Below are 144,179 nucleotides of genomic sequence, written 5' to 3' on the forward strand. Positions count from 1 at the left end.
CTGGACTCACCCATCACCCATTTGAAAGGAAACTAGATGAGTAAATGAGAAGGAGAAATAGAAAGATGTATTGAACATTGGGAAGGAGGTAGGTGCAATGGAAATAAACTCATGTAGAATATATATGCCAACATGGATTAGTGGGGTGAATGGCTTGCATTGTGCTGCGTATATGTTTGAATTTACTGAAATCCAGAAGCATATCTTTTCTTGCAATGAAAGTGGAAATGTAGAATTCTCGCCCAAATGATGTGAATACTAGGAACAATAGGAACGTTGAGAACTGAGGTGTTAGACAGTTATTAGGTAAGTAATAAAGTGCAAATGTATATCTTTTTAAAAAGTGAAGGTGATCTGCCGTGGTCTAATTGAATGGTCAAGTAGGCCTGAGGGATTGTATGGTCCACCCCTATTGTTTCAATCCTACTTCTAGGTTTTCTCTTAAGAAATGAATACAGAAAACAATATGTTGTTGTGTTGGATATTCAAACTGCCTGATTTTTAAACAAAAATTTAATCTTTCTTAACACAAAAATCACTTATTGAAGATAGAGTAGTGTATTAAAATGGGGAGGGATGTACCATTTTGTTAGTATATCCCACAAAAGCATTTCTTCCATTTGCTGTGATTAAAAACTGTTCTGGGTGCCAGTTCTACCCACGTAGCAGAATGTGACAGAGTAAAACCTCCGTTGGTAAACCAGAACTGTAAATAGAAATGGGTTGTGCTTGACATAGGATTTATTTAAAGCAAACTTTTCAAACACTCAATCTTATGATGTGAAGTCTGACTGCAGTTTAACACAGTTGCATTCACTTGATTATACAGGAATTGAGCCTTGCTGGAAAAGGTGTCATGTTGTTGAAGCTTTTCATCATCCACTCATCAGGGCAAAGACAAGAATGCCAAATTTCAAATGATCAAAGCAGTCTATAATGTTGCAGGAGAAAAGGGTGCTGAGTGATTGACAAGTTGACTCTGTATTTGAGTCATAGCCATGTTCTCCCTGATGCTTTTTATGGTAATGCCTCAACCAGTCACAGTTGACTTGTCAGCCATTCAGCCTTAACTTTGTTTTCCTATGATGCAAATTATTATGATCATTTGAAATTTGGAATTCTTGTATTTGCCCTGATAAATGCAAGACAAAAAGCTTTTTCTGTACTTCTGGAAACTGTTTCCCTTTGGGTACAAAATAAGACTTGTATGCAATGTCAGAATTCTGTAAAGTGACGTACTGCTACTATGACTTAGAAGGGGATCGTATTCCTGTTCAACTTTAATTTATTTTGACTGCATGATGTTTAATTTGGTGGCAGCCCTCTTTGGAACTGTGCTCGTTTTTTTGGCTTGGATTGCAGCCATTGTTTTGTCCTGGCATTATTATGCAGCATTGTTTTAAGCTGTCTTTTATTTTGGAGTTGCCAGTTATTTGAAATGGTGGCGACTTCAAGGACAACAAATTTCTTCATCTCTGCAATCTTCAAGGAAAATGTAGCATAAATCTGCATTCTTAACACTGGGCAAAGTTTTGCTGTGTTTTTATTGCACCCTTGTTCAGTTGTATTTGCATGGAAATATTGTAGTGTACTTGCCTTTGAAGAAAATTGTTGAAATGTATGTCCCCTAAAATTGTAAATCAGTTTAAATGCCATTTGAACACATAATAGAAAGCTTTGTCAGCTCATCCGTTTGAACAAGCAATGTGTGAATTGACTTAGAGATAACAAGGTGTAGAGCTGGATGAACACAGCCGGCCAAGCAACATCAGAGGAGCAGAAAAGCGGATGTTTTGGTTAGAACGATCTAGTTCCAAAACGTCAGCTTTCCTGCTCCTCTGCTGCTTGTCCTGCTGTGTTCATCCAGCTGTACACCTTGTTATCTCAGATTCTCCAGTATCTGCAGTTCCTACTATCTGTGGAATTGACTTGATCTTTTTGCATCTTCCAATAAATACTGGTGAGACTTTTGAGCAAAGGAGTTTCTTGATTCTAAAACCGAGGAACTAAGAAGTCAAGATTTTCAATTTAACCCCATTCTCTGTCTTGAGTAACTGCATGAAATGGCTGTCAGCTTCATCATTTCATTGCATTCTGATAATAAAGCATTCTCGTTTTCAAAGCAAGGTACTTTTGTACTTTATACAAGTTGCTATTATTTGCGAGCGAGACAGTTTTACTTGCATTTCAGTTTTTTTTTCATTCCCATGTCCTTCACAGAATGCTCCTCTCTGTTGATATAGCCAAATGTAGAATCACTATGTCAGTAATCAACAGGGTAATGTCTGTGGTCTCCTAAACTCTGACATTATGATAGCGAGTTTTGAGAAGATTTGTAGCTCAGGTTGAGGTTCTGGATGTGAGTTTGCTCGCTGAGCTGTAAGGTTAGTTTTCAGACATTTCGTTACCATTCTGGGTAACATCATCAGTGAGCCTCCAATGAAGCGCTGGTGTTATGTCCCGCTTTCTATTTATCTGGTTAGGTTTCCTTGGGTTGGTGATGTCATTTCCTGTTCTTTTTCTCAGGGGATGGTAGATTGATTTGGAGCCAATGTGTTTGTTGATGGAGTTCCATCGTTGGAAGTTCCAAGATAGAAGAGGATGAAATAATGGTCTCCTTTGACATAATAGCCCTGTTCACATCCATCAACATCAACCTGGCCAAAGAAACACTGATGACACTATTAGAAGAACAGAAGACACATCCACCAGACACCACCAACCTCCTCAGCAAGGACAATGTCATCAAGCTAGTGGACCTATGCCTTACCACCCACTTCACTTTCAATAACAAAACCTACAGACAAACCAACGGTACACCCATGGGATCTCCGATATCAGGGTTCTTAGCAGAGGCAGTAATGCAGAGACTCGAACAAACAGCTCTGCCAATCATCCAACCCAAACTTTGGGTCCGCTACGTGGATGACACCTTTGTCATCACTAAACAAAACAAATTAGAGGAAACATTCAAGACCATCAATAATACCCTTTACTGGCATAACATTCACAAAAGAGGAGGAAAACAGCAACAAACTGCCATTCCTAGATGTCACAGTAGAGCGAACAGCCAATGGGGAACTTCAAACCAGCGTCTACAGGAAAACAACACATACGGACCAAATACTGAACGACAGGAGCAACCATCCCAACACCCACAAACGAAGCTGCATTAGAACATTATTCCAACGAGCCACCACACACTCCAGCACAGAGGAACTACGCAGAGCAGAGGAAAATCACCTATACAGCGTATTCAAAAAGAATGGGTACCCAATGAACACAGTCCGCCGATTTCTCAGCAATAAACCCAAACAAACAGACAAAACGGGCTCAGAAACCATAACCACTCTCCCCTACATCAAAGACATTTCCGAAATGACTGCCAGACTACTCGGACCTCTTGGCATCAGGGTAGCCCACAAACCCACCAACACACTAAAACAGCAGCTAATGAACTTAAAAGACCCTATACAGACAACAAGCAAAACAAACGTCATCTACAAAATACCTTGCAAGAACTGTGACAAACACGACATTGGACAAACTGGCAGAAAGCTAGCCACCAGGATACATGAACATCAACTAGCCACAAAACGACATGACCCACTATCACTCGTATCCTTACATACAGATAAGGAAGGACACCACTTTGATTGGGACAACACATCCATCCTAGGACAAGCCAAACAGAGACATGCACGAGAATTCCTAGAAGCATGGCATTCCAACCGGAACTCCATCAACAAACACATTGATTTGGAGCGAATCTACCATCCCCTGAGAAAAAGAACAGGAAATGACATCACCAAGCCAAGGAAACCTAACCAGATAAATAGAAAGCAGGACATAACACCAGTGCTTCGCCGGACGCTCACTGATGATGTTACCTAGTATGGTGACAAAACGTCTGAAAACGAACCTTCCAGCTCAGCGAGCAAACTCACATCTGACATTGAGTCCATTTTATCTATTCTGTAGATTGGTGTGGCTGAATCTTTACAAAAATAGAGAACAAAACTTTGTTTTAAGAAAAAAGCAATACAATTTGAATATTCAAATATATATCTAAAGATAGCTGTATTTCAAGACAATGCATTTGCATAGAAAAATTGGTTCTGCCTGTTGTTTGTTGCTGGTAGATTCTGTCAAACAGGTGTTGTTACTGCAGTTTTTGATGCTTATAATCTGTTATTATAATTGCTCTACTCCTGTGTTTCTCAATGGGATGATGCTAAATATTTCATTTTTAAACTCTTTCATGCTTCGAATTTGATGACCTAGCAGAAGCAGGACAAAGTCTAAATCACATTAGCCCACACAAGTCACCAAAAAATTTCCACCAAAGGTATGCTATCTCTTCACATTTGAGCTGTCATTTTATGTTGAAATGAACTGCCTTTTGTAACATCAATTCAAATGTAATTAATATTTGTTAATTGTATGGAATATCAGACTTACTAATCTTTTTGTTGTCTAATGCAATGAAGCATCAAGTGTAGAGTGAGCATGTTTTTTGAACTGATTTTTCCTAATAATCTTGTATTGGAGGATATAAATGTAGAAGCTTGAATGAAGTAGAACTAGGGAATCAGAATTTCAAAATAAGAGGTTACCAAATTTAAGATCAAGATGAGGTGATTTCCCCCCCGCCTCGGAGTTGGAAGTCTTTGAAATTTTCTTCCACACAGGCAGTTGATGCAGAATCTTTATATATTTTGGAAGCAGAGGCAGATATTGGAAATGTACAGGAATGTATGGGTAAGGTTGAAATTGGCTCAACCACAATCTAGTTGAGTAGCAGAGCAGGCTTGAATGGCCTGTGCTCCAATTTCCTATGTTCCTGTATTATCTTTCCTACCACTTGTATCGAGCCTGACAGTTCTGCAGCTCCTCTGTCTGTCTTGTCTCCCTTTTTTCAAAAAAAAATTAGCTGTCATTCCTCATGGATGCTACCATTTATACCCAATGAATTTCTAAAGAAGTCAAGAGAGGAGTACATTAGGCAGTTTAAAACAAAGTGCTGGAGAAACTCAATAGACCTGGCAGTATCTGTGCAGAGAGACTGTGTTTCTCTTACTTGTTTGCAGAGAAATTCAATATAAAATTTGATGTATTGTCTTACTGTACCAGCCAGAGCTTTATCGGCTTCTGTTACTTTCATACCATGCCTCGGACCTCCCGAGTTTCTCCAGCACTTTTTATTTTCATTTCAGATTTCCAGCATCTGCAGTATTTTGCTTTTATTCAATGATATACACAGTAAAGTTGATATCTGTAGAAATTAGTAAGCACATGATCACAAAAGGTGATTGATGTTACCTCCTCCCCCCAACCCCCCCACAAAGTTTTAAAAGTAAAGAATAAGCTAGAGAATGACACTTGAAGGTTAGGTTTGCCCTGACAGAAGCTCAGTTTCGATCAAGATTAATTTGAACCATATCTTGCAATGCCTAGAGTATAAGTGGCTTCAACTGTGTACAACAATGGGAATTAAAATTACATTAGAATTACATTTTCGCATGTATCTCCTCTATTAAATTCAGTCAAATCCTTCATTGCTATCTTTTTAAGAATAGATGGCCAAAGTAAGAACACTCTATAATTTAGTTTCTCTTTTGATAATTGCAGTTTGATCAAATTAAATTCAATTTCTCATGATGAGGAAGCAACACCTTCTCAGCAAAAAAATGCTCCAAATCCGCAACATGCGGGAGAACCAGCAAAGCAAGCAGCTGGTGTGAAACTGACAGAAGCTGATAAAGCTCTGACTGGTAGGGTAAGGAAATTCATCAATCATTACATCTGATTTCTCAACATACTATGAGAGAAACACTACCAATAAATCCAGATGCTGAGTTAGTCATTGCACAAATTAGGGGAGATGGTAATTTTTTTAAAAATTCACTCATGGGGTGATAGTGTCGCCTACTAGACCAGCATTTATTGCCCATCCCTAACTGCTCAGAAGGCAGTGAAGAAACAACCACATTCCTCTGGGTCTGAAGTTACATTTAAGCCAGATCACGTAAGGTTGGCAGTATCTTTTCCTGAAGCATATTAGTGAACCGGGTGGGTTTTTCCAACACTTGATAATTGATTCATAGTCATCATTAGACTGTTAGTTCCAGATTTTTATTGAATTCAGATTCCACTATCTGCCATAGCAGAATTTGAACCTGGGTCCCCTGAAAGTCACCTGGGTTTCTCAATGAACAGTCCAGTGATAATAACGCAAGGCCGTTAGCTCCCCATGCATTGATAATATTACTGGACTATTGTTATTGTTCATGGATTCAAATTCCATCACAGCAGGTACATGGGAACTCCACCACTTGCACACCCTTCTGACCAGGAACTTTATTGCCATTCCTTCCACTGTCACTGTTCTTGGAAATTCCTGTTTGTGCCCCTGCGTCCCAAAGATAACAGTGCTTGAAGAGGGCAGCTGAACAGCATCTTGTACAGGGCAGTCAGGCTTTGGCAGTGGGTGTTGACCTATGCAGCAACACCCAAGTCCTGTGAACAAATTGGAGGGGGAGTATCCTTCAGTATTCAGCACGAAGATCACAATCCTCATGCATTCATGCATCCGAGAATGACAGTGCTTCAAGATGGCAGCTTACCGTGATCTTCTCAAAGGCAATTAGGGTTGGATAACAAATGCTGGGTTATTCAGTGATGAAAATTGTTTTGAATTTTTTTTTAAAAGGATTGTTTAAGACCTCATCATCACCTAGGCTTTTGTTGTGGGAGACTGTCAAACTCATGAGCTTCTAATTGATGTTCTCAGTGATACTTGTTGATGGGTTTGCCAAATAGTATTCTTTTTAATGTTAGAGAAGAATCCAGCATCCCTGTGTCTCAACAGTTACTGAGGATGAAAATCCATTTATTTTGATGTATATTTGAAAAGGCACTATTTGCTGCTTAAAAAGTACTTGGTTTCATAATTCTTAACTAAATAAAGTTCATGTCCTGGAAACTAAATATTTTCCTAGCTTGTTTGGCATTTGTTTAATAGTCTAGATTATGTATGTCTATATCACACTTTTTACTATTTACCTTCAAAATTCATATAAGTAGTTGTCTAGTTTATTTTAAATTGGCTGACTTGGATGGAAAAATTAATTGCAGTGATGCTGGTCTTTCTCCTGTAGAATCTCATTCAGAGTCATAAGATGAAAATCAACCCTAATTTGGCTTCAGAAATAGGTTTGAGTAATTTTGGTCCACTTCCTGGTTGGTAGAGGTACATATCGTTAACATGGAAATCTATCATCAGTCACAGGACAGTCAAATGGCTTGATTTTCAACTAAAACTGGGAATAGTTAGGCAGTTTAGTTATCTGTTTATCGTACTATCTCTATTAATATATTATCTTCTCCATACTTGAATCTTCCAAGGATGTAATCCTGTGTTTAGTTTTATCACACTTGATAAAGTTGAGGTACTGCATTTTCACCTGTCTCAGCGGCAAAACTGAAAGCTAATAGAATTCCTCACATGAGCGAAGTATTTATCCATGTTGGGTGCGAACTTATGGTTATTAAATAAGTATCCTTTATTTTATGACTTTGCATTTTCTCATGACATAATTATTCACTTACAATTTTTATCCTTCTCACTAAGTTTTTTTTTGTTTTTTTTCCCCCAAATATTTCAGGTAAAATTCTCAGTTTTCTGGGCATATATGAAGGCAATTGGGATCTGCATTTCTTTCTGCATTGTTCTTTTCTACCTATGCCAACATGTAGCCTCCTTGACCTCTAATTACTGGTTGAGTTTATGGACAGACGATCCAGTTGTTAATGGGACCCAGCAACATACTTCACTCAGACTGGCAGTGTATGGCTCACTCGGACTTGCTCAAGGTTTGTTTAACAAGTAAAATAGACTTTGATTTGCAATGTAATATAAAACATGCCAAAAAAGTAACTAATTCTGAAAATATGTTGAGTTCAATTATATGTTTTAATCCAGGGCATTTTGACCATGATCAAATTATTGCATATACTTTAATTTCAAAAGTTCTTGCTTGTCCAAGGCAAGGATTCTATTAATAATACCCGCAATAATATCCTAACAGGTAATGAAACCCCCTTGGTTGTGTAAAATTAGAAGCAACAAGTTTTTACATTCTCCAAAACAGTAACACAAACAGGATAATTAGGTTTCAAAAAATGTGTTCATTGAATGAGCGTGTTGCTGGCTAGCCCATCATTTTTTGCTCTTCCTTTATTGTCATGGTGAAGATGGTAGTGAGCAACATTCTTGAACTGGTGCATTTCTTGGTGTAGGAACTCCCTTGAAATCTCATTTATCTCCACCCCCTCCTACTGACGACCATTGTACGTTTTTTTAAAAAACAAACAAACTGGCATTTGCCTGCCCTTTGGTTTCCTGTTCTTAATGGTACATCTGCAGATATTTGATTCCTCAACTGTATAGTCATTTTTTTTGCTCCATCCTTGAATTCTTTCCTAGAAAAAATATCCACTTTCTCTTCTATAGCCCTTGTCTTTACCATTTCAAATCTGTAAGAATGCAAACCTTTTGACGCACAACTTGCTTAACCATTTATTGCCAGATTTGTTTAAATGTGATATTGAATTCTACTGGACCCCACTCTCCTTTGTCGTGCAAACTGACTTCTATCCTCGAATCATTCCAGAGACCAAGGGCAACCATTGGCTTTGTTTCTGTACTACCATCCATCGCCTTCATCTCTACTTTTTCAAGTTTTTAAAAACAAGTATGAGGAGTTCATGGATTTGCTCATTACAGAGATAGGGACTTTCTATTTAGATAACAAGGTGTGGAGCTGGATGAACACAGCAGGCCACCCAGCATCAGAGGGGCAGGAAAGCTGACGTTTCGGATCTGGTCCCTTTTTCAGAAAATCTTTTCTGAAAAAGGGTCCAGACCCAAAACATCAGCTTTGCTGCTTGGCCTGCTGTGTTCATCCAGCTCTACACCTTTGTTATCTCGGATTCTCCAACATCGGCAGTTCCTACTATCTCTGGGCCTTTCTATTTAGTTGCTTTTGCTGCTTCCCTCCTGCCCCAGATTTGATCGTTGCCTGAGCCCCATCCAAGGGACTGCCAATTCCAGCTCCACCTCTGGCCACAGACTTGGACATGCTGTCTGTTTGATTTTCATATGTTCAGGTGATGTGGGCTGAATCAGAATTTATTGCCATCTCTAATTGCCCCTTGAGAAGGTGATGGTAAGTTGGATCCATGAGCCTGTTTGACTCTGACTGTTCAGTTTACGAAACCTGGTCAAATTGGGTGAGTTGGGCCAAAGGGCCTGTTTCTGCGCTGTATGATTTTGTGACTATATAATTCCTGCACTCTGTGTGTTGTTAGGGAGGGTATTCCAGGATTTTGACCCAGCGAAGGTGAAGGAAAGGCGATACACTTCCGAGTCCAGATGTTTGAGTGGTATGGAGAAGAACTTGCAGGGGTTGGTGTGTTCCCATGTATCTGCTGCCTTTGTGCTTTTTAGGCAGTAGAAATTGTGTTTAGAAAGTGCTTTTGGAATAAATTTGGTGAATTTCTGCAGTACATCTTGTAGTTGGTACACAGTGTTGACAGCTCCAGCGTCCTATTTGACCTAACTTTGGCTTTTGATTCCATACTCTCTCGAACATGCACTATACCTACTTGCATCTTGTTAACATTGTCTGCCTTGCAATCTCTACCCATCTCCATGACATTGTCCTCCTTTAACTCTATTCAGCCTTTTGCCATGTAAGCTCTCTTCCCTGCTTTTATCACCCTGACTTGATTTATTGCAGTGCTGAGTTGGATGCGATCCAGTGCTCCATGCTCCAGAATCTTCGGCACATTTGAGAAGCCTCATGTCCAAACTTGTGTTAAATTCTGCTTGACTTTCAGTTCTGCCTTTGCTGTTTTACACACGCTTTTGTTATTTCAAATGTTTGGAAAGCTTTGAATCCAAGTCTCTTTATTTAAGCCCAATAATGGATTTCCCACGCTCTCTTTATAGGCTTATTTAACTTTACAGCTTCCCTAATATATAATTTCCCACAATCACCTTTTTGTGCATCACACTCCTACCTTGGTTGCCTTGACTTTAGACGGTTGGAATTCATACCTGAATTCATTGCCTTAAACTCTCTTTTTTTTTATCCTTTTCCATCTCATTCTCCTTGATTGACATATTTGATTCAGCCTTTGGTCACCCTTCCTAATGTGTTCTCCTTTGCCTTGGTAGGTCTATTTCTTCACTGCCCCTCTAAATGACATTGGGATGATTTTCATTTTAAAAGTGCTGCTTGTAGGTTTGGAATTAATTTTTTGTTAATATTTTGCAGGTGTTTTTGTGCTCCTTTCTTCATTGATGATGAGTGTTGGAGGAATATCAGCTTCACGTTGGCTCCATGTCCATCTGCTCTATGATATTCTGATGTCACCAATGAGCTTTTTTGAGCGAACCCCTAGTGGTAACTTAGTGAACCGCTTCTCCAAAGACATCGATACAATAGACTCGATGATTCCAGTTGTGATTAAAATGTTCCTGGGATCACTGTTTAATGTTCTTGTTTCTTGCACGGTGATTTTGATAGCCACTCCAATAGCTACAGTAATCATTCCACCCTTGGGACTTCTCTACATATTTATACAGGTCAGTACTAAATAATTAAAAGAAAATTGTGTGTAGAAGATTGTTCAAAATTTTCCTATCTGCTTGTTAATTACAGCGATATGAATTTACTTTCATTCTGATTTTAATATTTTATCTGGTATGATTTATTTTCTTCTGCTGGGTTCAGCAGCTGCTAAAAGTTCATCTTGTGCAGCGAAGGAGGTAAGACTTGAACAGATTTCAAAAGAATTGTTGTGCTGCAGATCATTAGGACATTCATGTAGGTTGACATCATTGGATTATGGAATACCAAGTACTTTAATCTGAAACAATTCCACTTGAGAGGTGCTCAGAAGAGGAAAGTAATTCCATGACAGCTCTGATCATGGACCACTGGAGTGTTTGGATTTCTCATCCTGGTTAAAAACCATTTGGTTCATTTATATGAGATAGCGGGTGCTGGCTAATCTGAGATCACAAGGCGTAGAGCTGAATGAATGCAGCAGGCCAAGCAGCATCAGAGGAGCAGGAATGCTGACGTTTTGGGCCTAGACCCCCCTTCAGAAATGAAGAAGGGCTTGGGCCCGAAACCATGAGCCTTCCTGTTCCTCTGATGCTGCTTGGCCTGCTGTGTTCACCCAGCTCTACACCCGGTTCGTTTGTCTGACTGTCTTTGTCAATAATACATTTTTTGGTTTAAAAATTGATTGCTGATCTATAAATTCAGACATTTGGAAAATATTATCTGAAATGATAAACTATATCTCCAGCCTCTAAGCTGCTTTAACGAAATCTTGCTGTTGGCCAATTACTGTAGACATTGGCAGGTTGGTTACCTTAATTGGCTGGTTTGCAGTGTAGAGATTGAGGTCAGCAATGGGGTTCAATTCCTGCACCAGCTGAGGATATCATGAAGAACCTACCTTCTCAGCCTGTCTGTCACCTGTGGTGCTGTGACCTGAGGTTAACCAACCACTAATCATTTCTCTCCAGCGAGATTGAGCAGCCCTATGATCCAGTAGGTCTGTGATGACCTTACCTTTTTACTATAGGTCTGAAATCAATGATACCAGGTTATATTCCAACAGGCTTATTCAAAATCATAAGCTTTTGGAGTGATGTTCCTTCAGCTAAAGGAAAGAGAAGCACATGGGCACAGAATTTGTAGGCAGAGAGATCAAAAGATCTTACAAATGGGTATGAATGGAGTGTCAACAGGCTGAATAACAAGTCTCTGCAGGTGATCGAGTGTCAGACAGTGAGAGTAAAGTGTCAGCAGCTGAACAACAAGTGAAAGGGTGACCTATGATGAGATTAATTGAGGCAAAGAGGTAATTATAAAAAAAGTAAAAATGACGTGGTGCTGGAAACAAACCAAATAACTGGAATCACATGATAAGTAGAAGAGTCACATGCCAAGGGTCTTACCAAAGTAACAAGTAATTCAAAACTGTAGAAACTAATTAAGGTAGATCATAACAAGTTATCAAGGAGATGGTGTCAATCAGGACAGTAAGGAAGATTTTACAAATACAGAACAGGATTGAGGAGTTATGTGTAGTGCCACATAAACCGAAGATCACGAGTGGTCATTAACAGAGGACAGAATTTGCTTTTGTAAAGTTGTGGAAAAATTTGGACCTAAAACATTTTCTGTTGAGGTACCTTTTTTGAAAAGTTTTTGCTTAAAACCCAAAACACAAACAAAGTACTGCAGATGCTGGAAACAAAGTTGGTCTGGCAGCATCTTTGGGGAGAGAAACCCAAATTAACGTTCTGAGTCCAATATAACTCTTGGGAACTAGTATGGATCTAGAATAGAAGTAGTATCTCTCAGCCTGGCAGTTGGAAAAATAAAGTGATACACACAGTCAACTGCAAGTTGACAACTTCTGTGCACCGCTAGTTGCATTTTTATTTTGTGGTACTCTTTTTTTTTTTAAATTTTACATATTCTAATTAACAAATTCTACAAGTACATTTAAGAGCAAGAGAGCAACTAGAGAGAGAGAGAGAGAGAGAGAGAGAGAGAGTATGGCTCCTTCAAGATCAACGAGGTTGTCTTTGTGATGAACCTCAGGAGATGGGCGAGATATTAAATGAATATTTCGGTCATCTTTTACTGTGGAGAAAGAAACGGAGGCTAGAGAACTCGGCAAAATAAGTATATATGTTTTAAAAACAGTTTGCTACTGTGGTGGAAATGCTGGAGGTTTTAGAAAATATATAAAGGATAAATCCCTGGGATCTGATCTCATGTATCCTAGGACTTTGTGAGAAGTTAGGGAGGAAATTGCAAGGTCCCATTGCAGAAATATTTGTATCATTTTTAAATACGGATGAAGTGCCAACTGACTGGAGAGTGGCTGATGTTGTGCCTTCGCTTAAGGAGGGATGTAAGGAAAAGCCTGGGAACTATAGACCTGTGAGTCTGACTTCATGGTGCGTAAGTTGTTGTGGATGATTCTGCAAGATAGGATTTAAATGTATTTGGAGAGGCAAGGAATGAGTAGGAATTGTGTGGTTTTGTGCAAGGAAAATCATGTCTCACTGACTTGATTTCAGTTTGTTTTTTGAGAGGAACAATACCAAGATTGACAAGGATAGAGCAGTAGGCATTGTTTACTTATTCTTTAGTGAAGCCTTTGACAAGGTTTGATGTGGTGGACTAATTGATAAGGTGAAATTACATGAGATTCAGGGTGGGCTTGTCAATTGGATACAAAATTGGCTTAGCTGCAGGAGGGCTGTGATCAGTGGTGTTCTGCAGGATTTGGTGCTGGGTCCACTTTTGTTTGTCATTTATATAAATGATTTAGATGAGAATATAGAAAGCATGGCCAGTAACTTTGCAGATTGAAGAGTCTGTTTCCATTCTGTCTATGGCTCTTATGACACCAAGATTGGCCGTATAAGTGGATAGAGAAAGAAGTTATGTAAGATTACAAAGAGATGTTGATCAGTTGGGTGAATGATCTGAAGAGTGACAAATGGAGTTAAATGGTTACTGGGTATTATGTTGGTAAACAAACAAAGACAGAATGTGTACGATTGAAAGTAGGGCCTTGGGCAGTATTGTAGAACTGAGACCTAAGGGTTCAGCTACACTAATTCTTTTGAAGTTTGCATTACACGTAGGCTGTTTTCAGGCGTTTAGTACGCTTGCCTTCATTGCTCAGACCTTTTGAGTCTAGGAATTTCGACATTGTCGAGGTTGTTGGCTATTATACAAAATTCTGGATGTGAGTTTGCTCGCTGAGCTGGAAGGTTAATTTTCAGACGTTTCATCACCATTCCAGGTATCATCATCATCAGTGAGCCCCCGAAGTGCTGATGTTATGTCCCGCTTTCTATTTATCAGATAAATTACCAGATAAATTTATTTCCAAATAAATAGAAAACGAACCTTCCAGCCCAGCGAGCAAACTCACATCCAGAACCTCAACCTGAGCTACAAATCTTCTCAAAACTCACTATTGTACAAAATGTGGAGGAATGGGATTGTGGGAGATATAGCAGTTTGGTTCGGAAATTGGCTTGCTGAAAGAAGACAGAGGGTAGTGGTTGATGGGAAATGTTCATCCTGGAGACCAGTTACTAGTGGTGTACCGCAAGGGTTGGTGTTGGGTCCACTGCTGTTTGTCATTTTTATAAATGACCTGGATGAGGGCGTAGAAGGATGGGTTAGTAAATTTGCAGACGACACTAAGGTCGGTGGAGTTGTGGATAGTGACGAAGGATGCTGTAGGTTGCAGAGAGACATAGATAAGTTGCAGAGCTGGGCTGAGTGGTGGCAAATGGAGTTTAATGCAGACAAGTGTGAGGTGATGCACTTTGGTAGGAGTAACCAGAAGGCAAAGTACAGGGCTAATGGTAAGATTCTTGTTAGTGTAGATGAGCAGAGAGATCTCAGTGTCCATGTACACAGATCATTGAAAATTGCCACCCAGGTTGACAGGGCTGTTAAGAAGGCATACAGTGTTTTAGCTTTAATTAATAGAGGGATCGAGTTCCGGAACCAAGAGGTTATGGTGAAGCTGTACAAAACTCTGGTGCAGCTGCACTTGGAGTATTGCGTACAGTTCTGGTCACCGCATTATAAGAAGGATGGTGGAAGCTTTGGAAAGGGTGCAGAGGAGATTTACTAGGATGTTGCCTGGTATGGAGGGAAGGTCTTACGAGGAAAGGCTGAGGGACTTGAGGCTGTTTTCATTAGAGAGAAGAAGGTTGAGAGGTGACTTAATTGAAACATATAAAATAATCAGAGAGTTAGATAGGGTGGATAGCGAGACCCTTTATCCTAGGATGGTGACGGCGAGCATGAGGGGGTGTAGCTTTAAATTGAGGGGTGAAAGATATAGGACAGATGTCAGAGGTAGTTTCTTTACTCAGAGTAGTAAGGGTATGGAGCGCTTTGCCTGCAACAGTAGTAGATTCGCCAACTTTAGGTATGTTTAAGTCGTCATTGGACAAGCATATGGACGTACATGGAATAGTGTAGGTTAGATGGGCTTCAGATCGGTATGACAGGTCGGCACAGTATCGAGGGCCGAAGGACCTGTACTGTGCTGTAATATTCTATGTTGTACAGAATATTGAGGCCTCTTCTGGAGCACCATGTCCAGTTCTGGTCTCCCTGTTATAGGAAGAATACTATTATTCTGGAAAGGGTTCAGAAGAGATTTACCAGGATGTTTCGGGGAATGGAGGGTTTGAGCTATAAGGAGAGGCTGGAACTTTTATTTTCACTTTTGTAAAGGTTTACAAAATAACGAGGCGTACAGATAAAATGAATGGCAGTTATCTTTTCCTTAGAATGGAGGATTTCAAGACTAGGGGGCATATTTTTAAGGTGGGAAGAGAAGGATTTTTAAAACTAGACCTGGGAGCTATTTTTTTTGACACGGAGGTTTGTTTGCGGAATGAACGACCAGTGGATGTGGGTACAGTTACCACATTTAAAAGAACTTTGGATAAGTACATGAACAGGAAAGGTTTGGAGGAATATGATCAGCATGGACTGGTTGGGTGAAATGGTCTGTTTCCATGCTGTATGACTCTATATGTGACATTTTGACCATTGACTATCCAGTTTTAATGCAGCTGGAACTAACAGTGCTTTTCTTTCCCGGTTAAATGCTTGACAGTAGTATGTATAATGGTTAATGATACTGTTTTGAGTGATTTTTGTTTATAATCTGAAAGTGATTGAAAGAAACTTTGGAATAATCCATACAGGTACTTTATTGAAGAAAAACTTTTTAAAAATTTACCTCAACAGAAATGGACTGTTATTTATTGATTAATTATTCCACGACATTTCAAAAATGCTTTTCTCTATATTAATGCCTACAAAAGCAGGCCAGCAGCAATATTTCCTTGCAGCAGCTTTGAGACTGGGACATTAGTTTGTCATTTATTGCTTCAGATATTTTTCTAAATGTCTAAAATCACGTATCAGGAATCAATTTCTTTTAAAGAATCAAATCAAATTTCATCTCATTCATTCCAAATATAGTTTTTGAAAAACATACATGTTATGGCTAGTGACAGACTGCCACCCTTCCTGATGCTGGAAGATAGCAATGTCCCTGGACATGTCTGTCTGGGCCTCCGGATTACGTTAGGGGTCATTGATGGAATTTGAACCATAGCAAGTGATGGAATTTTTAAATTCCATGAATAAATTCGGAATACAAATCTAATCTAGGTGATGCTGCAAAACCATATGCAATTTGTTGTTTGTTCTCAAAAACAAAAATCTAGTTCAGTAATCTTTTTTAGAAATGAAGTCTGCCATCCTTACTTGGTCTGGTCTACATGTGACTTGAGACCCATAGCAATGTGGTTGGCTGTCAACCGCTGTCTGAAATATCTTAAGGCCACTCTGTTCATGAGCAGTTTAGGATTGGGAAATAACCTCTGGCTTTGCCAGTGACGCTCACTCATCCTGTGAACTATTAAAGTTGTATCTTTATCATTCTGTCTAATTACGTAGGCATTGATGGCAAGAGGGTGCATAATTTCTAATGTGTGTCACATTCAGCAATTCATAACCTGGTCTAGATAGAATACGTTTTCTGAAACAGATAGAAAGCAAACATTATAATAACAAATGCTTTTGATATGCTGAAATTCTCAGGAGGTTTTGCTCTGCTCCATTTAATGCATGGAATACTTCATTTCACAAAAAAATCACTTGCCATGTGAAAATTAATTTACTTATGACGGTTTGTATATTTTGAAATTTTGTAATGTATATTTGAAAATTTCAAAGAGAAGTCACCAGCCTCTGTTTGCAAGATGACACAGTGAAAATAATTTGGAATTTAGGTGTATGTTGTTATGTACCATGTTAACTGGATTTTTGACCCAGCTACTCATCTGGCATTTACCTACAGTTCAGTTTAAAGAGAAGGTAGCTTTCCTTCTTTGTGAATTCCAAATACGCAGATGGGCACTTTTGAAGAAAAATCAAAAGTGTGAATTGTAGCCATATCATGCTAGGGATTATATTCAATGCTTGTGGGAATCTCCAAACATTTCTCTGAATTTGGAGAAAAATTACTTTAAATGTGGTTCTTGACAGCTGTTTTATAATGCTCACAATTGCAGAGGTTATGAGAAGAAATAGCATCAGGTTTTGGAAGAGATGTGATGTAGCTTAATATTATTATAATAAATGTTATTCCTGACGTAAAAATATTTATTGTTCTACAGCAAATAAATCAAAATGGATGGAAATATCTGTATTTATGCTCAGTTTTCTTAAGGTAATAGCATCAGTGGTAAAACATACCTAAATGTTATAATTGTAATTTTTCTGGTGCTTTGAGTTTGCTGTGCCATGCTGAGCTTTCCTACTTGGAATTGTTTTTCTCTCCAAGCCTCATCTCTCTTACGCTGCACTTGTTAGAGGAAGGCTCCCATGTGATCTTGTCAATCTACTTTCTTAATCTTTACCTCCCTGTTGCAAGCCCATTTAATGAAACATCTGTATATATTGGGTCCTTTCAGTAGTGATTTTGTAATTCTTTTTGTAGTTAATATTTTATTTAACAAGAAACTAAAGCCCAACAAGTTTGCATCATGTACAGTAGGTGCTGTAGACATGTGCATATTTGGTTTTTATAATTGAGCTCCCTGCTCCTCTGCATTTCTCTCCCCAACACTAATGTATTGGTTGTAACCTAAATTTGATGTGGCAGACTATGAGTTTGATTAGTGGGCATGAATTTGGAAGAGGAGGCACACTTGCTGAGTATGCGTTAGTAAAGCAGACTGAATGGGGAAAGTGTGCTTTGTACCTCCTGTAACAAATCTAGGGTGAGGGTATGTGAAAGATGAGGCTGTTCTTTTTGAACCAAAAACATGCATGCCTTTAGTTTGATATAAATTAAACTCTGAACTTGATGTTTCTTCCTATTTTCAGAGATATTATGTGGCTACCTCACGTCAGTTGAAGAGATTGGAATCAGCTAGCCGATCCCCCATCTTTTCAAACTTTAATGAAACGCTGCTTGGTGTCAGTGTTATCCGAGCTTTTGGAGAGCAAGAACGTTTTATACATCAAAATGATGCCAGGGTAGATGAAAACCAAAAAGCTTATTATCCCAGTATTGTTGCCAACAGGTAATCCAATAATCTTGCTGTGCTTCTACATTTGGGTCATTCGCACCATTGTGTTTTGGGAATGCAGAAATCATTAAAAGTGAATTCCCTTGAAGGTTTCAGTGTAATTAGTTCTGATTGTTGAACCAGATTCAGAGTGAGCAAGTGATGCTTATTATTTGTGCACAGGCTTTGAACAATGAATGCACAAAATCACAGGCAAGGGAGCAGGAGAGCTGTTTTGACTGATCCTATGAAATTAAGATTAACTATTTTTCTCTTGTTAACATCCACCAGGTGGCTGGCTGTGAGACTGGAGTTTGTTGGCAATTGCATTGTACTTTTTGCTGCCCTGTTTGCGGTAGTTTACAGAGATACTGTCAGCCCTGGGATTGTTGGGTTGTCTGTATCGTATGCCCTACAGGTATGGAGAATCAAGCTTACCATTCCAATAGCTATACTATCACTCATTTCAATTACTTTGTAATTGGACTACATTTTTGGCTGCTTCCTTAGAACTGTAACAGGTTTAAAATTTCACTGCCCTTTTTGTGCTGATCAGTTTAGCCAGCTGTACTGTTTCAGTCTTTTTTTTTAAATTTTACTTTGGGCTGCTGGTAAGATTTTCCTCACCACCTTGAGAAGTTGGGGTCTGACTTGCACGTTCCCACAATGTTGCTGCTTGTGTCCTTGGCAGGCTGCTGCAGTGTTCTCTGTATGGTACAGGCTGTAGTCATGGGACACCAGTAATGGTAAGGGTGGACAATGAACCTGGTGACCGGTGTCAGTTCAGGAAACAGCTCTTTACTGAGTTGTGTACTTAATGGGGACACTGCACTGGCAGAGCAAGGGCATGTTCTGTTGTGCTGCTAAATTGAAACCTCCTGGATGGTTGGCAAGCTATGAAGGAGGTGAGGAAGTGGTGTCACAAAGTACCCACCCTCTCTTATACCAATGAGATCTAACAGACTGCTGTTACTCTTGTACACCATTTGAGTTGCTGAGGTAATGTGAAAAATATTTTTCTGCCCTGAGGCAAAGTACAGCAAGGTTAACGGACTCTTTGTTTTGTAAAGTTGTCATACCGAGGTTTATAAAATCATGAGCAAAGATAAGTGAATTGCAGATGATGTTTCCCTAGGACAGGGTATTTTAAGACTAGGGGACACATTTTTAAGGTGAGAGGAGAGAGATTTTTAAAAAAAACATGAGGGGCAAGTTCTTTTTTAAAGAGGGTTGTTTGCACGTGGGATGAATTTCAAGAAAGTGGTAGATAGTGGGTACGAGCATTTGAGTGTTTGAGACATTTGGCTAAATACATGAATAGGAAATGTTGGAGGGATAGGAGCCAGGAGCAGGTGGGTGGCAGTAATTTAGTTTGGGGTTATGTTTTTGGCATGGACTGGTTGGACCGAAGGTTCTGTTTCCATGCTGTACCACTTTGTAATGTCGTCATACAGTGGCTGTCAGTAACTGGAGAATATCTTGCATCATGAGAGAATACCTCACTCTTAAAATGTTAGGGTTACATTTGTTTTGGCTTGCAGTCACTTTGTTAGTAATGAAAATTTAATTTCAATGAGTAAAGTAACATTTAGTTATTGTATAATATATTGACATTGTCTTAGAATTTATATAGCATTTAATTCATACACATCATTTTATTTAAAAATGTTACATGCCTAGATTCCAATGCTTGTATTAGGAAGATACTTCCCCTTGATCTTGCCATTTGGCAAATGAAACAGTTTTAGAGAAAAAAGCCAGGAGCTGGCTCCCCAAGAGTTAAATGAATATATCAAAGGATACAAACAGGGTAAGCATAGTTGGTTCAGATAACCCTGATTAATCTGTGTGTTAGACAAGAAAAATGGGTTCAATGTTCTGCTCCTGTTCCCATGTTCTTAAGAATATCTCCTGATTATTTAGGTGACATCAACATTGAACTGGATGGTACGCATGACCTCTGAGCTGGAAACGAACATTGTCGCAGTGGAAAGAGTGCAGGAGTACACGGACACTCCCAAAGAGGTAAGATTCAAACCAGAAATCCAAAATTGATCTTGCACCTGGGTATGGTAATACTGATTCTGAAGTTGTAATCTGCAAAATACAAGCCTGTAGATCTCAGACACTGACTCGGTATATGCTATGTATGTTTCTTTTGAATTCATTACCAGGTTGTGGAGGTCCCTAGTTGCCCTTGAGAAGATTGTGCTGAGCTGCTGTCTTGAACTGCTATTAGTTGGCCCGCAATGCTGTTAAGGAGGGAATTCCTGGATTTTGACCAAGTGACAGTGAAGGAGCAGTGACATATTTCCAAGTCAGGATGGTGAATAGCTTAGGGGGACTTGGTATTTCTTTGTATCTGCTGTCCAAATCCTTTAGATGATAGTGGTTGTGGATTTGGAAGATGATGTCTACAGAACCTTGGTGAATTTCTGTAGATGGTAGACACACTGCTAGAAGAATGGGTTAACTTGTTTAGTTGGATAGCTGGTTTGTAATGCAGTGAGATGCCAAATACAATGGAATCTTAAGAATCCTTAGAATCCCTACAATGTGGAAAAACCTGTTCAGGCCAATGAGCCCACACCAACCCTTGCAAGAGCATCCTACCCAGACCTATCCCCATCCCCCTACTCTATTCCTGTAACCCTGCACTTCCCCTAGCTAACGCATCTCACCAATGTATCCCTGGACACAACAGGTAATTCAGCCTGGCCAATTCACTTAAGTTGCATATCTTTGGACTGTGGGAGGAAATCAAAGCACCTGCAGAAACTCACGCAGATGTGAGGACGTGCAAACTCCGTACAAACAGTCACCCGAGGATGGAATTGAACCTGGGTCCCTGGCACTGTGAGGCAGCAGTGCTAACCACTAAGCCACCTTTCCCACACCTGGCTGAAGTCCATGAAGGTTTCTGTTTCTCAACCTGTTCCCTCACCTGGGTCACCCTCTGGTTAAATCTAATGACAGAGAATGTTCTGGCAAGACTATGGCAACTTCACCATTTTCCACACTGGTTCCACATCCACAAACATTCATTCCCTCCATCGTCAAAGCAGCGATGTGTCTGCTTTATCCCAGATATAGTGTTGATTTTACAAAATAATTTGCAGGGGCTGCAGGTATTTGTTCTGCCAGCCATTCACATTGAGTTATTTTGGGTGATCGGTCACTACCCCATAGCGTCCTTTGATATTTTCTAAGCACCCATGTAGAGTATTGATAAAATTAGAAATTCTTTTGTTGTTTTAAAGATGATAATTTTACTGAGGCATGTGATTGATAAAATAATGGTGCTTTGCTGAACATCAGCTTGCAGTGTGGATATTTCAGTGAATACAAAGACAGCAGCCTTGATTCTTAGAGTGCATGCGCATGGGAATGTTTGTACTAGCTGAGTAACAGGCACCTTATTCAGATAGGTCAGGGATGTGGGTGTCTGCTAATGTTAGTGGTATTGTCTTAATTAAGTAAAACTTCCCAGAGTCCAGACAGCTGATCAGATTCACCATCACGTGAATCTTCAGTGCACCCCAGAATGCTTTATAACAGGAAACTTGAAGTCATAAATTATAGTGCTTTACCTTTTGCTTTCATTCATTCAAGGGATGAGGGTCAGACCAGTATTTGTTGCCTTAATATTGCCCAGAGGGCAGTTGAGAGTCAACCGTATTACTGTGGATCTGAAGTCAGATATAGTCCAAACTAGGTAAGGATGGTAGTTTCCTTCTCTAAAGAACAATAGTGAATGAGATGGATTTTTCCAACAGTTATTGAGCTCTTAATTCCAGATTTTTATTGGATTCAAATTGCACCATCTACTGTAGCAGGATTTGAACCCAGATTCCCAGAACATACCCTGGATCTCTGGGTTAACGGTCCAGTGGTAATACCACTAGGCCATTACCTTCTCTTCACTACTACGGTGTGTAGTTTAATTCAAAGCTTTTAATAATGAGAAAACAATAAAAACATTTTTTAAAATTTATTTGCTTGTGGGATACGGGCAATTGAGTGTCAACTATGTTATGGTGAATCTGGAGTAGTGTGTGAGCCAGACAAGGTGATGTGGATATTGGTAAACCAGATAGGATTTTATAACAGTCAACACTAGTTACCTGGCTGCTATTTAATTAGCTTTTTATTCCAGACTTTATTATTAAATTTAAATCTCACCATTGGTCATGATGGGATTTAAACTCGTATTTTAACTCTATGTTGTCTTCCAGTTTTTTTTTGTAGTCATGGGTTGAAATTTATTTCATAATACATTTTAAGAATTTGTAGGCTCAAAATGGAGCACTTCTCAAAAACAAATGTATCAGTCGTTACACCTGCTGGAAATCCAGATTTTAATTTTTTTTTCATTTCTACGTAGGCACGTTGGATTAACAGAAGTAATCGACCACCTCAAACATGGCCTTCGGAAGGCAAGATAGAATTTGTAAACTATGGTTTACGGTATAGAGAAGATCTTGACTTGGCATTGAAAGATATTACCGTATCCATAAATGGAGGGGAAAAGGTGAGTGATTGAACTCTGATCGCCAGCACTGTTCAGTAAAAACAATATTTAGCTGAATTGGTGACCATGCTTAAAACTTGACTTTGACATTAAACATTATTCAACATAGGCTAACTTTCAATTTTGGTGACTACTGGCTTCGTTCAACTTCTGATTCATTTTTACCACCTGCATATTGTATTTCTTGAGTGTGAAAATTGTGTGTGTTGGACCATTTTTTACAAAAGGTTTGTAGCTTAATGAAGAGAGTTACGAAGTGAATTATGACAGATTGTAAGTCTGTTTCTATTACCCCTATGTAATCTCCTTCTATTCGTAATTGACTGCAAGTGGTTTGTGTTTTCTTTCCTTAGAAGTATACTTTTCCCTGGTGTAGATAGTTCCAAAGTATGCTTGTAAATTCTAACAAATGTAAAACTGGCAAAGTTTGTGAAGAGACGAAAGTTAATTACTGAAATTCTGAAAACCGTTTCAGAAAACGTACATAGAACATAGAACATAGAACAGTACAGCACAGAACAGGCCCTTCAGCCCACAATGTTGTGCCGACCATTGATCCATGTATGCACCCTCAAATTTCAGTGACCATATGCATGTCCAGCAGTCTCTTAAATGACCCCAATGACCTTGCTTCCACAACTGCTGCTGGCAACGCATTCCATGCTCTCACAATTCTCTGTGTAAAGAACCCACCTCTGACATCCCTTCTATACTTTCCTCCAACCAGCTTAAAACTATGACCCCTCGTGCTAGCCATTTCTGCCCTGGGAAATGGTCTCTGGCTATCAACTCTATCTATGCCTCTCATTATCTTGTATACCTCAATTAGGTCCCCTCTCCTCCTCCTTTTCTCCAATGAAAAGAGACCGAGCTCAGTCAACCTCTCTTCATAAGATAAGCCCTCCAGTCCAGGCAGCATCCTGGTAAACCTCCTCTGAACCCTCTCCAAAGCATCCACATCTTTCCTATAATAGGGTGACCAGAACTGGACGCAGTATTCCAAGTGCGGTCTAACCAAAGTTTTATAGAGCTGCAACAAGATCTCACGACTCTTAAACTCAATTCCCCTGCTAATGAAAGCCAAAACACCATATGCTTTCTTAACAACCCTGTCCACTTGGGTGGCCATTTTAAGGGATCTATGTATCTGCACACCAAGATCCCTCTGTTCCTCCACACTGCCAAGAATCCTATCCTTAATCCTGTACTCAGCTTTCAAATTCGACCTTCCAAAATGCATCACTTAATATCCAGTCTTGAAGGGATCAGAGAAATTTGAATATTGCCATCTTCCTTTAAATACACATCTACTTTTGTGTTATTGTTACAGCTAAGATTAAAAGAAGCTTTACTTTCTTAGATAAGATTTAAATATGTTGTTACTACGCTCAGTGATCTTGGATTTTTCATATTTATTTGTGGATGTAATGTTTTAAATTCCATTGGAAATCTTCTGCAGGTTGGAATAGTTGGAAGAACAGGAGCTGGTAAATCTTCACTTGCACTTGGTCTGTTTCGTATAATTGAAGCTGCTGAAGGGCACATCTATATTGATGGAATTGACATTGCAAAAATAGGTCTTCATGATCTCAGGTTTCAGATTACCATCATACCTCAGGTACATAATTGCAGTTTGAGTTTATTTGAAGTATAGTTACATTTTGTAAATTTGACCTATAAAATGTTACGCAATAAACCATACAACTGATCCAGTTCAATATGAATTATATTAGGACCCAGTCTTGTTTGCTGGTTCACTTCAAATGAATTTGGATCCCTTTCACCAGTACTCTGATGCAGATTTATGGACAGCTTTGGAACTGGCTCACCTCAAAACCTTTGTGTCTGGCCTTCCTGATACACTGAATCATGAATGTTCTGAAGGTGGAGATAATCTCAGGTAAAATGCAACCATCTGCTTTAAAAGCAAAGTAGAAATTGATTCCATCTGATTCATTTTGCATTAGATAAGTTTATTATAAAATAACACTGAATAATACTTGTATTACTCATGAAAATAAAACAAAGAATTGTGAATGCTGGAAATGCTACAAGAGCAAGCCAGAAGCTGGGAATACAGTGGCGAGTAACTCACCTCCTGGCTCCCCAAAGCCTGCCCATCATCTACTAGGCACAAGTCAGGAGTGTGATGGAATAGTTCCCACTTGCCTGGATGGGGGCAGCCCCAACAACACTCAAGAAGCTTGACATCATCCAGGACAAAGCAGCTGCTTGATTGGCACCACATCCACAAACATCCCACTCCCTCCACCACTGCTCAATAGCAGCAGTGTGTACTATCTACAGGATGCACTGCAGAAATTCACCAAACTCCTCAGGTAGCACCTTCCAAACCCATGACCATTTCCATCTAGAAGGACAAGGGCAGCAGATATATGGGAATACCACACCCTGCAAATTCCCCTCCAAGCCACTCACCATCCTGACTTGGAAATATATCGCTGTCCCTTCACTCTCAATGGGTCACAATCCTGGAATTCCCTCCCTAAGGGCATTGGGTCAACCCACGGCAGGAGGATGACAGCAGTTCAAGAAGGCAGCTCACCACCAGCTCTCAAGGACAACTAGGGATGAGCAAGAATCACAATCCCACATCCCACAAATGAGTTGGGGGTGGGGGGGGGGGGGGGGGGGTGGGGCGCAGGCGGGGGAGCGGAATCTGGAATAAAAACAGTGCTGGAGGAACTCAGCGTGTATGGTAGGATCTGTGGCGAGAGAAAAAGAGTTAGCATTTCAATAGTGTTAATGTTTCTTCGGAACGTTTCTTTTAAATTTTAAATCTCCAGCGTGGGCAGTATTTTGCTTTTGAGTGTTTAATTCACTGCCACGTCTCTCCTATGTGCACCCACCTTGAAGTCCTGTATTCTGTCTGACGAGATTTCCATTTTAATCTTTTGACATTTTCATCTTCAAAGATTGGAATAGCGTTACACTTCCGGAGAAAGGGGAAAGTTGTATGTCACTGCAATGAAGAAATGTTGAGACATACGCTGCATTGTGTTTCAATGACTTAATGGCAACATGTCCATCTACTTCAGCACGTCAAAGAAATTGGCATTTTATAAAAGGGGAGGATTAAACGAGGGGGCATAGATTTAAAGTGATGTGCAAACAAAGCAGGGGTGAGGCTTGATTAAAGCTTTTACGTACAATGAGTAATTAGTGTCTGGAATGCATGGCCTGAAAACGTGGCAGCGCAGGCTAAGCTGAGACAATTCAAGAGAGGTTTGGATGATTTATCTGAGTAGAACTAGTGTACAAGGATGTGAGGGAAAAGGCAGGAGATTGGTACTTGATACTAGAACCAGTACAGATACAATGGACCAAATGGCCATTTCCTGTACTGTAACAATTCTGTGATGTCATACATCGAATTCTGTTTACTCTCTTGCTGTTAATGTGCTGAGCTAGAAAACTGATGCAATCCAGTGTTTGGTTGCTGAAGTTACAGCAGACCAGCAGGAGAAACTCCAGAAATTCTCCGTCAACATTGCAATACTTTGATCTTGCCACACTAATTTTAGTCAGAAAGATACTGTTTGTATTCAGATTCAGAATGAGTATCACATCAAGGCACTGTATGAAGTCCAACATTGCAATATTTTGTAATTTCAGTGTTGGACAGCGACAGCTGCTTTGTTTAGCACGAGCACTGCTCCGGAAGTCGAAAATACTAGTTCTTGATGAAGCTACAGCTGCAGTGGATCTAGAAACGGATGAACTCATCCAGTCAACAATAAGAAACCAGTTTGCTGACTGTACAGTGCTCACGATAGCCCATCGTCTTAAAACTATTATGGATTACACACGGTAATGTCAAATTTATGTTGCGTTTGATGATCTCACTGAAATTTGTTGGATATTTGAAAATGCCTTTGTAATAAATCCATGTTCTGATTTATGGTATTAATTGAGGATCAAAGGAAGTAATGTTTGTCCATTTTGGTCAGTTTCAATTCCTCAAGTTGATCTTCTGTAACTTCTCTGGGGCTACATCATCAGAGCTCGGTCTGTATAATGAAGGAAGGATAAGGTTATATACATGCTCACCGAGCTGGTGGGTTTGATTGCAGATGTTTTGTCACCCTGCTAGGTAACATGGTCAGTGTGCCTCCGATGAAGTGTTGCTGTTCAGTCCCGCTTGTTATTTATGTGCCTTGGTTTGTTGGGTAGTTGGTACCACTTTGGTTCTTTTTCTCAGTGGTTTGAATTAGACCCTGTTGTACAATGTGTTTGTTGATGGAGCTCTGGTTAAAATACCAGGCCTACAGGAATTCCCTGGCATGTCTCCCTTTTGGTTTGTGTGACTATGGATGTGTTGTCCCAGTTAGATTCATGCCTCTCGTGGTCAGTGTGTACTGAGACCAGTGAGAATTGGTCATGTCTCTTGGTGGCTGGTTGGTGTTCGGGTATCCATGTTGTCGGTCTTCTATGTAATGTTTCTCACAGTCCTTGCCTGGTATTTTATGTATTATACTGGCTTTGGATATGGGATCCTTAACGTTCATCAGTAGCTGTCATAGAATGGCTGGAAGTGGTACCAACCCCCCAACAAACCGAGGCACATAAATAACAAGCGGGACGGGACACTAACACTTCACCCGAAGCGCACTGACTATGTTACCTAGCAGGGTGATGAAACATTTACAACCAAACCCATCGGCTCGGCAAGCAAGTCTACAACCTTGTCCACAACCCGAGCTACAAATCCTCTCAAAAACGTTAATGAAGGAAGGACTCTGCTTCTGGTTTCGTCTCTGTGTCCACCTTATCTGATGAGATTAACGGGTTGTCATTGAATTCTGAGGGATGATGGTGCATCAGCTGGTCAGTCCCCAGTCTGCTAGCTCCCTACCTGGCCTGTGTCTGCTGAGTGGACTGCAATTAAAATTGCCTCTTAAGTCACTTGGACTTATCAAGAGTCAACTGTAAATCCCTTTTCATTTAAAATCTTTCAATACCCCTAAGTTATCCAATAACATGAATAATCATACAATATAGAAAAGGCCCTTCAGCCCATTAAGTCTGTACTGACGGTGGCTCAGCAGTTAGCACTCTTGTTTCTCTGTGCCAGGGACCTGGGTTCAGTTCCACCCTCGGGCAACTGTCTGTGTGGAGTTTGCATGTTCTCCCAATGTTTGCATCTGGAATTTCTTCCAGCTGCTCCGATTTCCTCCCACAGCTTGAGGATGTGTAGGATAGGTGGATTTGCCTGGGAAATGCAGATTTACGTGGATTGGATGGGATGTTCTTCGGATGGTCAGTTTGGACTTGATGGGCCGAATGGTCTGCTTCCACACTGTAGGGATTCTATGATTCTAAGAAAACTATTCTAAATCAGCACTAGTCACATTTTTCCTGCACTGGGCCCATAGCGTTGCGTGTTATGACATTTCAAGTGCTCATCCGTGTACTTTTTTTAGAAAGGAATGCGGTTTCCTGCCTCAACCACCCTCCCAGGCAGTGCATTCCAGATTCCTACTGTTCTCTGGGTGAAAAACAAATTCCTCAAATCCCCTCCAACACTCCTGCCTTTATCTTTTTATAATTATGTCCCTTTTTTATATGACCCCTTGTTATTGACACGTGGAGTAAGAGGAACTGCTGTTTCCTACCTACCTCTTTATCACGCGTCTCATAATCTTATACAGGTCGTCTCTCAGCTTTCTCTTCTCCAAAGCAAACAACCCCAGCTTATCCAGCCTCTCTCCATTGCTGAAATGCTCCATCCCAGACAACATGGTGAAAACCGAAAGAGCTGTGGATGCTGTGAATCAGGAACAAAAACAAGTTGCTGGAAAATCTCAGCAGGTCTGGCAGCATCTGTGAAGGACAAAAATAGGGTTAATGTTTCTGGTCCGGTTCGAAGGAAGGGTCACTGGACCCGAAACATTAACTCTTTCTTTCCTTTTCCTTCGCAGATGCTGCCAGACCTGATGAGCTTTGCCAGCAACTTTGTTTTTACTCTGGACTTCCTGGTGAATCTCCTGTGCACCCCACTCCAACGCAATCACATCCTTCCTATAGTGCAGTGACCTGAACTGCGCACAGTCCTCGAGCTGTGCTCTAACCTAAGTCCTGTACAGCTTCAACGGAACCTCCCTGTCTTTGGAATCTCTGCCATGGCTTATAAAGGCAAGTGTCCCTTATGCCATCTTAACACTACCCATTAGTATTAAACTAACCTACCCTATTGATCTGGCTTCAGGGATCTGTCGACAAGCACCCCAAGGTCCCTCTTCCTTTTAAACTTCCTATTGTCTTGACATTCATTGAGTACTCCTTGTCTTGTTACTTTTTCCAAAGTGCATCACCCCACATTTTTCAGGATTAAATTTAATCTATCCATCTGACCATTCCATCTATAATGCTCCTGCTGTAACCTAACCCCCCCCCCCCCCCCCGCCTCGCTACCAGCCACCCAGTCAATCATTGTGTCATCTGCAAACTCGACAGATATATGAACAGACAGGGAATAGAGAGATGTGTTCAATGTGCAGGCCAGTGATTAGTTTAGAATAGCAGCGTGGTTAGCGCAGGAAGGGAAGGAATCTGGTCTCTGCTCTATCTACAGGGGTTGGACTCTGGGAAACTTTGCCAATTCACATGTGATATGCATCTATTAATAAAGTGTCATCACAAAAGCACATGAACAAATCATATGAGAGATAATGGGAGCTGCAGATACTAAGAATCCAAGATAACAAAGTGTGGAGCTGGATGAACACAGCAGGCCAAGCAGCATCTCGGGAGCACAAAACCTGATGTTTCGGGCCTAGACCTTTCATCAGAGGCTCTGATGAAGGGTCTAGGCCCGAAACGTCAGCTTTTGTTGCTCCTGAGATGCTGCTTGGCCTGCTGTGTTCATCCAGCTCCACACTTTATTATCTTGAACAAATCATATGACAACTTTCAGAGTGAAACTTGACGAGGGGGGAAAAAAGTTCAGTTTTTTTTTAAAAGAGCAGTTTAATATCGATGTTTTAATGTACTTTTTAAAACATGAAGTTCTGAACATCAGTCTTTATTCTTGCAAACGGTTTTAACTTGAATGTATTCAGAGTAATTGCACATGGAGATAAATGATGTTCAGATTCTCTTGTAGGCTGAGTGTTTCACAGACTGAAAATGGTAAATTCCTTGAGTTTGGACATTTAGAACTATTTTCGTGCAGGTTATGTGATTTTCAAAAAGGAAATTGAAATGATTAACAGTAAAATTGGATAGTCCAGTTATTGCTATGGTTTGTGCTATAGTCAGAGGAAGAAACCAAGCCATAACTGCACCAACTCAGATTCAGCAGATGAAGGTTTCGGTTCTACTTTCCTGATGGAAACAAAAACAAAACAACATTGCCACCTGCTGGGGGTTATCCTGTATGTCAGAATGGAGTTCATGGTGCAGATGTGCTATGTCTAAAACACTTTTATGTAATGATTTTGTTCTGAAATTATAGTGGATGATGGAGAAAGTGTTTTCTACCTTTTTTATTTTCAACAGCCTGGGATTCAGCTTGTATCTTGCTGACCCAACTTGAATAACATTGTTTAACAGAAATTACAGGTGAAACTCGGCAGATCTGGCAGCATCTGTGCGGAGAAAACAGGATTAAAGTTTCTGGTCCATGGCTCTGAAGACGTGCGACTGGACTTAAAATATCAACTCTGCTTTCTGTCCACAGATGCTGCCAAACCTGCTGAGTTTCTCCCAGCATCTTCTGTTTTTGAATAATGTGGTGTTTGAAAGTTCCTAAACTGCAACAGATGGTCTGAGGCAGAAAATGATGTGGAGGTCCCAGTGTTGGACTGGGATGGACAAAGCCTGATGTCTCTCGACACCAGGTTATAGTACAATAAATTTATTTAAAATTACAAGCTTTCAGAGTTGCTGCTCGCTTCACCTGACAGAGGAGCAGCACTTCGAAAGCTTGTGATTTCCAATTATCCTGTTGGAATATAAACCTGGTTTTGTGTGACTTCTGACTTTGAGGCAGAATAAGTTAATGATCAAGCTTATGTATACATTCAAAGTGGTGTTTTTGCGAATTTTGAAAAAGGTTATGCCAAATTCATTCTCACTGATCAGGAACCAGGAGTTTGTTGATGATCAAATACTCTGGATAGCCAAGAGGTCAATATTGTCAGTGTAAAAACATATTAAGTTGTAGAGATATAGTGCAGGAGATATACACATCATTGTTACACTTGTTTTACAGCATAAAACACTGAAATAATAATGCAACTTTGCCTTAACTAAAACTCACTGGTCGAGAGCCTTCTCACTCTCTCACCCTCAACTGTCTTCTTGGACATTTGTGGAGATCATGATAATACAGCAAACTTCTGATATTTGAAGTATATAAATTTTCACATTTTATCAAGAGTCCTGGTCCAGACAGTGTTTGTTGTAATATAATGCCATGTATTTACTTACATTTTGTTTTAAATGTGTTGATAGTGATAAATAGGATGTCATTTGTTTTAGTGGAAGGACAGGACTGCATGCATCTTACAAAGTGAAACCATTTTCTACTGCAGTTGATACTAGAACACGGGTATTTTCTAAAAGACCTAACCATTATCTTTTTGATTTTTGTAGGATTATGGTTCTGGACAAAGGCCAGATTGTAGAGTTTGATACTATACCTGCCCTTCTCCGCAGAAAGGGAGCCTTCTACAAAATGGCAAAGGATTCTGGACTTTTGTAATTTGAATTATATTTTCAGGGTTGTCTCAAGTTTTGAGTTGTTGCACATATATTACATCAAACAAAAACCTGAATGTTAAATCCTGTAAGTTGGCAATTGGTGTGTGTTTATAAAAAGTTTTTTGTATAAAACAAAATATTTTCATATTCCTCTGCTTTCTAAAGATTTTGATTTTTTTCTTTCAGTTGATAACTTCTTGCTTATTTAAATATTTATAGTACCTATAAATATTAAGATCTAAATAATAGGTGCAAAGCATCGGGATATTGAAGTTGTAGTGCATTATGGTACTGCATTTATTTTTGACAATTATGATATTTCATGAGTTGTAAATCATGAGGAATGATTAATAAAATTGTAGGTGCCTGAATTTGAACAGGTTCTCACTTATCATTGAGAGTAGATCTTCTGTAACTCTAGGGTCTTGAAGCACATTGTTTGCTGTTTACTGTGACCATACTGTAGCCTCAGTGTGTCAGCATCCTGTTAGAAAGTGAACTGAACTTGCCACATAAGGGGAGGTGATGGCCTCATGGTATTGTCGCTGGATTATTAATCCAGTGACCCAGACAGTGTTTGGAGGACTCCGAGTTTGAATCCTGCCATGGCAAATGGTGGAATTTGAATTCAATTTAAAATAAAATCTGGAATTAACAGTCTAATGGTAACTATGAATTGATTGTCGGAAAAACCCACCTGGTTTTCTCATGTCCTTTAGGAAAGGAAACTGTCATCCTTACCTGGTCTGGCCTAAATGTGACTCCAGACCCACACCAATGTGGTTGGCTCTTAACTGCCCTCTGGGCAATAAAGGATGAGTAATAAATGCTGGTGGGTAATAAATAAGTGATGCCCTCATCCTATGAATGAATGAATGAATGAATAAATAAACACTGGCTACAAGAGCAGGTCAGAAGCTGGGAATACTGCAGGGAGTAACTCACCACCTGACTCCCAAAAGCCTGTCCACCATCTACAAGGCACAAGTTGGGAGTGTGTGATGGAATACTCCCCACTTGCTGCATTAGCGCAGTTCCAACAACCCTTGTGAATCATTTGAATTGTTATGGCACAGGAGGAGGCTATTCAGCCCACTGTCCTTGCACAAGCCTATTGCCTGCCTTTCCACATGTTCCTGCATACTATTTCTATCCAAATAATCATCCTGTGCCTATGAAACTTGACACCATCCTGAACAAAGCATCCTGCTTGATTGGTACAACAAACATTTTACTCCCTCCACCACTGATGTAAGTAGCGGCAGTGTGAACCTTTGACAAGATGCAATGCTACTCCTTGCCAAAGCTTCTTCCATAGCATTTGCCAAACCCATGACCTCTACCAGAAAGCAGGGCCAAAAATACCCAGCAGAAACATGGGAGCAACACCACCTACGAGTTCCCCTCCAAGCCACTCACCATCTTCATGAAGCTATCTTGCAATTCATTCTGTGTCACCAGATCAAAAAAGCTGGAAAATCCTCACGAATGGCACGGTAGCTGTACCAGCAACAAAAGGGCTGCAGTGTTTAAGGAAGACAGCTCACCAGCACCTTCTCCAGGTGGTAATTCGGGATGGGTGACAATTAGAGGCCTATCCAGTGATGCCCACATCCTAGAAATGGATTTTACGAAGTGGTGTTCTACAATGTAAGATGACAAATATACTAATCCCACATATAGTACATCTAATCTGGTAAAGTTGTTCCATGGCAATGGATACTGAAAGCTTGGTAATATGATGTGATTTATTTACCTAAAAGTTCAAAAATTGAGTTTGTTTTTGTCCTCTGCCCAAAGCCTCGTTCTCATTTTATCATGGATACTCCTAGTACTTCTAATTTATTTTTAGAAGTAAAAAGGATGTTTCTTTATGGGGCAATCTAGAATGAGGGGTCATAGTTTTAGAATAATTGGTAGCAGATTTAAAACAGATGAAAAGAAATTCTTTCAAAGGGTCATAACTCTGTGGAATTCACAATCCCAGATTCTGGTGGATGCTGGGGCATTGAGTAAATTTAAGCAGGAGATAGATTTTTAATTAAGCAATGGGTTGAAGTGTTACGGAAAGTGGCATTGAGGCCAAGGTGAGATCAGCCATAATCATATTAAATGGCAGAGCAGCCGTGAGGGGCTGAATGGCCTACTCCTGCTCTGGGTTATATTGTCCTTTTTAACAAAAACACTTTTCTGTTTCCATCAATGATAACTGCATTAGTGGTGACTAACTTCCAGCTTCTCTCCTATCTCCAACTGAATTGAAATTGGCAGTCCAGATATTGCAATAGAATGCTTGTTAAGAAAGCTCTCACTCAACTGATGAATTGGTGTTTGGATTGAACTACACACAGGATCGGATAGTCCCTACAGCTGGTACAATGCAGGCTTATGTCTGTGGCACACGAGCCCCTACAGTAGCATTTACATCTACGTAGTGTACCACCCAGCACTTGTAAACAGGAGAAAAGCTCTTTAATTATTTTTAGGTGCTAGAACTGCCTCTTGTCATTGTGGTATTCTTCACTCATTTTCAATAAATATTTGAAACACTGAACTATCAATGAATTTTAAAAAATTGAGAATAAAAATTGAACAAAACATTGTTTTATTTAACCATAATGGTTATATGCTTAAAGAATTGCAGCTGCAATTCTGAAGAAGGGTCCGTGAACTCAAAGTTTCACTCTACCTTTTCTTCAAATGTGGCCTTGATGTCAGTGGCTGTCATTCTCCATTCTCTCATAACTGGTGAGTGGAAGAGGATACAAGTAGACTATACAGAGAGATATCTGGCTGGTGTTAAGTTTAACCTGAGGGTCACCATGAGAGATAATGGGAACTGCAGACGCTGGAGAATCTGAGATAACAAAGTGTAATCATCCGCCTTTTCTGATGAAGGGTCTAGGTCCGAAATGTCAGCTTTTGTGCTCCTAAGATGCTGCTTGGCCTGCTGTGTTCATCCAGCCCCAAACTTTGTTTAACAAAGTGTGGAGCTGGATGAACACACCATGAGAGGTTGACCTCAGCCGATGCAACAATGGAACCCACGTTGTTGGCGTTAACCAACTGTCCAGTCAACTGAGCTAACTAACCCCATTCTGGTCAAGGTCATGCTCTCATGTCCTCATGACCTGTAGTGACACCTAGAGGGTGTGTAGTACTGGTCTCCGGTGGCTAGGTGGCATTACGTGTGGAGGAGAAGGCGGTGACCCATGTTGCACTGAGAGGCAGATAGTATCAGAGAATTTGGGAACTGCAGATGCTGGAGAATTCCAAGATAATAAAATGTGAGGCTGGATGAACACAGTAGGTCAAGCAGCATCTCAGGAGCACAAAAGCTGACGTTTCAGGCCTAGACCCTTCATCAGAGAGGGGGATGGGGGGAGGGAACTGGAATAAATAGGGGGAGAGAGGGGGAGGCGGACCGAAGATGGAGAGTAAAGAAGATAGGTGGAGAGAGTGTAGGTGGGGAGGTAGGGAGGGGATAGGTCAGTCCAGGGAAGACTGACAGGTCAAGGAGGTGGGATGAGGTTAGTAGGTAGATGGGGGTGCGGCTTGGGGTGGGAAGAAGGGATGGGTGAGAGGAAGAACCGGTTAGGGAGGCAGAGACAGGTTGGACTGGTTTTGGGATGCAGTGGGTGGGGGGCAAGAGCTGGGCTGGTTGTGTGGTGCAGTGGGGGGAGGGGACGAACTGGGCTGGTTTAGGGATGCAGTAGGGGAAGGGGAGAATTTGAAACTGGTGAAGTCCACATTGATACCATATGGCTGCAGCGTTCCCAGGCGGAATATGAGTTGCTGTTCCTGCAACCTTCGGGTGGCATCATTGTGGCAGTGCAGGAGGCCCATGATGGACATGTCATCTAGAGAATGGGAGGGGGAGTGGAAATGGTTTGCGACTGGGAGGTGCAGTTGTTTGTTGCGAACTGAGCGGAGGAGTTCTGCAAAGCGGTCCCCAAGCCTCCGCTTGGTTTCCCCAATGTAGAGGAAGCCGCACTGAGTACAGTGGATGCAGTATACCACATTGGCAGATGTGCAGGTGAACCTCTGCTTAATGTGGAATGTCATCTTGGGGCCTGGGATAGGGGTGAGGGAGGAGGTGTGGGGACAAGTGTAGCATTTCCTGCGGTTGCAGGGGAAGGTGCCGGGTGTGGTGGGGTTGGAGGGCAGTGTGGAGCGAACAAGGGAGTCACGGAGAGAGTGGTCTCTCTGGAAAGCAGACAGGGGAGGGGATGGAAAAATGTCTTGGGTGGTGGGGTCGGATTGTAAATGGCGGAAGTGTCGGAGGATGATGCGTTGTATCCGGAGGTTGGTAGGGTGGTGTGAGAGAACGAGGGGGATCCTCTTGGGGCGGTTGTGGCGGGGACGGGGTGTGAGGGATGTGTTGCGGGAAATACGGGAGACGCGGTCAAGGGCGTTCTCGATCACTGTGGGGGGGAAAGTTGCGGTCCTTAAAGAACTTGGACATTTGGGATGTGCGGGTGTGGAATGCCTCATCGTGGGAGCAGATGCGGCAGAGGCGGAGGAATTGGGAATAGGGGATGGAATTTTTGCAGGAGGGTGGGTGGGAGGAGGTGTATTCTAGGTAGCTGTGGGAGTCGGTGGGCTTGAAATGGACATCAGTAACAAGCTGGTTGCCTGAGATGGAGACTGAGAGGTCCAGGAAGGTGAGGGATGTGCTGGAGATGGCCCAGGTGAACTGAAGGTTGGGGTGGAAGGTGTTGGTGAAGTGGATGAACTGTTCGAGCTCCTCTGGGGAGCAAGAGGCGGCGCCGATACAGTCATCAATGTACCGGAGGAAGACGTGGGGTTTGGGGCCTGTGTAGGTGCGGAAGAGGGACTGTTCCACGTAACCTACAAAGAGGCAGGCATAGCTGGGGCCCATGCGGGTGCCCATGGCCACCCCCTTTGTCTGTAGGAAGTGGGAGGAGTCAAAAGAGAAGTTGTTGAGGGTGAGGACGAGTTCAGCTCAGTTCGCAACAAACAACTGCACCTCCCAGTCGCAAACCATTTCCACTCCCCCTCCCATTCTTTAGATGACATGTCCATCATGGGCCTCCTGCAGTGCCACAATGATGCCACCCGAAGGTTGCAGGAACAGCAACTCATATTCCGCCTGGGAACCCTGCAGCCCAATGGTATCAATGTGGACTTCACCAGTTTCAAAATCTCCCCTTCCCCTACTGCATCCCAAAACCAGCCCAGTTCATCCCCTCCCCCCACTGCACCACACAACCAGCCCAGCTCTTCCCCTCCACCCACTGCATCCCAAAACCAGTCCAACCTGTCTCTGCGTCCCTAACCTGTTCTTCCTCTCACCCATCCCTTCCTCCCACCCCAAGCCGCACCCCCATCTACCTACTAACCTCATCCCACCTCCTTGACCTGTCCGTCTTCCCTGGACTGACCTATCCCCTCCCTACCTCCCCACCTATACTCTCTCCACCTATCTTCTTTTCTCTCCATCTTCGGTCTGCCTCCCCCTCTCTCCCTATTTATTCCAGAACCCTCACCCCATCCCCCTCTCTGATGAAGGGTCTAGGCCCGAAACGTCAGCTTTTGTGCTCCTGAGATGTTGCTTGTCCTGCTGTGTTCATCCAGCTCCACACGTTGTTATCTCTCACTGAGAGGCAGCTCCTTCTCAACGCCTGCGCATCAGCGGAGATGTTCTTGCGGCCAGCAGAGAGCGCCTGCGCACTGGGCCGGGCGGTGATGGCGGGCCTCAGGCCGTGGCCTGTGCTCCAGCTCCTGGCTTTGACCGGACTCGGCTTTAACCTGGGCCGCGGCCTGGCCGCTCGCGCCGACGATATCGTGGTGGGTTGCGGCGGCTTCGTCAAATCCGACGTGGAGATTAATTACTCGTTGATCGAGGTGAGTCCGGGCTCGGGACATCAAGCGAAGGCGTGACTGCATTAATGTGGCGCCTAATCATGTCAGTGATTAATTCAGCCGGTTCTGGGGCAAACGCTGCATTTAAGTGGCGCCTGGAGATGTCAGTGATGCATTGGGACAAAAGGCCAAACCTTGAGTTAACATATCACCGAGGAGTCAGGGGTAACGTGCATTAATATTAGCACCTGGACTTGGCAAAGAGTCACTCAGAATGGGGCGAACCCTGCATTTGTATAGCACCTAGAATTGCCAACGGTTTACTTTGGGAATAGAATTGGAGAAAGAGATTCTGAAACAATTCTAAAGTGGGTAGAAGGACAGAGACAGCTTCTGGACACAAACAGTTCATCAACAATTTTTCTTTCCAAGAACAATCCCACATTGGAACAAGCTGTCTGCGGAAATAGATACAGCCCTATGAGTGGAAACCTTGAAGACTCATGTTTAGTTCATCTCCATTTATTAGCTCTCAGTGAGACCTTGTCGTATTGGGTTCGGTTGGCACTAACTACATTCATCAACATTGGCTGACTACGGATGAGAAGAGCCTGATGACAACTCAGCCAAAGGAGAAGGGTAAATGGGCATAACTCATCGAAAGCAATAAGACAGCACCTAATGAAGTGTATGGTATCCTGGACTTTAACTGAGTTGTAAAGGTAAAGTCACCCATACTCCTATCAGACCGTCAGGCTGGTCTCTTGTTAGAAGGGGATAATAGGAACTGCCGATGCTGGAGTTTGAAATAACAAGGTGTGGAGCTGGATGAACACAGCAGGCCAAGCAACATCAGGGGAGCAGGAAAGTTAGAGAGAGATGGCTGCTGGTGGTTTAACTTGAGGGTCACCATGCCTCAGGCAAGGGGAGAGGTTACGGAGGTTAGGGAATAAATGATCGAGCAAGTACAACCTTTTGAACTGAGATTTAAGAGTACCAGTTTTAAATCCTCTATAATGTTGAATGAAATCTCTTTGCTTCACAGATTAAATTGTACACAAAGCAAGGTACACTGAAATACCAGACAGATTGTGCACCCAACAATGGTTACTTCATGATTCCGCTGTATGATAAGGTAACTATTACTAGAAACTTCGAACATTTTACAATAGTAATATTAATTTGTGCTCACGTTGACTTGTTAGTTTGGGACAAATTCTGCTCTTAGATTCAAAACTCTTCATATGGTCGAAATTTTTTATTAATGCTCTAATTTAGAACATTGTACTAAAAATTGGTAAAGAAATCTGCAGATTCATAATTCTGTTGGTGAGTGGTCAATGTTTGATAACTGTACTGCCATCCATCTTGCCTATTATACTTTTGAGAAACATGCACCTACAGTCATTTGAACAATGGCAGCCAATTTAACGTGTGAAACTAGGATGGCTCATTACATTAATAACTTGGAGCATCAGAGGCTGAGGGCTTACGGAGATCTATAAAATCATGAAGTGCATAGATAGGGTGAGTAGCCAAAGTCCTTTCCCCAGGGTAGAGGAGTTCAAAACTAGACGGCGTAAGTTTAAAGTGAGAGGAGAAAGATATAAAAGGGACCTAAGGGGCAATTTATTCGTGCAAATGGTGGTGCGTGTATGGAATGAGCTGCGTGAGGAAGTGGTGGAGACTGGTACAGTTACAATATTTAAAGGCATCCGAATGTGTATATGAATAGGAAGGGTTTATGGATCAAATGCTAGCAAATGGGAACTAGGTTAATTTAGGATATCTGGTTGGCATGGACGGGTTGGACCAAAGGGTCAGTTTCCATGCTGTAAAGCTCTATTCCTCGATTTTTAATAAAAACTGAGCTTCACTCAGAGTGAAATTCTGTAGAATTAATTGTTTACATTTCAGTAATACTCTAATTTAGAACATTGTACTAAAAACTGTTAAAGAAATCTGCAGATTCACAATTCCGTTGGTGAGTGGTCATTGTTTGATAAATGTACTGCCATCCACCTTGCCTTTTATGCTTTGAGTGTGTAGTCAGACCATGTCTTTCTTTGCTTTGTAGGGGGATTTCGTTTTAAAGATTGAGCCACCTCTTGGCTGGAGCTTTGGTGAGTACCTCATTATTCAGCCTGACACAAGCGAATGTGTCTTTTTGAAGTATCTACACTGTTGATTGATTGTTACACTCTCTTGTGTGAAATGACTTTAAATGAATTAATATGGTGCATTACTGATGATACTGAAATGTTAGGATCATGCCATTGCCAAATAATGGGTCGGTAATTGTTTGTCCATGATTACCAGCTCAATAGCAGTCTTAAATTCTTTACAGCTATGACCGTCAAACAGCATTGTTTGTTATTTTAATAACAACTGTTTACAGATGAATAACAAACCTGTAAATGGATTTTTTATTTAGAAACTTGCCAGTAATTGTCTCGTGTAGGTGCAGAGTTGTAAATGTACACATGTGATGGTCAAATATGTGATGGAACGATGCCTCCTTCCTCTGGCCGCTCTGGAAATTTAACATGTCTGTAGGGATCCTCACAAACCTGTGTAAGATGCACCGGTGAAAGCATACTGCCTGGGTGCATAACGGCCTGGTACGGCAACTCCTCTGCCCAGGACTGTAAGAAACTACAGAAGGTTGTATGCACAGCCCAGACCATCAGAGAAGCCAACCTCCCATCCATGGACTCTCTTTACATGGCACGCTGCCGCAGAAAGGCATCATTAAAGACCTGTCACACTCCGGTAATGATCTCTTACAACTTCTTCTGTCAGGCAGAAGATACAGAAGCCTGAACACATGCACCAGCAGGTTCAGGAACAGCTTCTTCCTGGCCATTATCAGACTGATGAATGGACTCTCTCACCTCAAATAAGACTGATCTTGTTGATGTTGGTCTCATCTGGAGCGTGCCCTGTGTAATGTAACCCGTGTGCCTCTCTCCAAGATCTTTTACAAGGTTTGATCTGTGCATGCTTGCTTACTATGATCCACCTGTGCAGCTTGTAAATGAAGCTTTTCACTGTACTTCGGTACACATGACAATCAGTCAATCAGTACACTTGTGAAAAACCTGCAAATTCTGCCACTTGTTTTCCAGGGATAGAATGGGAAGGTCAATACATATGGGACCCATCTATACATTGAACCACTCCCTGGGTAGGTAACGTGCTAATGTGCTCTGACAGCCTTCAGGCAGTGTGTCGGTTTGTCCAACACCGATCTGAAGCAGCAATAATCTGCAAAATCTCCTTTGAAAGAGTAAAAATCTTATTCAACAGTTAATCCATAGAACATTGGGGCAGCACGGTGGTTCAGTGGTTAGCATTGCTGCCTCACAGCTCCAGGTACCTGGGTTCAATTCCACCCTCGGGCAACTGTCTGTGCAGAGTTTGCATGTTCTCCCCATGTCTGCGTGTTTCCTCCGGGTGCTCTGGATTCCTCCCACAGTCCAAAGATGTACAGGTTAGGCGAATTGACCATGCTAAATTGCCCGTAGTGTTCAGGGGTGTGTAGATTCGGTGGGTTATGGGGGATGGGTCTGGGTGGGATGCTCCAAGGTTCGGTGTAGGCTTGTTGGGCCGAAGGGCCACTTTTCACACTGTAGGGATTCTATGAACATTCAGCCTATGGGACTATACAAATCTGTACTTTTGAAAACGTTTGCTTCAATTTTGTTTGGCATCATCATGGAGTACTTCTGCGGCACCTGTCAGTTGCATTCAGAATATTTGAATGTTGCATCGAAGCTTCCTGAAATAGGAGTAAGAGTTCATCTGCAGCTATCACAGCTGCATTGGTCCACTTGGTAAGGAATTGACTTTTAATTTTGGAACCATTTTTGACCTGAAAATAATTTTAAATGATTCCCACGGTTCTGTGTTTGGAGGGAAAGGAGGAAGGAAGTTGCATGGAGAATGAAACAACGAAGAGTTGAGAAAATGTTTTTCATGCGGCGCGTGGATCTGGAATGAACTCCCTGAGAGTGTGGTGGAGGCAGGTTCAATGAAGGCAGGGATGAAGGCAAAATCCTGTAGAAATCTCAAATAAACACAGAGAACGCAGGAGATACTAAGCAGCATCTGTGGAGCGAGAAACCGAGTTAATTTTTTGAGTGCAGTATGACTCTTTCCCTGGTTACAACAGCCTTGAAATGTTAACTCTTTCTTTCTCTAGAGGGAGTAGGATCATTATTTGAAGAGGGGGAATATGCAGGATTATGTGCAAAAGACAGGAACGGCAATGCATTAATTTCACAAATGGCCTCATGCTATAACCAGTCTATGATCTTGTGATAGATCTGTGGATAGTGGCTTCTAACTACTTAGCTTTATGTATTCTACATGGTTTAGAATCCAAGTAATAAATGTAAGTAAATTTAAAACCTACAAATCAAATGCTGGCTGTCCAAACTTTCTAACTGATGCAAAATAATCATCCTTTTTGATAAAATTTATTGGGATTTTGTGTGGATCTGACCTGAAGGTAAAAACTTACTGTGTTTTTAGAAAAGGAGTTCACTTGCTGGACATGATATATTGATCTAAAGCTGTACTTATTCAACAGTGATAGCCTTTGTCAGTATGAAGGGAAACGCCTTCATTTTAGCTGTAGAATATTGCATCGCACTGATTCGCACTCCTGTCTGTGAAAATGCTATTTCACCTGAATTTGAGCCGTGCCACAAGAAATCTGTTAGTGTATAAATATTCACTACTTTTAAGAGGGCGATTGTTTCATTTTATGAACAGAGCCTACAAATGTGGATCTTCACGTCGATGGTATTAATGACATTTGCACCAAAGGCGAGGACATCAATTTTGTCTTCACTGGGTTTTCTGTCTCTGGAAAGGTAAGAGTGAATTTTCAGGTTGCTGGAGAAACTTATAGACATTGAATTGTTTCTAGACGGTACTGCTACTGTAAAACCAGTTTCGTTTCTTATTGGAAATAATTGATTTAACATATTTGGTGGGGTAAGCCAAAGACATTTCAAATCCATGAAAAGCAAGATGATTATTCATGAAGTAACCCAGTGACAAATGTTCTGTTTTCAAGTTGCCATTTTTCTATAAAAGCTAAGCCTCTGCTATTGATTATTTACATATCATGTCATAAAATTGCCCATGGGTGAAAGCACATGCGCAGGTCAGAGGCTGGAATTCTGCAGCGAGTAACTCTCCTGCTGACTCCGAAGCACTGTTCAGCATTTACAAGGCACAAGGCAGGAGTATGATGGAATACTCCTCACTTCCCTGGATGGGGCCAGCTCCAGTATGAAGCTTGAGGCCATCCAGGACAAGGCAATTAGTTTGCCATCCCATCATCAACATTCTTTATTCATTCATGGCAGTTCAGCGTCAACCACATTGCTGTAGGTCTGGAGCCACGTGTAGGCCAGAGTAGATATGGGTTGCAGTTTCCGCCCCCCTAAGGACATTAGTGAACCAGATGGGTTTTTCCGACAGTCGACAATGGATTCATGGTCATCATTAGATTGTTGTCAGATATTTATTGAATTCACATTCCACCTTCTGCCACTGCGGGATTCGAACCCGGCTCCCCAGAACATTATCTGGATTAACGGTCCAGCGATAATACCACTAGGCCATCACCTCCCCTTATTCACTCCCCACATCTCCAGTGCATAATATCAGTAGTGTGTTCCAACTACAAAATGTCCCATAACAACTCACCAAGGTTCTTGGGACGAGATCCTTCCAAACCCATGATTTAACTACCTAGAAGGGCAAAGACAGCAGATACATACCACTCCTGCAAGTTCCCCTCCAAGCCACTCACCATCCTGACTTGGAAATATATTGCCGTTCCTCCAGAGCCGCTGGGTCAAATTCCTGTAATTCCCTCCATAACAGCATTTGGGTGTCTCCACAGTGCAAGAAGGCAGCTCACCACTTCCACAGCTATTTTGGATGGTGAATAAATGCTGCGACAGCTAGCAACCCACATCCTGTAAATGTATATGCAACAAAAGTACATTTTTCACTTTTAAAATATTCTGACTTTTTTTATTTCATTAGGTTTTAAGCAACGGTCAAACCTCAGGGCCTGCTGGGGTTCACGTTACCTTAAGAAAGGCTGGAACAGTTGTTGACCAGACTTCATTGACACAAACTGGAGGAAAGTATGTACCTGTTTATCAATATCTTTACCACGGTGAAGAGGAGGACTTCACTTTCTGTCTGAAAGAAATCTCACTTGTGTTTCTTTTGGCAGATATGTATTTACAAAGGTGCTGCCTGGTGACTATGAAATCTTTGCATCCCACCCCACCTGGACTCTCCAAAAGGTAGGTTTGCTTCTGATAATTGGTTAATAGCATGCGGCTGCAGATGTGGGTAATTTTTGGTGTTTCAGTGAGTATTTTTATGTGGTCTCACATAAGTATTTATTACATTATCCATTCCAGGTTCAGATGGTGTGACTGTAGTTGTGTAACAGGCATAGAGGATACTGATGACCTTCTGATTATCTCTGAATGAAATGTCATTCATTAACAAATATTGTCACACATTAGTGATGCTACTGTCTATTAGCTTCAGCTTGTACTCACCATTCCAGTGCAAACGTCAGAAAAAACCCTGAATGTATTTGGAAGACAGTGTTTAGTAGTAATCCAGCAATTTGAACCTCTGGCTGAAGTTAACAGGCATATAAACCACTTGAGATTTACACATTTTCTTTATATCCTGTCTAAGCCTGTCCATGAGATTGTTGCATGAAATTTTGGTCTCCCTACCTAATGGCATTGTGGGTCAATCCACAGCAGGTGGACTGCAGTGGCTCAAGGAGGCAGCTCGCCACCACCTTTTCAAAGGCAACTAGGGATGAGTAATAAATGCTGGCTCAGCTGATGCCCAGGTCCCACAAATGAATTTAAAAAAATATATACTTGTCGTAGAGGGAATGCAGTGGAGTTTCATGAGCCTGATGTTGTTTTTGGCAGGCCTGTCCTGTGAAGACAGAGCTTGGTTTGACTGGGTCTGTATACCCTGGAGTTTACAAGGATGGGAGATGATCGATTTGAAATGTATAAAATTCCTACAGGGCTGTTCAGATTAGATGCAGAGAGGATGTTTTCCCTAGTTGGGGCATGTAGACCCAGGGGAAACAATCTCAGTCTTGGGTGGTCGATTTAGGACAGATGATGAAAAATCTCTTCACTAGAGGGTTGTGAACGTGTGGAATCCTCTGCTGTAGGAGGCTGTGGAGACCTAGTGATTGATTGAATATATTCCACAATGAGTTTGATATGTTTTTAGATTTTTACAGGCATCAAGGAGAATGGGGAGGAAGTGTAAGTAGATGATCAGCAGCATGGTTAAGGGGTCAAATAGTCTTATCCTGCTCTCCATATTCTTTGTTTCTGATGGTTTCTGTTAATTTCCTTGTGTTTGTCCCGATTGTGTCATGACTGTTGGGGTTTTCATTTACCTTATGATTTTTCTTTTGTTGGGGGTGCACTATATTAATAAACTGAATTTCTTTATTAGAACTTTCAAGTGAAACCTGAAGTTGTTTAGCTATAGTAGCTGGTTTGAATTGTAAGACATTATTTCTTCTGTTGTTCTTTAGGCGTCTACCTCAGTACAGGTGCTGAATTCTAATGCAAACGCAATTGATTCTCTTGTTGTTGCTGGATATGAGGTTGTGGGCTCTGTACGTAGTGATGGAGAACCAATGAAAGGGGTAGTGTTCCTACTGTTTTCCTCATCAGTCACCAGGCAGGTGAGTGTGAGTGACCTGATCTTGGTATAAACAGCTGAATTAGGATTTTATATAAAGTTCCTGAATTATTTGCTATTTGGGTTTGGTTCTTAAAAGGCACTCAGTTTATCCTTTTAAAAATGTATTTACATCAAATTTTGTTTTAATCGCTTCCTTATGAACAAGCACTCTTGATAAACCAGCAAAAATTATATCCTTCAAAAACTGAAGTTTACTGTATTATTCTGTCCAATTATTACAGTTAATTTATTTACATCACTGCAAATATATTTGTTGTTCAATTGAATTGTCACACAAATATCAACTGTGGTTTCAATTTTGAATCATTTTCTCCTCACATACTTTGATCTCCGTGAGGTCTGTATAGTCAATTGAGGGTGTGTGTGAGAAGGCTCTCTGCTGGTAAATTTTACTCAAGGCAAGGTCTGCATTATTACTTAGGTGGTTTATGCTGTAATTATAGTATAACACTGATGTGTATACCCCCTACACTATATTTCTACTACCTAATGTGTTTTTACATTGATAATGTAGACCTCTCAATTATACGGAAAATTTGGTCAACTGGCATACTCCATAGATGCTGGTTAATAAATGTTTGCTGTATTTCACTTTTCTCTTTTAAACGTCTTTGACATAGCTAAATGAGCAGGGGTACTCTTGTGGGATTAATGCAATTGTGGTTGATCCCTTTGGAAGCCTCTAAATTGCCATTATTTTTCATCTTGCGAAGACGTTTCTGTGGCAAGTAATGCGGTGTCTTTTGCTGATAGGATACCTTTGGCTGTAATTTTTCTCCTGTTGAAGGATTTCAAACAGCAGACGAAGCCTCGCCTTTCCTGTGCAGTGTTGTGTCAGGAGAAGATGGATCGTTCATTTTTCCATCCCTCCCCAGTGGGGAATACGTAGTGGTGAGTAAGTGATTTTTCCAGGCTGCATCAGAAAGGTTTTGAAGTGTCCTTTCCGGGTTTACACGAGAGAGGAAGAGACAGTGGTATCACGGTATCATCGCTGTTGTGGTTGGTTGGCCCGCCGAGCTGGTCTGTTGTTCTGCAGACGTTTCATTATCCTGCAGGGTAATGTCATCGGTGCAATCTCTAATGAAGCGCCGTTGTGTTTTCCTGCCTGGCATTTGAACTCTGGTGTCAGTTGAGCTGGATTACCTCACTTCCGGTTTTCCTTCACAGTGGAGTGTAAATGGGGTCGAGCTCTACGTGTTTATGGATGGCTTTCTTCGTGGAGTACCAGTGAAAGAAAAAGAATTCATTAACAAACACATAGAGCTCGAACCCATATACACTCCACTGCGAATGAAAACTGGAAATGAGGCAATCCAGCCCAACGGACACCAGAGTTCAAATAACAGGCAGTAAAACACAACAGCGCTTCATCAGAGGCTGCACTGATGATGTTACCCAGCAGGGTAATGAAGCATCTGTGGAACAACAATGAACCAGCTCGGTGAGCCAGCCAACCAACGAGCTACAAGTCTACTTTAAAACCTTAGGTGCCATCACTGGATAGTAAAGCAGGTTAATACCCTGAGGTCACAGGTTCATATTTCACCATGGCAGCTGGTTGAATTTAAATTCAGTGAATAAACCTGGAATTCTGACCAGGCAGTGATAGTCCTTTGTCCCTTAAAGAAGGAAATCTGAGATTTTTACCAGGTCCAGTCTGCATGTGTCTGTAATCTGCTTGACTCTTAACTGCCCTCTGAAACGGCAAGTCACTAAGTTGAAGGGGCAGTTTGGGATGAGCAACAAATGCTGGTCTAACCAACAATACCCACATTCCATGAAAGAATAAGCTTTAAAAAGTTGTACATTTACATGCAACAAATGGAGTGGGAAATTGTAAAAATAAGACTTTGACCTGACTGCATAGCGTAACGGAAATGACACCAGTGTCATCTTCGGAGTTGGAGCCTGGGTCTGCTCGACTTTAGAGAAGATGTTTTCTAGAGTTATAGTCTGTGCTTAACTATAGTCAACAAAGCTAGCTGCTTTTCACTGGTGTGTGTAGGTGTCACCTGCCCTCATCTAATGGGAAGGCTGTGTTGGAGTGATACTTCCACTGGGATAATAATCCAGAACCCCAGGCAGATGGTGAAATTTGAATTCAATAAAATATGGAGGAATAGCAAACTGCTCAAACCATGACCACCACTTGCTGATAATTGGAAAATCCACCTGGTTCAGTAATATCCTTTAGAGTTGACCCTTACCATGGTCTGGCCTCCCTGTAACTCCAGACCCACAGCAATGTGGTTGACTCTTAACTGCTGTCCAGGCAATTAGGGATGGACAATAAATCCTAGTCAGTGATGCTTATATCACTTTGCCTCAATCTGGGCCTGGTTGGTATCTTTGCGGATGCTTGGATAGTCTTTGACAAGAGATTCTGACAATTTGGTTGGGATTTTGCAATTTTACTTGGAAGATTGGAGGATGCTGTGAAGCGTTTCCTCTGTACATCTGATAAGCATTGCCTGTGATGGACCTCAAGAGTAGCGATCTCACCTTACGTCAGGAATATGGAATGTATGGCCTGTGTGATTAACTATGACCTGTGCATTCATACTGGGGATGTTGGTCTGATGTTAGAGTGCCAATCCTTCCAATGGATCTGTAGGATTTTGTGGAGTTATAATTTGAGATATTCCTCGGGATTTGAGCTGACTGCTGTACATGGTCCACGTCTCCAACAGGCTTAGAAGGGAAGCAAAACTGCTGCTCTGAAGACCATGAGCTTGGTGCCTGGTTTGACGTTTTTGGCATCAGTCACTCAGAGGGTCAAAGGCTGTGCTGTCATATTGGAGGAAATGTTGAATTCCATTGTCAGTGCCTGCCCTTGTTTTCAAGAGGCACCTGAGATCTGAGAATTGATTCAGGTTGGTCCAGTGGCTCACCCTGGACTTTTGAAAATCAGGGCAGTGTAGTGTGGTGGGAGCAGGGTGGTAGAGGATGTTTATCTTCTGGACACCATCTCATACCCTGGTTCCCAAATCCCCACTCCTAGATGCTGAACTTTACAAATCCACCAGTTTCCAACATGTCTCTGCTTCCCAATTCCTCATTTCTTACCCTCACCCTCAATCTGCCCAGTTCCTGATCCTCCCTCCTGGCTCCTGAACTCCAGTAAAATCATGCATGAAAATTGGGGGACAATTGAAACACTTCAAATCTCATTTTTTTGGACCTGTGCAGATGTGTCATTGTGCGTGCTCCTCAAAGGCAGAAAGCACATCTATTTTACTACAAAACCTTTTGTCTGCAGTCCCAAACTCTGGACACCGGGTGTACCTATGGGCCTGTGTTTTCCTTCATAAGCCCCACTGCGGAAAATTTGATTTTGTTGATGCAAATTAATTAACATTTAAATTTTTTGGGTTCTCTCCTGCAGCCTCCGTTGGCTGGCTTAGTATTGCTGTCGCACTGCGGTTGGTGCTACTTTCTGGTTTTGCCTTGAACTGCTAAAAAGTCCATGAGATGTAATAGCTGAAGTAGGCTGCCCTGCCATTCAGTAAGATCATGGCTGATCTGAAAACCCTCAAATGCACTTTCCTGCCGTTTCCCTAGAACTCTTGTTTTCTTTAGTGATTACAAATCCGTCCATCTCAATCTTGAATAGATTTAATTACAGAGCCTTTACAGCTTTCTGTGGGAAACAAGTCCACAGTCTGTCTCCTCTACATCTTAAATGTATGATCTCTTATTTTGATCTTCTGATCACAGATTCTCCTACAGGGGGAAACAGTATTACCCTTTCTACTGTGTCAATCACTCTACGAATCTGACAGGTTTCAATGAAGTTGCCTGTCATTCTTCTAAACTTTATTGACAACGAGCCAAACCTACTCACAGAAAATCCTTCCATACTTGGCATCAACTGAGTGAACCTTATGTGGACTAATTCCAATGCCTGTATATTTTTCCTTAGGTAAGGGGCTCAAAAGTGTTCTCTGTAATGAAGATGTCTAAGGTTTTGGAGTAGATTTGTATCTCGGGTTGTGGGTGTTGTGGTTGGTTGGCTCGTCGAGCTGATTTGTTGTTCCGCAGACATTTCATTACCCTGCTGGGTAACATCATCAGCGCAGCCTCTGATGAAGCGCTGCTCTGTTTTCCCGCCTGGTTTTTAAACTATGGTGTCCGTTGGGCTGGATTGCCTCATTTCCAGTTTTCTTTCGTAGCGGAGTGTATATGGGGTTGAGTTCTATGTGTTTATTGATGGCTTTCTTAGTGGAGTACCAGGCTTCGAGAAATTCCAGTGCTTGTCTCTGCTTAGCTTATCCCAGGATTTTGGTGTTGTCCCAGTTGAAATGGTGGTTCTCCTTATCCATGTGGATGGAGATGAGTGAGTATGGTGTGATCTGAATAATGCTTTGCATAGTTTAAGTACGACTTCTGTATATTCACACTCTATTCCCTTTGAAATAAAGGCCAATAGTCCATTTGTTTTTCCTAATATTTGCTGTGCTTAGGTGTTGGCTCTTCGTGATTCATGTAGAAGGACACCTAAATCCTCCTGTGCAGTAGCTTTTGGCAGTCTTTATCAATTTAACTAATATTCAGGTCCTCCACTCTTTCCACCAAAGTACATGACCTCACATTTTCTCATTTACTGATGTAATCTGCAGCTGACTATTGGCCCCAGTCACCTGCCCCTTCTTCATTTACAACTTCTGTTCGTTTTTAAATAGAAGTAAGTCTCCTAAGTTGTTGCAGTGGGGAAAGCAGACAAAGGGCACTTTACAGGACATGGAAGGATAGGGAACAGGAAGACAGTTAAACTGTGTCAGTGAAGAAGATCTGGAGAGGAATGAAAAGAGTGGAAGTTGAGGAATAAACGATGGAATAATGTCACTGAAAAGATGCATAGCAGGTATTGAAGAAGTATAACTACCTAAAAGCAAAAGAAGGGTAAATCCCACTGGGAGCTCACAGCAATTAGGTGAAATTTTTATAACCTTTCTTGGAGTTGATCATTCATTAGTTTTACTTCTCTGCATTTCTGTTGCTGTCAAACTGGAAAAGAAAAAATTAAAATCTTTGAGCAGCTTTTGAAAAAATATGAAAAGTACCCAGAATATAATACAAGCAGCATTCCCCCATGCTGTCTAGGCAGTGAACATCTGCATTAGGCGGACTGCCTTGTGTTCATTAGTCATTACCATTACTGTATCCCCAACTGTCAACATCCTGGGGTCAACATTGATTAGAAACTGAACTGGACTAGCCATATTACTCATGTAGTTGCAGGAGTAGGTCAGATGTTGGGAATTCTGCAGTGGGAAGTTCACTCCCTGTCTTTCCAGTTGCTGTCCACCAATTTCAAGACATTGTCAGGAGTGTGATGTATAACCTCCACTTGCCTGGATTAGTGCAGATCTGACATTACTGAAGACGTTCAACACCATCCAGGACAAAGCAGCCTGGTAAATTGTATCTGTGTACCACCTTCAACAGTCACACCTTCCCCATTGATCAGCAGTATCATCAGTATGTACCATCTACAGGATGCACTGCGGAAATTCGCCAAGGTTCCTTAGACACCGTTTTCCGGACCCACAACCACTTCCATCTGGAAGGACAAGAGCAGCAGACACATGGGAACACCACCTCCTGCAAGTTCCCTGCCAAGCCAGTCATGATTCCTGACTTATATTACTTCCTTCCTGCAGTGAGACATCCTGTGAAAAGTGGATAGTTGTTTCACCTAGAATTTCCTGTTGACAGTCAACGTGTGCCTCGTCCTTGGCTTTACCAAGTCACATTCGTATTGTTCAATACAAAATTATTTGTGGGGAAGACTTTAAAATCTGCATCCAAATCTGGTTCAATATTGCATGCGTGTTAACCTTTGCCAAAGAAAAGAAGGTTTGCTGTTGCCTTTTTGAAGATAGTGTTACCAGCACCTGTATTTTAAATGGCTCATGTTGAACTTGTTTTGTTCCTTGTTTCTTTGCCTATTCTTTTAATTTAGTGAAATAGATGTGGCTTAAATTTTCGAAGTTATTTGAAGTAAACATCAGTACTAGATAGTTTAAGGTTAGCCTGTAAAGTTTGGTGAAAAAAGTGCACTATTTATTCTGATGGTCATATGATTGTTGGTTTGTCAAGTTTGAAAGCCTAGTAAGTTCCTTTGCATTCTTTGCATTTTAATATTAATTCTTTAAATTCTAGGTACCGTTCTACAGAGGTGAGAGAATTACATTTGATGTTGCCCCGTCAAGATTAGATTTTTCTGTGGCACATAACAGTTTAAGGATTGAGGTAATGTTCTGCAAAATTATTATGAATTCAGGTTGTTTGAATAACTAAGAAGATTATAAATAAGTAGATCTTTTTTCCTGTGTAACCATTAATTAACGTGTTGATTGTCATGCTGACCTTAATGTGAGGCCAATGAATGATGGAAACTGTTTGCTGATGAAGTCTAATTAGTAATTAACTAGAAACCGCGCAGTTGGTAGCATTCTGGACTCCAGCTAGTACAGCTTTTCAGTAGGTGCAGGACAAGCGACTGTGATTTGCTGTTAAGTGATAACTGTGTTCCAGTAATGCATACAGTATTCGTCAAACTGAGTCACTGTTAAAGCGCTAGACCAAGCAAGCCAATTTGCTGACAATGTACCTCCAGTCTGCAACAGATAACAAGAGAACATTGAACACTTCTGTAGAAAAGGAAGTGAAATTAAAAAGACATTTATGTTGGTAACTGTTTCTAGCACTCTGTTTTTGGCAGAGATTGCTGAGCATAATTTCTGGCTGGCCTGACTGTTATCTGCGTTGGAGTGGTGTACTGGCAATTTAAATTGTATCAATCATAGAATCCCTACAGTGTGGAAGCAATCCATTTGGTTCATCGAGTCCACACTGACCCTCTGAAGAGTATCCCACACAGAACAACTCCCCCTCTGAAATAAATCTGAAATAGAATATCCTTGTAAATCAGCATTTTCCATGGCTGACCCACATAGCCTGCACATCCCTGGAAATTATGGGCCATTTAGCATAGCCAATCCACCCAAGCCTGCACACCCCGGACTGTGGGTGGAAAGTGGGGCGCACGGAGGAAACCCATGCAGACACGAAGAGAATGTCTGTGTAGAGTTTGCACAGTCACCCAGGGCTGGGTTGAACCTGGGTACCTGGCACTATGAGGCAGCAGTCTTAATCACTGAGCTACTGTGCATCCAGTGAATTGAAAAATAGCTAGTAGGAACAATTTCCCTCATTTCAAAGTTCTGTTTTAGAAGAATTGGCAAATTTAATACTGTCAACGTGTGCATTTGAGACCAGCTATTTGCATTGGGGTAGTAACACATTAACTTTGTACATTACTGTGTAATTTAAAATTTCACAGACAACTCTCACAGCTAAAGACTGTAATAGGAATGGGATTAACCTGTCTGACAATTTAGTCAGATGCTAGTTGATTTGTACCTCAACTTCGTTCACCCGTCTCCCAACAATGATCTTGTGAGTAAAAGCAAAATACTGTAGATGCTGTAAATCTGAAATAAAAACAGTGTTGAAGAAGCACAGCATCTGTGGAGAGAGAGAAACAAAGTTAACATTTGAATTCTGTTCAGCTCTGAACTGATTAGCTGAAGTAAATATTTTTGTTTATTGCTGTGTACAGCATTTATTCTATACATTGCAGGGCAGTTTATGAAGCAGAGTTTATCTTTAAAACCTTGTATAGTTTTTCTTGTTTGTATGCATTTCCTTATCAAAGTCCTTTGTTGCAGCCTGTCTTTCGAGTGATGGGATTCTCTGTTACGGGCCGGGTTTTAGATGGGCCAAATGGACAAGGCGTTCGTTATGCTACTGTTATTCTCAGCAACCAAATCAAAGGTTTGTGAAAGGTGGTGACTGTGGCAACAATGTAGTTTTAATGCAGTTATGCTGTATTATAACAAGGGAACATTTTGCCCTGGAGTTTCAGGTTTTTGCAATTACCATTGAGTTGCTGCTCTGCTTGGTTTGTCGCAGCCTTGACACTGCTGTGCATTTCTTTTTAAACCTGACTTCCTGTAAATGTGGTATTGCAGTGCCCCAAGAGAGCTTGAGGAAGATTGGTTATCACTCCCCTCCACATTTATATGGCACTGGCTGACACATTGTAAGTTTTAAAGGTCCAGTGTGAATATTACAGAATAGGTGGCATGGTAGGGAGGATGAAGTGCTTCAGGGCAGTCGGGGAGGTGGAGTTGGTGTTGGAGTCAGTGGGCAAGGTGGGGATGGAGAGGGTGGATAAGGTAGGGCCTGGGCGACTGGGCAAGGCGGCAGATGGATTGGGGCTAATCGTTTAGGTCAGGGCCATATAATTGGTTGAATGAGAAGATGGGAGTCAGGTTTAGGTGGGGTTTCGGAAGATTATTCGGGCTGTGGAGATATTCAGGCATGGTACGTAGCTGGGTGTGGGAGCAGTTCAGTTAAATGGTTGGAGTGGGTGCAAGTGGGTAGGCTATTGATAGGGGAGCAGAGGGTCAGCTTGAGTGCTTGAAGTGTTAGGAGTTGACAGGAGTTTTCTGTCACATAGTTTCTATGTGATCCCCTCTGAAGTGTCTGAAGACTCCAGCTGCTACCTGGAGTCAGAGACTTTTGCAGAAGTTCCTGGGGAATAAGCAAGTAGTCCATTCCAAGTTTAGACTGCCTGGGCATTTTCCATGGACACAGTACACTGGAACTTCCACAGGGTCCAATGTGAATCTCCAGCTGTTCATCCAATCTCTAATTATCGAGGGACTCGACAATATGGAGTGTCGTGACGTGCAAGTGAATTGCTGTTGGAAATATAACATGTATTAGAAAAAAGTATTTTTTACCCCCTCTGAAATGTCTCATTCCTGACCAGACACCCTCAAAATACATTAAGAAGATAGCCTAAACCCTAACTTTGTTTTGTTTGAAGAGATGTCAGGTGCTGTATTCCAGTTCAATTGGTCAAACTACATGACATTAAGCAAAACATAATTTATTCGAACACTACTATTATAATACAACAAAAGAAAGAAGAAATGGAATAACAACTCTATTGGAAAACTTCTTAAAATAATCCATTATTTTACTAGTAAACAGTAACTGTTCCAATAAAATGACATGCTGTAGACACACCCTTGGTAAAAGGCAAATTCAGAACACAGATTTGTCTTACATGTAATCCAGCTGTCCAGGAAGAGAACCCCCAGCTTTTGGCTGTAATTGAGAGAGGGGAAAAAATAGCTTTCACTTCTTTCAGACCCTAACAGTAAAAGCTGAGAGCTAAACCTGAAATCCCTGGTTCTGTGGGTGAGAGCTTGACCACACCTGTTCAGGCAGCTTCTATTGTTCCAGCTTTCAAAAAAACCACCCAAGACTTCACGTTGTTTATTTTCTCATTGACTGCTCCACACCTGTCCTCCAATCTTTTTCTTAAAAGAAACCAGGACAAAACACACCTTTTAAAGCTATAGTATCGTCACATCTATTAATATTTAGAAAGTCAATAGAGAAACAAAGGCCTGTGCACAGTGTGTACTGCTAAAGTTTATTAATCATAGTCTTTTCTGTTTTTTAGTTTCATTAAGTTTCTGTGCCATTACAACCACATCGTGATTATATTTTCTGGTTCTAAATATCACTAGTATGACTATATGATGCTTGACATTATTGCTGTAAGTTTCCTGTGCACAAGTATATTCTTATATTGAAAGTGGAGTAAAAAACTGCAAATACACGCATGCGTCAGCATATTGAGATTATTAACAAGTCGGTTTGTTTTACTTGGCACGGTATGTTATAAAATAGATTAAAGTTTTCTGATTGTATTTTTAAAATTCTTGACATTATATTGCACAAGCACTTAACAAGTGAGAAAGTTGGATGAGAACAAAGAAACCTACAGCACAGGAACAGGCCCTTCGGCCCTCCAAGCCTGCGCGATCGAGATCCTCTGTTTAAACCTGTCATCTATTTTCTAGGGGTCTGTAAGCCTTTGCTCGCTGCCCATCCATGTACCTGTCCAGATACATCTTAAAAGACACTATTGTGTCTGCGTCTGCCACCTCCGCTGGCAACGTGTTCCAGGCACCCACCACCCTCTGCGTAAAGAACTTTCCACGCGTATCTCCCCTGAACTTTCCTCCTCTCACTTTGAACTCATGACTCCTAGTAATTGAGCCCCACACTCTGGGGAAAAAGCTTCTTGCTGTCCACGCTGTCTATACCCCTCATGATTTTGTAGACCTCAATCAGGTCCCCTCTCAATCTCCGTCTTTCTAATGAAAATAATCCTAATCTACACAAGCTTTCTTCATAGCTAGCACCCTCCATACCAGGCAACATCCTGGTGAACCACCTCTGCACCCTCTCCAAAGCATCCACATCCTTTTGGTAATGTGGTGACCAGAACTGTACGCAGTACTCTAAATGTGGCCGAACCAAAGTCTCATACAACTGTAACATGACCTGCTAACTCTTGCATCAATACCTGTCTGATGAAGGAAAGCAGGCTGTATGCCTTCTTGACCACTCTATTGACTTGCCTTGCCATGTTCAGGGCACAATGGACCTGAACACCCAGATCTCTCTGAACATCAATTTTCCCCAGGGCTTTTCCATTTACTGTATAGTTTGCTCATGAATTAGATCTTGCAAATTGCATCACCTCGCATTTGCCCGGTAGAACTAATGGATGTAGGAACATGAGAAATAGAAGCAAGAGTACCTGCTATTTAACTAGATTGTAGCTGATCTTCTGCCTCAATGGCGTTTTCCCTGCACAATCCCTATATCTCTTCATGTCTTTAATTCAACTAAGAAGTCTATTGATCTTTGTCTTGAATATTCTATGAGTGAGTTTCCATAGCCCTTTGGAATTTTCAATTCCAAAGATTCATCATCCTCTGAGTGAAGAAATATCTCCTCTTCCAGTTCGAAACAACTTGCTCTTTATTTTGAGACTATGTCCCCTGGTTGTAGAAACCTGCCTGAATGCAGAGGAATATGTTTCCTGCATCTATCCTGTTGATTTTTGAAAGTGTCAATGAGATCACAGTTATTCTTCAAAATTCTAGAGAATACAGTCCCCTTAATCACTTCTTAGGACAGCCCCACCATTGCAGGGATCAGTTTGGTGAATCTTTGTTGCAGTCCCTGTAGGGCAAGTATATCCTTCAATTACACATTGTCCATTACTCATTAATCCTGAAAAAATAGCATAGCAAGAATTTCTCAGGGAGCATTCGTTATTGCATCTAATTTAGAGGTTTCTATTTTCTTTAACTGTTTAAAGTATGAATGTTAGAAAGTATTACTAATTCCATCACTGTCCCATTTCTGTTCTATCATACTAAGTGGCCTCTCAGCGAGTGAACATGCCACTTAAGAACCAGGCTAAAACAACTCAAATCCAATGAATTCTTACAGCTGAGACCTGGAGATTGATGGGTGCTTCTTAATCTCACCTTTAGCAATATGCTTGAAATGTTTAGAAATGTTCTTAATCCTAGCACCAAGAAAGCAACAAACCATCCTAAATTTACGCTCACTGCCACGGAATCGTCTGCCTATGTCCATGGCAGGAGAAGCCCCTGTAACAGCACTTCTATTAAATCTTGTCAAAAGCTGCCTAACACAAGAATTGTTCTAGATGTCCAATAACTAAGTGGCCCTTCCATTTTCTGCAGAGAGATTACTCCCTTCAACTGTTCCAAAAACTGAATATCTATTTGATAGAGGAATGGTCACTGGAGACTGTTGAACTACCTTCTTACTTTTCCTGACAGTAACCCATCTACCTGACTGATCCTGCTGGGCAATAACTTTTCAAAATCTACTAGCCATCTCACTCTGTACCTTATACATGGCCTTAATAACATTAAGCCTTAAAAAAAAAGTTTTGATAACACTTTGTATATGAAATAAACTACTTTTCACTACGATATAATACCCTTACTGGCATAACATTCACAAAAGAGGAGGAAAACAACATCAAACTGCCATTCCTAGATGTCACAGTAGAGCGAACAGCCAATGGGGAACTTCAAACCAGCGTCTACAGGAAAACAACACATACAGATCAAATACTGAACTACAGGAGCAACCATCCCAACACCCACAAACGAAGCTGCATTAGAACATTATTCCAACGAGCCACCACACACTGCAGCACAGAGGAACTACGCAGAGCAGTAGAAAATCACCTATACAGTGTATTCAAAAAGAATGGGTACCCTATGAACACAGTCCGCCGATTTCTCAGCAACAAACCCAAACAAACAGACAAAACGGGCTCAGAAACCATATCCACTCTCCCCTACATCAAAGACATTTCCGAAATGACTGCCAGACTACTCGGACCCCTTGGCATCAGGGTAGCCCACAAACCCACCAACACACTAAAACAGCAGCTAATGAACTTAAAAGACCCTATACAGACAACAAGCAAAACAAACGTCATCTACAAAATACTTCGCAAGAACTGTGACAAACACTACATTGGACAAACTGGCAGAAAGCTAGCCACCATGATACATGAACATCAACTAGCCACAAGACGACATGACCCACTATCGCTCGTATCCTTACATACAGATGAGGAAGGACACCACTTTGATTGGGACAACACATCCATCCTAGGACAAGCCAAACAGAGACACGCACGAGAATTCCTAGAAACATGGCATTCCGACTGGAACTCCATCAACAAGCACATTGACTTGGAGCCAATCTACCATCCCCTGAGAAAAAGAACAGGAAATGACATCACCAACACAGGAAATGACATCACCAACCCAAGGAAACCTAACCAGATAAATAGAAAGCGGGACATAACACCAGCGCTTCGTCGGAGGCTCACTGATGATGTTACCTAGAATGGTGACGAATGGTGAAAACAAACCTTCCAGCTCAGCGAGCAAACTCACATCCAGAACCTTTCACTACCTACAGAAAATAATGTTAAAATGGAAAAAAAATCTAAAATATATATCAAACATATAAAATTAAATAAAATCAACCATTTAGCTGATTAACTGAACAAAAATGTTTCCTCTTCAATAAGCAAGGAAAAATCTTCTCCAGAGCTGACCACGTATAGGACTCTCTAGAACAAAAACACGACTTCTTGGAGGGGAAAAAAAAGTCTGTTTTAAAAAGAAAACCTTCGCAATCCAAAAAGATTTTCTAAAACACACTTTGACTCTTTTAAATTTCTGAAATAAGAATAAAAACAAACCTCAGTCATTCACTGTAGACTCTTTAATTGTGTTTGTGAGTTAGACACCTGAATAAAAACTGAAATAGTTAATTCTGAAGGTATTTTTGCATGGAATAGTGTCAGTAAATTGTCTGTACGTTGCTTATCAACGAGCTAGGGGGCGTGGGTTCAGTTCTATTGATGTTATATTTCAGGAATCTGTCAGTCTGTTCCTGTTAGCTGTTCTACAAGTGATCACGTGTGAGTCAGAGACATATGTGTGCTGTCTGTAGGGTTTTGTAAGCAGCACTATTTGGTTGCATAAAATTACGAGGAATAAGCTGGCCTCCAAATTACTCTTAGACTCTGAATGAAATTATCCCAAATATTTTGTTACAACTGTTGTGGCATGGCTATACCCTTAATGCCAAGACCTGTTTGTGTTTAAATTGATGGCATGGGGATTTCTGCTTTAGATTTTCTATATCAGCAGGTTTTAAAGTGACTGATTATCACACCACAGCATAAAATCAGTGAAATAAAGCTGGCAGAATGACATTTCCAGAAGAAAATTATGCACTACATGCAAATCCAAATTACAAAGACTGTTGCTTTCAGCCCCTGCAATGCTTGCATGTTTATCCGCTTTCTTCTTTATTATATAGTAACCACAAAGGCAGATGGCTCATTCAGACTTGAAAACATGACAGCAGGCACATACTCCATTAATACACAGAAGGAACACATCTTCTTTGAACCGGTTACTGTGAAGATCGCCCCTAATACACCTCAATTGGCAGATATCGTGGCTATAAGGTAGGAAGTTACAACAGCAAGTGGAATATGCACTATATGTATAAGTATTCATCTGGCTTTTCCATCACTATATTATTTGTCTCGAAGCTAGTTTCAACAAAACATTGTATCGTTTCTCCATTGCTTTACAGCTTTAGTGTCTGTGGGCAAGTGGCTGTCAAACGGTTCCCTGAAGGACTAAAACCAACAAACAAGTATAAATTAGCAATGGTCACCCAAAGTAAGGATAAGGCTTCACCAGTTATAACAGAAACGGATTCTCACGGATCATTCTGTTTCCAAGCAAAAGCAGGAACCTATATCATTCAGGTGAAATAAATATATTATTTAATCTGTTCAGTGATTATCTGAAATTATTTATGTATTTGAATGAAAGGGGGCAGCATCATTTTAGGAGCTTTATCTTTGCTTTGTAAACTTAGAGGCCCTATTGATTTATTGTCAAAATGTCGTTCTTCTTTTCATTTGTAGGTCTGTCCTTATGTAGGATCTTGATCCAGTCCAGTCTGTAAGGAAAATTGTGTCCACTAGATTATATGAAAATATTAAAAAGCCATAATTGTGTATAGATTGAATTTAAAGCTGTCTGCTTCGTTGTTTAATGTGATCATTTAGCTGAAATCAGTGTAAGCCTAGCATTCTAACTGCCTAAATAGCATATTCACCCATGCACATGTGGTAAACATTTATAGTGTTGAAAATATTTCCAGTGCTACATTGTCAATATTTTTCAAGTTTAGTTGTATATGGTGAATGTTGGCAGGATATTCTCTGTGTAGGTATCAAAATGAGTTTTGTCCACTCCTCCACTGCTGTCCACACGAATGTGCTTTCCAACAGAGACGATTAGATAGAGTTGGAGACAGGAATAATCGCTGCTTGTTCTCTCCCAGGTTATGGGGCTAGGGCCAATTAAAACACCCTGACTGACACTCAACTGCGTTGCGCTAACTCACCATGTATTTGAAATTGAGACCTTAGAATCTTTACATTGGCTAATGCAGGCTGTCAAAAGAGCTGGGATTCTCTGTAAAATAACTGCAGTCTAGTGAATAAATAGGATTTTTATCTTTTCTCATTATACTGTTTTTCCCTTCTTAGTTTAGATGTTTCACTGTGGTTTTGCATACTGCATATTACAAAGTATCTGAGGAGTTTGGAAAATACTAAGATTGAGGTTACAGAAATAGTGTTAATGGTGGATGAAGAATTCCACATACCCACTGTTTAGCATAGTATTTGTATTGGTCTAACTGATTATGAATTCAATAGGTGATGGTCAGTGAAATGGAAGCAAAAGCAGGACTTGCTCTGAAGCCAAAGGTTCAAACTGTCACAGTTACAAATGCACCCATTATGGATCTATCATTCACCCAGTTTATGGCATCTGTGACTGGAAAAGTACACTGTTTGGGTAAGTAGGTGTTTGCAGGCTGTGTGTAAGTTGGATTAGTCTCCTGTGATTTTGGTGTTTGTTTTTTGATGAACAGAGCCTCACTTGTAATTATAACTAGTCTTTCCTTTTATATTCATAGCTTTGGTCAGTATTCCTTTCAGTGAGGTAAAGATTGTAAACTCTTGTGTTGCTCTCCTTCTCCCAGACCTACACTGGTGTAACTACTTAAATTTGGTTTTACAAGTGATAAAATATTTGAAATGTTGTTCAAATGTACTGTCACTAGTTGGAAATGCTCCAGGAGAAGTGCAAATCATTGTTGCTATATGAATTCCCCACACTTTTTTCTTCATCCCTATGAAACTCAGAAAACTGCAGGATAGGTGATAGTAGGAACTGCAGATGCTGAAGAATCTGAGATAACAAGGTGTAGAGCTGGATGAATACAGCAGGTGAAGCAGCATCAGAGGAGCAGGAAAGCTGACATTTCAGGCCTAGACCCTTCTTCAGCCGAAATGCCAGTTTTCCTGCTCCTCTGCTGCTTGGCCTGGTGTGTTTATCCAGCTCTATACCTTGTTATCTCAAATTGTGGGAGAGTGCTGATTGCTGTGTTCTTAAATTGGTGCATTGTTCTCTTAAGTTTACTTGTGATAAAATTAATGATTTTCCTAAACATAGAAGCTGCCATCTCAGAAAACTGTTCAATCACAATTGATCATGAGGAGAACTTGATTCATTTAGCCTGGTACCAAGGAGGGCAGTGGTAGCGTCCCTGTCTCTGAGCCCGGTGACCCAGATTCAAATCCCACCTGCTCCAAAGACATGAAACATCTCTGAACAAGTTCATTAGAAAACACTTACCTTGGTACTAATTGTGTGCTATATATGTTTACTTATTGCGATTACCTTGTGATAACTTTACGTGGTGGGTGTTGTTTTGATGTTGATTGACATCATCTCCATTATCTGGAAAACAACAACAAATTGAAATGGGAATTTTTGTTTAGGTTTGACAACTTTAACCAAAAAGTACTAAACAAAACTAAACTGCAACACTGTGTGTGTTTATATTTACATTTAACATCATAAAATGTGCAGAAGCAAAATCTGACACCACATCACGCAAGGAGATTTAAAGGGGCAGGCCAACAAGACTCAGTCCACGTGAGATCATGGGCATAATGAATCTTTATCGTGCCAGTCACTAGCACTAACACTTTCTGCCATCTTAGTGGTTTCATCTTTGTTTTTCTTGTATCTTCATTGTTTAACAGACTATTAAAATCAAATTCCCAAATTTAAGAATTGCAAAGAGATAGGTACAAAGCTGTGAACCATGCAGAATCATTGACAGAGTAAAATGCTTTGGATGCTGCAAATCTGAAATGTAAAAAAGCTGTTGGAAAAATACAGCAGGTCTGGTAGCATCTGTGGAAAGAGAAACAATGTTGATTTTTGGTTCAATATGATTCTTCAAATTCTGCAGAACAGTTCCAAAGAAGAGATAATAGGAACTGCAGATGCTGGAGAATCTGAGATAACAAGGTGTAGAGCTGGATGAATACAGCAGGCCAAGCAGCATCAGAGGAGCAGGAAGGCTGATGTTTCGGGCCGAGACTTGCTTCGGAAAAGACCCTTCTTTCTGAAGAAGGGCCTAGACCTGAAACGTCAGCTTTCGTGTTCCTCTGATGCTGCTTGGCCTGTTGTGTTCATCCATCTCTTCGCCTTGTTATCTCAGATCTAAAGAACAGTTGTGTTTGACCTGGAATGTTGCTTTCGTTTTTCTCTCTCTCCACATCACAGCTATACGTTGCTACCCCTGCACAACAAAGAAAATGTAATGCTTTAAAGCCTAGAAAATATTTACAAATTCTCTAATTTTACCACTTAGCCATATGGCGTAAAATTCTAAACGAGGGCAGACTGACAGTATGGAACTGTACAGTAGCCTGACATGCAGTGGGAGTTGCTGTAATTTCATATTCCTATCATAAATCATACAGCTTTGTTTCACTTGTTTTTCCTTAAATGATTTCTGTGCATAAACAAGTGATTCATGGTTTTGTAAACATTTAAAACATTATTATAGTTTTCCAATACAGCAGGTGGTCAAACATTTATAAAGCGCTGTATTGGTGTGGTGAGCAGAATCACTGTTCAGTGTACATGTTGGAGAGTGGTGGTTGATGAACGTATATACAATCTTACAGTTGTCCTTGATGTCCAGGTCTTGATTGTTCAGATATACTCCAGTGTTAGTCTTTGCGATATGGAAGCTGTTGTACTTTTGTGTTTGTGTTGAATCTATGTTTCTGTTAATGCCCAGGAAAAAAAAGTTACACTTTTTAAATGGATTAGCTGAATGGTTCAGCACTGGGTGTCAAGGTTTTGTTTCATGCTTTTTGTCACTTTTTTTAATGAGGTGGTCTCTCACTGTTTTCTTTATTAAGATTCCTGCAACGATCTTGCTGTGACCCTTCAACCTTTGAGTCGTCATAGTGACAAACAAAGCATGCAGCTCTCAGGAGGTGCAGACTCGGCGTCATTCACTTTTAATAATATTTTGCCTGGCAAATACAAGGGTAATAATTTCATTCTTTTGATATGCCATTATTTCTTTATGGATGTTAATGAGCATCGGGCTTAATCAAATGAAGCTGATTGGAAATGTTGTTGGTTTTTATAGTGAACATTATCCATGAAGAATGGTGCTGGAAAAATCGATCATTTGAGCTGGAGGTTGTGGATCAAGATTTCACTGGGATAGAATTTAGACAGACAGGTTACATGCTCCGATGCTCACTCTCACACGCAATCACATTGGTAAGAAATGTAATGCAAAGGAGGATCATTTTTGGGAAAGGCTTGCATACGTACTGTATACCTATACAATAGAACTGCTATTATTTTTATAAAAGACTTCTGCATAATAATTACTTACATTCCATCTTTTTAATTATTATGATTTTAGAGTGTGTCCTGTTCCCCCTGACTACCCCGTGGCAGCTTTATAGATGTTGCTCATTCTTGGCTATTCTCTTATGTTTGTGATCTCAAATGCATTTAGGAATAGGCAATAAATGCTAGTCTCACACGTGATTCTCGAAGCTCGTGAATCAGTGCAAAAAACAAAACATTGTACTTATTTATCTTTTAAGGTAGCCTTAGAATTACAGAATGCTTACTGTTTTGAAGGGGCCATTTGACCCATTGAGTCCATACTAGCCATCTGCAATGGCAGTTGCTTGGTGCCAACCTCCTGTCTTTCCCACTGTAACCACAGTTTTTAGAAAGGCCAGATTGACCCAGCCTCTTCCACACCTGCATGTAGTGCATTCTACATCCTAACCACTCTCATATGGCCATTACTTATTTTGCTAATGCCTTTATATCAGTATCCTCTGATTCTTGATTTTTCAAGGATATGGACATGGGTACAAACATACAAAATAAGGACAGCAGTGAGCAACTCGGTCATAATGGGAACAGTTGCTCCCTGTCTACTCTGTTCAGTGAGCTCATAATTTTGGACACCTTTATCAGATCTCCTCTTCATCTTCTGTTTTCCAAAGTGACTAATATCAGTTTCTCCACTGTATCCATCTGGCTGAAGTTCCTCATCTCTGGAGCTGTTCTTGTGAATCATTTTTGCACCTTATCAAATGCCTTTCTGTCCTTCTTAAAGTTGGTTGACCAAAGTTGGAGACAGTCCTCCAGTTGAAGCTGCACCAGTGTTTTGTACAATTTTGATAAAGTCCTTGTTTTTACACTGTATGCCCCCCTTTATAAAGCTCAGGATCCTGTATGCCATCTTAACAGCCTGTCCTACCAGCTTCAATGAATTATCCATCAATACACCCAGGTTCCTCTGCTACTGTGCCTACTTTGGAATAGTATCCTGCATTTTATGTTTCTTCTTGTCGTTCTTATCAAAATTACTTGCTTCGCACTTCTTTGCTTAAATTCCATCTACCAGTTGTCCACCAATTTCACCTGAGTTTTTTGACTTCTTTTGAAGTCTTTTGCCATCCAGCCTATAGTTCACAATGCTTCCAGGTTTTGCGTTATCTACAGATTGTGAAATAGTGCCCTGTACTGCAATGTCTAGGCCACTAAAATATGTTAGGAAAGTAAGGGTCTTAACCCCGATCCCAGGGGAGTCCCTCCATTTACTTGCTGCCAATTTAAAAATCATCTGATCGTAAAGCATAGGAGCAAAAGTAGGCCATTCAGCCCCTCGAGGCTGCTCTGCGTTCAGTGAGATCATGTCTGATCTGATAATGCTTAACTCCACTTTCTTGCCTTTTCCCCTTAGCCCTCCATTCCCTTACTGACTAAAAATCTGTCTTTTTCAGCCTTGACTATACTTAATGAGCCAATCTCTACAACCCTGTCTGGTAAAGATTTTCATAGATTCACTACCCTCTGAGCGAAGAAATTCATACTCATCTCTGTCTTAAAAGTGTGACTCCTTATTCTGAGATTGCATGCCTGAATTCCTAAACACTCCCAGAGGCGAAGCGTCCTTTCTGCACCTAACCTGTTAAGTACAGTAGGAATCTTGTATGTTTCAAAAAGATCACTGCTCATTTTTCTATCTTCCAATGATTACAAGCCTAATTTACTGAACCTGTCTTCATAAGACAGTCCCTCTGTACATGGTATCAGCCTAGTAACAGAGAACATAAAACAGTCCAGCACAGGAACGGGCCTTCTCTGTTCTGCCTCCAGCTACTCACCGCTATTTGTTTCCTGTCACTTTGTATCAAATCTACTGCTGTCTCTTAATTCCACGAATGCAAACTTTGCGAAAAAAAATCCAATTATGTGGAACTTTGTTAAAAGCTTTTCCAAAGTCCCTGCAGACTACATTAGCTGCTCTACCCTCATGAACGCTTTTGCTACAATATCAAAATTAAATTCCTGTGGCATTTTTTAAAATGAGCATCCATTTGTCAAAGTCTTAAATTAATTTTGTCCCGCATTATATTCTGTAATTTGGTGAACCATTTTTGAAAATAAAGTAGGAAACACTGTTCTGTGTGGACGCACACATAAGCATCTAGTTTCAAGCACTTTGTAAGTCATTCTATTTCTTTTCTCATGAGTTTTTGTTGAATTTCCTTTTGTTTAGGATATCATTTGCATTATCCTCTGAGGTTTTTACAAAACTGCTTCAATACTTTTGCAAAGAAACTGTTTTTGGTCTAATTCCTAACTTCTTGAATAAAATCTCAAATGTTTTATTTTAGACAAGCAGATTAACACCAGACTAGTACTTCATTGTTAATTTATTAATCATGGTATGTGCCTCATCCTTTGCATACCATTAAAATATATTAATGTGAAAGAACAGCAAAGCAATGAGAGGTGTTTTATAAGTCTCTAGTGTATATATTTAATGATAGACATACTCCCAATGACTGATTTAAATATGTGAGAATGTCACTTCTGAGGCACTGCATTAGATTGATTTTGCCTTTGCTATAATGTGTGTGGATTAGAGGCAGTATATCACATTGTCTTCAACCGTATATTTAAAAATAGATGTTCCTTTCTGTCACCATTCAGGAATTTTACCAGGATGGAAGTGGCCCAGAAAATGTTGGTGTATATAATCTCACAAAAGGCGTGAATAGATTTTGTCTTTCTAAACCAGGTACAAAATCTGAGTGATTTACTTTGTTTGTTTGTTTGTTTAGTTCTTGGCTCAGAGTTAATTAAGTGCCTTTCAAAGGCTTTCCACTTTACCAGCACAGACTTGATGGGCTGAAGGACATTTTTCTGTGCTGCAGACCTCTCTGCCTCCTTAATGCTGCATGTAACCCGAAGATTATACTGAGGCTGTTAGAACACAATGAGCATTGATGTTGTGTGCTTTGCATAAAAAAAGTAGTGCAAGGCACTTCACAGAGGAAGAAGAATCTCAAGAATCAACAGGAGAGGTTAAATTTTGCTTAACGAGATGGATGGAAACAGTGTAGAATGGCAAGGGATTCTAGTTAGATACTGGAACCAAAGAAAATACAAGCTGATCACCAACCATGGGACAAAGCAAGTGGGTATACAGGACACCAATGCATTGGATAGTTATTTAAAACAAAAATAGATCATGGAGCATCTGATTTCTGAGACTATGGCACTTAATGTGGATCAGGGCACAATTCTCAGAATATTGGATGATTGGAATTCAACATAAATGTTGGAAAGAGAGTATTGAATAAAAATAGAATCTAGTGGAAATGAAGGCATTATAAAGGGTTTCAGCATCAATGGAAGTAAGGTAAAAGTGATAATTGACAGTAATGCAGAAATGTGTTGGCAATGGATGCTGGGTTTATGGACACAGGTTCACTTGGGTATAAAATCAGCTGTGTCCAGTCATAAATATACAGTGAGGCTTTGGGCTGCAGATAATAACCTTAGCTTTCCCTGTGTTCAGTTGGAAAAATTTATGTTCCATCACAATTGTTGAGCAGATGAGATTATTAAAGCAAACCACTATAATTTGCAGCACAGAAACATTGCAAACTAAACTTAATAAATCAGAAAAAAGTGAAGATTGCTGAATTGAACATAATAAAAGTTCTATAAAAACTGAAAGAACTACGGATGCTGTAAATCAGGAACAAAAACAAAGTTGCTGGGAAAACTCAGCAGGCCTGGTAGCATTTGTGAAGATAAAAAAGGTTACCGCTTCAGGTCTGGTGACCCTTGTTCAGAACTTTTCTGTACATGTGGAGGCTGATGCATTTGGACTAGTTTAATGAAGAGTATTGTACAGAGAAAGGAGCTAAGGATGAATCTTTGGAAATCTCCAGAGCTGGCCATTTAGGATATGAGCAGTAATACTGAGGAATTATACTAACAACCAATTTAGGATTGACAGGCAGGCTGCAGTGTGCCGCATACATATTGCTTCATTCTTTGCAAAAGAAAGAACATGGGCTCATACAGTGTCTGTTTTCACTCAACAAAGTAGGTGACTTGCTGGTTAATTTCTCAGGGCAATGGCCAGACCGATGAGAATGAACCTGTCTAGTATGAAATTGAACCAAACCTGGCAATTAACTGTCAATCATCACTAATTGCTACATTCTCCATGGCAACACCTCTACCAGTCGCAGTCTACTTGGCAACCAATCCTTTCAAACAGTATAAATGTTGAGTTTCCCCTTTTTGGTACTCATTCAAATTGTGATGAGTTCAAGATGAAAATCTTCAATAATATTTGTCTTTTTCAGCAATGCTAAATAAATAATTGTTGGAGATTTACTTGTTTTCTTAGAGCAGATGAGTGAGGGAACCACACATGGTGTGTGGAAAAGGCTAGTATACCTTACCAGAAAATTACTTATAAAAGTCATTCTTGGAAGCAGGTTTAATGGCCCATAGTGAGTATTATAATGCAAGAATCAACTCATGACATTGAATTTTTGGAAATATGTTTAATTTAATAATTATAATCTCATGATAATTTATGAAAACAAAATGTCAGTGATTACTTGGTCTTACCAAAACCTGTTGCTTTTATGTTTGAACTATGTGCTATAAATCCTCCTCCTCTTCCCATTTTTTTGGTTATTGTTTGGTCTGAGCAAGCCCTTTTTATATTTGCAATTTATTAATTGAGGTGCAGATTTGTTCAGCTGAGTTTATATATTTTCCACTCATTGTCAAACATGTACATTTCCTAAAGAGGAGAAAGAAAGCAGGGTAAATCACTTAATGTGCTCGTTTCTTCCATCAGGTGCCTATAAAGTGACTCCTCGTTCTTGCCATCAGTTTGAACATGAGCATTACATCTATGACACGTAAGCATTTAAGCCGCCTCCTTTCTTGTGCAACATCATTATATTAATGAGCAGTTGCATTAGGTCTCATAAATTTCGTCCTGTTATTTGTTTGTTAGAGCGGCACCCACCATTCTAACCCTAACAGCGATTCGACACCGTGCACTTGGTACTATAGTAACAGACAAATTGATGGATGTAACAGTCACTATCAGGTAAGAGTGAACAATTGCAGCTATAATCAAGTTATGTGACACCATTACTCTTGCCTTAAAAAATGATCTTGAGAAAGTAATAACGGATATTTTAGTTGGAGTTCTGAAGGAGAGTCCTTGGATTTTAAATATTAACTGTTTCTGTCTCCACTGATGCTGCCAGACCTGCTGAGATTCTTCAGCATTTGCTACCTTTATTTCAGAATTACTGCATCAACAATACTTTTATCTAATGGATATTTTAGCATTGGGTCCATGTTTTTGTCCTTGTATTACAGCTAAATGTATAACAGGCCCTGTTCCATCTGTCTTTTTTCATATCTGGCTCGTTACTGTGTGCACTCTTGATCTCTGAGCCTGCTGACACTATACATAAACACTGAGTAATTAAAATAAATTAAACTTTAGAGGAGAAATGTATAGTGTATACAGTCAATACAGTGGCTGAGAAGGGGGAATAGTCATTTACCTTTTAGTGTGCATTTGGCATTTTGACATTTTTGCTGTGTTGTTGGAGCAGAGAATTTGCATTGCTGCTGAGTCAAAATTCAAACAACATTGTGTCAGTATCTTCATCGCAAGGACTACATTGGCTTGAGAAGGGTCGTAACTACCATCACAAGCGGATTTTGGGGTGGGTAGTAAATGTGCAAATTGGTCAAGAAAAATCTGAAGCAATTAATAGAACCTATTCCTAATTATAAATGAGTGTCAAAAGAACAGAGTAATGTTTCGAGTCCAGTGATTCAAAGAATGGTTCTGAAGGAGAGGTCACTGAACTTGAAACGTTAACTGTGTTTTCTCCCCAGTGATGCTGCCAGAGTTTCTTCGCAATTTCTGTTTCTATTTATTTCAGATCTCCAGATTCTGCAGTTCTTCATTGTCTGCATTGTAAATGTATTCTCCAGAGCATTGCCAGTGAAATGTCAGAAATATCATAATGTTTTACTGAGAACTGAATTGTTGAAACTTCTTTTTCAAAATGTAGGTTTTTAGGAATAAAAATACAAGATGCTCGAAAAGCAAAGCTGGTTAATTGGGGTCGAGGAAAGAGGAAAGACAAGTCATGTGTTAACGGTTTAAGATATGTTTATATCTATGTGTATTGGTGTGATGATTAACTTAATTAGACAAGGGTTAAGAGTTGAATATCTTATTAGAAAAGGGTTTTCTATAATGAACGGAGCTTGGTATAATTTTAGGGAGCTAACCTGATCATGCTTTGAAGGTTTTGCTGTTGGTTTCAGTGTTATAAACCTTGGAAGCCCATGGCTTTACACCATTCCAGTGCCAACCCATCAAGCCAACTTCATGCCCTGTTGGAAATGATAAGCCTTTGTACTGTTTCCACTGTGGAGAGAATAGCTGATGGAAAATATTATGATTTCCATTGCTCGTATGTGAACTGTGATATCCTATTAAACCAGGTAAAGGGCTGCCAGGACTTGTGCTCTGCACAAAGATTTGGCTTGGCAGGAATGCTCACATTTAGTTTCATGTGGGATGTTTTTAACAAAATGCAGACTGTGTTGCATTATTAGAGTTGGAAATTAGCATTTCAGATATGCACGGACAGATCAGTATTACATTTGTGTTTGTGGCTGCCCCCAGTACATATCGAATAGTTCAGTTTTTCTTTAGAAAGGGATAGTCAGCCCGTGCCTTACTGAAAAGGTCTCGGAGAGACCTATCCCCAAGCTCAACAATGTGTCAGTTTCATTACTAGAGTGAGAATAGATGAAGGAAGCTGACTTCATCTTGAATTGTAATGCCCCTGATTGTTCAAACATTTCCATGTTAATTTTAACCTGGAGCATCCCTGAAACAGAGAATTGCTGCATGACAGGGGCCATTTCACCTTCTGGATCTTCACCTTCTAGATTTTCACCTTCTACAGGCCTGTGCATCTTTGTGCCTCAAGTGTATGCCCAAATTTTATTTGGAAGTGAGATGAAAGTTTAGCTCTCCACCTTGTGTGGGTTTCAGAGTAACACCTTGCTTGGGTGAAAAACAGCATTTCTCAACTTCCCTCAGACCTTTCAGCCAGTTGTTTAAAATCTAATGCCTCTGGTTATTGACCTGCTAACAGAAGCAGTTCCTTCATGTCCTCTCTATCTAGGTTCCTCATCACTCTATTCACCTCAATCAGATTACCCCACAGCTTTCCAAAGAAGATAATCCCAATCCTTCCTCATTGCTAAAATTCTTCATTCCTGGCAGCATCCTTATCAATCTCCTCTGTACCCAGTCGAGTGTGATAGGTCCTTTGACGTGGACTGTTCCAGCAATGGTCTTCCTAATGTTGCATTCATTTTAGCATCATCCTTCCGCTCTTATGTTCTGTGCCTTAGCCAATAAAGCAAATGACCCTGTATGCCTCCTTAACCAGAATCTTATCCTTTATTGTGTATTTATTCCGTTGTATTGTTTAGCTTCCTCAAATAAATGACTTCAGACTTCGCTGGATTGGATCCCATTTGCTACGTTGCTAGGGGAGGTGATGGCCTGGTGATATTATCACTGGGCTGTTAATCCAGAAGACCCTTGTAATGTTCTGGAGACCAGAGTTCAATTTCTGCCACGGAAAATGGTAGAATTTGAATTCAATATAAATCTAGAATTAAGAGGCTAATGATGACAATGAACCAATTGTCAATTGTTGGAAAATCCCGTTTGGTTCTTCTAGGGAAGAAAATTGCCCCCCTCACCTGCTATGGACTACATGTAACTCCAGACCCACATTAAGTGGTTGACTCTTAACTGCCCTCTGGGAAATTAAGAATGGCCAGTGATGCCCTCATCCCATGGATGAATTTAAATGAACAAATTTCTGCCCACCTGTCTGGTCTATTGATATCTTGTCTCAGTTTGCAGCTTACTTCCCTAGCATTAACCATGCGGCCAATTTTCAAATCATCAGCGAACTACGTGAAAGTCTAAATTGTTGTTAAATACTTCAAAAAAAAACAAGAGACGCTTTGCTGAGTCCTGAGGAATTCCATTAGAATCAGCCTTTCAGTCTCAAAAATACCTGTTGGCCGTTGACTTTTGTTTCTTGCTGTTGAGCCAATTTTGGTTCCAACTCGCCTCTTTCCCTCGGGCCCCATGAGGTTTTAGATTTTAATTTTCTGGTCAGTCTGCCGTTTTGAGTCCTGTCAGGAGTCTTGTTAAATTCTGTGCAGTCTATATAAAGCGTGCTGACCTTATCAATGCTCCTGGTTACCTCCTCTGAAAATCAGTTGATTTAGTCAGACACAATTGTCTCTTAACATATCCACACCGCTCTTCCTTATCCAGTCTGCCCCTGAGCAGATTTTAATAAAAGTTCTTCTGAATGCATTTTTAAGAATTCTGTGCTATTCATGCCCTTTGCGCCAAACTTATCCCTGTTAATGTTAGATAACTGGAAATTGCTATTGTTTCAGCTCCGAGCGCTGATGCTAGGCCACTACCTGAAGGTGAAAGAAGCTGCTTCACCATCTTAGAATTAACATTAGTTTTGATGACAGGCCTTTTAACTCAGGCTAATTGTAACGTGTGAGTATGAACTCTGCAGAGTATATGTTAATGATAAGACAGATGCTATCGCATCAGTGTGTGGCATCGTTGAGTCAAATGGATGAAGAGGGAATGGAACGCTCTACTCACTTGACTGGAGGGCTCTGCACACTTGCTCCTGATTAAATGTAAAGTGCTCTTGAGTACAACAGTCTTCAGGTATTGAAATGCCACTTGCTATAGAGCCATTAGAGATGTAAAAATCTTTTGCAGGTGCTTAATTATTGTCTGCTGCAAATCAGTGAGTACCCTCCGTTGATTTGAAATAATTGCTAATATTTGTGTTGATTTCATTGTACTCATTTCTTCGCTTCCCTAGGTCTTCTATAGATAGTGAGCCAGCCTTAGTTTTAGGACCCCTGAAATCAGTTCAGGAGCAGCGGCAGGAACAGCAGCTGGCAGAAATTGAGACACGTCGACTAGAGCGCGAGAAGAAGGGCCAAAAGGAAGGGGAGAGAGAGCCTCCTGCCCAGGAAATTGTGGAGGAGCTAGAAGGACCTTTTCTTTATGAGTTTTCATACTGGGCAAGGTAATGCTAATTAATGCCTATTAGAACAAGCTAAATAATCCATGATTGTTGAAGCGAAGAAGCATAAATATGCAAGCAAGTTATTTAGTGTTACTGTGGACCAACTGTTTTAAACAGACTTGAATTCCCATTGGGTCTGTTCTGCCATTCGACCATGACTGATGTGTTTCTCAGCCCCATTCTTCTGCCTTCTCCCCTTTGATCCCCTTATTAATCAAGAACCTATCGATCTGTGTCTTAACTACACTGAGTGACTTGGCCTCCACAGCCTCTTGCGGCAGTGAGTTCCACAGATTTGCCGTCCTCCAGATTGAGAAATACCTCCTCTTCTCTGTTTCAAAGGGTCATTCCTTCACAGTAAGGTGTATTCTCACGTCCTAGTCTCTTCCCCTAGTGGAAACATTATCTCTGAACCCCCTCTATCCAGGCCTCCTATATTTTGTTGGTTTCAGTGAGGTCCCTCTTATACTTCTAAATTCCATCAAATACAGACACAGAGTCCCCACCTGCTCTGGATCACCTGACAAAAAGACATATTTTAAGACTTGTACTGTAATACAAAAACTGAAATCAACATTGACTAAGTGTTACTTTATAACCATTCAATATAATAAACTACAGAGTAGGCATTTCCCTTTTAACCAGTAAAAACAATGAATCACCCCATTCTGTGTTTAATGTTACACCACACTCTCCAGAGACATGTTGTCTTAAAATGAATGCCCAACTTTTCCCAACATATCATTAGAGTATTCTTGCTTCACTCAGTTGAATCTTCCAGTGTACTTTTAAACCAAGTCCTCTTCACTCAACCCTTTGAGCATAATCGAATGGACTCCTCATTGTAAAGTCCCCTTTGCTGGTTCCATAGCCTGTAATTTTTCACAATGCTTGTTTCCTTAAATATGGGTTCGGTTGGCCAATCCAGCAGCCCTTTCTTCTGCCTGGGATAGCAGCATCAATCTGACTGATTATGAAGGCTTCTGAGTCTGTAGCAAACCCTGCTGCTTTACCCTGTATCAGTGATAATGGGAACTGCAGATGCTGGAGAATCCAAGATAATAAAATGTGAGGCTGGATGAACACAGCAGGCCCAGCAGCATCTCAGGAGCACAAGCTCCTGAGATGCTGCTGGGCCTGCTGTGTTCATCCAGCCTCACATTTTATTATCTTGCTTTACCCTGTATGTCCACATGTAAAACCTTTTCCAGTCGAGTTTCAAGAGGACTTGACCTGATTTGCTGTGTGCATCCATGTGTGAAAGCTTTTCAAAGGGACTTGATCTGACTTGCTGCTTCCATTGGCCAGTCAGTAGATAGAACTAGTCAGTCACATGTCCCTCCCCACTACTCCATTTTACCTTGAATTCGAGGAGACCATTTAAAAGGTAACTATCTTAGAATGCCTCATAGCCATACAGCTATTTAAAGTGCTAAGAAAGAGATTTAATTGTCAAACTGGTAAAGAAAGTCACCTGATCACTTTCACTTTTAGAAAAGCAGTTTACAGAGACCCAATAATTTTTTTTATAGTACTTGCAGCATGGATGGTGGTAAGTGTTTGGAATCTCTTCCACAAATGGCAGCGGATGCCGGGTCAGTTCTTAATTTTAAATGGAACTTAGATAAATTTTTGTTTAATAAAGGTATTAAGGGATGTGGACTGCCAAATGTGGGTATCTGCAGTTAGACCACAGATTAGCCATGATCTCATGAGTGATGGAACAGGCTCGAGGGGCTGAATGGCCGACTCTTGTTCCTATGTATTGTTTTTAATATTAATACTTTAGTTTTCACTAATATTGATGAAGCTTGTCGTGTGATTCATGAACATAATTTTGTTAATTTGTTAAGTTAAGTATCTGATTAGGTTGTAACAAAATTTTGTAAATGTCTCCCATTCATTAGTCTCAGCTCTAGAAGGGTATCTGTAAGGGGCAGTCTCAGCTCTGAGAAGGAAGAGGTATTTTTGTAGTTACTTCAGAATTGGAGAATTGTCCATTTTTTTCCTTCTGGATTACCTTCGAAACAAGTGTGTTCATAACGTCAACAGATCTATAAATGTTCTTGTGACCAAAGGCTCACTTGCTGCAGCAGCCTTGAAGCATTCTGTCACACATTCACCAAATTTCATGGTCAATTTTCATGTCACCCTCTTGATTCCTAATCCTTCTCTGTGCTTTTGTGATAGTGTTGTGCAGCAAATTTACAGGTTTCTAATTGTTATATGTTTGATAAAATCTGTATGGTTGAAAAGGAGACTGCCATTCTGATTAGTCTCTCAGTGTTAAGAAAACTGCATGAAGGTCTGATTTTATAGACCATTTTGCCATAATGTTACGACAAAAGTGCACTGAATGGAAGTTATATTTCTGCATTTATCTTGACATTTGCTCTCCACTCATTTCTGTTTCACATATCAGGGGTTTATTTTTGGACTATTCCCCTATCGTTGTACATTAATCCTCTTGAACAGCCTGGCTTGAAATGCATTAAACCACATTTGGAAGTTAGATTTGTAATTTGATCATGTTTAGCTTTTACATTTGAAAATCTGGTACACATGTTGCTTCCACTGCAGTGTTTGAATTTTGTAAAAATAATTTCTGTCTCTTTTTGTCTGTATGGCTATTTAGCTTTACAGCACAGAGTCTCATCAAGTTTTCATGGTAGATGGGTGGCCATATTGATACCACCACTGATTGTAAATCTCTTTTGCTTTCTTTGGTAGAGCTGGAGAAAAGATTACAGTCACACCCTCATCAAAGGAGCTTCTCTTCTACCCTCCATCAGTGGAGGCTGTCATTACTGGGGGTAACCTTTTACACTGTTTGAAGCTTTAACATTACAGATTAAAAGATTGAGAAGTTCTGACTGTTTTACGCACATTTAATTCACTGAATAATTTTGAATGCTTGTGTTAATTATGAAAAGCATTCAAATTCTTAGGTTCCTGTGTTAACATGAATATGATAGTCTATGACCCACCTGTACTGTTTTTATGGAGGGGAGAATCCAGGATTTTGACCCAGCAACAGTGACATATTTCCAAGTCAGGATGATGAATGGCTTAGAGGAGAGTTCACAGTGGGTGGCGTTCCCATATATCTGCTGCCCTTGTCTTTGTAGAGGTTGTGAGTTTGGAAGGTGCTGTCTGAGCAGCTTTAGTGAATTTCTACAGTGCCTTTAGAAGATGGTACATGCTACTGATTCTGAGTGTCAGTAGTAAAAAGAGTGGATGTTTGTTAATGTGGTGCCGATCAAGTAGCCCTGAATGGTATTAAGCTTCTTGAGTGTTGTTGGAGCTGCACCCATCCAGGCAAGTGGGGAGTGTTCCTTCACACTCCTGACTTGTGTGCTGTAGGAGCTGGGCAGGTTTTGGTGGGTTACTTGCTGCAGTATTCCTAGCCTTTGGCCTACTCTTTTAGCCACAGTATTTATGTGGCAGGTCTGGCTCAGTAAGTAGTTTAGATGCCTTGAACATGCAGGTTGAATTGCCAAGGTGCATGGATTGGAAATGACTCTTGAATTAGTTTTGACACACTGATTTACTTAATCCAATGCACCTTTTAGAAAATGTTTCATCATTTGTAATGTTATTTTGAAAATGGCCCATATAATACTAGAGACAAAATTCAAGATGAATGAAGTTCTAAAAAGGGAAAAGGCTCAGTGCTGATGGAATAAGAAGGAGCCTGACTCAAGGCAGTGGCTTTCTTTAGTTGATGAAAGGCTGAGAGATAACTAATTGGAAAGTTAAGGTTTGTATTAAATTAAATCCTAGTCCCCTTGTCTTGTACTAGTTTTGTATTTTTAAGCATCTGAAAAAGAATGTACCCGGGATGTGGTGAAAGGAGGAGTTGGGCCGCTAGAAGGGTTTAAAATTGATGCAAAGGTATTCGATTGGCCAGCTGTACTAAAGTTGATGAAGCATAAATTCAGATAAGATGTGTTCAAGGATACTGAGGGAAGTAATATTAGAAATTGCAGAGGCTCTGGCTTTTATAGTTCAGTTTTGCTTAAACTCACAGCTGGTGCCAGAGGGCTGGAGAATTGCAGATGTTATGTCCTTGTTCAAAAGAAAAGTGTAAGGATAAATCAAGCCATTTTAGACCAGTAAGTTTAATATCTGTGGGATGAAAACCTCCGGAAATATTAATTTGTGACAAAATTAATAGTCATATGGACAAACTCAGTTTAAAGAGAGTCAGCATGGATTTCTTAAAGGTAAATCATATCGAGCAACTTGCTGGAGGTTTTTGAAGAAATAACAGAAAGGATTGTTGAAGGTACTGTTTTTGGTTTGATGTATATGGACTTCCAAAAGGCATTTGATACAGGGCAACACAACAGACTTGTGAGAAATTAAAGCTCATGGAATAAAAGGACCAGTAACATCAAGGATGCAAAGTTGACTGAGTGATGGGAAACAGAGTAAAATGGCTAATGGCTGTCGTTTTAATCTGGGGCACAGATTTGTAATGGAGCCTACGTGGGGATCAGTGCTGGAACACTGACGAGCGTTAATGGTCCAGACTGTGGTGTCCAAGGCATAATTCCACAATTCAAGGACAGTAAAAGAGCAAGGAAGCAATATAATCTGTGAGAATGATTGTTGTAGATAGTGAATGATAGTGTGGAACTTCTAGAGGGCGTGCACAAGTTGGTGGACTGGGTGGACAGGTGGCTGGAGAAGCGTGAGGGGATACATTCTGGAAGGAAGAACGTGGAAAAGCAATATAAAACATAGAGGGCAGGAGCAGAGAGACCTGAATGTATATGTGCATAATTCATTACAGATGGCAGGTCATGTTGAGAGAACAGTTAACAAAGCATGAAGTTTTCTGGGCTTTGCTTAATTGGGTTTAGCAGAGTAGAAAGGCAAGGAGTTGATCCTGAACTTGCATAAGACATTAGTTCAGTCTCAGCTCAAGTATTACATCCATTTCTGGTGCGGCCTTTTAGGAAGAATATGAAGGGATTGGAGCAAATGCAGGAGACATTTATGCGAATGGTTCCAAGGTGAAGAATTTCCAATATGAAGATAGATGGAGAACTGGGACTGTTTCTCGGAGAATACAAAGCTCAAAGGAGATCTGGTTGAAACATTCAAGATCTTGAGAGGTCTGGCCAGAGAAAATGGGGAAAGAATGTTCCCAAACATAAAAGGAAACAGGAGGACACAAATTTACAGTAATTAGCCAAAGAAAGAACAGTGATATGAAAAAAGAAATTTTCGCCCAGTTTGTGGTTGGGATCTGGAATGTCTGTGTGTGTGGTTGTGGCAAGTTCACTTGAGGCTGTCAAAGGGAATTAGACCGTTAGTTAACAGGGAATGATGAGCAGGATTACAGGAAGGAGGCAGGAGAATGGCATGAAGTGAAAGCTCATTTGATGAGCTACTGCAGACACGATGGACTGAATGGCCTCTTGCGCTGAAACAACTCTTTGATATGTTGGGAGCATTGGTACATCTTTGAACTGGGACTGGACAACATTGGTTACATTTGTGAAGAAAAAGTAAACTTTTTAGCCTTGTCTAAAAAGGTAGTAGTTTTACGTATCAGATTTGCATTTGGTAATGAGCCTCTCAACCTTTTTGATGAAGAGTGTTGTTTGTGGAGGTAGTGCCTGTGACAGTTCTATTCATCTGATTTAGGCAGTTAAAAATTCAGTTTTATTACTGGCATAGAACTAATTCATGTATTAATCATTAGCTGTTGTAATCATCTATATTGTACTGCGATTTGTAAACTGCGTATATATTGGAGCAATTAAGGAGAAACGTTTCAGGATGAAGTCTAGAAAGGTATTTGATAGATTCTGGGTATGTTCAGTTCATGTTGTTAGTGTAATAATTTTGACCTGACTAATTGTGTTTACTGTTTCATATAATTTCAGTTTGCGTGTAGTACTTGATTTTGACATGATTAATTCTCAGAATTTTAAATGAAGCTCTTTTAAAATTAGGGTGACCTAAATGCTATCGGCATTTCTAAAAATATCTTGCAACTTGTGATTCAATGTGCAGAGTATTTAATTACCCAGATGAGAAAACTAATTGTATTCTTGGCTCTCTCAACAATAATTATATACTGTTCCAGCTATCAATGTCAAAGAATTTTTTTGTGCAAACTGGGTAAGTACTTTCATTTGCTGCTGTTAAGTTGCTTTGAAGTAGCCTTTGCACAACAGAGCCACTCCACAATCTATGTTAATCCATTTAAAGTGTTCTTCAGGCAATGCATTTCTCATCTCCAGGACCTGCAGTTTTTTGTTTTATTTTTGTGTTGTGCTACAGATAGTTGTCCAGGAAGACTAATAGAGATTCAGGGAAAAGTTGGATTATTTCTGGAAGGACAGATACACCCAGCCTTAGAGGGTGTTGAAATTATTATCACTGAGAAAACCTCAACACCACTCATCACTGTATTGACTAATGAGGAGGGGTCATACAGGTAAGTGAAAGAGATTTGGTGCTGTGTCATAGTCTATGCATTAGCACTGAAGAACATGTGGTTCCTTCTCATGCTGTGAATTTGAGTTTGTAAAGAGAATCGTGCTGTGCATATTTCTGGCTCTGGTTCCTTGCACCCAAGCAATTGATTATTGTATATTTTACACTGTGGGCACTGAAGCTCAAAGTTATTTCCTTTGCATTTAGACTCGTGCACTGGCAGAGAAATGTGCCTATCTAATAAAGGTTACAGATTTTCCAATAGATGTTACAAAGTTTAAACACACACAAAAGTAAAAGTTGGGCACTGGTTTCAAGCGGAAGCTGCTGGAGCAGATTTTTTTGGAAAGACTGATGAAAATGCCAGGCAGAAGCACAAGGGGGCAGTGTGAATCTATGGCTAGAATAATGTTTAATATTTTTATTTTTGTTCAAACTTGCCTCTGCCTAATGCTTAGAAAAATGCCTACTGTCTAAAACAAAGTATGCAGTTGGGAGTGGAAGAGGAAATGAAATTGTATTTAACTTATGAAAGTGCCTATTCTCTTAATGGTTCCGGCAGCTGGAGGCCCACATTTTCTTTTGGAGTAACGGTGACATTTTAGGTTCGCCGGTGCTGAGTTTTGGCACCTAGATGTAGCCCTAACAAACCCAGATTCATCATGTTTAAACATGTAAAGTGTTTGTAAAGTAGGGCACAGTGGCTCAGTGGTTAGTACTGCTGCCTCAGTGCCACGGACCCGGGTTCGATTCCACCCTCGGGTGACTGTCTGTGTGGAGTTTGCACGTTCTCCCCATGTCTGTGTGGGTTTCCTCCGTGTGCTTCGGTTTCCTCCCACAGTCCAAAGATGTGCAAGTTAGGTAGATTGACCATTGGAAATTGCCTGTAGTGTTCAGGGATGTGTAGGTTAGATGTGTTGGTCTTGGGAAGTGCAAGGTCGCAGGGAAAATGGTAGGGGGATGGGTCTGGGTGGGATGCTGATCAGAGGGTTGGTGCGGACTTGTTGGGCCTGCTTCCATACTGTAGGGATTCTAAAACTAAGGTGGCTGGGGCATTAATTATATTCACAAGAGAAATGGAGTTTTAATCAGTGAGGGCCTCAAAGGTTATGGGAAAAGGCAGGAACCTGGGTGCATTGAAGATTATAAGATCAGCCATGATCTCATTGAAACGCAGAGCAGACATACTGGGCTGAATGGCTTGCTTCTGCTGGTATGTTTTATGGTCATTTTATGGCTTGTTGCCTCACGGGGAGGCTCCTTCATTGTACATAAAGGAACATACTGAAATAACTATGTCAACATAAATGAAAAATAACCTTTACAAGAGGAATATTGTATCAAAGATCAGACCCCTGAGAGTTTTATTCAATATGCTTTTATATCAACAGTAAATAAATTCTGCTGTAAGTGGTAGCCATTAGTTTTAATCATTGTTTGCTACAAAATCTGAAGCAACATAATTCTCCTTGGTCACCCCTGAATGAATTAAGTCGTAGCTCAATCACGAAGAAATTGTTTTTTTGCTTCGTTCATTCATGGGATGAGAGTAGCACTGACCAGGAAGCATTTATTGTCCATCCTTAATTGCCCAGAGGGCAGTTCAGAGTCAACCACATTGCGGTGGGTCTGGAGTCACATGTAGGCCAGACCAGGTAAGGAAGGCGGTTTCCTTCCCCAGAGGACATTTTCCTTCCCCAGAGGACATTAGTGAATCAGATGGGTTTTTCCAACATTCGACTATGGGATCATGGTTATCATTAGATTCTTAATTCCAGACTTCAAATTGCACCATCTGCCGTGGTAGGATTCAAACCCAGGTCCCCAGAACATTATCTGGGTCACTGGATTAACAGTCCAGCAATAATACCACCAAGCCACCTCCCCCAGAGTGAAGCTTTGAAAATCCAATTAGTTTATGTGGTGTTCAAACAACACTTTCTTTCCTGATAATAAAATGTGAGGCTGGATGAACACAGCAGGCCCAGCAGCATCTCAGGAGCACAAAAGCTGACGTTTCGGGCCTAGACCCTTCATCAGAGAGTTCAAGCTACGTACGTTATTAAACCGTTGGAATTCACACATGTGGTATAACCATCTTTTTTTGTTTTATTTACAAGGGTTGGACCGTTGCACAGAGACCAGGAATATTCTGTGACTGCCCAAAAGGAAGGTTTTGTTTTGACTGCATTAAAGGGAACAGTTGGTGATTTTAAAGCTTTCGCTTTGGCAGGAGTTACTTTTGAGGTAATTTAATATTAAGTGCTGTGTACAAATTATACATTTTAATTCATCACTGAGTTCGTTTTGATTTATTTTGTTTTTGTTTAAGTAACACATCTGTTGTTGTATTTGTAAATAAGCACATTTCGCAGACCAAAGGCAATGCAATTAACTTTGAAAAATCCATACGTAAATTAAATCAGGTTTAAAACATGTGACAATCCTGTAGTACCAAAAATAGTCAAAACTAAAGGAAGAGGAGTGTTGAATTGAAATGATGCACCAATACACCATTCCAATATTGCAGGCATGCTTGTGCATATAAACTTATCATTTGAGTGCTTTATTAATAAAGTGAACCATATAAATGATAAAATTACATTGTTATATCTAGTTATTGCAGTTTGCCAGTCAAGGTCATGTGGCATGGAACTTCGAATAGACTTTCATGTAAATAACACACTTTTCTGGCAGTACTGAGTTTTTGTTATTTACGGTATTGCAAAGAATTGTAGAATCCTACAATGTAGAAGCAGGCCACATCATCCCTCCAAATAACAGCCCACCCCCATCCCCCTGCACTACCCCTGTAACTCTGCATTTCCCATGTCTAATTCACCTAGCTTGCACATCACTGGACACTATGGGTAATTTAGCCTGGTAATCCACCCAACCTACATGTCTTTGGACTGTGGGAAGAAACCAGAATCCACAGGAAACCCATGTAGACACGTGGAGAACATGCAAACTCCATGCAGACAGTTGCCTGTGAGTGGAATCGAACCTGGGTCCCTTGTGCTTTGAGGCAGCAGTGCTAACCACTGAGCCATCTGTACTGATTTTCCTTCTAGAATTCTTCATAAATATATTTTACAATTCACAAGATTCCCCTCGTTTAAAATCACTTGAATTAGGTTTAACAGTGGAGCTCACTAGCATTAGCTTTTAAACGTTTGAATTCTAAAGTACTCAATGTAGGTAAGGAATGTATTTTCTTACACACTATTTGGATCAGTATTAAAGCCATGGAATGCGCCAGTTTTATTGAATAGAAGTATCTGCTTAGGGACTGTAAAGCCTGAAATGATTTGTGTTTGTGAAGCACATCCTGGGACATCCTGATCCAAATAAAGTGAATGTATTTTGATTGTCCTTGTATTTAATTTTGACAAACTGTATTCTAACACCATGTGGGGATTAGTACCAACTGACTGTTATCCTATTTCACAAATAAGTGTGTTTTCCAGAACCAGTATGATTAATCAGTTGAAGACTTGTGTCTGTTATTAATTGTAACATGGTTATAACTCTTAACTGTAAAGTCAGTAGCATTCCTGGATGTGAATTTTATTTATAATGCTCCCTTAAAATTATATAAATAGAATTTATTTCTGTACAACTAGATAAAAACTGAAGATGATCAACCCCTTGCCGGAGTTCTTTTGTCTCTTAGCGGAGGACAGTTCCGTTCCAATCTGCTAACCCAAGAGAATGGCATGCTTACTTTTGCAAACCTGGTAATGTTTAATTTAGTTTGTCAAAAAGTGAAGTTATTCAATTCTAAATATAGTTGGAGATTGTTATGTAAATTTTGTGTAAACATTTTGATGGAGGTGGAAAATGGTGTATTGTTCTACTCGTGTTGTCAGAATCAACAGGAGGTTTGACAACATGTACAGCATGGATAATGTGCGCAGTGAAGCTCCCATTACACTGATGTGTCAGTGTGTCTTCTCTAGCCTCAGAGGACTGTCCGTCAGTACACCTCAGCCCTTCTCACACAATGCCGGTCTGACTGTCCAGTCTAATTGTGGTTGGCTTGAAGCTCATTAAGAGCTGAGTTGAGTCTGTATGGAATAGTTTTGCCTAGTATTGTATAAGAAAGAAAATAATTACCTTACAAATCGAATTGCTCCCTTTCTTTTACAAAGTCATCTAGTGCACTTTACCACCCATTCTATTTTACGTGTACTAGTACAATTGAATTTGTAACAGCTTTTGGCTCATATATGATGGAACCTAATCAGTGCCGGACATAAATGCCAAGGTCTACCACTGTTCTTTAGTTTATTTATTCAAATGTTAAATAATTGCCTACTGTAATTGTATTCTGTGCTGGTGTTTAGAGTCCTGGTCAGTATTACTTCAAACCCATGATGAAGGAGTTTCGCTTTGAACCTGCATCACAAATGATCGAAATACAAGAAGGGCAAACTCTTAAAATCAAGATTACAGGCTATCGGACTGCCTACAGGTTTGTCAGGGAAGGGAAAAATATATTCTCTATCTGAAAAAGTGCTTTTGGCCATGTTCTTGTATGACAGGCAAATTATTTCAGAAACAATTGCTGTGTAGTTTCTGATACAGCAAACCTTTGTGGATGTATTTTATAATAAAGGATACGGAAGAACGGGAACAATTTATAAATGCAATCTGGTATTGTGCCACACTATTGCAAATTTTCCTGTAGAATAAAATTTAAAAGAATAAAATGCCGTGGGTAGAATAAAATTTCATTACAAAAGGTCTGTAATGTTAAAGTGAATTACCTTACTGATTAAAGTGAAATTTAGCTATAAGCAATAAACTAACAATACATCTATTGCAAAATTTATTTAATGCTTTACGATTGAACTTGACCATAATCATTGCATCTAATGTGTTAAAACCGTGAAATATGTTCCATAAAAATAATTGTCAACCTGCATTTTCTAGAGCTGAGCTGGAGTGGAATATTTTTAAACGAGTGAAACTCTGTGCTTTGTCTGAGAGGCGAGTTCTGTTATGTATGAATAGAATTGAACGCCATATATTCCTGTGAAATACCAGAAACTAATAGGTCCATAGGCTACTCCTCTGCACAGTGTACACTGATTTCTGCTGTGCAGACTGGAGGTCAAGTTTTATCCAATGGGGACGAGTTGGAAAATCACTTCTTAGCTCTTGTCATGAACTACAGAGTAGTTATCTACAGCCGAAGCCTGGGGAAATATCTTGTGTGTAGGAAAGGTTTGCAGAACTCTTAAATAGGACAAGAAAATAATTTTTGAACTGTTCATCTTTGAAAGCTGAACCCATTTAGCGACATAAATAAATGAACCTCTTGTGTATCCCAGATTTTAAGTACACCTGTTGAAAGCATTTTCTTCATCTGTCTGTGCTTTAACCTATGGAATTTCTTTCTTTAATCCTCACCTCTTTAAAGATATTCAAAACGTAGCTTCTTGCATCAGCTTTTGCACGTTTGTCCTGTTAGCTTTTTATATAGCTCACTGTCCGATTCTGATTGCTAACTCTCCCTTGGGATGTTTAACAGCATTAAAGGCTCCATATCAGAAGAGTCACAATCCTGGAACTCTCTTCCTAAATGCTCTGAGGGCTTATCTACACTGGATGAACTGAGTAGTTTCAGGCCCTTACGACGACCTTCCCAAGAGCAATTAGAAATGAGTAATGCTCACCGTAATGTGGTGACCCATGTCTCATGAAGGAATAAAGAAAGAAAAAGATTACCTTGGGTTGAATTAATATTTGTAATGCTTACGTTGATCACGGTTTGTTGCAATTTAAAAGACTCTTCAGTAATAAAGCACCTGGTCAAAGTACATCACTAACTAATTTAAGTCAACCCAACAAAATAGCCAGTTGCACTCCTGACTTGTATAGCAAGATGTTCAAATGCTGTGTTGATATGCATATTGTGCACTTCTGTTCAAGGTAATGTGGAAAAGCTCTGCATTTGATGATTAAATGTTCTCAAGAATTCAAAAGAAATTACAGAGTAGTGTTCTCTAGTTTACTACCGGTGCCACGAGATAGCGAGGCGAGGAACAGGGAGCGGGCGCAGCTTAACACGTGGCTGCGCAGCTGGTGTAGGAGGGAGGGTTTCAGATATGTAGATGATTGGGATGCCTTCTGGGGAAGGTGGGACCTGTACAAGAAGGACGGGTTGCATCTGAACTGGAAGGGGACCAATGTCCTGGGTGGAAGGTTTGCTCGAGTAGTTCGAGAGGGTTTAAACTAGTATGGCAGGGGGGTGGGAACCTGAGCTGTATACCGGAGGTGAGAGTTGATGCAGGCGAGGCAGTAGCAAGAGGTAGACCAGCTAGTGGGAAGGATTTTCCTGGGAAGGAACCAAGGGATCAGTTAAAGTGTGTTTGCTTTAACGCAAGGAGTATCAGGAATAAAAGTGATGAACTTAGGGCATGGATCAGTACCTGGTGCTATGATGTTGTGGCCATAACAGAGACATGGGTTTCTCAGGGGCAGGAATGGTTGCTGGATGTTCCAGGGTTTAGAGCATTTAAAAAGAATAGGGAGGGGGGAAAAAGAGGAGGGGGTGTAGCACTACTAATCAGAGAGGGTATCATAGCTACAGAAGCTTCCTTTGTCGAGGAAGATCTGCCTACTGAGTCAGTATGGGTGGAAATTAGGAACAGCAAGGGAGCAGTCACCTCGTTAGGGGTTTACTACAGGCCCCCCAATAGCAGCAGGGAGATTGGAGAAAGCATAGGTCGGCAGATTTTGGAAAAGTGTGGACGTAGTAGGGTTGTTGTAATGGGTGACTTTAACTTTCCCAATATTGATCGGAACCTCCTTCGAGCAGAAGATTTGAATGGAGCTGTTTTGTAAGGTGTGTTCAGGAGGGTTTCCTAACTCAGTACGTTGACAGGCCAACGAGGGGAGAGACCATTCTAGACTTGGTGCTCGGAAAGGAGCCGGGGCAGGTATCAGATCTTGTGGTGGGAGAGCATTTTGGTGATAGTGACCATAACTGCCTCACATTCTACATAGCTATGGAGAAGGAGAGGATTAGGCAAAATGGAAGGATATTTAATTGTGGAAGAGGAAACTATGATGCGATTAGACATGAGTTAGGAAGCATGGACTGGGAGCAATTGTTCCATGGTAAGGGCACCATAGACATGTGGAGACTGTTTAAGGAACAAGTTGTTGTGAGTGATGAATAAATATGTCCCTCTGAGACAGGCAAGAAGGGGTAAGATAAAGGAACCTTGGATGACGAGAGCAGTGGAGCTTCTCGTCAAAAGGAAGAAGTTAGCTTACATAAGGTGGAGGAAGCTAGGGTCAAGCTCAGCTCTAGAGGATTACAGGCAGGTGAGGAAGGAGCTCAAAAATGGTCTGAGGAGAGCCAGGAGGGGGCACGAGAAAGGCTTGGCAGAACGGACTAGGGAGAACACAAAGGCATTTTACACTTATGTGAGGAATAAGAGAATGGTCAAAGAAAGAGTAGGGCCGATCAGGAATAGCATAGGGAACTTGTGTGTGGAGTCTGAGGAGGGAGGGGAAGCCCTAAATGAGTCTTTTGCTTCTGTCTTTACGAAAGAAACGAACTTTGTAGTGAATGAAACCTTTGAAGAGCAGGTGTGCATGCTGGAATGGATAGAGATAGAGGAAGCTGATGTGCTGAAAATTTTGTCCAACATTAAGATTGACAAGTCGCCAGGCCCGGACCAGATTTGTCCTCGGCTGCTTTGGGAAATGAGAAATGCAATTGCTTCGCCACTTGCGAAGATCTTTGCATCCTCGCTGTCCACTGGAGTCGTACCTGAGGACTGGAGAGAGGCAAATGTAATTCCTCTCTTCAAGAAAGGAAATAGGGAAATCCCCGGCAATTACAGACCAGTAAGTCTCACGTCTGTTGTCTGCAAGGTGTTAGAAAGGATTCTGAGGGATAGGATTTATGACCATCTGGAAGAGCATGGCTTGATCAAATACAGTCAACACGGCTTTGTGAGGGGTAGATCATGCCTCACAAACCTTATCGAGTGTTTTGAGGATGTGACTAGAAAAGTTGATGAGGGTCGAGCTGTGGATGTGGTGTATATGGACTTCAGTAAGGCATTTGATAAGGTTCCCCATGGAAGGCTCATTCAGAAGGTCAGGAGGAATGGGATACAGGGGAACTTAGCTGCTTGGATACAGAATTGGTTGGCCAACAGAAGACAGCGAGTGGTAGTAGAAGGAAAATATTCTGCCTGGAAGTCAGTGGTGAGTGGTGTTCCACAGGGCTCTGTCCTTGGGCCTCTACTGTTTGTAATTTTTATTAATGACTTGGATGAGGGGATTGAAGGATGGGTCAGCAAGTTTGCAGACTACACAAAGGTCGGAGGTGTCGTTGACAGTGTAGAGGGCTGTTGTAGGCTGCAGCGGGACACTGACAGGATGCAGAGATGGGCTGAGAGGTGGCAGATGGAGTTCAACCTGGATAAATGCGAGGTGATGCATTTTGGAAGGTCAAATTTGAAAGCTGAGTACAGGATTAAGGATAGGATTCTTGGCAGCGTGGAGGAACAGAGGGATCTTGGTGTGCAGATACATAGATCCCTTAAAATGGCCACCCAAGTGGACAGGGTTGTTAAGAAAGCATATGGTGTTTTGGCTTTCATTAGCAGGGGAATTGAGTTTGAGTTGTGAGATCTTGTTGCAGCTCTATAAAACTTTGGTTAGACCGCACTTGGAATACTGCGTCCAGTTCTGGTGGATGCTTTGGAGAGGGTTCAGAGGAGGTTTACCAGGAAGCTGCCTGGACTGAGGGCTTATCTTATGAAAGAGGTTGACAGACCTCGGACTCTTTTCATTGGAGAAAAGGAGGTTCTCACACACCACCCTACCAACCTCCGGATACAACGCAACATCCTCCGACACTTCCGCCATTTACAATCCGACCCCACCACCCAAGACATTTTTCCATCCCCTCCCCTGTCTGCTTTCCGGAGAGACCACTCTCTCCGTGACTCCCTTGTTCGCTCCACACTGCCCTCCAACCCCACCACACCCGGCGCCTTCCCCTGCAACCGCAGGAAATGCTACACTTGTCCCCACACCTCCTCCCTCACCCCCATCCCAGGCCCCAAGATGACATTCCACATTAAGCAGAGGTTCACCTGCACATCTGCCAATGTGGTATACTGCATCCACTGTACCCGGTGCGGCTTCCTCTACATTGGGGAAACCAAGCGGAGGCTTGGGGACCGCTTTGCAGAACACCTCCGCTCAGTTCGCAACAAACAACTGCACCTCCCAGTCGCAAACCATTTCCACTCCCCCTCCCATTCTCTAGATGACATGTCCATCATGGGCCTCCTGCACTGCCACAATGATGCCACCCGAAGGTTGCAGGAACAGCAACTCATATTCCGCCTGGGAACCCTGCAGCCTAATGGTATCAATGTGGACTTCACCAGTTTCAAAATCTCCCCTTCCCCTACTGCATCCCTAAACCAGCCCAGTTCGTCCCCTCCCCCCACTGCAGCACACAACCAGCCCAGCTCTTTCCCCCCCCCCCCCCCCCCCCACCCACCCACTGCATCCCAAAACCAGTCCAACCTGTCTCTGCCTCCCTAACCGGTTCTTCCTCTCTCCCATCCCTTCCCCCCAACCCCAAGCCGCACCCCCAGCTACCTACTAACCTCATCCCACCTCCTTGACCTGTCCGTCTTCCCTGGACTGACCTATCCCCTCCCTACCTCCCCACCTGCACTCTCTCCACCTATCTTCTTTACTCTCCATCTTCGGTCCGCCTCCCCCTCTCTCCCTATTTATTCCAGTTCCCTCTCCCCATCCCCCTCTCTGATGAAGGGCCTAGGCCCGAAACGTCAGTTTTTGTGCTCCTGAGATGCTGCTTGGCCTGCTGTGTTCATCCAGCCTCACATTTTATTATCTTGGAATTCTCCAGCATCTGCAGTTCCCATTATCTCTAACACGAGGGGTCATAGTTTTAAGCTGGTTGGAGGAAAGTATAGAGGGGATGTCAGAGGTGGGTTCTTTGCACAGAGAGTTGTGAGAGCATGGAATGCGTTGCCAGCAGCAGTTGTGGAAGCAAGGTCAATTGGGGACATTTAAGAGACTGCTGGACATGCATATGGTCACAGAAATTTGAGGGTGCATACATGAGGATCAATGTTCGGCACAACATTGTGGGCTGAAGGGCCTGTTCTGTGCTGTACTGTTCTATGTTCTATGTTCTAGATGGGATGCTTAATTTTTGAGATGCATAAAAACATTCTGAAAATCATATTGTGTTCTATGTGGCTAATTATCTGAAATACTACCATAAAAGTCTGAAACATCTGCTTATTTTTAAAAGCTGTTATGGAACAGTATCCTCTTTAAATGGGGAGCCTGAACAAGGAGTTGCTGTGGAAGCTGTTGGCCAGAATGATTGTAGCATTTATGGAGAGGATACAGTGACCGATGAAGATGGAAAATTTCGTCTCCGTGGTCTACTGGTAAGAGTTAAATTGTTAACTCTTGCAAGTTTATTTAATGATGAAAATATTTATGTAAGAGCACTTTCTCATGCACTTGTTGTAAGTATTGCCTAATTTGGTAATGTGTTGAAATGATGATAAATTAGTGTGTGTCAAAATTAACACAGTAGTGCAAATCACTGCTTTCTGAATGTTCTTTGTGTGGGGAGCAGCTGTGGAACTTGACATGATCACATGGACCCCTACAATGTTGACCTGTTGGGAAGAACTCTCGTGTTTGGGTTTGGGCTCTCCTTACCTCTTTCTATTGAATTAACAGCCAATTGGCGTTACTACAAGAACTAAAAATGCAAAATGCTGAAAAGACACAACAGGTCAGGCAGCATTCGTGGAGAAAAGTAAAGCAGAAAAGATTTTTTTCTCGCTCATAAGATGTTAATTGCTAGTTTCTTCCAGTTCTTAAATAAAAAATAGTCTTGAGATTTGCGCATTAGATGTTTTTTTCCAGATATTTTTCTTAACCTGCTTCATTTCCAGTGATAATTTTTTTTTTAAACTTCAGGTTTCAGGTTACGTTAGTGTCAATCATTTCCACAAACAAACCTGTATCCTTTATGATTCAAAACTTAAAATATGCAGAGAATTAATAAATACATTTTTAATCAAGTTACTTTGTCTCACTACTGTACATCTGTTTCTTTCAAAAGATGATATCAGGCAAGCAGTAAAGCTGAATCTAATAGCATTTGGAAGTCTGCAGACAGAAGAGTAATAAGCAAATCAAAAGTTCAACTTGTGCATTTCTTTAAAAACTGTCTTCAAAATATGGAAGTGTTCAGTTGAATTCTTTTCAGAATCATTTAACTCTGCCTTACAAGTGTTTTTATCTCCCTGCTAAGACTGGCTAAATATATCTGGTTAGCATGAAAGAATTGGAAAAATAGTCAAGTAGAATCACAGCATCTTCATGGCAGAACGAACCTTTAGATGCATTACTTTGTAGAGACGCTGTTGTACATGATGACTGTGCCTGCTTCCCAATTCTCATTGCTATTGACATTGTTATACCAGCTGATGTTACTACCGGACGAGTTGCATAGCAGACTGATAATCTAGTTTGATAGATTTTTTTTTGAAATTAAAAAAGTTTTCTCACTGAAATGTTAACATGCAATGCCGTAGATTTGGTTTTAACAAATCAAACAGAAGTGTATTATGCAAAAAATATGAATAATAGAAGAAACCAAACTATATTTATGTCTAACACACATGTAAAGATTCAGACACACACAGTAAAAATACAACTCCATTGTTCCCATCAACATCCCACTGCAGTACTCATTCACCAGAGAAAATGATCTTCTCTGACTTAGCTGTAGCTTTAATTCCCAGTCACAAAAATCTGATAACTTCTTTCATGATTCACCATATAACTTAGCTTCAGATAATTTTCCAGGCATATAAAATCATGAGGTGTACAGATAATGTTAACAGCGGGTGTCTTTTCCCTAGGGTGGGGGATTTCAAGATTAGGAGGCACATTTTTAAGGTGAGAGGAGAAAGATTTTAAAAAGACATTGGAGCAAGTTTTTTCCACAGTGGATCGTTCACATGTGGAATGAACTTCCTGAGGAAGTGCTGGATGTGGGCACAGTTACAGCATTTAAAAGACATTTTGATAAGTACATGAATAAGAAGGAGGTCTAGAGGAATATAGGCTGAGTGCAGGCAGGTGGGACTAGTTTAGTTTGGGGTTATATTCAGCATGGACTGATTGGACCGAAGGGTCTGTTTCTGTGCACTATTACTCTATGACTTCTGCTCTAGAACTTTTAAATTAAACTTCTTACATTAAGGTAGTCTATTTTGGACAATTCTAAACTATTTTCTCCCTTTCTCAGGAAAAACTGCTTTACACATCCAGTTACATCTGTAGAACCCTGCAGAACTACTCAAGCTGGAAAAAAAAAGCCTTTATATTTTTAAGCTATAGGTGCTTCCCCTAATCAAAGGGAAATAAGCAGTCCCTGACCTTCCAACTACAGCCTAATAACAATGGTTTACCTTGTTTGTCCATAGAATTCTCCTAATGTACACACAACCCCATTGCTGTCCAGGAAGTCTTTCTCTCTCAGTGTGTTTTTGAGAAAAATACCATGGCTACAGAAATACTCTCAAGTTAATCATTAATCCCCTTCAGACACGCACAAAACCCAGTGCCACTCATTCAGAATTCAAGAACCCAAACTCAAGGATAAATGATGTAAAATAAATAAAACTGTAATTATAATCAGTGTGCACAGAAATCACGCAGGTTGGAGCTTAAATCCATTGTTGCAATGTCCCTGCATCTTTAGCATTTAAAAATTTATTTATTAAGTGAATTATCAATTAAACTAGTAAGTGATGTTAAAGTGTATGTTTCTGATGCCTGGTTTTGAAGCGTTTTTAAAAGACTGTTGAACGATGGAATATTTTTGTTGTCTTTCTCTGTAGCCCGGGTGTGTGTACCACATTCAGCTGAAAGTTGAAGGCAATGACCACATAGAAAGAGCACTACCGCGGTATCGTGCCGTCGAGGTTAGTGAAGCATAGAATTTCTTGTGTTTATGTTCAATGCTTCGGCCGCATTTTTGAAGTTCTATGACTGATTTCATGCTGTAGTGATTTTGTGAAGAGGATCTATGGAGCGCAGGGAACTGAGCAGAGATCTGTGATGCTACATGTATTCCTGCTGTTATACATGATCCCTTTATAATGGTTCTGGACAAAATGGGTTAAAGGTTTGTGAACTGCTTAAATGTAATATGTCATCGTTTTAGGACGCGATTGAATTGTATATTTGGACTGGGCCTGAAGTTTTATAAAACCTTTAAGCCATTTCCTTCTCTCTCTCAAATTTCAAGCCTTGTTTTGTCAAGTAAAACACTTAAACAACATTACATATAATGTGTAATCTTCTGAAGCCTAAAAGAATTGCAAATATTAATTTCCCAAAATAATGATTAGTTGCAACTTTGGACACAAATGAGAGAACATTAAAAAGAGAATCCTTATTATGAAGGCTTTAGAGCTTAGGGACGTATCTGTGTTCGCTCTGTTGTGTCCTGCACCATGGACCTGAATAAATTGATGGAGAGGGATTATTTATGAAACATAGTCCTGTAATACAAGGCTGTAGAACTTGTCACAGGAATCAGATTGGGGTATTACCTCTACCACTGTAGCACCAAAGTTATCTGCAGGTCCTGACACAGTTCCCTGGCAGTGATTGTGAAAGCTGTCTTACTGTCCATGAGCGCTATCCTGCTAGGGAGCCAATTAACAAATTGTACCATTGGCTGCAAGGACACCTACAGCCAAGCTCCAGACCAGTGACTATGATTATCTGTACTCCCATTTTGACTTTCCCTGAGGGGTTAAGCTGCTATTGTCAGCCTTTGTACTGCCCATATGTATATATATGACAGGTGACTAATGAACAGCCTGCACATTTACCTTCCTTCCCACTGAAAACAACATTAATCACCAAATATGCTGCATTTTTGAAAAGAAGTTTCTGCTGTTGACAACCATTTGGCAACAGGTTCTTGCTTCTGTAGCAATGTCACTTTTTCCCGTTCCCCAGTCTGCTGCCGATGTCACTTATTAACTCTCAAGCTGACTAGCGGGTTTTGAGAAGATTTGACAAGCTGACTATTTGTAGCCAGGCTGTTGCTCACACACAGTGTTGGGTGGGATGCAGAGATGGTGGCTTAGTGGTTAGCATCACTGCCTCACAGCGCCAGGGACCTTGGACCTGAGTTCGATTCCAGCTTCGGGCGACTGTCTGTGTGGACTTTGCACATTCTCCCCGTGTCTGTGTGGGTCCCCTCAGGATGCCCCGGATTCCTCCCTTCTAAACCAACAAACTGAAAGAATGCAGATGCTGGGAATCAGAAACAAAAACAGAAATTGCTGGAAAGGCTCAGCAGGTTTGGCAGCAACTGTGGAGAGAAATCAGAGTTGATGTTTTGGGTCCGGTGACCCTTTTTCAATTTTTCCACTTCAGAACTGAACCTAAAATATTAAATCTGCTTTCTATCCACAGATGCTACCAGACCTGTTGAATTTTTCCAGCAACTTCTGTCCTTGTTTAATTTAGGTTAGGTGGATTGACCTCGCTGAATTTCCCCATTGTGTCCGTGAATGTGCGGGCGAGGTGGATTAGCTATGGGAGACACACAGTTACAGGGATAGCTTGGGGATTCTGGGTAGGATGGTCTTTGGATGGTGGGTGCAGACTCAGTGGGCTAAGTGGTCTCTTTCTGCACTGTAGGGATTCTTTGACTCTATATTGTTCATCTAAACTTGGAATGACCCAAACTGAAATGTTAGAATCTGGTTTCAAGGTAAGCTCCACTCAAACTTGCATTAGTTGTATTCAGGCAACCCTGCTGCTCGCCTAAAATTAACACACATGCTGCAGCTGTATAACCAGTAGTTCTGTTGGGATCGCTTGTTGCTTCTGAAGAAACTTTCATGTTAGGTTCTTCTTGAAACACTCCTTTGTGTGGAGCCAGGAATAGCCCTCCAATCTCTACATTATTGCTGTGGATCAGTGCAATTTCTCAATTTTGTCACCTCCTACCCTTTGTGGACTTGGCTCAGGATTGGCATAGCTTCTAACCTAACCAAAATCTAAAGATCCTGGATAGGTTGTTATAAAATCTATAGGTCTGGTAGCATCTGTGGAAAGAGAAACAGTCAACGTTTTGGTTCCAATATAAGAGTCATACTGGACATGAAATGTTAACTCTCTTTTTTCGCAGATCTGCTGAATTTCTCCAGCACTTTGTTTGTTTCAGATTTTTGGTATCTGCATTATCTTACCCTGATGCTTTTTTAAAAAATGTAGAATGATGCCAGTCTAATTACTATCATTAATAAAATTACTTCCAGAATAAATATTGCCTTTGTGTGCTTCTGTGGATAAAGTTTTTTTGTTAAGCATACTGCAGTTGAAAAAGCTGATCGATTTCCACTGTATTTCCTTTGCTCAGGTTGACAGCAGTGATATTGATGGTGTGAATATTCTAGCATTCCGACAGATTAATCAATTTGATTTAAGTGGCAATGTTATCACCTCGCCTGAACACCTTTCTACTTTACGGGTATGTAGGTTTGCTTTCTCTGCTTAAGTGTTAACTGCTACATTTTCTTCTGATACCCCTAGTCCGCAATCATAGAATGGTGAGGAGTTAGTTAGCTCCTGACTGGAAGGCTGATTTGTGACGCAGAATAACACCAACAATGTGGGTTCAATTCCCACACTGGCTGATGTTGCTGTGAAGATCTCTCCTTCTCACACTCTCGCCTTGCCTGAGACATGGTGACCCTCAGGTTAAACCACCACCAGCTATCTCTCTGTAAGGAGAGAACAGCCCTATGGTGTGGTAAAACTGTGGCAACTTGACCCATTTATGGCACAGGAGGCGGCCATTTGGCACATCATGTCCATGCTGTTCCTCTGAAAAGCGAATTCACCTGGAGACACTGCCTCACGTCTCCTGATAAGCCTGGGCAAGCCTTCCTTTCTGTGTCGGGTTCAACTCAGCTAGTGAAACAACCTGATCTTATCTCTTCATCGAAGAAATCTTTCTTTTACTTTCTTAGAGACAGGATAAAGAGAGCTTGTGATAGCTGTTTGGAGATAATGGGAACTGCAGATGCTGTAGAATCCAAGATAACAAAGTGTGAAGCTGGATGAACACAGCAGGCCAAGCAGCATCTCAGGAGCTCCTTGGCGTGCTGTGTTCGTCCAGCCCTACACTTTGTTATCTTGTGATTGCTGTTTTCTAGTTTTTTTGTCCTCACTTTCCAGGACGAGGGAGCCAGAAGAAGTTTGCAAGAATGACACCGGGGATGAAGGGCTTGTCATTATGAGGAGTGGTTGAGGACCCTGGGTCTGAACTTGATTGAAATTTACAGAATACTGAGAGGCCTGGTTGGAGTGGATGTTGAGAAGATGTTTCGACCAGTAGGAGACTAGGAGAGACTAGGACCTGAGGGCAGAGCCTCAGAGTGAAGGGGCAACTACTTAGAACTGAAATGGAGAGGAATTTCTTCAGCCAGAGGGTGGAATCTCTGGAACTCTTTGCTACAGAAGGCTTTGGAGATCAAGGCATTGAGTGAATTAAAACGGAGATAGACAGTACCTTGGTTGGTAAGGGGATCAAAGGAGAAGGTAGAGGACTGGGTTGAGAAACATATCAACCATGATTTAACAATGGAGCAGACTCATGGGAGGGTGCCGTAATGATTTACAGGGATGTTATTGGGAATGGAGGGTTTGTGTTATAAATGAGAGGCTGGATAGGCTGGGATGTTTTTCACTGGAGCATAAGAGGCTGAGGGGTGACCTTATAGAGGTATATAAAGTCATGAGGGATGTGGATAAGATGAATATGAGAATAGGGGAGGAGAATTCAAAACTAGACAGCATATTTTTGAGGTGAGAGGAGAAAGATTTAAAATGGTCCTGAGAGGCAAGTTTTTCACACAAAGGGTAGTTCATATATGAAACGAACTGCTAGAGGAAATGGTGGATGCAAGTACAGTTACAACATTTAAAAGACATTTGGACAGATACATGAATAGCAAAGGTTAAGAGGTATTCGTTAAGAGGGATTTTAGTTTGGGAAACTTGGTTGGCATGGATGAGTTGGACTGGAGGATCAGTTTCTGTGCTCTATGACTCTATGCATTATGGTCTTATGATCTGTCCCATGATCTATGATCTACAAAGATAGATTGCAGAGGGTGAACTGTGTGGGTATGGAGTGAAATTTCCAATGGCATTCTGTATTGCACATCTGTTGCACTGACCTAAATTCCTAGCACTTGATAAGTCACAGTTTGTTGAACTTTTGGGTTCATTCATGTGATATGGGCATTACTGGCTGGATCAGCACATACTGTCCATTCCTAGTTGCTCTTGGGTATTGTAAATAATGCAAATATTTGATATCTAGTCTTTTTTATCATGGGCTACAATGTATATTTCTAATTTATTTAGGTGGTGCTGTATAAAAGTGAAAACCTGGATAACCCAATACAAACAGTGTCGCTGGGACAGTCCCTTTTTTTCCATTTCCCACCGTTGTTAAGAGATGGCGAGGTAAGTTTACTTTCTGTAGAATGAACAGCATTCGGCTAAATTGTGTAAATGAATGCAAACTTGTTTTTGGTGTCAAAAGTTTTTCTGTCCTACGTTGCCTAGGAATGGAATTATTGCTTATATGTTGCAGAACTATGTCGTGGCCTTGGAGTCGACATTGCCCAAGTCACTGTATGAGTACATCTTGCCTCAAATATCCTTTAGTACAACTGGCTACCATAAACACGTTACCCTTATGTTCACCCCTTCGGTAAGTCAGTGATTAAGGATAACTTTTTAAGAACATGTGAATGAACTTGTTTCCCTGTTGTTATCTGGTATTGTATTGAATTAAGGTAGGGTGCTGTTATCCAGTAGGATATTGTATTGAATTATAGTAGGGCACTGTTATCCGGTAGGATATTGTATCAAATTATCTAGTAGGATGCCAGGGGTGGCATGGTGGTTCAGTGGTTACTCTCAGCGCCCGGTACGCAGGTTTGATTCTACCTTCGGGCAGCTGTCTATGTGGAGTTTGCACATTCTTCTCATGTCTGTTTGGGTTTCCTCCCACAGTCCAAAGATGTGTGGGTTAAGTAGATTGACTATACTGAATTGTCCGTAGTGTCCAGCGATGTATAGGCTAGGTGGATTAGCAATGTTAAATTCAGCGTTACAGGGATAGGGTAGGGGGAGTGGTGAATCTGGGCGGGATGCTCCTCAGAGGGTCCGAATTGGCCGAATGACCTCCACACTGTAGGGGTTCTATTGTTGTGTGGTATGGCACGGTTAGGCGCAGGTAATCCGTGTGGTTGGAGTTGGTGATGTGCGAGATAGAATAAAATGTCCTTTCTCTCGTTCATAAAGTCAGGAGGTATGGGATACAGGGTGATTTGGCTGTCTGGATTCAGAATTGGTTGGCTGACAGGAGGCAGAGAGTGGTTGTAGATGCTAAGTATTCTGCCTGGAGGTCAGTGCTGAGTGGTATCCCACAGGGCTCTGTTCTTGGGCCTCTGCTCTTTGTAGTTTTTATAAATGACTTGGATGAGGAGGTTGAGGGGTGGGTTAGTATGTTTGCTGATGACACAAAGGTTGGAGGTGCCGTTGATAGTATCGAGGGCTATTGCAGGCTTCAGCGAGACATTGACAATGCAGAGCTGGGCTGAGACATGGCAGATGGAGTTCAGCCTAGATAAATGCGAAGTGATACGTTTTGGAAGGTTGAACTTAAATGCTGAATATAGGATTAAAGGCAGGATTCTTGGCAGTGTGGAGGAACAGCGGGATCTTGGTGTTCAAGTACATAGCTCCCTCAAAGTTGCCACCCAGGTGGATAGAACATAGAACATAGAACAGTACAGCACAGAACAGGCCCTTCAGCCCACAATGTTGTGCCGACCATTGATCCTCATGGATGCACCCTCAAATTTCTGTGACCATATGCATGTCCAGCAGTCTCTTAAATGACCCCAATGACCTTGCTTCCACAACTGCTGCTGGCAACGCATTCCATGCTCTCACAACTCTCTGCGTAAAGAACCTGCCTCTGACATCCCCTCTATACTTTCCACCAACCAGCTTAAAACTATGACCCCTCGTGCTAGCCATTTCTGCCCTGGGAAATAGTCTCTGGCTATCGACTCTATCTATGCCTGTCATTATCTTGTATACCTCAATTAGGTCCCCTCTCCTCCTCCTTTTCTCCAATGAAAAGAGACCGAGCTCAGTCAACCTCTCTTCATAAGATAAGCCCTCCAGTCCAGGCAGCATCCTGGTAAACCTCCTCTGAACCCTCTCCAAAGCATCCACATCTTTCCTATAATAGGGCGCCCAGAACTGGACGCAGTATTCCAAGTGCGGTCTAACCAAAGTTTTATAGAGCTGCAACAAGATCTCACGACTCTTAAACTCAATCCCCCTGTTAATGAAAGCCAAAACACCATATGCTTTCTTAACAACCCTGTCCACTTGGGTGGCCATTTTAAGGGATCTATGTATCTGCACACCAAGATCCCTCTGTTCCTCCACGCTGCCAAGAATCCTATCCTTAATCCTGTACTCAGCTTTCAAATTCGACCTTCCAAAATGCATCACCTCGCATTTATCCAGGTTGAACTCCATCTGCCACCTCTCAGCCCATCTCTGCATCCTGTCAATGTCCCGCTGCAGCCTACAACAGCCCTCTACACTGTCAACGACACCTCCGACCTTTGTGTCGTCTGCAAACTTGCTGACCCATCCTTCAATTCCCTCGTCCAAGTCATTAATAAAAATTACAAACAGTAGAGGCCCAAGGACAGAGCCCTGTGGAACCCCACTCACCACTGACTTCCAGGCAGAATATTTTCCTTCTACTACCACACGCTGTCTTCTGTTGGCCAACCAATTCTGTATCCAAGCAGCTAAGTTCCCCTGTATCCCATTCCTCCTGACCTTCTGAATGAGCCTTCCATGGGGAACCTTATCAAATGCCTTACTGAAGTCCATATACACCACATCCACAGCTCGACCCTCATCAACCTTACTAGTCACATCCTCAAAAAACTCGATAAGGTTTGTAAGGCATGACCTACCCCTCACAAAGCCGTGTTGACTGTATTTGATCAAGCCATGCTCTTCCAGATGGTCATAAATCTTATCCCTCAGAATCCTTTCTAACACCTTGCAGACGACAGACGTGAGACTTACCGGTCTATAATTGCCGGGGATTTCCCTATTTCCTTTCTTGAAGAGAGGAATTACATTTGCCTCTCTCCAGTCCTCAGGTACGACTCCAGTGGAGAGCGAGGATGCAAAGATCTTCGCAAGTGGCGAAGCAATTGCATTTCTCGCTTCCCAAAGCAGCCGAGGACAAATCTGATCCGGGCCTGGCGACTTGTCAATCTTAATGTTTGACAAAATTTTCAGTACATCAGCTTCCTCTATCTCTATCCATTCCAGCATGCACACCTGCTCTTCAAAGGTTTCATTCACTACACAGTTCGTTTCTTTCGTAAAGACAGAAGCAAAAAACTCATTTAGGGCTTCCCCTACCTCCTCAGGCTCCACACACAAGTTCCCTATGCTATCCCTGATTGGCCCTACTCTTTCTTTGACCATTCTCTTATTCCTCACGTAAGTGTAAAATGCCTTTGTGTTTTCCCGGATTCCTTCTGCCAAGCCTTTCTCGTGCCCCCTCCTGGCTCTCCTCAGACCATTTTTGAGCTCCTTCCTTGCCTGCATGTAATCCTCTCTAGCTGAACTTGACCCTAGCTTCCTCCACCTTATGTAAGCTACCTTCTTCCTTTTCACTAGAAGCTCCACCGCTCTCGTCATCCAAGGTTCCTTTATCTTACCCCTTCTTGCCTGTCTCAGAGGGACATATTTACTCATCACTCCCAACAACTGTTCCTTAAACCATCTCCACATGTCTATAGTTCCCTTACCATGGAACAACTGCTCCCAGTCCATGCTTCCTAACTCGTGTCTAATCGCATCATAGTTTCCTCTTCCCCAATTAAATATCCTCCCATTCTGCCTAATCCTCTCCTTCTCCATAGCTATGTAGAATGAGAGAGTGTTATGGTCACTATCACCAAAATGCTCTCCCACCACAAGATCTGATACCTGCCCCGGCTCGTTTCCGAGCACCAAGTCTAGAATGGCCTCTCCCCTCGTCGGCCTGTCAACGTACTGCGTTAGGAAACCCTCCTGAACACACCTTACAAAAACAGCTCCATTCAAATCTTCTGCTCGAAGGAGGTTCCAATCAATATTAGGAAAGTTAAAGTCACCCATTACAACAACCCTACTGCGTCCACACTTTTCCAAAATCTGTCGACCTATGCTTTCTACAATCTCCCTGCTGCTATTGGGGGGCCTGTAGTAAACCCCTAACGAGGTGACTACTCCCTTGCTGTTCCTAATTTCCACCCATACTGACTCGGTAGGCAGATCTTCCTCGACAATGGAAGCTTCTGTAGCTGTGATACCCTCTCTGATTAGTAGTGCTACACCCCCTCCTCTTTTTCCCCCCTCCCTATTCTTTTTAAATGTTCTAAACCCTGGAAGATCCAGCAACCATTCCTGCCCATGAGAAACCCATGTCTCTGTTATGGCCACAACATCATAGCACCAGGTACTGATCCATGCTCTAAGTTCATCACTTTTATTCCTGATACTCCTTGCATTAAAGCAAACACACTTTAACCGATCCCTTGGTTCCTTCCCAGGAAAATCCTTCCCACTAGCTGGTCTACCTCTTGCTACTGCCTCACCTGCATCAACGCTCACCTCTGGTATACAGCTCAGGTTCCCACCCCCCTGCCATACTAGTTTAAACCCTCTCGAACTACTCGAGCAAACCTTCCACCCAGGACATTGGTCCCCTTCCAGTTCAGATGCAACCCGTCCTTCTTGTACAGGTCCCACCTTCCCCAGAAGGCATCCCAATTATCAACATATCTGAAGCCCTCCCTCCTACACCAGCTGCGTAGCCACGTGTTCAGCTGCGCCCGCTCCCTGTTCCTCACCTCGCTATCTCGTGGCACCGGTAGTAAACCAGAGAACACTACTCTGTTCGTCCTGCTCTGCAGCTTCCATCCTAACTCCCTGAAATCACTTTTTATATCCTCAAACCTATTTCTGGCTATATCATTTGTGCCAATATGTAACACGATTTCTGGCTGTTCACCCTCCCCTTTCAGAACTTTATACACCCGATCGGAGACGTCCCGGACCCTGGCACCAGGGAGGCAACATACCTTCCGGGAATCCCGATCTTGCCCACAAAATCTCCTGTCGATTCCCCTAACTATCGAGTCCCCTACCACGAGTACTTTTCTATTCTGCCCCCTTCCCTTCTTTGCCACAGTGTCAGGCTCAGTGCCAGAGAACTGACTACTATGGCTTTCCTCTGGTAGGTCAACCCCCCCAGCAGTGATAAAGGTTGTTAAGAAAGCATATGGTGTTTTGGCTTTCATTAACAGGGGTGATCGAGTTTAAGAGTCGTGAAGTTTTGCTGCAGCTCTACAAAACCCTGGTGAAACCACACTTGGAATATTGTGCCCAGTTCTGGTTGCCCTATTATAGGAAAGATGTGGAGGCTTTGGAGAGGGTGCAAAGGAGGTTTACCAGGATGCTGCCTGGATTGGAGGGCTTGTCTTACAAGGAGAGGTTAACTGAGCTCAGACTTTTCACTCTGGAGAGAAGGAGGAAGAGAGGTGACCTGATCGAGGTGTACAAGGGAATGAGAGGCATGGAGAGAGTCGATAGCCAGAGACTTTTCCCCAGGGCAGGATTGACTGCCACGAGGGGTCATAGTTTTAAGGTGTTAGGAGGAAGGTAGAGAGGATACGTCAGAGGGACGTTCTTCACCCAGAGAGTTGTGAGCGCGTGGAAGTCGTGGAAGCGGAGTCATTAGTGACATTTAAGTGACTGCTGGACATGCACATGGACAGCAGTGAATTGAGGGGAATGTAGATTAGGTTATTTTATTTTTGGATTAGGATTATTCCACGGCACAACTTTGTGGGCCGAAGGGCCTGTACTGTGCTGTACTTTTTTATGTTCTATTAACTCTAGTGTCCAGGCAAAGGTTTTTCCACTATCTAACCAATATAAATTAATATTTAATGGTAACATGCATGGCAATTCATTGTTGAAATTTGCTACAAGGCTCTTGAGTTAACATTGACATATGATTATACTTGTTTATCTGTTACTTTGAAGCATTGTACTCAGAGGATAAAATTAAATGAATCCAAACTATTGCAACAGTTACTGAGCTGTGATCTTTAACCAGGTGTACATTGTATTTCTTCAGTCTTTTAAACTTAAAACTGAAATCTGTTTCGGAGACTGTAAAGCCTAAATTGTCTTGTTTTAAATTACTTGAATCAGCCATCACCTAATTAACTTTTACACACTACGTTGAATTTTACTAAACTCAGTAAGGGGTGCTTTTTAAGCAGAATCTGATTTCTTGTCAATAGGGCATCCTGCAAATGATTCAGTTATTGTATTGAACGATAAACATTAGTCTCACTACAGTAGTTTTGAACAGTTTTGTGATGGCTTTATGTTGCTACTTCCTTCTTGATGATCAAAAGAAGTTCTGGATGGTGCCACCACAAAAGTAGCAGTGTAACAAAGTGACTGTTGACTGTGGTAAACCTGTGAGTTTGTACATACTGAAGTTTAAGTCCAGGAAACTCCAGGATTAATCCTATTTCCAAGACTCGAAGATACCAATGAGTAAACTATTCGAGTCGTGCCCCAGCCAGTTTCCCGCTTTCCATCCTCCATAAACTTTAGCTCACTTACAATGTCACTGTCTATATCCTCAAATGTGCACCAAGTCCCAATTATCCCTTTACTCATTCTGCCTGAACCATTTTGATTCTCAATTCAGTAGTGTTTTTGATTTAAATTAGTGCCCAGGAAGCTGCAGGATTGTTGTAAAAAAACATGTAGTTCCCTAAAGTATTGCAGAGAAAGATTCATCAGCTTTCCAGTCAGCTTTACATGTGACTGCGGCTCTAAGTTATCGCATAGTTGACTCTTAGCTACCCTCTTGAGCTGACTGAGGAAACCACTCCATTGTATTAGATTGTTTGAAAAGAAGATCCAACACCATCTTCAGTAACAACTTGTATTCATTTAACTCCTTGATCATAGTAAAACATCCCAAAATCTTTCACAAGGTCATAAGGCACACACACTGACAGTGAACCAAAAGAAATTGTTGGAAAAATGACTAAACCTTGGTGGGTTTTAAGCAGTGTCCTAAAGGAGAGTGAGAGGGAGTTTTAGGAAGGGAATTGCAGACCTTAAGGGCTAAGCGGTGGGATGAAGTAAGAATGGAATGGACAAGAGGCCAGAGTTGAAAGAACACCAACTTCTCAGAGTTGCAAAGATGGGGAGGTGAGGGGCTTGAGCATGAGGGTCACCATGTGCAGAAATAGACCCAATCAGGCTTGCTCCCAAATTATTTTATTCCTCCATCTCAGCTCTATTTAACTGCCTTTGGTCAATATCCCTTGTCACTTTTGCTGAAAGCTTCAACTATGCCTTCCTATCCATTTTTATTGTAGGGGAATGAGTTCCTAAATTTTACAGCAATTTATGAAAAGTTGCTTATTCCCTCCTGAATGGTCTAGCTCAAATTTTGAAATTGTGTCCCTTTGTTTTCGATTTGCATGAGACAAATGCGGTGGGTTCTGAAAAGCTACCAAAATCCTTTGAGTTTTAAACACTTCGATCAAATTGTCTCTTAAATCTTCAGTGGTTGCTCCTGCTAGGGGATTGGGTCACAGTATAACACTTGCCTTTCCTGAATTGTCCTCAAATAACCACTGTAGCTTGTCTGCAACTACTGTCTAACATGCATCATCCAGCTGTATCTAAGTCAATCCCTCTTTTGCTGCCGCCCAGAAGACATCACTGCAAATAAAAACAGAAATTGCTGGAAAAGCTCAACAGGCCTGGCAGCATGTGTGGAGAGAAATTGGAAGTAACTCTGATTTCTCCCTAGAGATACTGCCAGACCTGCTGAGCTTTTCAGCAGTTTCTGGTTATTTTCTGATTTCCAGTATCCACAGTTATTCATGTTCTTATTTAGGGATCTCTGTAGTTTGCCAGCTGTCATCCAGTGGCTGGAATATTGACCTTTGCTTTTTTTGAATGTTAGTTTGTAAGAGTACTTTTTGCTCTGCAATTTCAAAACGTCCTTACATTTCTCTTACAGTCGATGTATGGCATTGTTATCGTTTGCCTTATCTACATTTCAAAGTAATCTTCTACAATTGAGAAAATACAAACCAATTTAAAGCAACTGTTTTCAAAATGGAAGTGTTTAGGAGATAGGGATTAATGTTGATCAACAGCAGTAATGGTTGAACAGAAAATGTGATTATTTTGGCATCAAAGCAATTGCTAAGTTTAGGGTTGTGGAGGGAGGATGATAGACCAGCTGGACGGCATTGGAGGTAACCAAATCCAGGGTTTGAGCAGTTGAGGGACAAGGAGAGAAATATTTAAGAAGTGAGAAAGGATATTTGTGACAATGAAAATGATTTGGAGTTGGAATCTCAGACCCAGGTCAGGGGCCACTGGACTTGAAGTGTTAACTCTGCTTTCTCTCCACAGATGCTGCCAGACCTGCTGAGTTTATCCAGCAGTTTCTGGTTTTGTTTCAGATGGGGTGCTAAGTTTGTGTACAGTACAGCTTGAGTCAGTGACTAGAGAGGGAGATGGAATCAGTGGTAGCGGGAAAAGTATTTGGGGGTTGGTGGATTTTGTGAAAGGACTGTTGTAGGGTAATAATTGCCAGCGATGCCCCTATTCTGAAAGCAGATTTTTTTAAAAAAGTCAGCAAACTGGATTTATGTTAGGTTGAAGCCCGTAAACAGTCATGAATTGTCATCTTTAGCTATGATTATGACTTGTTTTTATAACCGTTGTCAAAATTTGTAGATTTTGCCAGCATACATTCCATTTTAGGGAATAATTGATGGGAGTGCAGCTATGATTTAGTTGTTAAACTTTGGAGCTTTTCTTTTTGATGGGCTGTTAAGTCTGATTTGGTTTAGAAGCAATGAGAATAGTTCTGGAGACATTTTCCATCATTGCAGTGGTGATCTGTAATAAGTAACTATGTCACTGAGGGAAAAGTGCTGAATTTCTCTGGGAATTACTGAAATTCTGTGAAGGCTTTGCGTTTTAATATGAGTTTATGACAGTCAATGTAAATCAGTTTCATTGCATATTACACAACTGGATCTTTGATTTATAATGACATCGATGTAACTATATTTCCATTATCCCACTTGGGCAGGTCTCTGAGCAATTCTTAAAGCTGCTACTTTAGGTGTACATGTAGGGGAAAGATTATGAGAGTCAATTTTCTTTAGTTGGTAGTTCCATGACTGTTTTTGGTGTCCAGCTAAAACTCACATCAGTACATAAGAAAAATGTCTTTGAGGGTCACAGGCTTATAACCAGCTCTGTGTAATTTTATTTGAAACTAGAGGACTTAGGTTAAGGTGTGAGGAGAATGACTTAAAAGGGACCCAAGGAGCAACTTTTTCACGCAGAGGGTGGCACATGTATGTAATGAGCTGCCAGAGGAAATGGTGGAGGCTGGTATAATCACAACATTTAAAAGGCATCTGGATGGGTATATGAATAGGAAGGGTTTAGAGGGATATGGGCTACATGCTGGCAGATGGGGCTAGAATAATTTAGGATATCTGGTTAGCATGGATGAATTGCACTGAAGGGTCTGTCCTATATATCTCTAGACTATGTTGTCCCCCCTCCATTAAGAATTTCTATCATCAACAAAATAAGTAATAATTTGGGGCGATCTTATCCCAATCTTGTCTTTATATTGCATTATAGACAGGAGGCCAGGGGCATAATGATAATGTCGCTTGGGCTAGTAACCCAGAGGCCCAGGCAAATATTTTAGGGACATGGGTTCAGATTGCATCACGGCAGGTGGGGATATTTGAATTCAGTAAAATTCAGGAGTCAAAAAGCAAGTCTGATGTTGACCGTATAGCCATTGATGATTGTTATAATCCCTTCTGGTTCAGTCGAGGCCTTAGGAAATCTATTGCCTTTACTTGGTCTGACCTACATGTGATTCCAGATTCACAACAATGTGCTCGATGTCTTCTGGAAATGGCTGAGGGAACCACACAGTTCAGCAACAGTTAGTATTGGGCAACAAATGCTGGTCTCATCAGTAATGTCCACATGGCATTAAAGAATAATTGATTGAGTTTTGTTTTTTGAAGAGCTGACAGAAAGTGTTGATGAAGGCAGTGATTATCTATGTGGACTTCAAGGCATTCAGCAAGGTAGACTGCTTGGTAGACCGGTTAACAAGGTTACATAGAACATAGAACATAGAACAGTACAGCACAGAACAGGCCCTTCAGCCCACAATGTTGTGCCGACCATTGATCCTCATGTATGCACCCTCAAATTTCTGTGACCATATACATGTCCAGCAGTCTCTTAAATGACCCCAATGACCTTGCTTCCACAACTGCTGCTGGCAACGCATTCCATGCTCTCACAACTCTCTGCGTAAAGAACCTGCCTCTGACATCCCCTCGATACTTTCCACCAACCAGCTTAAAACTATGACCCCTCGTGCTAGCCATTTCTGCCCTGGGAAATAGTCTCTGGCTATCAACTCTATCTATGCCTCTCATTATCTTGTATACCTCAATTAGGTCCCCTCTCCTCCTCCTTTTCTCCAATGAAAAGAGACCGAGCTCAGTCAACCTCTCTTCATAAGATAAGCCCTCCAGTCCAGGCAGCATCCTGGTAAACCTCCTCTGAACCCTCTCCAAAGCATCCACATCTTTCCTATAATAGGGCGCCCAGAACTGGACGCAGTATTCCAAGTGCAGTCTAACCAAAGTTTTATAGAGCTGCAACAAGATCTCACGACTCTTAAACTCAATCCCCCTGTTAATGAAAGCCAAAACACCATATGCTTTCTTAACAACCCTGTCCACTTGGGTGGCCATTTTAAGGGATCTATGTATCTGCACACCAAGATCCCTCTGTTCCTCCACGCTGCCAAGAATCCTATCCTTAATCCTGTACTCAGCTTTCAAATTCGACCTTCCAAAATGCATCACCTTGCATTTATCCAGGTTGAACTCCATCTGCCACCTCTCAGCCCATCTCTGCATCCTGTCAATGTCCCGCTGCAGCCTACAACAGCCCTCTACACTGTCAACGACACCTCCGACCTTTGTGTCGTCTGCAAACTTGCTGACCCATCCTTCAATTCCCTCGTCCAAGTCATTAATAAAAATTACAAACAGTAGAGGCCCAAGGACAGAGCCCTGTGGAACTCCACTCACCACTGACTTCCAGGCAGAATATTTTCCTTCTACTACCACTCGCTGTCTTCTGTTGGCCAGCCAATTCTGTATCCAAGCAGCTAAGTTCCCCTGTATCCCATTCCTCCTGACCTTCTGAATGAGCCTACCATGGGGAACCTTATCAAATGCCTTACTGAAGATCCGAGGAAGCTAGCCAATTGAATACAAAATTGGCTTGAAGGTAGCAGACAGAGGGTGGTGGTAGGAGATTACTTTTCGAACTGGAGACTTGTGACCAGAGATGTGCCACAAGAGTCGGTGCTGGGTCCATTGCTTTTTGTCATTTGTACAGATGGTTCGGATGTGAACTTAGGAGTTATGGGTAGTGAGTGTGCCGATGACATCAAAATTGGTGGTGTAGTGAACAGGGAAGCAGGTTATCTCAGAGCACAACTGCACCTTGATCAGATGGGCTGAGGAATGGCAGATGGAATTTAATTTGGATAAATGTAAGGTGTTTCATTTTGGTAAGGCAAACCAGGGCTGGACTTATATGGTTAATGGTAGGGTCTGAGAAGTGTTGCTGAACAAAGAGACCTTGGGTGCAGGTGTATTGTTCTTTCAAAGTGGAGTCACAGATAGACAGGATAGTGAGGGCAGTGTTTTTAGAACGCTTGCCTTTATTGGTCAGCGCATAGAGTACAGGAGTTGGGAGGGTCATGTCGCGGTTCTACAGGATATTGGTTAGGCCACTTTTGGAATACTACATTGAATTCTGGTCTCCCTGCTGTAGGAAGGATGTTGTTACCCATGAAAGGATTCAGAAAAGATTTACAAGGATCTTTCTGGGTTTGGAGGCTTTGAGCTATTGGGAAAGGCTGAATAGGTTGGTACTATTTCCCTGGAATGTCTGAAGCTGAGGGTTGACCTTACCGAGGCTTACAAAATCATGAGGAGCATGGATAGGGTGACTAGTCTTTTTCCCAGGGTAGGGGAGTCCAAAACTAGAGGGCATAGGTTTGAGCTGTGAGGGAAAAGATTTGAAAGAGACCTGAAGGGCAACTTTTTCCACACAGAAGGTGGTGTGTGTATGGAATGCGCTGCCAGTGGAAGTGGTGGGGGCTGGTACAGATGCATTATTCAAAAGGCTTCTGGATGGGTATATGAATAGGGAGGATTTAGAGGTATATGAGCTAAATGTTGAAACTAGATTAATTTCAGATATCTGGTCAGCGTGGACGAATTAGACCGAATGGTCCATTTATGTGCTGTAAAACTCTCTGACTCCAATAAAGAAAAAGGAAGGGCCCAGTCTCACTGTGTTATATCATCTTCTTGCAGAGAAAGCTTCCTGAGCAGGATGTTGCCCAGGGATCGTACATTGCCTTGCCTCTTACTCTGCTCCTGCTTCTGGCTGGTTACAATCATGACAAGGTAAAGTTTCTTTACAAATTATGCTGCGGCTCTGCGTGGCTGGGGACAGCATGAGGCCATTTTATTCTGTATTTTCAAGTCAAGAGTAATGTTGTTTGTTTTAAAAAGCCTGTTTCTAAAAATTAGCAACATTTGTGCACAAGATTATTAAATGAACCATTCCTGGCAAATGATGCAAATAGAATTTCAAGCTATGATGCATAGCATAATAAAATTGTCCAAACTAGTCCAGAATGTTAGGACACAAACGCTTTTCACTGTAGGTTGACAAATATAGAATCAGTTGGGAGTATTTCTGTTAACTACAGCTGGTGCTTATTAGACTAAAGTGTGGGTCACAAAATAAGTATTTTAATGTCATCAAATGTCAGATTCTCCTTATTTTTTTCCCATGAGTGCGGGTTGGGAGGACATGGGGAAAAAAAAATCCTAAGTTGGTGTGTTTGTTAATTTAGTCATTCGCTTGAATTATTCCAAAAAGAGTCTGTGGGAGTTGATTCTGCACAGAAGGCAGAGATATAATAATGCAAGGAGCTAACGTAATGGATTATGTATTATTTTTCACAATGATATTAAGCTACATTTGGACTTTCTGCCACCGACTGTTTCAAATCAAAAATGGCAAATATAATTGAGCTAATTTTCACCTAGGTCTTATTGATGAAGCGAATGTCTGCTTGTTTGGATGATGTCAGATTTCTAGAAAATTGGAAAGTTATATTTAACAGACATTTGGAGAATTAATAGAACAGGCTGTAAATGCTGTAATTTTAAAAAAAACAAGTAATGCCATTGCTAGAGATCTGAAGCAGCTCTGGCAGTATTTGTGAAGAGAGAGTGGAGAGATGCTGCCAGATCTGCTGAGTTTCTCCAGCACCTATTGCTTTGAAGCCAGTATAACCCACCCGTGAAAAGAACAACAACTTGCCCGCTGTTATTAGACTTCTGAACAGACCTCTCAAATTTTAAATTTAATGTCGATCTCGCTCTTTGTGCACCTTCTCTGCAGCTGTAACATTGTATTCCTTGCTCTGTTCTATTACCCTAGTGCACTTTGTGTGGTATGATCTGCCTGTACTACAACCAAAACAAAACTTCCTGCTGTACTTAGGTACATGTGACAATACTAAATCAAATCAATCAATATTTGCATCTTCATTAACATTGATTTATGGGACTTTCTCTTTCCATTTGTGAATTCCATTGACAGGGTAGAATTAAGAATATATTTAGCAAGGATTTTGTTTTCAGTGGGAATCATTCAAAGTGCAGTGACTGCGTTAATAACCTTCATTGGAATTGTGGCCCACTTATTTCTCTATCAGTATCGGGTCACCATCTTCAAAAAAAAATCCCGGAAAAGCAAATGAAGTGTTGTGCTATTCCCGAATAATGCTATTAGCACAAAGATCTGAGATTTGTTAATTAAATACAGTTGCTTGGTTTGATGAGCTACTTATAAACCCTTAATAATAGTTCTGTACATTTTTTGTACAAGGATTGAGAAAGCATTTTCAGGATTGTAAAGTGATGGGGCTTTAAAATGTTTCATTGTTGCAGATTTGTGGCAGAAGAGGAGATTTTGTTGTAATCTTTTTATCTTGCACACAGTGGATGTATTTCATTTGTACCACATTTGATCTTAAAGTCATTTGTGCAGTCTAATTTCACATGGCATTAATTTCCCTGGCAAACCATGGAGCTCTTATCTACTGTGTCATGTGCAGTCATAAACTTACATAATACATTATGCTGTTTTGTTTCAGTGAGTTTTTTTAACCCTTCTCCATAGTTTGATGAATATTTAGGTCACAAAAATAAATTGATGGTATTTTAATTCATTTACTCGTTACCTTTGGATTATTCTGTTAGTATTACAGTGAATTCCTGTAATGATTTTTTTGCAGAAACATGATTTTGTCACATGTAAGCAATCTCCAAGATCTTTCCTCTGCATTATTTTGTGGAGTCCACTACCCCAAGTGCAATGGAGTACAGGAACATTGTGTAAATTTAAGGAGAAGATACGGTATGGGTTGAGGTAATGGGTAGTAAATAACGTAGAACAGCACAGCACAGGAACAGGCCCTTCAGCTCAGTATCTCTCTGCCGACCATGATGTCATTCTAAACTAATCTCATCTACCTGCACATGATCTGTATTCCCCATCAATTCACTCACCTGTGTAAATGCCTGTTAAATATTTGCTTTCATATCTGCTTCTCCCCCCCCGCCACCCCAGCAGCACATTTTGAGCACCTACCACCCTCTGCCTAAAAAGGTTTCATCACTCCTATCCTTTAGGCTTTCACCCTCTCCTAGTATTTGACATTTCCACCCTGGGAGAAAGATTCCAACAATCCACCCTGTCCGTGCCCCTCACTATTTTATATACTTCTACCAGGTCACCTCTCAGCTTCTACTGCTTTAACGAAAACAATCCAAGTTTGTTCATCTGCTCCTTACAACTAATACATGGTAATCCAGGTAAACATCTTCTGCGCCTTCTCAAAAACCATCCTTCAATGCAAACAGTACTCCAGATGTGGCCTAATTAAAGCTTTATACAGCTCATACAGTGTGGAGCTGGAGGAACACAGCAGGTCAGGGCGCATCAGAGGAGCAGGAAAGTTGACGTTTCGGGTTGGGACCCTTCTTCAGAACTGGGGAGGGCGAGGGGAGCTGGGAAATAAATAGGGGGGTGAGGCTGGGGGTGGGTATGTGGGATGGTGATAGGTGGATGCAGTTAGGGAGTGGTGAGGGTTGAACTGTGGGAAGGGTGGGACGGATAGATGGGAGAGAAGACGGACAGGCTGTGTCGGGTCAAGGAGGCAGGGTAGGTGGGATGGTGATAGGTGGATGCAGGGAGGGAGTGGTGAGGCTTGGCCCGTGGGAAGGATGGGGCAGATATATGGGAGAGAAGGCGGACAGGCTGTGTCAGGTCAAGCAGGCAGGGTTGAGAGGGAGCGTTGGATGTGGGATGAGACCGTGGGTGGGGCGATTTTAAAGCTGGTGAATTCCATGCTTAGGCCATCAGACTGTAGGCTCCTGAGGCAGAATATGAGGTGCTGCTCCTTAAGATTGCAGGTGGTGTCATTGTGACATGGGGTGGGGGGTGCCAGGATAGACATGTCACCCAGGGAGTGGAACGGGGGAGTTAAAGCGGTTGGTGACCAGAAGGCGCTGTTGTTTGTCGCATACAGAGCTCAGATGCTCCATGAAATGATCCCTGAGTCTACACAAGGTCTCACCGATATAGAGGAGGCCACATCGGTAGCGACCAATACAGTAGACTGGGTTTGGAGGGCATACACGTGAACCCCTGTTGGATGTGGAAAGTTTGTTTGGCTCCTTAATTGGAGGTGAGTGGGGAGGTGTAGCACTTCCTGCAGTTCTAGGGAAAGGTGCTGGAGGCGGTGGGGTTTGTGGGGAGTGTGGAGCTGACAAGGAAGTTGCGGAGAGAGCAGTTCCTACGAAAGACAAATGGGGATTTGTAGGGAAATATCTCTTCGGTCATTGGGTAGGATTATAGGTGGCAGAAGTGGCGAACACTGATACATTGGATACAGGGGTTGGTGGGGTGATACATGAGGACCAGAGGGATTCTTTCTTTTGTTTTTACTGGGGAGAGGGGTTTTGAGAGCACAAGTGTGGAAACGCAAGAGATGTGATTAAGGACATTTTTGATCACCGGAGGGGGTGTGGCTGCTGTGGTTTTTGAAATAGGAGGACATATGGGATGTGCGGGATGGAACTCTTGCTCCCCACCCCTATCTGCCTTTTGTAGGGACCAGTTACTCCACAATTCCCTCATCACACTTCCCATTAACCCCCACACCTGGCACCTTTCCCTGCAACTGAAACGTCAACTTTCCCGCTCCTCTGATGCTGCCAAACATGCCGTACTCCTCCTTGACCACTTTGTTCGTTTGTGTTGCCTCTTTCAGGGAGCTATTCACTTATACCCCATCCTTCTGTGTGTATTAATGCTGCGAAGGGTCCTGCCATTTACTGTGGACTTTTCTCTTGAATTTGACCTCCCAAATGCATCACCTCACTCTTCTCTGGATTAAACTTTATCTGCCATTTCTCTGCTCACCTTTCCAACTGACCTATATTGTAGAGTTACAGTGTCATACGACACAGTCCAACTAGACCATGCTAAACATAATCGTAAACTAAACTTTCCAACTGATCTACATCCTGCTGTATCTTTTGATAACCTTCCTTATTATCCGTAGCCCCACTTAATTTCCTGTTGTCTACAAACTTAGTAATTAGACTACCTACATTTTCATCCAAGTCATTTATATATATTATACTACATGTATATAACAAACAGCAGGTGTCCCTGCACTGATCCTTGCAGACCTCCAGTCAGAAAAATACCCCTCCACAGCTACCCTTTGTCTCCTGTGACCAAGCCTATTTTGTATCCAACTTAGCAAATTCTGGACCAGCCTACCATAAAGGACCTTGTTTAGTGTTTCGGTAAAGTCCATGGAGATGCCATCAACTGCTGTACCCTCATCAGTCATCTTCATGAGTTTCTCAAAAATTGAATCAAATTTACGAGACAAGACCTTCCCTGCTTAAAGGCATGCTTACTATTCCTAATAAATCGATCCGTTTCCAAATTCGAGCAAACGCATGGAGTTGAGGCTGAGTTCATCAGTAATGTTCATATTAAATGATGGAAAGGACTCAAGGGGCTGAATAGTACTTAAGTTCCTGTTGAAACCTGGCTTGCCATTATATTTTCCTGTTAATAATCAGTTGTGCATTAACTCCTTGCTTAATAACCTTTGCCTTTATTTGAAGTATGATTTAAGTAATAATTTCATCATTTGAATTTCATTCCCATTTACCTAGGCAGTTCACTATAATGAGTATAATGGATGTGCCTTTCCCTTTTTCTCTGCAGCTGTTTCCATTGCTGACGCAGTTGATAAATCGCTTACAGGGTGTACGGGCGCTCAGTCAAGGTGGTTTAGATGGTGCTAGCCAGGAGGAGGCTAAGAGACAAGCCAAAAGACTAAAGTCAAGACGCACATGAATACTTGTGAACAAACCGGCTGAGATTTACTTCAGTTCAGCACATTTACAAAGTCTGTCATTCATTGTCTGGTTCACTTAGTTGAACTGCCCCCATGATTGTTAAAGTCATTTATCATTATAAGTTACAGGCCTAGATTTTTACTGCTAACCTCTGATTTGAACTAAAATTTGTTTTATGTTAAAATTTTGGATTACATATGCTTCAGTGATCGGAATTGTTTTAAAGATTTAAGAAACACATCAGTGGGGTAGAATTTTGATGAGAAAAGATGTTAATTTATTTTCACTGTTGTTCAAACTCACTTGAAAAGCAAAGCCATGAAATCAATGATGCCTGTTTTGTAATGTACTGTATATTTGAACTGAGCCATTTTGATAATGTGGTAAAATATGAGTGTTTGACAAACAACTGGACTGCATTATTGAACACACTGGCAGACTGAAAGGAGTCGCACCTTGCATTTAAAAGAAAAAAAATCAGCTTTTCTTCCGTGGTGATCAATGAGATTCTGGATCAATTTTTCTCAATTCAGCATGCATTGTTACCTCACTTCAGTTAAACCTTAAAAATTATCTTGCACCAAGACAGGAAATCTTTTGAAATATCAGTTTGTCTCTTTGGGAAATTGTAGGTGAGTAGGTGAGTAACTTCTGGTTATTGTAAATCTGTTTTATTCTATTGTGCAGTCTTGCAGAAAGTAGCTTTTGTTGATATTTAGTTGTGGCAACCGAGCCCATAACTGAAGACTACTTGATGTATTTTATCTTGAAATTCTTTGTATTTTGGTTTGCAGGCAAAATGCTTGAGAAAGTGGGCACGTAGATTTGTTTTTGAATTGCATTTGTTTAACACTTTTGGTGTAAGAAACATCGTAACGTGCTTCACAGGACTGTTATAACATAAAATACAGGGATTTACCACTCATCCAACACCCTCAGGACTGGGCTAATGCTGATTTTGGATATTTTGAGATTTCAAGTTGGCTAGTTTAGGATAGAGTTGTCAGGTGGGGGTCAAAGGTTGCTTGGTGAGGCAACACAGCAGTTTGTGACATGGCAATGACAGTAAATAGCCCGAAGATACACTGCGCAAATGTAGTGCTGAATTGTCCAGGTCACTTTTACTTCAAAAGAAAATTTATTTGATTAAAATTGATGCATGGTCGATTGCAAAAATGTAGGTTTTCAGATGCTGTCAGTTTTTGGATATTCTTTACCTGTATGACACACACAGGAAGATGATCAGCCTGGCCAAAAACAAGGCCAGCTTTTGTCGCTAATGTTTTAAAGAAAGTCTTGAGAGAAGTGGAGAGTATAAGGAGGGAATTGCAGAGCCTGGGGCCTAAGCAGTTGAAGGCACAGCCATTGACAAAGGGGAATTATAATTATAATTATAATAGACAGACAAGAGGCCAAAATTAGATGAGTGCAGATAAGGTGGAGTACTGCAGGGCTGGAGGAGATTGGAGATAAGGAGTGCCTGGATTTTAGAGGGGTTTTAGAACACGGGTATCAATTTTAAACTGAAGATTTTGCTTTATTGGTAGCCAGTGTAAGTGGGTGAACAGAAATGTTGCGAGTTCAAACATGGGTAGCTGTGCTTTGGGTTAGTACATTTGAATAAGGAAAGGTGATGGCCCCATTATATTGTTGCTGGATTCTAGAGACCCATGTTCAGGGAACCTGGGTTTTAATCTCACTGTATCAGATGGTATAAAAATAAAAATAAATGAAAAAAAAGTCTGTAGGATTACAAAGCTAATGATGAAACTATTGATGATCATTAAAAGCTACCTAGTTCACTACTGTCCCTCAGGAAGCCACCAGTCTCTAAGCAGTGAACTCCCCTCTAGAATAGCGGAAGAAGCCACTCCATTGTATGGACCACGACAAAGAAGGGACTGAAACAAGTTGAACCACTTGGCACTGACTAAAACAATGGGCCTGTTGATCCTTCAATATCCTCTTTATAAACATTGGCTAAAATTTGGAGCGTTGTCTCTCAGACTGGGAAAACAGCAGCCTGATGTAGTCATGCTCACAGAATCATACTTTACACACGCTTCAGTTCTATCCCTGGATATGTCCTGTCCCACCAGCAGCACAGTGGGATACAGTCGGGAGGAAGTTGCCTCAACACTGACCGTGGACCCGGTGAAGTCTCATGGCATTGGGTCAATTATGAGAAAGGAAAGCTCCTGCTGATTGTCACATCTTCCCCTTGGCTGACGAATTACTGTCGACCATGTTGAACAGCACCTTCTCTGCTATAAATGGGGCAGACTCTGACCGGTTTAACATCTCGACTGGGCATCTTCATGGACCATCAGCAGCGGGAACACAATCTGCAACCTCATGGCAAAGCATTTACCTGACATTGCCATCAACCTGGGGGGGAGCGTGGGGTGGGGCGGTGGCGGGCATGAGGAGGAGGAGAGCTGGGTCATTGCCAGAAGCAGCAGCAGGCATGCCAGAAGTAAAAGGGCCAATCTAGCGAAGCTGTGAAACAGGGGCTCTTGAGTTTGCGCCGTTAAATATTTTCAAGGCTAAGACTGGTAGATTTTTAATCATTAAGGGAATCTAGGCTTATGGGGAAAAAGGCAGGAAACTGGATAATCGGATTGGTCATGATCTCATGGAGTGACAGAGCAGACCTGATTGGCCAAATGGCTTACTTCTGCTGTAATGTCTATGGGCATAATAATTTTCATGTAATCGTAAAGGTAGGTGTCAGATTGGCTAGTTATACCAGAATAATTCTTTAGAATATGAGTGTAAACCATGAACGCCTATTGGTTAAATGGAGGATTGACAACCCTGAAATCTGGTACACCTCGTCTTCCTCCTCCCTCTGTCTGCAGCACCAATAATAATAAAAAAACTTCCAGCTCCTTTCACTTCTGAAGGAGAGTCTCACTAAACTTGAAGCATTGACTCTATTTCTCTCCACAGATGCTGCCAGACCGGCTGAGTTTCTCTCGTGTTTTTATTTCAAATTTTCAGCATCTGCAGTATTTTGTATTTATCTTAATGGAATAGTCTTGGTGCTGCAAGGACAGAGAGATTTGGTTATAGACGATTACAGAACTTTAAAGGCAGTACTCAACTTTGAAAAGGTCATAAAAGGCCAATGGCATGCCTGGTTTTAAGTGAGAACTGTGGAAAATAAAGACCAAAATTTTAGTGACTTTAATGAGTCCCTTATAATGCCATTGGAAGATTCGAGACAGTGTCATGCAGATTCACTAGTATACTGCCTGGCATCAGGAAATAGAAATAAAATGTTGCTGCTTTGGTGTGAGAGAAATGTAGATTCCAAAAGGTTTGGACATAATACAAATGGGTATTTTTCAGTTGGTTGAATGGCGTCAGCACAAGGTTAAATGGAAAAGATTTGGCACAAAAGGCCGGAGAAACTTCTGTCAGAAATTTGAGGTAGTGCAATTCACTTCCGTAGTTATCAGTTAAAACACAAACAGTGTCAATATTTTAGGTTAGACTGAATAATGTAGGTGGATGCAGGAAGAGGAGTTGAAGGGCTGTTGAGAATGGAATGTGTAAATATGACGAAATATTTGTTTTTGTGAAATATAAGTGCTGACAGAAACTTGCTGTTGCTGTGTTATGACTTCACTGTAGTTCAGTGTACAGTTATATCTTCCAGCAAAAATGACAAATTATGTGTGGGATTTAATTATCATTCAGATACCAGAAATGAATTTGAGAGATATCTGGTGCTAGCAATAATTTTCAATTCCTCTTTGGCCATGGATCGGGTGTGGGTGTATGCCAGAGGACTGATGGACAGCTTGTGTGGTACTGTTATTCAATAAGAGTGCAGGAAATAAACCAGGAAATTATAGACCAGGCCAGTCCAGTCTAACATCAGTGGTGAAAAGGCTATTGGAAGCAATTCTACGGTACAGATTTAATCTGCATTAGAATAGGCAAAGATTAATCAAGGACAGTCAGGATGGGTTAGTTACAGGGAGGTCATGTCTGACCAAGGTTGAATTTTTTGAAAAGGTAACCATGTATGGGGATGAGGGCCGTGCATTCAAAGCAGTCTGCTCAGACCTCTGCAAGGCTTTTAGCAAATAGCCCATGAGTTCCAAGGAAATTTGGCAAATTGGATCTACAGTTCTGAGAGGCAGTGTGGAGCTGGAGGAACACAACATGCCAGTCAGCATCAGAGGAGCAGGAAAGCTGACGTTTCGGGTCAGCATCTTTCTTCGGAAAGTGTGCCTGAGGAAGAGTCCCAACCCAAACCGTCTGCTTCCCTGGTGGGTATTGCTGTCTTAAGCCACTGTTTACTGCCCTTGAGAAGATGGTGCTGAGCTGCCTTTGTGAGCTGCTGTAGTCTGTGTGCTGTAAGTAGATCCACAATACCCTTCGAGTGGGAAATAGGATCAGAGGAGCCATAATCTACTCATCAAATGGCCAAATTGAAGCCGCTTTCAGCTGATGATCAAGGAATTTGATCTCATGAGACTTGCAAATCCTGATATATTAGTAGCTGCCATATATGTGGCCCTTCAAGAACGTGATGAAAACACTGCATGATGGAGCTGCAGATCCTTTTAGTGTGTATGGTGTAACCACTCTGCAGCAGAGATCCCTTATCCAACGTTTTGGGTCCAGAATAGCTTCCAAATGAATGTAGGACTCTGAAAGAAACCTGCCATCAGATCACTGACCATGTTGAGGACAGATGTACAGGAATAGAATGAGAAAGTGTAGATTTTTGGTGAGGAAGTGGGCAGATTCATACCTGTACAACCCAGCAGTCCTGCTGCAATGTTTACAGGGGTCTTGGATAGTGTTACTGATCGAGGTAGCTGTTCATTGCATCGGTACCTTGGAAGTGTGTTTACTGATCTAACACAAACCAAAACTACACCCACCTTTTCCTTGGATGAAGACACAGAATTCAGCAGTCAACCAGTGGGGAAACACTTTGTTCACATTTGGCCTAGAGATAGTTGGCGCAATATGCTGATGTAAAACTCAACATGCCATGCACTCCTGGGGCCAGGCTGTTTAAACAAAGGTCCAGGAGCATTGACAGGTGGAGGGGATCTTGTAGTCCATGAGGGTAGCACTAAATGCTTATCATAGAATCCCCACAGTGTGGAAGCAGGCCGCTCAGCTCATTGAATCCGCACTGACCCCCTGAGGAGCAACCCACCCAGATCCATCCCCCTTACCCTATTGCTGTAACCCTGCATTTCCCATGGCCAATCCACCTAACCTGCACATCTTTGGCCTGTGGGAGGAAAGTGGAGCAAACCCAGAGGGAACCAGTGCCGGCATGAGGTGAATGTATGAACTCCACACAGATAGTCATCCTGAGAATGCAGTAATGCTAACAACTGAGCCACCATGCTGCCCATAATTGTGTGGTCAAAAAGGTGTTTTGTTTTCTTTTATTCATTCACAAGATGGCAGTGCCATTGGCCAGACAGCATTTATTGCCCAACCCACATTGCCCAGAGGTCAGTTAGAGTCAACCACATTGTTGTGGATCTGGATCCACATGTGGGCTAGACCAGGTAAGGATGGCAAATTTCCCTCCCTAAAGGATGATAGTGAACCAGATGGGTTTCTTCCCCCTACAATTGATAATGGATTCATTGTCTTCATTAGACACTTAATTACATATTTTTATTGAATTAACTTCTACCATTTGCCATGGTGGGATTTGAGCACGGGTCCTCAGAACCTGGGTCTCTGGATTAGTAGTCCCTCGATAATGCCCTATTCTTTGGGGAATCTGGGCAGATGGCAAATGTGTAGAGCTACTCTGTTCTGCTGACTATTTAGCGGAGGGAAATCTGTAAAGTGACATGACTGGACAAACAAGGCATCTGTCGCTATGTAACTGAGGTGGGCAGAAATTGGACCAAATGTGGTTAAATGAGTTTACCATGCAGTGCTGGTTTTGTAATGGCACTGAGTGTTTGCATTGTTGTAATATTACTGGACTGTCAAGATATTTACATACATTGGAACCTTAATGACCCTCTGCATGTCTGGGTCACAAGCGCTGTGTTAGTGGATTCTGACTAACACATAATGAGTGTGCAGGATTTTGAACCTGTTGATATAAATTACCTGCATCCAGTATACATTATTGTTGCAATTATGTCACATCTCTGTACAAGTTTCATAATTTACAACTTATACTCACCAAAGCTCTACTGTAAAGATACATTTTGCAGCCTCTAGACACTTCATTTTCTGGGCAGTTTTGCTGGAACACATGTAGGTACTAACAAACAGTGCAGAATGAAAACCATGATTAGAATTTTTTTGAAACAAGTGTTGCTTTAAAATGAATTAATTTCCATTATAAATGCAATCTAGCTTGCAAAGACGTTTGGCATTTTGTCAAATATTAGAAGTAGCAGTAATTTGAAGGGCTGATAAAATTTGAGTTCACTAGTTCTTGAATCTATAGTACTAACTATAGTCCAACCAGTCAGCACTCTCTTCTCATTCTTAGCCCCTTTCCAAGTTGATTTTCTTGCATGTCTGTTCTGATTAAACAAGATAGAAGCTTCAAGTTTATGCCCCTTTGTTGTGTTTAAATTCTGTACTTCCAAGCAATTATTTATTTTTACTTTGCATATGGATTGGATGTACAAATATATTACCAAGTGGAATGTAAATGAAGATAGATATGTTTAATAGAATATTTGCCATATTTTTCCTCGTCATTTTCCTGAAATCGCCAGACCCTCTGCCCCCTTCAGTGAAGCGTGCTACTGGTCAGTACGCTGCATGCACTTCCATCAATCTGCTGAGGACAACAGGATTGAAGCGTGTCAGAAGACTGCAGAAAAACCCTTCTCTTGTGGTTTCTCCCTTGTCTGGTTTCTGCTAGTGCCTTCTTAAATTAACGTAACAGATTTTAAAAAATTTACCTTGTGGCACACAGCTTGCTTATGGCTGAATAAAGAGACATATTGTGAAACTTTTACTCATTAAGACAGATGCCAAAATGGCAGTATTAAAAATCAGCAACAATTTATACTGCACAGAACAAGAAGAATTTTAAAAATTGTAACATTAGGTAATGCAATTTTTGTTGTTTTTACTTCATTCTTACAGGAATACAGCAGTGTACTTTTTTTAAAGAATTATGAACTTGATATGAGGATGATAAAATATTAGTGAGTAAGATTATGAAATTTTGTAATTTAACCCTAAAGTATTGCCTTAAACGCGTTCAGATCTTGTCTACAACATTCACTCTGACTGTTTCCTTGGCTGTGCAGACCTCCATGATCTGTGCATGGCAGTGGATTCCAAAAGCACAAGTGAATACATTGGCATGCCGGGTGTGCATGGACCTTCGGAGCAGCCCGTTGACTGTGTAGTTTAGAGGGGACTTTGCTCACCTCTAGTTGAACTGCTAGTGTATCCTGTTATTGGATGCAGCAATACAGGATGGTCACTAAACACCCTGACAGGATATTTGAACGTAGAACAAGGAGCAGGCCATTTAGCCTCTTTTCAAATGATCCTGGGTAATCTCATCTAGGCCTCCACTCCATTTTCCTGCCTGCTCTTCATAACCTTTTAACTCATTATTGATTAGAAAATTATCTCCCCTTTAACTGTATTTATGGTCCTGGTGTCCACCATACTCTGGATTGTGAAATCTCCAGATTCACGACCCTTTAAGAGAAGTGATTTAAGACTATAAGACATAGGAGCAGAAATCAGGCCATTTGGCCCATTGAGTCTGCTCTGCCAGTCAACCATGGCTGATAAGTTCCTCAACCCCATTCTCCTGCTTTTTCCCTGTAACCCTTGATCCCCAAGGACCTATCCATCTCAGTCTTGAATGTACTCAGTTACCTGTCCTCCACAGCCTTCTGTGGCAGTGAATTCCATAGATTCACCACTTTCTGGCTGAAGAATTTTCTCCTTATCTCTGATCTAAAAGATCTTCCCTTTACCGTAAGGCTGTGTCCTCAGGTCCTAGTCTCTCCTACAAATGAAAACATCTTCCCAACATCCACTCTGTCCAGGCCATTCAGTATTCTGTAAGTTTCAATTAGATTCCCTCTCATCCTTCTAAACTCCAATGAGTACAGTCCCAGAGTCCTCAAACATTCCTCATATGTCAAACTTTCCAAGCCTGGGACCATTCTTGTGAACCTCCTCTGAACCGGCTCCAGGACCAGTACATCCTTCCTGAGATATGAAGCCCAAAACTGCACACAATACTCCAAATGTAGCCTGGCAAGAGCCTTATAAAGCTTCAGTAGTACATCCCTGCTTTTATATTCAAGTCCTCTCAAATTAGATGCCAACATTGCATTTGTCTTCCTGACTACTGACTCATCCTACAAGTTTACCTTGAGAGAATCCTGGACTAGAACTCCCAAGTCTCTTTGCACTTCAGACTTCTGAATTTTCTCCCCATTTAGAAAATAGTCCATGCTCTTATTCTTTTTAACAAAGTCCATGACCTCACACATTTCTCTTCATCTTTGGTTTAAGTCTGCCACCCTATTCCTAAAACTATGACCTCTCATTCTAGATTTCCCCACATGAAGGAATGTTCTCTCTACATCTGCTTATTAATTCCCTTTAGCATCTTATGCATCTCCATTAGCTCTCCTCTTTGTCTTCTAAACTCTATTGCGTATAGGACAAACCTGCTCAACATCTCCTCATAAGACAAGCCTTTCATTCTGCACTTAATGTAGTGAACCCTGTAATCACACACCCTGGTATTAAAAGTACAAATGTTTTGGACACTTTCAAAATAGATTGCAGAGGGCAAGTGAAGCAACTCTTGTGGCTGCCATATAAAAATATGATTTCATTCAAAAATGTTAATTGTTTCATGGAGGATAAGACGCAAACATTGAGTAGACATAGATAAATGTTGGGAAACTTAATCATTTAAAATGCCTGTACACATGCTGTTCCATGGTAAAACAGAAAGAAAGGTTTTGTCATTAATAATCAAATTTGATGAGTTAACTGAAGATCATTATAATTTCTAAAATGAGTAAGTTGCCAATCTGAAGCCTTGTGGTTTAAGTAGCATCGTCATGCAAATACTGAAAAACTTTCCGACAAACCGTCAGGAGGTGTTTCATAGTGATGGTGTGGGTCAAATAGCTTTTGAAGCAGCCACCCTACTTGGTACGTTATTCCATTTTTTACGTGATACTATAGTTATTGCAGCGTTTAACTTTGTTCTTTCTTTCCACCTTGTTCTTGAGAATCCTTACCTAGATACTTGTGCCCAAGATGGTGCCTTGTGCGGCAGCATCGTATACTTTTTGCTGTGCTCCTGTCCTTCTGTACTTGAGTGCACGTGACAATAGAAATCAAATCAAAATCAGAAGTTACACGACATGAAGTCTTCACCTGATGAAGGAGCAGCAGCGCTCTGAAAGCTTATGATTTCAAACAAACCTGTTGGACTATAACCTTGTGTTGTGTGTCTTTGGACTTTGTCCATCCCAGCCCAACACTGATGCCTCCACATTGAACCATGGTATTATCACATCTAGCAATAATTCAGTTCTACCTGGTGCCTTAACAAGTACTTACCATATAATCAGATGATCACATCATTATTACAGTCCAGTCTGTGCGAGCAAATCGTTTAGCAATTGGCTGACATATTTCTTTCGTGACAGCAGCTACCAGACCCAAAAATGGCTTCATTGCTTGTCAAGAGATTTTGCATTTCTTGAATTCATAAACGGTGCTGTATAAATGCAGGGATGTCTTCTTTTCCATCATAACAAGAGTCCAGGAACAGGATCACTACTATTAGGTCAGAGGTCGCCCTGTACCATAGAGAAGTTCATGGCAGTTCCAACTCAAGATTTCAGAGCCGATTAAAGCCAAAGATTCCTTACAATTGTATGGATAGCTTTTCAATAATGAGGTATGGTCACAGTCTTCCTTTTAAAGTACAGAAATTTAATTCAGATGGGAGCAGATTGGATAGAATTGATTAGATGCTTGTCTCCTACCACTTACAATTCTGTACAAGTAAACAGCAGGAGGATGTTTGTTGAAATGTCATAGTTGTCTCTTGCTAAACCTTATCCGATGTTCCATAATTGAATTATTTGTTATTTTAAGAAATATTTACAAAATATTTTTCAATACATCTTCTGTGTAGTTACAACACTTCAGGGCCCTTTGGGAATGTTATTTTGATTTCCTGAAGAAACTTACATTTAAGTTTTAAAAGGCCAGTTTTCTTTCTGTGGAAGACAAAAACTGCAGAAATAGTGAAAATGTTGCTCACAGCGCCAGGGACCCGGGTTCAATCCCAGCCTCGGGTGACGGTCAGTGCAGAGTTTACACATTTTCCCTGTGTCTGTGTGGGTTTCCTCCGGTTTCCTCCCACAGTCCGAAGATGTTCAGCCTAATTGGGTTGACCATGGGAAATTGCCCGTAATGTCCAGGTATATGCAGACTAGGTGCACTAGCCGTGGGAAATGCAAGATTACAGGTTGGGACTGTAGGTCTGGGTGGAATGCTGTATGGGCCAAATGGCCTCTTCTGCACTATAGGGATTCTGTAATTCTAAAAAAATCAGGAGTTCCAGCCAGGTTACAGCTGGAACGAAAACACAAGCACAGTCAGACACAAATCAATGGACAAAAACCCAACACTGAATCAATGATCGGAAAAACACAAATAATAGCCAGTTTAGAAAGAAAAACAGGCAGGAGAAAATAAATAAAGAATCTAAGAACTGAAAGTAAAAGAAATGAAAAAAATGTTGGCACCTAAATTGATTTATGGGTCAGTGGGTCTTTGACTCTGACAAACAATAATTTGTATTTACAAAATGCTTTCATCCGGACTGTTTAAATAAAAGAGCACCAAATGTGCAGCTGGATGAACACAGCAGGCCAAGCAGCATCTCAGGAGCACAAAAGCTGACGTTTCGAGCCTAGACCCTTCATCAGAAAATCCCCCTTTTTCTGATGAAGGGTCTAGGCCCGAAACGTCAGCTTTTGTGCTCCTCTGATGCTGCTTGGCCTGCTGTGTTCATCCAGCTCCACACTTTGTTATCTTGGATTCTCCAGCATCTGCAGTTCCCATTATCTCTAAATAAAAGAGCATGTCTTTAGAGGGTTAAAGAGAGATTTTGATTGAAGGTTCTGGATTTTTAAAAGGAATTAATTGGTGTGAATGTGCCGAGATGAGTTTTGATGATGATGGTGTCGATGACCTCCTTGAGTGAAACCATATTGTTACTGTGACTGTGGGAGTTTGTGGTGCTGAGTGGCCGGACTAGGTCCAGCCTGGAGTAGGCTGTTCTGTGGTCTCACCAACACCTACAGAGGAACAATAACCACAGCTAAATGGATGTGGAAGATTCTCGCTGCTGGTTTGTGATGCCAACAGCCTGGGTTCAATTCTCACACTGGCTGAGGTCACCACGAAGGACTGTCCTTCTCAATTTTCCTCTCACCTGAGGTTAAACCCCTATCAGTCGTCTCTGTCTAATGAGAGAACAGCCCTATGGCATGGTAAGACTATGGTGAACTTACCTCTAACCAAGTGATCACCATTAGAACCAGACCAAACAGAAAGCTGGGTTTTAGAGCAAAGAGCATAAGAACCTGATCTGGAATGTTCTGGAGAACATGAATGATTGTAGATGCCTGGGAATCTCTCCATGAAAAGCGTAGATGCTAGCTCCATTGCCAATCTTCGGTCTAAGGTCAATAGCTTTTTTATTCACTAGTTGAGAGTATGAATGGATACAGAGATCAGGTGAGTAGATGTAGTTAGGATGAATACTATCCATGAATAAAGATAAAATTTTGCAGATGCTTGAAATCTGAATTGAAAAGAAAATGCTGGGGAAGCTCAGCCGGTCTGGCAGCACCTGTGGAGAGAGTAAAACAGAGTTAAATGTTTCAGGTCCAGTGATGCTTCTTGAGAACTATGTATGACCTCAGTGAATGTGGAACAGGCTCAATGGGCAGAATGACTTCCCTTTTCCAAATGTTTCAATAAGTCATTGTGGGCGAACTGTTTCTGTGGGCTTTGTCAAAATTAAGGGTTTCAACAAGACTTTTCCAAGAGGACAAAGGCAAAGTGAGACAATGAGTTTCAGAGAGAGAGAGTGAGTTCCTGAGGGTAGGGCTGAAAAGGAGTGAAGAAATGAGTATGGGCTGAAGGGAGGAAGAGATTGATGCACTAGACTGAAAAATGCAAAACATGGGAACTTTAGGCTGAAAACCTTGCAGAGTTAGGGAGAGGTAATCTGTGTATGACCATGGGAATTCTCGCTTTACTTAGCTGCTGGGATGGATGCTCTTAATGAACTTGATAAGCATGTAAGGTAAGTACCAACCATTGAGTATTTGGGGGTGGAGTAAAGTGAGGGTGGATGGTGAGGAACAGGTAGTTATTCAGAAGGGGAAGTTGATGGTGGAGCACATGGGAGAGAGCACAGAGTGAGAGAATCAGTGTTGGATGAATGAGTGGATGGTGTGCATGTAGCGTGGGAGGATTAAGCGATAGTGACTGATCTGGCACCTCAATCTTGGAGCAGAGAATTGTCCCAGTTCCTCAGACTTGGGACAGAGATGATTTTGAGAGGATGTGTTGCAGAACCATACCCTCCAGGGTAACTCCAGAAAAGTCGAATGAGGGGAGGGACATTGTAGAGTTTTAGGCAATGGAGCCAATACTCACAAGCAGTAATGCACGAGATATGCTTTTCCAGTTTAAGAGAGTGAAGGTAGTTACTGAATGGCAGGAAAGGTTGGAATGGGAAATGGTTATGAATTTGAGTTGCCAAAACTGAGGAACAGTCAATGAGAATAATACTAGCAACATTGTGGTGGTGATAGAAAGAGTTATGACTCTCTTTTAGAGTTTGCTCAATAGTTTAGTTGAAGTTGCTTGCTTGATACAAGAGAATGGGTCTTAAAAGAGCCAAAGTTTATTTACTCTAATTATGCAATCAATAAAATAGCTTTCGTGCTTTGGTTTAGACAACAAAGATCTAACATTCACAGAAGTTGCTGAAAAAGCTCAGCAGGTCTGGCAGAATCTGTGAAGAAAATAATCAGAGTTAATGCTTCAGATCCAGTGACCCTCAGAACTTTTTTGGTTACCAGACCCGAAATGTTAACTCTGATTTTTTCCTCCCACATGCTGCCGGACCTGCTGAGCTTTCCCAGCAACTTCTGTTTTTGTTCCTGATTTACAGCATCTGCAGTTCTTTCAGTTTTTAGTTAGAGACTGAACATTGCTCTTCTGATATTCAAGTTTGAGTTCCAATGATAGATTTTCTTTTGATTTCTTATCTTCACTGGTTCTGTAACTTCAGCCAGGAAGAAACATTATAAATGTGATTTTGTTCCCATGATGGGTGTGCTCAAAGCTTCAGTGCTTTTTTGGCGCTGAGCATAACACTCCGAATGTGAATGTTCATTCGATGTGCACACTGGAATGACAATGAGAGGTATTATGATCTATCCAGCTTCTTCATAACAGGAATTCCATGATGAACTGGGATAACGGAAAGCTCAATTATTCCACAGTGCAATTCATCAAACCCTTACATTGTGTCAAAATGGAGATGTTCCTTTTCGACTTGTAAAATACGCAGTCGACTTTTTAAAGTTGTTTAAAATCAAAAGGAATGAACTTTTCTCAACTTCTCCAGTTGTTAAACATTGCATATCAAGCGTACCAAGGGGAAGGAACTTGCACTAGGCAATTCCTTTGACATCTTCAGAGTGTTTCAAAATGACTTGTAGCTAATTAATCACACAAGTATAACCTCTGTTTATGTAGAATAGTGTGACAGCTAATTTGCAGGCAGCGTAGTCAGTAAAAATACGAACGATAAATGGACAATTCATCAGCATTATTGGTATTGCCTGTGGGATAAATGTTCACCAGGACACAGAGAAAAGAACTTGGTCCTCCTTCGAATAGCCAATTCTTCTTTTCCCATCTATGCTGGAATGGAATATCATCTGAAAAACAAGATGTGGAGGTGCTGCTGTTGGACTGGGGTGATCAAGATCAGAAATCACATGACACCAGGTTATAGCCTAACCGGCTTATTTAAAATTGCAATCTTTCAGAGCATCGCAATTGAATGATGAAGAGTCACAGAGAAAACATCAATAGAATTGAGGTGTTGATTTGTCAGACAGGATAGAAGTTGCCCTGTCCACAGGTATTTATTTCTCTGGGTCTTTTGTTACATTTTAGGGTTTTAGAATCATATAATCCCAACAGTACAGAAAAATTCCATTCGGGCCATCAAACCTGCCCTGAACCTCCAAAAGCGGGTCACCCTATCCCCATAACCCTGCATTTCCCATGGCTAATCCACCTAGCCCTAACCTGCACTACCTTGGACAATTTCCCACCGCCAGTCCACCTAATCTGCACATCTTCGGACTGTGGAAGGAAACCGGAGCGCACAGAGGGAACCTGTGCAGACTTGGGGAGAATGAGCAAACTCTACACAGACGGTCACATGAGGCAGGAGTCAAACCCAAGTCCCTGGTGCTGTGAGGCTGTGATTTTAATTGCTAGGATTTGATTTGCTTGCTGCTATTTGATGCTAATCAGATTCTGACATTCTCTAATCATTAATCATAGTGCAACCAGTTTTCTGTCAAAGGATATTGAAATTGTGTATTGCACTGGAAATGAAAACCTGAAATATAATTTGATTTTCCTTCTAAAATCTGCAAATTAATTGTGGATAAGAAAATTTCAAGCTGATGCTTTGTAAGTGTTTCAGGAATCTTTCATGTTGCTTGGCAATTACAGTATTTAACAGCTTGCCGATGTAATTGGAATTGTGTTGAATCTAATCCTCAGAAATACAATGTGGTTAGATGAAAAAATGTCAAATGTTATAGAGGATGTCATATTAGCTGTCGTTAAGCACGTGCCCAGGGAAGTTGTTTTTTAATGGGATGTAGACGCTACTGAGAGCGTTTATTGCCTGTCCTTAACTGCCCAGAAAGTACTTGAGTCAAGTGCATTGCCGCATGTTTGGAGTCACCTGTAGGCCAGACCAGATAAGGAAGGCATTTTCCAATGGGTTTTTCCTGATATTGCAAATGCTTTCATTATCATCATTTAGATTTTTAATTCCAGATTTTTATTGAATTCGATTTCCACCATCTGCCACTGTGGAATTTGAACCTGAGACCCAGGAAACATGACCTGGGCCTTTGGGTTAATCGTCCAGCAATAATACCATTGAGCCATCACCTCCCCTAATCACTCAGATATTCACTCATCTTTTTTAAATTGTTTGAAATCAAAAGGAACGAGCTTTTTCAACTTCTTCACTTGTCAAATATCAAACTTCAAGCAGATTGCACAAAGTTAGACAAAATATTGCCCTGAACAATGCTGGACCATTGTAATTGATCAGGAAACTGAGATTAGAGACCCGAGTTTCTCAAATTCTCTCTGGTTCTAAAGAAGAGTAATACTGGACTCTGTTTCTCTCTCCACGGATGTGCCAGACCAGCTGAGTTTCCTCAACAATTTCAATTTGTTTTAATGTAAGACATGCAATGGATTGGTTGTGAATAGTGTGGGTGGAAAATCCAGGTGATTATTCTACAAGCAGGAGAAGACAATTATGTCAAGTAGAATCCTAATATGCCATTGCATCACATACCTCAACCTTTCCTTTATCCAGGTTAGCATCTAACTGTCTGGAGATTGAATCAGATGTCAAAAGAGTAAAGGGAACTAGAGAGACATGAGGGAGGATCTGGCCAGAGTTGGTTGGAAGGGGAGCGCAGCAGGGAAGATGGTGGAGCAGTGATGGTGGGTGTTTCTGGGGGGAATTTGAGAGGCACAGCAGAAATTCATTCCAAGGAAGAAGAAACGTACCAAGGGGAGGATGAGGCAACCATGGCTGACAAGGGAAGTCAGGGACAGCATAAAGGCAAAATAAAAAGCACACAATGTGGTGAGCATTAGTGGGAAGGAAGAGGATAACTAAACCAGCAATAAGGGGGGAGAAGATGAAACATGACAAGCTAGTAATATAAAGAGAAGACTGCAGGATCTTTTTAAAGATATCTAAAAGGTAAGAGAGCAGCAGGAGTGTACATTCGACTGCTGGACAATAAGTTTGGAGAAGTAGCAATGGAAACAAAAAAGAGGAGGAACTGAACAGGAACTTTGCATCAGTTTACACGGTGAAAGACACCAGCAGCAAACCAGAGCTTCACAACAGTCAGAGGCAAGAGGTGAGTGTAGCGGCCATCACTCAGGAGAAGGTGCTGGGGAAACTGGAAGGTCTGAAGGTGGATAAGTCACCCAGACCAGATGGGCTACACCCCAGAGTTCTGAAGGAGAAAGCTGAGGAGATTGTGAAAGGTTTTAGAAATCTGAAGCGCAAAGCGACTTGTGAATCCTAGTTCAGGATTCTCTTAGGGTTAACTTGCAAGGTGCAGTTGGAGGTTAGAAAGACAAATACAATGTTTGCATTCATTTCAAACGGCTAGAATACAAGAGCAAAGACATACTGCTGAGGCTGTTTAAGGCTCTGGTCAGACTGCATTCGGAATATTGGAAGCAGTTTTGGGCCCCATACCTAAGGAAGAATGTGCTGATGTTGGAGGGGTCCAGAGTAGTTTGCAAGAATAATCCTGGGGATGGAGTGCATGTTAGATGAGCAGTAGTTGAAGACGCTGGTTCTGTATTCGAGGGAGTTTGGAAGGATGATATTATCGAAACATACAGAATACTGATAGAGTGGATGTGGAGAAGGTATGTCTGTGAATAAGGGAGACCAAATCCCCAGGGCACAGCATCAGAGTGAAGAAACAACACTTTAAAAGTGAGATGAGGATGAACTTCTTCAGCCAGAGGGTGGGGAATTTATAGGTAGGTTCTTGATTAGTAAGGGGACCAAGGGTTACAGAGAGAAGCCAGAAGGAGGAGATTGAGGAGCATACCAGCGAGGGTTGAATGGCAGAACGGATTCAATGAGCCAATCAGCCTAATTTTATCTCTAGAGATAATGGGAACTGCAGATGCTGGAGAATTCCAAGATAACAAAATGTGAGGCTGGATGAACACAGCAGGCCAAGCAGCATCTCAGGAGCACAAAAGCTGACGTTTCGGGCCTAGACCCTTCATCAGAGAGTCTGATGAAGGGTCTAGGCCCGAAACGTCAGCTTTTGTGCTCCTGAGATGCTGCTTGGCCTGCTGTGTTCATCCAGCCTCACATTTTGTTAATTTTATCTCTGATAGCTTTTGTGCTCCTGAGATGCTGCTTGGCCTGCTGTGTTCATCCAGCCTCACATTTTATTATCTTGGAATTCTCCAGCATCTGCAGTTCCCATTATCTCTGACAGCTTTTGTGGTCCTGAGATGCTGCTTGGCCTGCTGTGTTCATCCAGCCTCACATTTCATTATCTTGGAATTCTCCAGCATCTGCAGTTCCCATTATCTCTGACAGCTTTTGTGCTCCTGAGATGCTGCTTGGCCTGCTGTGTTCATCCAGCCTCACATTTTATTATCTTGGAATTCTCCAGCATCTGCAGTTCCCATTATCTCTAATTTTGTTCCTATATGTTTTGGTCTTGTGGTCTTCCAAATTCATTAATTAGGATAGCGTTGCAAAGCTGTGTTCCCAAAGGAAGGTCTGGCTAGATTATGGATCAGTAATAAGTCAATGATTCAAGAGCAAGGAGGCAGACTTTTAAGGTGCAAGGCAAGAGGTTTAGAGAGGTTTTGAGGTAAAGGGTTTCATTGCAACTGGTGTTGGGGGGGCCTGGAACGCATTGCCTGGGAGGGGGTTTGATGTGGGAAACCTCGTAACTTTTGGAAGGGCACTTGAAATGTCAAACCATTCAAGACTCTGTGTCTAGGGTAGGAAAATGGGACCAATGCATGTGCTTTTGTTATCTTCACTGCAGAAAAGTTACCTCCGTTTCCCTTCTCACTTGCCCATTTTTATTGTCTCTCGGCATTTAAACACTTCACCAGCTGGTTTTATTTTGAACCAAAGAAATCAATCTCTCCCCACCCCTGCACCTTTCTGAAATGTTGAAAACTGTGAAAGTGGTAATCTTCAAGTCACCTCTTTTCCAAACAAAACAAGATCATTTGCATTTGATCTTCCCTGAGGACAGATTTCTTCATTCTCTGTGGATTGAGTGGCAAATTGGCCAAGGAGAAATGTTGAGTGTGCGTGAAAATGTGTTTGCTCTTGAATGATGAGGATGGCCAGAGGCGATGTGAAAGTAGGCTAATCTTTCTTTCTCTTAGCCTACTAAAGAACTTTTCTTTTGCCAGCTAGGATCCTGCATTTGTATTGGAAACGTTTGCACTGAAAAGTAGTTCACTCATCAACAAACTATTCTTGATTCCAATTTTGCAAATGCTTTGTTGTTTCTGCATCAGGGATAAGACAGAATGAATTACAATTGTCTCTGTTTAATAATTCCGAATATTCTCGTACAATTTTGTATGCATTCAAATAAATGCATCCTGTTCTGTTAAAGTCCATTTCCCAATCTACATCCTGCGACCATTTACAATGCTTTCCAGTCACTGCCAACAACAACTTGTATTTATATAGCACAGTTTGTATAATGAACTATCCTGAGGTGTTACATGGTCGTGTAACAAAACAGAGTATCAGAATGAGTTACTTGAGGAGATTTTAGATCAGATGACCAACAATTTAAAAATATAGAATCCCTACAGCCATTCAGCCCACTGAGCCCACAATGACCCTCTGGAGATCACCTCACCCACTCCCTACTTTATCCCTGCAACCCTGCATTTCCCTAGCCTAGCCTGCACATCTTTTGAAGCTATGGGGCAATTTCCCATGGCCAGTCCACCATAACCTGCACATCTATGGACTGTGGGAGGAGACTGGAGCACCCGGAGGAAACCCACGCAGACACAGGGAGAATGTGCAAACTCCACATAGACAGTCGCCCGAGGCTGGAATCGAACCCAGGTCCCTGGCGCTGTGAGGCACAAATGCAGGATCCTAGCTGGGGAAAGGCAAGGGAGTAGGCTTTAAGCAGTGTTCTCACAGAGTCGAGTGACTGTGAGGTAGTGAGGTGGCGGAGGGGTGGTGGGTAGTTACAGATCTTGGGGTGCGGGCAATTAGAGGCATTTCCCCAATGGCAGAGTGATTATGATTGGGAACATTTGAGAAGCCCAGATTAGACTTGAGTTGACTCCAGAGGTAAAAAGGTTAAGGATGAGACGCGTAATTGATTTTCCGGAGGTGGGAAGAGGGAAGCAGTCATGCAGTGATCAGAGATAATGGGAACTGCAGATGCTGGAGATTCCAAGATAATAAAATGTGAGGCTGGATGAACACAGCAGGCCAAGCAGCATCTCAGGAGCACAAAAGCTGACGTTTCGGGCCTAGACCCTTCATCAGAGAGAGCTCACTGCACTAGTCATCCAGAGGGCCAGGCTAAATGTTCTGGGCACATGGGCTTTGGGCGATGGAGACATTTGGACTCAGTGAAGCTGGAATAAAAAATCAAAAGTCAAATTGTTTTTGTAGAAATCCTTAAACTGTTCATCAATGTCCTTTAGGGAAGGACATCCTGACCTGGTCTAGTCTGCATGTGACTCCAGACCCACAGTGACACAGTTAACTCTTAACTGCCCTCAGAAGTGGCATTGAGGGCCACAATGTTCAAAGGAAACCAGGAGATAGACAATACCAGTCTTGCCAGTGATGCCCACGTACCAAATGAGAATAAAGAAAGAAAGCCATGGTTTTGGTGATGGCATGGATCCGAAGTTGGAAGCTCATCTTGGAGTCAAATGTGATGTCAAAGTTGTGAATGGTCTGCTTTAAATATGAACGTTCAGAAGGCATCTGGATGGGTGCATGAATACGAAGGATTTAGAGGGATATGGGGCAAATGCAGAGGATGAGAAGAATTCAGGATATCTCGTCAGCATGTTGAGTTGGACTGAAGGGTCTGTTTCTGTGCTGTAATGTTCTATGACTTGTATCATGTCCAAACATTTCTCACTAAAATTAACTTCCACAGCAGTTTGATGTTCTTCAAGTAGCATCAGTCCGTGGTGTAACTCCAGTTTGGTAAAAAGTTGCATTTTTTTAAAAAACAGAATCAGAAATTGCTGGTGAAACTCAGCAGGTCTGGCAGCATCCTTGAAAAGAAAGCAGAGTTAACTTTTTGAGCCGGTGACTCTCCATCAGAACTGTTAGCAGTTAGGGAAAGATGATGTTGGGTGGGTGGGGGGGGTGTGGGGAGATGAGTGATGAGTGAAGACAGAACCCAGGTGGGGTTAGGTAAACAAGGAGATTATGGATAACAGGCCAATACAGAAGAAAAGCTGGATTAGTGATAGGAGTTAGGTGTAGAACAGAATGAGTGAGCTGTACTAAAAATAACTCATAGAATGGGCTCGAGTAGGTAACAATGTGTGACTGTACAAAAAGCAACTTATGACAAGGCTGGGCATGGATAGGGTAAAAACCATGAAAGGATGGAATCAGGCTCTAAAGTTATTGAACTCGATGTTGAGCCCAAAGGGCTGTGGGCTCCCCAAATAGAAATGAGGTGTTGTTCTTCCAGCATGCGCTGAGCTTCGCTGGAACACTGCAGCGAGCCAGAGACAGGGATGTTGGCCAGGGAACAGGGTGGTGTAAAGTGGCAGGCAACAGGTAGTTCAGGGTCTTTGTTTGTGAGCAGAACGTAGAGGTTCTGCGAAGCGACCACCAAGTCTACGCTTTGTTTCCCCAGTGTAGGGGAGACCACACTGTGAGCAGCAAATGCAGTAGACTGGATTTTGGGAAGTGCAGGTGAAGTGTTGCTTCATCTGGAAGGTATGTTTGGGCCCTTGGATACAGACACCTTCTGCAGTTGCAGGGGAAGGTGTTGTGGGGTTTGGGAGTTGGTGTATGGGTGCGTTGGGAGTGAAGGAGGGGTGGACCAGGGTGTCCTGGAGGGAACAGATGAAATGGAAGGCTGCTAAGGGAGGGGAAGGAAACGTGTGTCTCAACAGGAAGTGGCAGAACTGGTGCTTATCGATCGCCTGGATGTGGATGCTGGTGGAATGGTAGGTGAGGGGAAGGGGTCCTTATTGAGAACAAAAATAGAAGTTGCTGGAAAAGCAGCGTTAACGTTTCGGGTCCAGTGACTCTTCCTCAGAACTCTTCCTCTGAGGAAGGCTCACCAGACCTGAAACGTTAACTGTGGTTTTGTCTTCACAGATCATGTCAAACCTGCTGAGGTTTTCCAGCAACTTCTGTTTTTGTTCTTGAAAGGGGATTACTGTTTGTTAACGACCTAACTAACTGCGGCCCTCACCTCATTAATATGCAGCTTCCTATCACATTTCCCACTGCGAGCAAACAAAGCACTTAGAATTCTTAACATGGCACTAACAGCGGGTACCTGGCGATTTCTGCTCACTGCTGGCTGTGAGGACTACAGCCCAGGGGCACGGCTCACATTCCAGGGACATGGCCCACATCCCAGGGGCACGGCCCACAGCACAGGGACACGGCCCACATCCCAGGGACATGGCCCTCAGTCCAGGGACACGGCCCTCAGTCCAGGGACACGGCCCTCAGTCCAGAGGCATGGCCCACATCCCAGGGGCACGACCCACATCCCAGGGGCATGACTCACATCCCAGGACACAGCCCACATCCCAGGGACACGGCTCTCAGTCCAGGCATTTGACCCACGGTCCAAGGGCACGGCCTCAGTCCAGGGGCATGGCCCTCAGTCCAGGGCCACGGCCCACAGCCCAGGGGCATGGCCCTCAGTCCAGGGCATGACTCACAGCGCACGGACGTGGCCCACAGCCCAGGGGCACAGCCCACATCCCAGGGGCATGGCCCACATCCCAGAGGCATGACCCACATCCCAGGGGCATGGCCCACATCCCAGGGGCACAACTCACAGCCCAGGGGCACGGCCCACATCCCAGGAACACGGCCCTCGGTCCAGGGGCACGACTCACAGCCCAGGGGCACGGCCCTCAGTCCAGGGGCACGGCCCAGATCCCAGGGGCACGACTCACATCCCAGGGCTACGGCCCACAGCCCAGGGGCATGGCCCTCAGTCCAGGGCATGGCTCACAGCCCAGGGGCACGGCCCACATCCCAGGGGCACAGCCCTTGGTCCAGGGGCATGACTCACAGCCCAGGGGCACAGCCCTTGGTCCAGGGGTATGACCCACATCCCAGGGGCACGGCCCACATCCCAGGGCCACGGCCGACAGCCCAGGGGCATGTCCCTCAGTCCAGGGGCATGACTCACATCCCAGGGGCATGGCCCACATCCCAGGGGCACGGCCCACATCCCAGGGACACGGCCCACATCCCAGGGACACGGCCCTCGGTCCAGGGGCATGACTCACAGCCCAGGGGCACGGCCCTTGGTCCAGGGGTATGACCCACATCCCAGGGGCACAACTCATATCCCAGGGGCGCGGCCCACAGCCCAGGGGCATGGCCCTTGGTCCAGGGGCATGACTCACAGCCTAGGGACACAGCCCACCTCCCAGGGGCACGACCCACAGCCCAGGGGCACGACCCACAGCCCAGGGGCATGGCCCACATCCCAGGGGCATGGCCAACAACCCAGGGGCACAACTCACATCCCAGGGGCACGGCCCACATCCCAGGGGCACGGCCCAAATCCCAGGGGCACGACCTTCGGTCCAGGGGCACGACTCACAGCCCAGGGGCACGGCCCACAGCCCAGGTACATGGCTGAGGTCAGTTGCCCACTCAGAATGGCTGTGTTGAAGGGCTGGATCTGATTATGGTGCAGAGACTGAGTAGCAGTCTGCCCTTTAGGGCTAGCAGCATCACTCTGGGAATTGGGCAGCGTCAGACAGGGGGTTTCAGGGTCGGGGGTTTACTCTGTCATGCCCGGAGTCTGCTTGTTGAGGTGAGGTGAGGGGTGTTGGGGGGTACTGCCTGTCAATCAGGGAGGAGGGGTGTAAGGGAGGCTGGCAGTGGCTGGAGCAGAGACACATGTTGAGGTGGTGACAGTGATGGGGGAAGATCAGGGTCGAAAGATAGGAAGAGGGTGGCAGGCTATGGAAGGGAGCAGTTATTGGCAGTGCCCAGCACAGGGGGGGTTGTGTACAGAAGATGGATAGGCATCAGCAATATAAAACGGGGGCTTTTAGGGGGCACAGAGGGCAACTACAAAGTGTGATGCAGGTGGGTCAGTACACACTGGAGGGAAGGGGCTGTTGAGGTAGTGTGAGATAAGGTGGCCTACACGATGAGGCCCAGTGCTGATGGTGCCCACTGTGTTCTCTGCCTTTCCCTTGCCATTCTCTGGTTGTGTGGGATCTCTCGGCCGTGCTCCCACAATACATCTCACAGCCCAGGGGCACGGCCCACAGCCCAGGTACATGGCTGAGGTCAGTTGCCCACTCAGAATGGCTGTGTTGAAGGGCTGGATCTGATTATGGTGCAGAGACTGAGTAGCAGTCTGCCCTTTAGGGCTAGCAGCATCACTCTGGAAATTGGGCAGCGTCAGACAGGGGGTTTCAGGGTCGGGGGTTTCTCCGTGCAGTGACCTGTGTCATCGGAGTAAGGTCGCACCGGGTCATTTCATTCCCCAATGACGTGGTCAGTGCTGCAAGCCCGGGGGTGTGGGGGTGATGGGGGGAGGCAGGGGGATGGCGGGGTTAAGGATTCAGGAACAGAGCTGGTTTCCCCCGGTACAGAGGGCCATTGACTGTCCACATGTGGCACTGCGAGGGCTCTATCGCACCACGGCAGAATTCGTCAGCAAGAAGAGGTTCTATTGCATTAATATCTGGATGGTCTGTGATCCCGGCTACCACTTTGTGTAACGGGGGTGGGGGTGTGCCTGCTACCCTGGCAGCTGCCATGACCCTACGCCCTGGGGCACTCCAATGTACCTGGTGTGGGTGAGGGTGGTACGAGGCTGGTTACGGGGAGATGAGGGCTACCCACTGTGACCACAGCTCAGGACACCATTGCATCCTATCTGACGTGGGGCACTGATACAGTGCTGCCCAGGATAGGAACAGGGCAGGAGGTGGGGGTGCTGAAAGGTATGGTTCCACTGCTCAGGGTAGAGGGACAGCCTCTCGACAATGGGGTGGGATGGAAGACACCATCCTGGTGAGCTGTGCTCTTCACTATCGTAGTAGGCAACATGAGAGACACTGAGAAACTGGGTGGGGAGTGGGAATGGTCTTCCGGAGAGAGGGCTGAGGGCACGGGGGAAGGGTGTGGGGACACTGAGGGGGCTGGTGAGGACACTAGGGACCAGGAAAGAGCTGAGCGTATCAGGCACTACAGACCAGACAGGAGCTGAGTATCAAAAAGCTCTGGAGGAGGAGAGCTGGCTGGGACAGATCTCTATGGAGAGTTAAATGGTCATTGGGGACAATGGTGCTCACAGGGAGGGGGTGAAGGTCAGTCTGTGGTCACTGTGTGCTCACTTACTGTGTAGTAGTGAAGAAAAGCTGGTGCTTGGGATGGCCTGATTTTCCTCCCTCTGTGAGATCTCCCCCCTGATGCACAGTGACAGGATTCAGGTCTCCAGCAGGGACCGGGGACAGAGCCGAGCCGAGCAAAGCAAAAATGTTCTGAAGAAGAGCCGTATCAGACTCAAAACATTAATTCTGTTTCTCTCTCCATGGAGTTTCTCCAGCAATTTCTGTTTAATTTCAGATTTTCAGCCTTGGTGGTATTTTATTTTAATTCAACATTAAGACAGGATGCAGCTGTGGGCACGTAGACCACAGTTAAACAGTGACCGAAGTGAGAGTATGTCAGTAATGCCAGCTCAGCCATGGACAGTGCAGCTTCACAGCTACATGCCAGCAGATTACCACTGGGGGGCAGCGCAGGTTACCAACACTCATCCGGGTGCATAGGGGCCTTGGAAAGATGAGGCGGGTGCTGGGGTGTGACTCCTCTTGTGTCTTACTGAGTGGGGAGCTGTTCCAGGAATGACAATGTCAGAATGGGGCTAGACTCGAGTGAAAGTCACACTGTAGGGCCAGGGTGGGCGGTATTAAGGTGAGTTTGGGAAGGTACAGCGAGAGACCTTGCTCTCAGCAACAAACCCTCCAGAAAGATCCTCGTAACATCCTGACACTGAACCAAAGCAATGTAAAATTCAGCTGTTTCTCTCTGTCAAAGAAATGATTAAAAATCTCTCAGAAATATTTGGCAATTCAAAACCTTATTATTTGTAAAGTAGATGTACCAGAGAAGCTAAGATAACAAAGTGTGGAGCTTGATGAACACAGCAGGCCAAGCAGCATCTCAGGAGCACAAAAGCTGACGTTTCGGGCCTAGACCCTTCATCAGAGAGGGGGATGGGGGGAGGGAACTGGAATAAATAAGGAGAGAGGGGGAGGCGGACCGAAGATGGAGAGAAAAGAAGATAGGTGGAGAGAGTATAGGTGGGGAGGTAGGGAGGGGATAGGTCAGTCCAGGGAAGACGGACAGGTCAAGGAGGTGGGATGAAGTTAGTAGGTAGCTGGGGGTGCGGCTTGGGGTGGGAGGAAGGGATGGGTGAGAGGAAGAACAGGTTAGGGAGGCAGAGACAGGTTGGGCTGGTTTTGGGATGCAGTGGGGGGAGGGGAAGAGCTGGGCTGGTTGTGTGGTGCAGTGGGGGGAGGGGACGAATTGGGCTGGTTTAGGGATGCAGTAGGGGAAGGGGAGATTTTGAAGCTGGTGAAGTCCACATTGATACCATTGGGCTGCAGGGTTCCCAAGCGGAATATGAGTTGCTGTTCCTGCAGCCTTCGAGTGGCATCATTGTGGCACTGCAGGAGGCCCATGATGGACATGTCATCTAAAGAATGGGAGGGGGAGTTAAAATAGTTTGCGACTGGGAGGTGCAGTTGTTTATTGCGAACCTAAAGGAGGTGTTCTGCAAAGCGGTCCCCAATCCTTCGCTTGGTTTCCCCAATATAGAGGAAGCCACACCGGGTACAATGGATACAGTATACCACATTGGCAGATGTGCAGGTGAACATCTGCTTAATGTGGAAAGTCGTCTTGGGGCCTGCGGTGGGGGTGAGGGAGGAGGTGTGGGGGCAAGTGTAGCACTTCCTGCGATTGCAGGGGAAGGTGCCGGGTGTGGTGGGGTTGGAGGGGAGTGCGGAGCGAACAAGGGAGTCACAGAGAGAGTGGTCTCTCCGGAAAGCAGACAAGGGTAGGGATGGAAAAATGTTTCGGGTGGTGGGGTCGGATTGTAGATGGCAGAAGTGTTGGAGGATGATGCGTTGTATCTGGAGGTTGGTGGGGTGGTGTGTGAGAACGAGGGGGATCCTCTTGGGGCGGTTGTGGCGGGGTGTGAGGGATGTGTTGAGGGAAATGTGGGAGACGCGATCAAGGGCGTTCTCGATCACTGTGGGGGGAATGTTGCGGTCCTTGAAGAACGTGGACATCTGGGATGTGTGGGAGTGGAATGCCTCATTGTGGGAGCAGATGCAGCAGAGGCAGAGGAATTGGGAATAGGGGATGGAATTTTTGCAGGAGGGTGGGTCGGAGGAGGTGTATTCTAGGTAGCTGTGGGAGGTAGCAGTACCAGAGAAGTTAGTGGGATTTGAAGTAACAGAAGTGGAAACATTTGTGGTCATCTTCCAAACATCTACAGACTCTGATATAGTCCCTCCAGGTTAGAAGCTCAAAAATATAACCCCACTTCAGAAATCAGTCCTCGGGGCAATGCTAGAATGTATAATAAAGCATGTGATAACAGGACACTTCGAAAATGTTAGCAAGTTTGAGTAGAGTCAATATGGATTTATCAAGGAGAAATAATTTTCACAAAACTTGTTGGAATTTAGTGAAGACGATAACTATCAGAATAGATAAGGGGGGCCAGGTCAATGCAGTACATTTTGATTTTCAGAAAGCTTTTGATAAATTCCCATTCAAGAGGCGAGTAAGCAATATCAGATCACACAGGATTGGAGTATTATACTGGCGTGGATTGGGAACTAATTAATGATAGAAGGCAGTAAGAAAGAATAAAGTCAAGTTTTAGCTTAGCAGGCTGTGACTAGTGGGATATTGCAGGCACTAACAATCTGTAACAATGATTTGGATGTGAGCTTTGTATATAACATCTCCTAGTTTGATAGAAGGCTGGATTTATGCCTAGGCTCCTCAGACAACATCGTTTAAACTCATGACTACTTCCATCTCAAAGGATGTGTGTAGCAGAAACACAGGAAAGCCACCTTCTGCAAGTTGCCCTTCAATCTGCTCACCGTCCTCAGTTGGAAATATATCACCGTTCCTCCAGCATCGCTGGGTCAAAATCCTGGAATTCCCTCCCGCATGAGCTTATGGGCCAACCTACAATGGTTTGAGAGAGCAGCTCACCACCACCTTCTCAAAGGGGCATCTAGGGACAGACAGTATGTGCTGGCCCAGCCCTCAACCCACATGTCCCATTAACAAATAGGAAAGAGTTTTGGGAAGGACACAAAGATACTCCCAGGGATTTAGAGAAGATAAGCGAATAACCAAAAATATTGGCGGGTGGAATACAATGTGGAGAAATGTGAGAGTATCCACTTTGGTGGGGGGGTGGAAACAGAATTGCAGAGTACTTTGTAAACTGTGAGGGACTCGGGAATGTCGCCCTTCAAATGGAATGAATATCCTTGCACCTCCCAGTCGCAAACCAGTTCCACTCCCCCTCCCATTCTTTAGATGACATGTCCATCATGGGCCTCCTGCAGTGCCACAATGATGCCACCCGAAGGTTGCAGGAACAGCAACTCATATTCCGCCTGGGAACCCTGCAGCCTAATGGTATCAATGTGGACTTCACCAGTTTCAAAATCTCCCCTTCCCCAACTGCATCCCTAAACCAGCCCAGTTCGTCCCCTCCCCCCACTGCACCACACAACCAGCCCAGCTCTTCCCCTCCACCCACTGCATCCCAAAACCAGTCCAACCTGTCTCTGCCTCCCTAACCTCTTCTTCCTCTCATCCATCCCTTCCTCCCACCCCAAGCCACACCCCCATCTACCTACTAACCTCATCCCACCTCCTCGACCTGTCCGCCTTCCCTGGACTGACCTATCCCCTCCCTACCTCCCCACCTATACTCTCTCCACCTATCTTCTTTTCTCTCCATCTTCGGTCCACCTCCCCCTCTCTCCCTATTTATTCCAGAACCCTCAACCTATCCCCCTCTCTGATGAAGGGTCTAGGCCCGAAACGTCAGCTTTTATGCTCCTGAGATGCTGCTTGGCCTGCTGTGTTCATCCAGCCTCACATTTTATTATCTTGGATTCTCCAGCATCTGCAGTTCCCATTATCTCTGCATATCCTTGTTAATGAGTTGGGAAAGTTAGCATACAGGTGCAGTTAACAGTGAGGAAGACAAATGGTATGTTGGCCTTTTTTTACAAAGGATTTGAGTATAAGAGCAAAGATGACTTACCGTAATTATATAGAGTCTTGATGCGATCACTCCAGGAGTTGAGGAAGGAGCGTTTCTGTCCTTCCAAAGTTAAGATGTTAGCGAGTTTTGAGAAGATTTGTAGCTCAGGTTGAGGATCTGGATGTGAGTTTACTCGCTGAGCTGGAAGGTTAGTTTTCAGACGTTTTGTCACCATTCTAGGTAACATCATCAGTGAGTCTTCGTCGGAGGCTCACTGATGATGTTACCTAGAATGGTGACGAAACGTCTGAAAACTAACCTTCCAGCTCAGTGAGCAAACTCACATCCAGTTAAGATGTTGCCACTGAGAGACTGCAAGAGTGGGCCACGGAATTAATGCCAGGGAGTGAAGGATCAGCTGAGAAGAAACAATGTGGTGGACAGGGTCTTTAATCCCTGGAGTTTAGAAGAATAAGAGGAGATGGAATATTCAGGGTGGATGAGGTAGGAGTAGGTGGGAGATACCACACCTCCAGCTGGGCGTGAAGACCAGAACCGTGGGGCACCATCTCAGCATAAAGGACAGGCCATTTCATCTCTCAGAAAGTAATGAGTTCGGGAATCCTCTACCCCAAAGGGCTGTGGAGAGTCAGTCGTTGAGTCTGTTTGAGACTGAGATCGATAGTCTTTGAAAGATCAAAAGCATTGGGGGATAGTGCAAGGAAATGTTGTCAAAATATTAGACCAACCAATATCATGTTGATTGAGAGAGCTGGCTCAAGGTGCTGAGTGACCCTACTCCTCCTCCTATTTCTTCAATTTTTAAGTTGCTTTCAATATTTGCTGTGAACACAAGATGAAAGCCTCCAAACGGTCCAGGGTTATCCTCAGTCCTAATCCCAACAGTTACCTGCCCCTACACTCTCCTGGGACTTCCCTTGGTTTGAGACAGTGACAGCAGCATCTTTCTCAGGAAGAAGAGCACAAACTGATCAGAAGCTCAGAGGTAGCAGTCCTCGTTTCTCATGCCTCCAATTTACCAATAAAATCTGCTCCCGACCCTTCAACTATTGCTCTCTGACCCTTCTCCTGATCTGGGTAACATAGTGCAAACACCGTACTATTCTGTGTCCCTGTTTGGCGACACCATCAGATGTAGCAGACAAAAAATGCCACAGGCCTGGAGGTTACAGTTCCCGAGCTCTGTTCCATGTTGTAGCTGTCACCCAGAACGGCATAAATGGTCACAGAAGACTGTGTTTCATCACACTGCCCATAGGAGGCAGCAGCTGCAGTCTTGGTTTTGTGTGCAAGATTCAAACTAAGACATACTTACAGAAATTAAAATAGGTTTTGTTATTTTAATTAATTCTGTATGCAATTGTTTCTGTGTGGAAATAATCAATTTGCTAACCTATTGGGTTGAAACTGGTGACATTTGCAAAGCTGAAGCATTTCAAATAGAAATATTTGTAACAGGAGATGTACTTTGAATAACAAATCATTCTGACGTGTAATAGGTTAATGGTATGACTAAAGTCAGGCATGATATTAGTTCTGTACTAGAAAGCTTTGTGTGTTGTTCTCTGATCTGGAGTTAACTCAAAATGACAAGATGCTTACAGACAAGAGTGTAATTTGGCTCCTTGGGATTCATCTACCCTGATCAATGAACACTCCCCCAAATTATTGCAGCTAATTGTTTCTTAACATGCTTCAATGAAGCTAATTCTGTCATAATTTATATTAAATCGAACATGTACAGGGCTTCAGAGCTTTCCAGAGCCCACATTTGGACATTTGATCATTTTCTTAGTGATGT

At 42.1% G+C, this 144,179-nt stretch overlaps 2 protein-coding genes across 5 annotated transcripts in view; both read left to right on the forward strand.

Moving 5' to 3' along the window:
* abcc1 (ATP-binding cassette, sub-family C (CFTR/MRP), member 1) overlaps window positions 1–31,881 on the forward strand; it is a 137,840-nt gene extending 105,959 nt beyond the window's left edge. For 2 of the 4 annotated variants that reach the window (XM_059654195.1, XM_059654198.1), the window contains 12 exons: window positions 4,285–4,348; window positions 5,632–5,779; window positions 7,668–7,875; window positions 10,344–10,654; window positions 18,048–18,247; window positions 18,524–18,650; window positions 20,156–20,257; window positions 22,617–22,763; window positions 24,223–24,381; window positions 24,497–24,663; window positions 26,400–26,594; window positions 31,383–31,881. In XM_059654195.1, coding sequence (XP_059510178.1) covers window positions 4,285–4,348; window positions 5,632–5,779; window positions 7,668–7,875; window positions 10,344–10,654; window positions 18,048–18,247; window positions 18,524–18,650; window positions 20,156–20,257; window positions 22,617–22,763; window positions 24,223–24,381; window positions 24,497–24,663; window positions 26,400–26,594; window positions 31,383–31,491 — 1,937 coding nt within the window. In that variant the 3' untranslated portion in view covers window positions 31,492–31,881. The remainder of the gene's footprint in view (window positions 1–4,284; window positions 4,349–5,631; window positions 5,780–7,667; window positions 7,876–10,343; window positions 10,655–18,047; window positions 18,248–18,523; window positions 18,651–20,155; window positions 20,258–22,616; window positions 22,764–24,222; window positions 24,382–24,496; window positions 24,664–26,399; window positions 26,595–31,382) is intronic. The other 2 variants (XM_059654197.1, XM_059654196.1) reach the window with 2 other exon arrangements.
* A 5,156-nt stretch (window positions 31,882–37,037) lies between these two features.
* Window positions 37,038–115,862, forward strand: nomo (nodal modulator). The gene is made up of 31 exons (XM_048552030.2): window positions 37,038–37,358; window positions 38,362–38,451; window positions 39,394–39,439; window positions 42,096–42,196; window positions 43,386–43,489; window positions 43,582–43,654; window positions 44,941–45,093; window positions 45,867–46,004; window positions 51,279–51,368; window positions 52,850–52,955; window positions 58,947–59,097; window positions 59,229–59,406; window positions 60,370–60,511; window positions 62,944–63,075; window positions 63,180–63,316; window positions 66,065–66,152; window positions 68,244–68,307; window positions 68,406–68,501; window positions 72,379–72,588; window positions 75,319–75,401; window positions 78,889–79,045; window positions 81,165–81,291; window positions 82,671–82,784; window positions 83,394–83,521; window positions 89,378–89,519; window positions 91,998–92,081; window positions 94,544–94,654; window positions 96,559–96,660; window positions 96,791–96,910; window positions 108,810–108,902; window positions 113,827–115,862. The coding sequence occupies exons 1-31, from the start codon at window positions 37,152–37,154 to the stop codon at window positions 113,956–113,958; spliced, it is 3,699 nt and encodes a 1,232-aa protein (XP_048407987.1). The 5' UTR covers window positions 37,038–37,151; the 3' UTR covers window positions 113,959–115,862.
* The last annotated feature ends 28,317 nt before the right edge of the window (window positions 115,863–144,179 follow it).

This window comes from Stegostoma tigrinum, chromosome 23, assembly GCF_030684315.1.
Source record: "Stegostoma tigrinum isolate sSteTig4 chromosome 23, sSteTig4.hap1, whole genome shotgun sequence".
Classification (NCBI taxonomy): Eukaryota; Metazoa; Chordata; class Chondrichthyes; order Orectolobiformes; family Stegostomatidae; genus Stegostoma; species Stegostoma tigrinum.

Excerpts from the sequence above, each read along its gene's own strand:
- nomo (XM_048552030.2), top strand. The coding sequence starts at position 37,152 with ATGTTCTTGCGGCCAGCAGAGAGCGCCTGCGCACTGGGCCGGGCGGTG. Across the intron at positions 63,317-66,064 it reads TCTCACACGCAATCACATTG|GAATTTTACCAGGATGGAAG; the intron begins GTAAGAAATGTA and ends GTCACCATTCAG. Across the intron at positions 68,502-72,378 it reads GATGTAACAGTCACTATCAG|GTCTTCTATAGATAGTGAGC; the intron begins GTAAGAGTGAAC and ends TCGCTTCCCTAG.